This window comes from Cibotium barometz, chromosome 28 (genome assembly GCF_041138505.1).
Source record: "Cibotium barometz isolate CiBa-2024 chromosome 28, ASM4113850v1, whole genome shotgun sequence".
Lineage (NCBI taxonomy): Eukaryota > Viridiplantae > Streptophyta > Polypodiopsida > Cyatheales > Cibotiaceae > Cibotium > Cibotium barometz.
Window position 1 is genome coordinate 52,033,290 of NC_141073.1, and position 144,179 is coordinate 52,177,468.

The window sequence follows — 144,179 nt, forward strand, 5'->3', positions numbered from 1 at the left end:
ACCAAAAACACGTAAATGGCCAACAGATGGCTTGCGGCTATGCCAAGCCTCATATGGAGTGACAACCTGTAATGCTTTGGTGGGACACCTGTTTAGTACATAAGTGGCACACATGACAGCCTCAAGCCAAAAACCATGTGGTAGACTTTGACTCTTAACCATACATCTTGCCATTTCCATGAGAGACCTGTTTTTTCTCTCAGCCACACCATTTTGCTGTGGTGTATACGGCACTGTACATTGGTGTTTTATCCCACGCTCAGCCAGAAATGCATTAAATTCTGAAGACATATACTCCCCCCCTCGATCTGAACGGAGGGTGCCCATCTTACTTTCTGACACATTTTCAGCCATAACCAAAAACTGTTTGAAGCACAAAAACACTTCGGACTTTGCCTTCAAAGGATATACCCATGCATGCCTGGTAAAATCATCAATGAAAGTCACGAAGTAAAGGTAGTTTCCAAATGATGGAGTTTGCATGGGACCACAAACATCACTGTGAACAAGCTGCAATCTGCGTTCAGCTCTCACTGATCCATCTTTGGGAAAGGAAGCACGCTGCATTTTACCCAATATGCAGCCCTCACAAACATGCTTGACAGGTGCCTCAAGCTTAGGCAAAGAAGACACCATTTCAGTTTTCTGCAGGCGCAGCAAACTTGCAAAATTCAGATGACCAAAACGTGCATGCCACAGTTTTGCATTTGAAATAGCCTGCGTATCCATAATAGCACATGCTGAATCCTCTACACATTTGCCATCCATATTGAGCTTATACAGCCCTCGACATAGTGAACTAGATGCTACAATGATGTCACCACAAGAGAGATCATGAACAGTACATCTGTCATCCACAAATTTTACAACCAAACCTGTTTTGGCAAATGCGGAGACTGACAGCAGATTCTTTTTGATCCCTGGCACATACAATGCATCAAAAAGTGTAAAGGTGTTGCAATTTGCAACATTCAGCACAATCTGTCCAACTCCTTTAACGGGATAAGAGGAGTTATTGGCACAAGTGACAGTATTCCCTGTGGGAGCAGACTCAAGGAAAGTGAATAAACTGCGCTGCGAGGTGATATGCTTAGTGGCACCACTGTCAAAGTACCATACATCTGAATCTACTGCAGACATACATGTGTCATGCAAAGATGGGTCATAACTGCACTGCGCATTGAATGCCCATTCTGTATCTTGAACAACATTAGCAGATTCATTGTTAGAAGGAGAGGCATCTGCAACAGCCATACCAGCCTCTTTCTTCTTAGCCTCTTTCGCAGCCAGCTTAGGACAGGCTTTGATGACATGATCATTTCCCTTACAGTACTTGCAAAATGTCTTCTGTTTGTCACCCTTCTTCTCATCTTTGTCTTCCTTCTTTGGTTGCGCAGCATTTGCAGATTTCTGCTTACTAGAAGAAAAGCCAGCTTTACCTTTCCCGCTTCTCTGACTAGCAACGAAAGCTTGATCTGCGACACGCATAATATTCCTGTTTTGCCTTGACTGGTCTTCTTGCAGCAAAACAGAAACTAACTCCTCAAATGATAAGGCATTGGGATTGCCTTTCATCATCAAGCGAAGAGTGGAAGCAAAACCCTGATAAGAATCTGGTAGACCATTCAAAACAGTCTGCACAAGTGAACTGTCTGACAGGATTTCATCTGCAGAAATGAGCTGCTCTTTGAAATCCTTGATCTTTGTCAAAAAGCTATCCATAGAATCACCTTCGTTCATATGCTCACTCTCCAACTGTTTTCGGAGGTAAGCAACACGAGCCTCATTTCTTGCCTGATACAATGTGGCAAGTACATCCCAAGCATCCTTAGAAGTCCTGCAGGAGCGAATATGTGGGATAATGGTACGTTTGACAGACAGCGCAATCAAGGCATGAGCCTGCGCATCTCTACCATCCCAACGAATCTGCTCTGCTGAAAGTGGTGGTTCTCGAACAGCTGCTACAGCACTTGTGCCTGCACCATCATCAACAGTACCTGTTTCTGATGTGTTTGCAGCATTCCCAGCCACAATAGGACGTGCATCAATACCCTGCACAATGTTCCATAACCCCTTTGCTACCAATACATGTCGCATCATATATGCCCACAATGGATAGTTGGTGCCATCCAACTTATCCTCAGCAGCCAACATGCGGAATACATCATTGTTGTCAGCCATGGCCAATGACTGTACTACTAGATGTAAATGCTGTCTGTAAGAGGTAAACCTGTATAAAATCGACCTGTGCTATGTAGCACAGCCCAAAACAGACGAATGGGCACCTGTCTTGCAGATTTTAATCTTGACAGAAAATCTGCACAGTAGGACGATTTTGCCTGCGCAGTACTTGGAATGCAAAAACGGAGGGCGAAATGACTTCAGATCAAAATTTTGAAACGAACAAGCCCTACGGGCTTACCCACGGCATATACTAACCTGCAGACGCTCGTGAAACCTCGTCGCAATCGGAGGAGATGAAGCGGCAGGTGCCGGTGATGCTGCCCGGGAGGAGAAAGCCTGCTCTGATACCAATTGTTGGAATTAGGGTTGCAGGAATGCACACACAACTTCAAGAAGATGAGGAAGCTTGAGCACAACACAGTAGTGTATTATGAGTGCCAAAAATGAAAGATAACAAGCCCTAGAAGATAATGGGCGTATATACAATGCACGGGGGAAAAAACCTCCTAGTGAGGGAAAAAGTGCCCCGGCGGTCCTAAGTGTGTTCACACACATCACTACTATAATATGGTAACACAAAGGTGCAAATCAAATTTGGGTGCCTCGACAATCAAAGCCTCTTCCTCAACATAACACTCAGAGACAAAGGAAAAAGAAAAGAACTCCACAACACTGTCCACAAAAGTCTATGCGAAATCTCAGCAAGTGTGTGTACCCAAAAAATTGAAAAGATGCAAGGAAGAAGAGAGCTTGAAAGTAAACATTCTACCCACTCTATTGCCTTTTGTAACCAACCTACACTTATCTTTAAAGTCTTCTACATAACAGCCCATCAGGTTATACCGGACCTGCAAACCCTGCTCAATCATTTGGCCAACAAAAAAAACCAGATTCTTTGTAATGTTTAGAACATGAAGTACATATGCAAGGTACTTCACCTCACCATCCTGCATAGACAATGGCACATCTCCAACATGGGTGATCGGATGAGCATTGTCATCCTTTGTTTCAACAAAACCTAGTCTTTCAAGACTCTTCATTTCCTTGAACCACTCACCATGACTTGTCATGTGGTTCAAAGCACATGAATCAACATACCATACACCATCTTTACATGCTGTTACATCATTTCCAGACACAACATTAACCACATGTTGCATAACAAACAACCTCTCATTATCCTCATTATTTCTGCTAGAGGATGCATAGTTATTTTGCTGCACTTTTCCATTTTGCATGTCACTCTACTTCTTATAGCAATCTACCTGTACATGTCTAGGCTTACCACACTAAAAACACCCTCGTGTATCATTATGCTACCTTTTCCAATTACCACGACCTCTTTGACTCCCCCTGCCTCTAAACTAGCCTCTTCCACCTATGTGTTGTTGTGAATCATGGAACTTTTGCTGCTACTGCTGACCATAATTCTGATTACCTTTTCGGCCACCACCTTGGCCACGTCCACAACCTCTACCTGATCAATTGAGTTGGAAATGAGGTGATTAAACAGGCTGTCTACTGGTTGTTGCAGAGAAACAGAGTGTGATTAATCGATCAATTACTCATTGGTCTTAAACAATTGGACTAATTCCTTTTACATGGAGTTAGTGGACACCATTACTAAGCTAATGAATGCCTGGTTGCTCAATTTGGACAAGGATTGAAGAAATTAGAGCAAAATTACTACTGGTTTTTCTGGTTTTTCTCATAACAGAGAAGGGCGTTTGACAAAATTGGTATGTACACACATCGGATGGTGTTGATATTCAACATTGAGGTTGTTTAGGTGTCAATGCAAGTTACCCATACTTGATTGCACCACTACATTGTAATTTGGAGCCTTGGAAAGCGCATCAAATCAGGGTATCTTGGACTGTGTGAGTCAGTTCATTTTGGATGCATACAGGTTGATTTTCTACATCAATATTGAAGTTTGTTGACTACATTGGAGTATCTGGAACACCCATTGGACTGTGGTTGAGATGAGGAAGGCTTGTTTACAGATTTGGACGTGTGCGGAAGGTGTATGCATTGAGCAAATATGTCAGATAATCCAGTACAAATTGTTGGTGAAAAGCTGGATAGGAAGAACTTCCAGGCATGGAAGTATAGGATCAGAAGTTTTCTGAAGGGAAAAGGTTTTTGGAATCTCATTACAGGTGCTGAGCTAGAGCCTGAACTACCCCGACAACCTACACAGCCAGCAGGTTATAGCTCATAAGCAATGGTTAGAAAGAGCATTCAAAGTGTTGCATTATCTGTCTATATGTATTTTAGATGCTATGCTCATACACATACATGATGCTGAGAATCCCAAGGATGCATGGGATACATTGGTAAAGTTGTTTAATACAGACACTAGTGCTCGCAAGTCTCAAGTGCGACAACAGGTACATAATGTGAAGCGGAATAGAAGGAGCATCCATGATTATGTGCAAGAAATAAAGAAGTTTGCAGATGCATTGGCAACAATCAATGCCCCCATGCCTGATGACGATTTGGTAGACATTACCTTGCGTGGTCTTGGCAAGAAGTATAAATCTTTTGATACATCCATCTCGGTTCGGAGTACAGGTTTACCAGACTGATGAGTTGGTTTCACTCTACCTGTTGAGGAAATCAAACTCAATGATTCCTTTCAGGATGCATCTACTAGCCATGATGATAATGGCAGAAATCAGGCTTTCTATTCCCAAAGAGGATTTAGAGGCAGGGGGAGATTCGCATCACGTGGCCGTGGTAATGGTCGTGGATGGTAGGACAAGTCACCACAACAGAATTTTCAGCCTTCATATAGTGCTAGAGGTGGTCGTGGATATACACCTCAGAGAGGCAGAGGTAATCCTCGTGGTAGAGGACGTTGGTGGCAAGGCCAACAAACATCTATGCAAGATGTGGAATGCCATTACTGTGGGAAATTTGGTCGTATGGCACGTGATTGTTTCCGCAAACAGAATGATTTGAGAGGGGGTAGAGCACAACATCATGGACATTATGCACAACATGGTGGTGGAAATTATGCATCAAGCAGTAATGATGGCAACGCAAATCACTTGTTTGCCATGAAACATGTTGTGGGATCTATGATGACAAATGCTGAGAATGATGACACTTGGTATATGGACTCTGGAGCATCAAACCATATGACTTGTCATGGTGAATGGTTTGAGCATATGAAGCCTATGGATGTGAAAGACTATGTGGAGACAGGAGATGATACTCAGCATGCCATTACACATGTTGGAAGTGTACCATTGGTTATGCACAATGGTCAAACAAAGTCTATGTTAGATGTATTGTATGTGCCTTCTATCACAAAAAGCTTGGCCTCAGTTGGTCAAATGGTGGAACAGGGATTACAGGTTCGTTTCAATGAGCATGGTTGCTTCGTTGAGGGTTTCAAACATGGATGTAGAGTCATTGCTAAAGGCAACAAAGAAGGCAGGTTGTTTAAGCTGGATGCTGGGATTCTTGAGTTAAAATCAGCCATGTTCTCTAAAAGCAAAAATGTGATACAGGACATTAATATGTGGCATAAGAGGATTGGACATGTCAATATACAAAGGTTAAAGAACGTGCAGGCAAGAGGCATTGTTAGTGGGCTGCCTAGATTTAAGTATGATGGGAATATGCATGTTTGTGAAGCCTGTCAGTTTGGAAAGCAGGCAAGGTTGTGGTTTCCTAGAGAAGGCAACATGAGTAGTAGGCCACTTGAGATAGTACATAGCGATGTATGGGGTCCTGCACAAAACCCATCTATTAAAGGCAGTTTATATTATGTGGCATTCATTGATGATTTCAACAGAATGACATGGATATACTTTCTCAGAGAGAAAAGTGAAGTGTTGGAAAAGTTTATGGATTTCAAAGCTTTTGCAGAAAAGCAATATGGTTCTTGAATAAAATGTTTGAGGACAGATGGAGGTAGTGAATACACCTCAAATGTTTTTGAGCATTTCTTGAGAAAGCATGGAATAAGAAGGCAATTGACTTGCAGGTATACGCCTCAGCAAAATGATGTGGCTGAGAGAAAGAATAGAGTCATTTGTAAAGTGGCCAAGGCAATGCTCAATGAAAAGAGCATGCCAGATTATTATTGGGCAGAAGCTTGTGCTACCGCAGTGTATATACTAAATAAAACACCTACAGCAGCCATACATGGAAGTACGCCAGAGATGTGGCTTACAGGTTTTAGTCCAGACATTGGACACCTCAAAGTTTTTGGTTGCATAGCTTATGTACATGTGCCTGATGAGAGAAGGAGGAAGTTGGATCCTAAGGCAGAGAAGTGTGTGTTTGTTGGATATGCACAAGATCGTAAGGCATACAAATGTTACAATCCACAAACTAGGCAAGTGGTTATCTCACGAGATGTGGTGTTTGATGAGCTTGCTAGTTGGTACAAAGCAAAGGATGAGGGTGTCATTGAGTCACTTGAAGCTGATGTGCATGTGAACTTGCCACAAGCAAGTTCTAGTTCTACTACTATGTCTGGGCCAGCAGAGGCTGAGAGTAGTACTGTACGTCCATGGTCAGGACGTTTGAGGCATGAGAGTGTGAGCACTGGAAGTAGTGCTATGGATAAAGGAAAGAAGAAGGTTGAAGGAATTGGAATTACAGGTTATGAGTCATCAAGTTCAGAGAGTTTGGATGAGAAGCTTGGCATACCTGTATTACGCACACCTGGTGCTAGGCAGGATAGATATGTGCCACCACATGCTAGAGTGACAGATGTTCAGAGTGATCCGCATGCATTGCGGAGATCCCAAAGAGTCAGATATCCAGTTGTTGGGTGACAGTTGACATACCGTGATTTTGCTATGCATTATGCATATATGACGTCTTTGGTGAAGCATGTGGAACCTACATGCTAAACACAAGCTATTGGAAAGCATGTATGGGAGAAAGCAATGGATGTTGAGATGGACGCATTGGTTCATAATGACACATGGGATTTAGTTGCATTACCACAGGACAAAAATGTTATTGGTTGTTGCAAATGGGTTTACAAAGTGAAGTGCAAGTCAGATGGTTCCATTGAGCGACATAAAGCAAGATTGGTAGCTAAGAGTTATGCACAAACTGTAGCTAATGGTTGGGAAATGCATCAAATGGATGTCAAAAATGCATTTCTAAATGGTGATCTACAAGAGGAAGTGTATATGGCACAGCCAGAAGGTTATGTACACCCAAAGTATCCCACTCATGTATGCAGATTGAAAAAGGCATTATATGGTTTGAAGCAAGCACCTCGTGCTTGGAGTGATAAGATGAGCAGATATCTTATCTCCCTTGGATTTCAGATTTCTACAGCAGATTCTTCACTCTATGTGAAGAAAACAGATCATGGGATTGTTCTACTTGTCATCTATGTGGATGACTTGTCCTCACAGGTGATCATGGTACAGATGTGATGCATGTCAAGAAAGCATTGAGTGGGCAAAGACTTGGGTGAGTTGAGATACTTTCTTGGAATTGAAGTGATCAAAGACCATGCAGGTACATGGTTAGTGCAACGCTAATATGCATTGGATATGTTGGCAAAATATGGCATGACAGGGTGTAAGCCTATGAGTACACCTTTGGAGCAAAATGTGAAATTGCGGGCTGATGTTGGTGAGGAGTTGGATGATCCATCTATGTACAAAAAGATGGTTGGTAGTCTCATTTACATGACTATCACACGCCCGGATTTGAGTTATGCTGTGGGGCTAGTAAGCCAATTTATACAGAGCCCCAGAAAACCTCATTTGGATGCAATGAGACGCATTATGCGATATGTAAAGACCACTGCACATTATGGTCTTCTTTATGAGAGTGGTAAAGGCTTGGATATACATGGCTACACAGATGCTGAGATTGGGCAGGTAGCTCATATGATAGGAGGTCTACTAGTGGTTATGCCTTTACACTTGGAAGTGTCATGGTGAGTTGGAGTAGCAAGAAGCAACCTACAGTTGCTTTATCTAGTACAGAGGCTGAATACAGAGGTGCAGCCATTGCTACTTGTGAAGGAATATGGTTAAAGAATCTCTTGGCAGATTTGGGTGAGCCTATTGATGGCAAAGTTGTCATTCATTGTGACAACATGAGCAGTATACAGTTGGCAAAGAATCCAGTGTTTCATGCGCGGACCAAACACATAGAGGTCCATTATCACTTTGTCAGAGAGAAGGTGCTGGATGGTACAGTTGATCTACAGTATGTAAAGACTGACGAGCAGGTGGCAGACATCTTTACAAAGCCACTTAGCAGGGAGAAGTTTGAGTACTTCCGTACTATGTTAGGAGTACATGGGATGAGCTTGAGGGGGTGTTGAGAGCCTTGATATCCCAAGCTCATCTACATCTTCATCTATGGCAGTACATCATGAGCTTGAGAGGGGCTGTTGAGATTCAAGCTCGATGTCAGTGTGTGCCAGCTATGCTATGTGCTGGCATGTTAGGTAGGAACATGTGTGAGACATAAATGACCGCGTCCAGCTGGTCATAGTGTGTGGACATTAGCTAGGGTTAGATGTGTGTGGACACAACTCAGTGTGTTGTGTGTATTATGGATTAAAGCTTTATGCATTGTGTGAGAAATGAGATGGCTTCCCTCTATGGTTAGGGTTTGCAATATGTTTGCTCCTGTGTGTGTGACTCCTCTCCCTCTACCTATTTTTCAACATAAACAACCTCAAACACGGAAGCATCTTCAAAGTATAGTTCTTCGATATCTGGACCAAGCTCTAGGACAAGATACATATCTGAGGTGGGCTACCCTCAAAGCTTTACTTCAGGTTTACAAGACTGTATTTTAAGGACAGTAACTATTACAAGCATGCATATAAGTATTCAGTTCCAGTTTTGACTCTTTACACAAAACTTCCCAGAAAACCCAAGCTTAGAAAAAACATCAACACCTCATACAGCCGACCCTTCCACCATTTTAGTGCAGCAACGAGCAAGTTCCAAAGCTCCACGGCTCTAGCTTTAAGAAGAGTGTCTCCTAGCCAACTCAGCAGTAGACGACCACCTCACCAAAAGACATCTTTTTGGTCTTGTTTCCACACACATTGCCTCATGGCCACATAGCTCCAAGAGAACCAGACTGTTGTCCCCTGAGAAAAACCCAACAGCAGCACAACTCAACCTCAGCCCTGTGGCTCCCTCCTCTCTCCTGTTTCCAGTTTCAGTAATGGTCGCTTCATGGCATCTTCCCACGTACCCAGCCTGTAGGCTTCAAAGTAACAACACAATCGTCCTCTACGAAGCCCAAGGCTTGTAGCACCACATCTCGAACAAAGGCCCCCTTCTTGTCTTCTATTCTTTTTCAGCTGACTGCCTCATAGCATCTCTCAGGATTCAGCTAGCCCGACACACAGGCTCACGCAGCAACGACTTCTCCATCTCCAACGCTCCCCTTTATCACCTTCCTTTTTTCCTCTCTTGCACGCTAGCCCATCGACGTCCTCCTCTGTCTCTTGACCTGCAGTCGACACCACCCTTTCTCCTTCACTGTTTTCCTGCATTCGACGCTACCTTTCTCTCCTTCCCTGCAGACGACGTCATCTTCTCCTCTGCTTCTCTACAGTCGACGCCCTCTATCTCTCCTTCCCTACAGACGACGCTACCTTTCTTTCCTTCTCTGGTTCGCTGCAGTTGATGCCACCCTCTTCTTCTCTACTATCTACGCGCTCTCCCTTGGCGACTCTCTTTTGGCTCCTCTCAAGGAAAGGATTCCCTACTCCCCATACAGTAAGCTCACCTCCTCTTGCCATGTGGCCCCTTCCATCCTTTTGCACACGCGGTGAAGGTCAATCTGCCAAGATTCCGTTTTGGCGGCCGCCACCTTGATTTTTGGAAGCTTGAAGCTTCTAATCTCATATTAAATTTTTATTATTTAAGGCTGTTCACTCTGCACAGCTCTTTCAGCCATGTCCCATACCATTTAAGCCTTCCCATCCTTTGCTCACATGCCATTAGCACCACCCTTTTTTGCCTCCTCATTGGCCTTAGTTCACACGCCACCTACATCCATGCTACATATTTACAAAGGGGATGCCCAAATGCGAACGGTCAGCACTCATGCAGGCACTGACACACACACACACACACCCGAAGGCTCGCCAACAAAAGCAACAAGATCACCACATCATGAGGATGCAAGGCCTGATGGTTATGCCTCTACTCCTCCTGTTCAGCAGATTTAATCTCAACCAAAACTCAAAGCTAACCCAAACTAATTACATATTTCCTGAAACTCTTAGTACTCTGCACAGTATGTACACATCAGCCTCTGTTTTTGTCCACACATATTTAGCAACCCCCTATTTCTGCTGAGACATTCATGTCTAGAAGTTGTACAAATAGGGATATAATATTCAGATCTTCCTCTGTACTCTCCACAACCTCCTGACATGCATCACAAGCTTCCTGATCTTCTTCTTTCAAGGCTAACATCAACCGAGCAAAATATTTCTTTAATCGCAAACCATTCACCCTTCTTTTATGCTTCTTTCCATTTAAATCAGTAAGCTGATAGCTTCCATTATCAAACTTTTTCTCAACTTTGTATGGACCTTCCCACTTTGTCTGGAATGCAGTATGAAATGTACTATCCAGCTTGCTATTATACCTGAGAACTAGATCACCTTCTTCGATTTCTTTCTGCTTCACCTCCTCATTCTCTTTATCGTGTCTTTTCAATTGCATAGTAGCATAGTGATCAAAAGCTAGCTCTCTGTCTAATTGGACTGTTTGCAAGGCCAGCAATCTTTCTCTGTAAAACAGTTAATAGGTTCATGCTCTTCTTCAACCAGAAACTTCAAAGCTGGAATTTCATCAGCTTAAATTCACCATTGAATTTTTCATTCAAACCATTGCATTGAGGGTGATAAGGAGTGGTATACTTGTGGTTGATGTTTAATCTTCTACTTAAATTCACCATTGAATTTTTCATTCAAACCGTTGCATTGAGGGTGATAAGGAGTGGTAGTGGTTGATGTTTAATCTTCTGCATAAGTGGTTAACTACCTCTCCTCGAAATTCAGGACCGTTATCTGACAATAACTCCAGAGGAATACCAAATCCGCAGCATATATGTTCATACACAAAATCAGCCACTTCCTTACTATCTACTCTCTTCACTGCCTTCACTTCTACCCATTTTGATAGGTAATCCACCGCAGTAAGCATATAACACTTTCCTCTAGCCGTCCTGGGAAGTGGTCCAACTGCATGCACCCCCACAACCGGCCTAATTGGTTGACAGGTATTTTGATGAATCTAGGTGTTCCTTCTTCCTCATCTACTAAGTTTTTCTCTGTCGGAGGTGAATGGATCCTCTGTAGTGGACATTGGGTTCAATCTTCCTTTTACCTAGTCCTTGACATTAGTCCTTGACATCTGCCCATGATGTCAGCATATTGCATACCAATCATCCTAGCGGCATTTTGACAGTTGTAAACAGTATGGCTACGAGATTGCCTATGTCTCTAGATTCCTTGGAAAGTGAGGGCTCCTTACACATGTTTGTCGCATATTGAATCCTAGGGAATGAATGTCTTGACAAATCTTAATCTACTTCCTCAAACATTCTTGCCATGAGGTCACTTTGAGTCCCTTCCTCGGACTCTTCTGGGATTGGAGTAAGCACATCCAATCTCCTTTCCTTTAACAGCTTAGTTCTTGGATACACTGTATCCCTAGCCCGGTTAGCCTTGAACTTGGCTTCATGATTACATTGACACTCCTCCACCAAGGCCTTAGCTTCTTCAAGCTTCCTTATTTCTTTTTCAGCATTTGGATATTCTCCAATCCCCTTAGGGGTTTCTGGTCTCTCCCTTGTAGTTTCTTGCGCATGCCCATCCTGTTTTGGCACTTGGTCACCTTCTTCCTTTGATCGCGTGGATCCGGTGTCAATGATATCTTCTTTGGATCCATCCTGTATTATGACCATGGTATCTCCCTTGCCACTTGTGTCAAGACATTTAGTGGCGTAATATTTCTAGGCTGCACACTTATATTCATGAAGTAGAAGCGAAACTACTGGCAGTCTTTGATCAAATGATCGACATGATGTTGGTCTATGTTGCGACTGGCTGAGCTTGACTAGCATTAGCCACATTCTTAAGAGAACACTCTGCCACTCAATAAAGTCCATTACAACGAAAACATCGTATGGGTCCCCTTCTCATAGTTGCATTTATGTCTTTTCCTTTCCATTATACCATGGTTTTTTGAAACATTGGTACTAGCATGCTATTCTGTAAGGCTTAATACTCTGGTGTGATTTCCGTGGCCTCCTCGTAGTAGTAGTAGTCATTATTGACTTCTACCTCGTGCATGATTTCTCCCTCATTCAAGGGCTCCTCAATCAACACCTGGTTGATTTTAGCCTATGGTGGCTATGGGGGTAGAATAGGTGGTGGCAAAGGCGACATGTCCCGCATTCGAACATCCCTCTTGGTAGGTAGGAAGTATTTGGCTTTCGTGCAGTCACATTGGTTTGCATTGGTGGTGCTAGTAGTAAGGCTAGCGGCACTCTGGGAGCTGGCAGTTGTGTTAAGGGCTAGATCCTCAGATATCTACACATGGCAGTGTCATGGTTTCCCAATCTCTGACAGTGAGCACAATAGAGTAACAAAGCAATATTCTCTCTGGGGGGAGAGAGGAGCATTCCCTGATGCTTCTCTCCCATCCTTGACTTTTAATTTCTCCAAGATGGCATTACTGATATCTTCCACTGTCATATTGCCAACTTGCTTGCTCTTGGCTCATATGTCCTAATGACTGGAGACTCGCGATGTTGCCACTACTAAAGCTGCCTTGGCATCTTTTGGCTGCGGTCGAGGCTGCGGCGGCCGACAGCTCAAGTATAATTTCCTCATATTCAATTGCTAGCTTACAGCAAGTATCTAGAGTAGCTGGTTGGGTTAACACTAGATAATCATGCATCTTATGATCTCGGACTCCTCTCCGGAAGCAAGGCAATAACTAATCATCAGTTAGCCTTTGCCTCAACTTGCATCTTGAATTCAAGTGCTTGAGCCAAGAAACATAATCCCATATCATGGACTCATTTTCCTTTTACTTAATATTGTGGAGCTAAGCCACAAGACTCCATCTATCACCACTTCAAGCAAAGCTCACTATGAACACATTTTTAAGTCGAGTGAAATTGACTTTATCCTCGGTTTCAATGTTCGATACCATTGGTGAGCCTTCCCTTTTAGGGTTAGGGAAAAAGCATGGTTACGTCACTCACTGGCTATCATGGTTATGTCACTCTCACTGGCCCACATGTTTCACAAGTAGACTCAAAGGCTTCTACATGTTGGATCGGGTCCCAATCTCCCGAGAATTTTTGCATGTGTCAAATAATATGTGGCTTCATCTGGGATGGTATAGATTCAAGGGCAGTGCTGCCTAGCTCCCTAACCATACCTTGGCCCATTCCCGTGGCCATATTCAGCAGATCCACCCTTGTGACTGTGTTTAGATCTATGTTGAGATCTATAATTAGCCTCCAAGGAGCTACCCCCTGTACCTAGACCACGTCCTCTTCCTATAGGTTCTTCTATTAAATATGGTGGCTGGGTCCGGGTAATTCCTCATTGCCTGGCTCATTATTAGTAGCCTCAGCCTACCTTTGTTCGATCAAGAGTTCCATGCTCTACAAGAACATGGGATCATTAATTATTTCTTGTATGTCCTCTCTTGTATAGAGACGATCCTTACCTCCTACAGGTGCCGTAGTAGATTGTCCTCCAATTCTTGTGTTTCAAGTCTTTCATCAGCCTTTGACTCCTCATTGATGGGTTCTAGAGTTGGTATCACTCCTTCTATTATTCCCATCCACATGCTATCAAGTGGTATTTCTAGATGTTTTTGGTTCTTTACCACGTGGTCAAAATGGATTCAAATCTTCCATTTTCCTCTGTTTTGCGTATCGAGCTCTTGCTTTCTTAAGCTTAATAGCCGCAATTGTCGCTCTACCTCAGCCCTCTTCAAGCTTGTTTCCATTTCCTCCGATATGAGGAAGAAGACTTGACCTATCTTGGCAGCGCTTTCCTTATCCCTTCTAACCTTGGGGATCATCCCACTAATCCTCACTATGTTAGTATTTCTAGGGCCAGAAGGTTAGGTTGGTAAATCTGGTCTTAGACCATGTCATGCATGCACTTTATGACAGTCCTATGCTCGCAAATTCATTTCATCGTCTATGCCGTATTGGAGACCAAAAAATCCCCTGGCCATATCAAAGATTCTGGTGGATCTCATAGGAGAAGAGGATTTTTCTTCCTCTCCAAGGCCATAGAATCTTAGCCCTTCTTCCATGGATTCCTCACTTACTTATTTCTACGGTGGTCAGATTCCTCCAAGATGAAACACTAAATTGAGTGCTTGTCGAGCAGCCTGAGTCAACACTTTTTTGGTAGAAAGAACTTGGGTGATTTGATGCACTGTCGTCGAGGATAAGATCATCTCCAATGAGTTTCCTGGACCTCAAGTGCATGAGAATGTGTTTCACGACAGGCAAAATCACTACTCCAACCGTTTCACCTGGTTTTCTACACCGAACTATCTTTTTTGGTCGTAAAATAGCATATCTCCGTGAAACGGCAGACAATGGTTCATGTCGTGACATGGTAGACAGTAGTTCACACCATGATACAGAATGTTGTTCACGTCGTGAACTTTTTTTCACACTGCAGCAACTGGTGTTTCACGTTTCGAATTTTAGCTCAAAATTATTTTAATTTGAGTCAGAAAGACTCCAATGGTGCAATTAGGATACTCTCTTATCTTTGGTCTGACAACCCTTAATTCATGAACTAGTAGTCCATGAAAGGTTATTTCGTGAACTGCTAACACGTGAATCGTTAGTACATGAAAGGGTTAAATCATGAAGTGTTAACTTGTGAAGTAGCAAGTTATGGTTCACGCTGTGAAGTAGTAGACTGTAGTTCACGTCATGAAGTAGACTATGCTTCACGCCGTGAAACAAAATGTTGTTCATGTCTTGAAGTGTTTCGTTGCTATTTCAGGAGATAAGTATTTTTTGTTTCGTTATGTTAGATGTGTAAGGATAAGGCGCCTTAATTTTAGTAAGGTAATCTTGAGATTCCTAGCACTAATTACGAAAAGTGTTTCACACTGTGAAGTAGCAGGTTATGTTTCACACTGTGAAGTAGCAGGTTATGTTTCACGTCGTCACATAAATGGTTTCCTGCACTTTCATATATTTACAACCGCGTCAACAGAATGATGGTTAGAGGGTGATTTCCCTATCTAATTGATCTAGAAAGGTTGTGCCAAAGGATTAGGAATGCAATGCAAGACATGCACACAACCAATGGCTCCTTTTTTGTAGTTTTCATGAATTTAGCAAAAAATAATACACTGCGTGTCACCAACTACTAGCTCACGTTATAGGACTTGGTGACAAAAAATTGTAAAATTGAAGGTAAAACTAAGTGTAGCTTTCCTCTAGGGTACTACCAAGTACTCACTCACACTTCCAACACACGATTTTCCACAACTACTGTAATTCCTTCTCTACCACTCAAACTTTATCTACACAATTTCTTCACAATGCACCTTCTAAATGTGAGGCAATAGTGAATCTTGTATAATGGGATCTGGAGCTCTAAGAGGATTGAAGAAACAATGGTGTTTCCCTGGCAAACGACGCCAAAAATGTTATGGGCTACCGCACCTTCCAAGAGAGAACTCTACCCATTCACAATCGGAAGAAGCAATAAACAAAAACTATCGTTGGGTACTTACCAATGCTTCGAGCTCACGTTCCTTGAGGATCCCCAAGCTCTCTTTTGGAAGCTCCACTCCTCCAATCTCCACCTCCACACTGTCACCACAGAGTTGCTCTCACCACCACAATGCAAGGTAATCTACCTCTCACTCTTCCACACACACATGCATAGAAGAGGAACATGCACTAGAGTACACTCTCACTCTCTCTCTCTCTCTCACTCATAAGACAAAGCAAGAGCTCTCATAGCACAAAGGGGGATATTGTTCTTTCATTTTATGAGAAATTACATTTTATACATTCATACTTGGGCGCCCAAAACTTACTAAAACTAATGACTTGGGTGGCCAGTATCTCAAAATGTACAACTTTATAGTGCCTTTACATAACACTTATTAATGTTTTCAATTGAAGAAGCATCTTTGTTAATCCAAAAGGGATTAACACATGAAAAGAGTAAGAAGGACATACAATCACATAAAAAGGTATACAATCTCATGCAAGGGCATGCAATCGCATAAAAAGAGTAAGAAGGACATACAAACACATAAAAAGGTATACAATCACATGCAAGGGCATGCAATCGGGTAAAAAGAGTAAGAAGGACATACAATACATAAAAAGGTATACAATCACATGCAAGGGCGTGCAATCGCATAAAAAGGCATGGAATCACTTGCACAAGCATGTAATAACATGCAATCACATGCAAAGGCACACAATGACATGCAACACTATACAAGTGCATGCAAAGAGTATTAAAGGACATGCAATATTAATTGACATGCAAGACTATGCAAGCACATGTAAAGATAAATAAAGGGCAGAAACAGCTATGCAAGGACATGAAAGTGTATCCAATGGATAATAAAGGGCAAATAGTACCATGCAATGTAATACGATGGCATGTAGATGTAATAACATGAAAATGTAATGCCATGCCATGCACATGCATTGACATGCAAAGGATAATAAAGGGCAAGCAATATCATGCAAATGATAATAAAGGGCAAGTAATGTCATGCAAATGCCAAAAAATACAAGCACAAGCAAAGACTTCTAACACATAGAGGCATGCAATCACATGCAATCACATGTAAAGATGAGGTAAGAGAAACAAACAAGGAATGAGAGAGAGAGAGAGAGAGAGAGAGAGATAAGAGAGATAAAGTAGGATGAGGTGAGAGAGACAGAGGGGAGGGAGAAAGGTAGGGAGGTAGGGTTGGAGATAAGGTGAGAGGTAATGAGAGATGACATGCCAACACATGCAAAGGAATAATAAAAGAAAACATAGTAAGAGAGGGGGAGATAGAGGGCAGACAAGGGGGGGAGAGAGAGATAGATAGATGCAAGGAGAGGAAGAAAGAGAGAGACACACTTGACAAAGTGGGAGGGAGAGGGATAGAAAGAGAGGGAGGAGTAGAGGGTGGGAGGGTTGGAGAGGGAGAGGGAGAGGGAAAGGGAGGAGAGAGGAAAGAGGGTGGGAGAGGGAGAGGGAGAGAGAGAAATAGAAGAGGGTGGGAGAGAGAGAGAGAGAGGGTGGGAGAGGGATAAAGAGGGAAAAGGGAAAAGGGAAAAGGGGGAGAGAGAGAGATAGATAGATGCAAGGAGAGGGAGAAAGAGAGAGACACACTTGACAAAGTGGGAGGGAGAGGGATAGAAAGAGAGGGAGGATTAGAGGGTGGGAGGGTGGCAGAGGGAGAGGGAAAGAGAGGGGAGAGGGAAGAGGGTGGGAGAGGGAGAGGGAGAATGATCTATTCCCAGCAGAGCTAACTGAAATGCCTCCAATTCAAGAAGTAGATCATGTGATTGAATTGACCCCCGGAGCTCAGCCAGTAGCCCTGCGCACGTACAAAATGCCAGTTCCTGAAGCCGTCGAACTCAAGGAACATCTTAGACAGCTGTTAGAACAAGGGTTTGTAAGACCCAGTGTTTCACCTCGGGGTGCGCCAGTTCTCTTTTAGAAAAAGAAAGATGGAACGCTTAGACTCTGTGTGGACTACAGAGGTCTAAATCAGCTGCTGAATGACAGTTAAGAATAAGTATCCTATCCCAAGAATTGATGAGCTTCTGGATAGGCTAAGTGGAGCCCAGATCTTCACAAAGATAGATCTCAAATCCGGGTATTACTAGATCAGGATCAATGATCAAGATATACCAAAAACAGCCACCATCAATACTCGCTATGGGCATTATGAATTTACTGTCATGCCGTTCGGATTAACTTATGCCCAGAGAGAGAGAGAGAGAGAGAGAGAGAGAGAGAGAGAGAGAGAGAAGAGGGTGGGAGAGGGAGGGGGAGGGGGAGAGGGAGGGGGAGAGAAAGGGAAAAGGGTGGGAGAGGGATAAAGAGGGAGAGAGAGAGAGAGAGACAGATTGCCAATAACTTCTATCGCCAGCTTCTTAGTGCTGAGCCTCACTTTGACTGGGGACACATGGCACATATAAATGGACACATGATTATGCACTAGTTGAGAAACATCTACTATGGATAGTAGCACTAGTGGTTACTTTGGTGTTGGGAGCATAGGTTATGGTGTCAGGTTTCCCTTGTATCAACAATGGGTTATATTGTGGTTCCCATGATGCTAATAATGAGCGTAATACTACTGTTGTTATCTAGGCCTTAGCAGTGGACACTCTGTGCTTGTATGGTTTTTTGGCAACAAATTGCACATCAAACCATATCTCTTTGTGAAAATAAATGTGGATGTCCTGCTTGAGGTGATGGCCAGGGCTACTAGCCTTGGGATTGCCCTTAGGGTAAGCCTTGCCTTGTCCATGCTCATGTCCTTGACTAGGACTCTAATTGGTGCTGGTTGGGTAGCCTTGCCCTTAGGGCAAGCCTTTCCTTGTCCATGGTCATGTCCTTGACTAGGACTCTAACTAGTGCTAGTTGGGCACCCTTATCCATTCATGCTTTTAGATGCTTATCTTATAGATTTTACACTAGGTCCATTGTCTCATAGTCGCAACACTCATCAAAGATGTAGTGTCTAGACCTGTAAGAGATAGCCATGAAGCCTCTTGCTAATCATAAATCAATGAGCAATAAGTCATGTAATCTCTTACTCTTGAGACCAATCATAAATCAATGTGAGCAATAAGTCATAAATTAATTAATGAGCGATAAGTCATCTAATCTCTTGCTCTTGAGACTAATCATAAATCAATGATAAGTCACAAATTGATTAATGAGTGATAAGTCATCTAATCTCTCATTCGTGGGGGGGAGGGCTCGTCGGGGCTATCATGGGGGTTTCATCTCATGTGGAGATGGTTGGTTCTAGAGCAACATAATTCCACTTTGTTTCTCCCTCCTCCTACTTGAGGTTATTAATTTGTGCAATGGGGATCCATTTGGATCCATTTGTGCAATGGGGCTCCATTTGGCTCTACAAGTTGAGAATCCCACAATGAATGTGTGTCTTAAGACCTCGTAAGGAAGCTAGCCTTTTCATGTGGGTTTAGAGGCCTACATCATTGGCTTGCTTTGCTTTCAAGGCAAAGTTTGAATGATAGGACCTTGGTGGAATCTTCAATCCTTTTGTGGCCTCACAAATTTAATCAAACTTCTCTTGATATTAAATGGGATCTCCAGCTCCATCAAATTTGGTCATCATCCTTGAGATGTGGATTGGCTTTGTTCTACCTAAACTCTAAGCCTCTAAGTATTATGTTTGTGTGGCAACACCCCCCTTCCCATTTCAAATGCCATCCTAAGCATGCCTTTCGCATATTCATGTGGAAGTGGAACATAAGGGAGTGGATTTCTTGCCCCACGGGGTTGGGTTGTGTGATTTCCAATAATGGCACTTATCCTCTGCCAGCCTCAGTTTGAGGTTGCAGGCTCGCTGCCAGCTGAGGACACGTTATGTTAATGCCCTTGTGGATCCCTTTGGTTTGAACATTGACTCTTTACTCTTCTCCATGTTCCCTATTCCTCATCTGAGCTAAGAAGAACTAGAACTTGGTTCCATGGTAAAGATGTTTCTATAATGAGCTTATGTGGAAAGTGCTTGCACTGTGTGTGCTTGTTGTTTTGTGCTTTGAGGAACACTCGTCCCTACTAGTATAGCAAAGAAGACATGTCCTGATTATCGTAATTGTTATTGTTGGGATGCTTGTTGGTTTGTTTGGGATTAACCTAGATCAAGATTGACACAAAATGTTTGAAACATTGTGACGTCCCTAGCTGACATGGTTTGACCACTTCTTGAGGGGGCAAACCTTGAGGTTCCTAGTCTTGCTCCTACTTTTTCACTGGAGCTTTGTCCAGAAATATGGCAATTCAATGCACTTTTCATGAAATCTATGGTGTTGTTTATAGAGCCATTAGTGAATCTGGAGCTTGGAGGACCAGACTCATGTTTCTAGATGTTATGTTGTTCCTCCACTCATGTCTGTGTTTTGTTGACTCATTTATTCCCAAAGCTCCTTGCTTGAGTGGATTCAAAGGAGTCTAGTCTTCTTAACAAGGGAGCACTCTGATGAGTGCTAGTCATTTGTTGGGATCAAAGGCTTGGTGGGTTTAAGAAGTGTGCTTTGATATGCCACAGTCGACTGTATTGTTGTTTCCAACACAATTATTCCATATCGGGTTTGCATCAAAGGTCTCAGTGCTTCTAAAGCAAGTTTGAAAGTGGTTTCAGACACGTTTTTTGTGTGTTGTATTTGCAAGATCACGTGTCCAGGTTTATGCCTTTACGCTCACGTCTCCAGGTTCATGCGTCCACACTCATGTCTTCAAGCTCACGTATTCAGGTTCACATTTGCAAGTTCACATCTTTTGTGTATGAACTAGGCTCACCTACTTTTCTTTAAGCCTATCTAGGGGATAGATTTTTAGGGATTGGTCCAATGATAGGGTTGGGTGTGCACTTATTGGGTAACAATTATAGTTTAATTGTTACCCAATTAGGGATTGGTCCAATGATAGGGTTGGGTGTGCACTTATTGGGTAGCAATTATAGTTTAATTGTTGCGAAGGATAAGAATTTTCCTTGGAATTCATATCTTCTATAGATAATATGATAAGAAATCCTCAAAGGACATGAGTAGACATGTCTTTACAAGACTTCAAAAGGCAATAATAATTGGTCATTATAATGTTAAGTATTACTGACCTCTAGACTCACATCTCTAGGCTTATGTCCTTAAGCTCATGTATCTACTCACATCTCACGTGTGCAGGCTCACATCTCATGTCCTACAGGCTCACGTGCGGAAATTATGGGTTATATACCCAACCTAAGAGCTGGTTTGGCCTGGTTTTTTGAGATTTTTTGGACTTGATAAGGTGTGATTAGTAGTCCTAATCCTAGTTAATGATTGTTATAAAAGTAAGTGTTTTTTTATTGTTTTTTGATGGATTTGCATGCTTCTAAGCTACCCATTCAATAATGCAAAATTTTTTTAATGCATGAACACCAATTAACTATCCCACTCTAATCCCCCATAATAAATCTTAATGCTCATGTTTTGGGAGTGGATTCCACTCCTAATCACAATTGCTAAGCTATTTCTTGGCTTAATGGCATGAAATTTTAGCCTTGTGTGGGCTCGAAAATCATATCAATCATGGTTTTTTATTTCCAAGAGATGAAACTAGAATGTCCTAATGCAAATATACTTTAAATTAAATAAAAAATAACGTAAACACAACTACTGACTCCAAAAATTTGGGAGTGTGACCTCCTAATCATCACTGTGAAATATTGGGTAATCTCAATAGCTTGGAATGAACAGATGAATGGAGCTAAGCCCTAAGCTATTCCCTGGTAGTGGTACATAATATGTTGAATTCACCTTAACCTTGCCAAAGCATGTGTGGGTCTTACCTTGGAGTCGCAATTGCAACTTCCCTATATAGATGCGCTAGCTCGTCCATCGCATTGTCACTCCGTTTTCACACCGGAATTCTCCTTGCTAATGGGGTGAAGAGGAAACTAATGGAAGATGGAAACCTACAAGTAAACCTATTCAAGAAGGAAGCATCCATCTAGCATGCATGGATCCAATAGCATATACACAAAGTAAGAGTAGAGAAGATAAGACCTCACAAGTATTATAAGGGAATGATTGTTTATTGCTTATTGTAAAAAATATCTTATTTACGTTGTTAAGCCAACTAGACTTGAAAATGGTCCAGCCACTATTACTAGTCTTAAGCAGGTATGCATGCAAAGTCCTTAGAATTCCTCTATTTGACATTAAACCCAAGGTAAGGTCACTTTGTATATTCCAACGCCGTCTTACAAAAGACAAGTGCCCGTTCGAGGCGGGTAAGATATCAAAGTGCCTCACAGTAGGTTGGGCGAGTGAAACCATGTTAACCTACAAAGTGGTTAACACAAGGATTTGGGCTTGTTTTAATGTCAATGATGACGGCTTTCCCCCCTTGTGATATTGATTACGACTCTTTCCTTAGGTTTGAGTTATGCTTTTTCCTTTGATTTTTTTCCAATTAGGTGTTTGGGTGAAACGCCCTCAACATCCCAAAATTAATCTAATTGAGTGTGTTTGATAAAAAAGATTGCAAACCACCCCAATGAAGCTCGATTTTATTTTTATGTTGGTTTTTTGGTGCCTTATTAGCCTAATTAATGAAAAAATAAAAAAAAATTAAGCAATCAATGCATGTTTTTAATAAAATATAAGGTAGATGATGATCTATCCTATGTGTTGCACATGCCTATGCACTATCAATTAAAAAAACATAATATTGTAGCTTTTAAAAAGATATTTCTCTCTAGGATTAAGCATAAACCTTCTTCTTGAATGCTCTAAATCATGTAAAATTGCTAACCGCTACTATTAACTCCAAACACAAATCAAAGAAAAAAACTTGAAAACAAGAGTGAAAACACAATGAAATTACATCCAAGACTCCAATAGCATATGACTTTTTTAGTGTGACCTCCTAATTGATGTTGAGAAATATTGGGTAATCCTGATCATTTGAATGGATTGGTGGACTTGAGGCTAGGTCTTGGGGAAAGTCCTCCCTGATAGCACTATATATGTTCAGTTTAAGAGCTTACCCTGCCTTTGCTGAAACGGGTGACATTGGGAACTTTGCCAAAGAGTTACAAAATGCAACTTCCCAAATGTGGATGTGCTAGCCACTTTTGCCTGATCCTCACTCCATTGTTACACTAGAGAGCTCCATTGGAGGAAGACCTTCAATTGCCTTGATGGAGGCAAGAAGAGGACTTCCTTCATGGTGGGGTTCTCACCCACAACAAGGAATGATATGAGGGGAGGAAATCATATAAGGGAGAGCCTATAGCCAATCCTACCTAAGCATGCAACAAAGGTTCAAGAAACTTTAAGTAAGAGAGTAAGGAGAAGGGAAGAGAGCTCACATGAATTCTATTACAAAGGGGAAAAACTATGTATTGTTTAATGTCAAAATTACCTTATATACAAATAGCTATATGGTTCACACTTGGCTGACATAGCTTAAAAATAGTACATGGCACTCAATTACTAAGCCTAGCTTCCCCCATTTGGTAAGCACAAAGTAAAGCCGCTTTATATGTTCCAGCGCGCCGTCTTACAAAAGATATGTTTTCATCATAAAAAGGTAAGATGGCGAAGTGCATTACAAAAGTAGGATGGGTGAGACCATGTTAACTGGACAATATGATTTAAAACATGAGACCTTGTTATACATACTCTAGATAGGGAAACACTATGTCAATGTGATCTAACATGTTATCAAGTGTCAGCATGGAGGAGGAGGTTGAGAACTAGAGCCAACAATTTATAAAGGCATCAAAGCTTATGGTATGCATTAGATGACTCTAACATTTTGTACATGGTATAGAACATCCATGATTGTAGTTATTTGTCTATTGGTTAATTCTATGGTAGTACAAAAAATGGCTAACAAGGTTTCACAAAATGGTATAAGAAATTTTCCATTTGAAAATAGGTTGGAAGTGGATTCATTTTACTGGATTAAATGAACATCATGATACTTTTAGAATGCCACCATAAGGAAATGGGTTGGCAGTGGAGTCATTTTAGTGAAAGTCACTCATATCAAAAGGTAATATATTAAATAATAATACTTCAATTACAATTGTAAACATTGTGAAAAGGATTAAAAGCACCTTCTGTACATGTACACAATATTATTGTGTATATGTACATACATGTACACAATATCATACACTTTTTATGCAGGGCCCTTATGCAATCATGAGACAAAGATAGATTCTTGAGTACAAACCTTTATAATCATGTATACTCTTATTGGTGATGACCACTAGGCTTTCATGATATATATTTTGTTCTAGAAATTATATTTTTGAGAATAAACAAAGTAAATGTACATAAATAGAGGATTGATTATTTAATCATGTAAATTATGAGACTGATTTGCAGCAACACACTCATGATATGCAAATTTTTTAAATTTATTTTTAAGTAAAGATAACATTAAAGTTTAATTTCCAAAGTAGTACAACACGTTAAGAAATTATGAGGTCATGCAACAAGTATGCATTTTTAGGCTCATTAATACATAGAAAGACTAATAAATTTTTAATTTGCTTGACAACCACCATTATAACTAAAACATATTTAGAACTAAAACACCAATAGGTTAACTTCAAGAAGATGTAGTTTATGCCACATTGCAAAGGCCATTTTTTATTTCAAGATGAGATTTGAAGGCCATTCTTTAAATAATAATACTTATAGTTCTTACTTAAATAATCATACTTATAGTTCTTACTTTGAATGCCATTCATCAAGACTAGATTTGAATACCACTCTTAAATAATCATACTTTTTATAGTATTTCTAAGAAATAAATGTCCTTATCTTGAGGAGCTCAAGTGGTAATGAAAATGCCTTTTTGCACTTGGGTTGAGTGTGCATCATGATATGCATTACTATGTTATTGTCTTCATCATAAGATCAACTCATGGGAAATTCCTCATAATATAATAACTTTACAAAATTTAAAAGTTGGGAATTATGTGAAACTATTTAAGAACCATCAAGACAACCTTTTATAATTCAAACAAAGGCACACCAACTTAAAGTTATCCACATGTTACAAAGAGGTATATGCATGGAGAGAAATGATCAAATAAAAAGTTACTCAAAGTCTTATGTGGCCATAGTTTGCCATAGTCCAAGAAAGGAAATACAAGATAAGAATAAGGGGGGAACTAGATTTCAAAGAACTAAAAGTTTTTTCGACGAGTCAATTTTTAAAATCCAAGTCTCCTACCTTCCAAAAGTTGAGGCAATGAAATGGTTTTGTTGGTGATTTTTGCATGAGAAAATTATAAGAGTTGACCACGTCATATCAGATATACTACTCCATGCCTACTTGAGTAAGGTGGCCTTAGACTAAAGTATTTGAAGGGATAATCAAGGGTGAGCTTGATTCCCACTTGATTCAATAAAGTAGAAGTTTTAGTTTTTATAATCGATATGTTAGTTTAAATTGTTATTGTTATCACTATTATGGCATAAGGAATAATAACTCCAAATAGGGCATATATTCCAATATTATGTGGCATAAGGATTAAAAAACTTAATACTAAATAGGGCATATCTTCTACTACAAATGATCAATATCCTCTTCTATAGAATTTGATTCCTTAATGGATTAAGCTAAGAGATGTAAACCTTGAACTATATAAACACACACCTCTTGAATCACAAGGGCACACCCTTATTTTTACTAGATTCAATGGTCACATGTTGTAAGGTAAAGTTAGGGTTCTTATGAGAGTTTGATTAAGTTGAGCAATTACTAGGGAAGATGACTGCCATGCGATGTGCAAGTGTGTGTGTGTTGCCAAGGTGTGCAAGGGTGATGTGACATGTCCTAAAGATTGTCTCTTTTAGACATCAAATTGCTTGGGCCCTTCCACACATCATGCCCATGGTGGTTGGCTAATAGCGGACCATGGATGTAACTTACAAGTATGGCAGTACACGGGATAAGCAAGGTGTTGACATGCAATATCACCATATAGGGGCTAAGGAAATGCCTACACATTAAGGCCAGGGTATCCCATGCACTTATAGATGCTATGGTAGTAATAAGTCATGATGATCTAAGAATGTGTACAATTTTCATAAACTAAAGTTCAAGTGTTGTGCAAATAGAAAGTTTTACTTTATCAAAATAAGATTTTACCTTTTCTTACATTTCATATTCTCTTCTTTAAATTAAATGATAGCATTACCATGTTTGGTGAAGGATGGGAAAAAACTAAAGTAAATTTGGTTAAAACTTTAATAAAAGCACTAAAGTTTCGCAGCACCCCACTATGCCTACTTCTACTTGCCAAAGAGGTGTAATTTAATCGTAGTTTGCACACATCATACACAGTCTTGGATCATCATGACTCACTACCATAGCACCAATTACTAGCATAGGATACCCTTGCGCATAGTGTGTAAGCATTTCCTTATCCCCTTTATGGTGTAGATTATATATTGAAAAGGTGTGGCAAGTATTTGATTCTATATTTTGATATAGTTTTTGATGTACATGAGAAAAGTCAAGTGAGGTGAGAGGTTTGCGTTAATGTTAAACAATCTAATAGTAAATGTCCAATGTTTATATTATATAGTGTAGACTAGAATTATGGTCTCACTACGATATTCAATATAGAAAATTATTGGGTTGTATGAAAGATTCACAATGGGGTGGGTTAACAAAGATATTAACGTGCGATTTTAAACTTTGTGATAAAAAAGTGAACTTGGTGACCCTTGGTTTGCATCAAACAAACTTATGAGATGGAAGGAGGGAAAAATGGACACATTGAAATTTCAATAACAATGTTAAAAGGGTAAATGATATCACTTATATAAAGTGGGTATGATCTTATCTTGTGCATAAACTATTAGTAAAAGCAATGCACAACACATGATGCTTTTTCTTAAAAAATGGAATTTTTTGAGTGCATTAGCGTGCACATTTAGCTACTCATATGAGAGCTTTTATAAGAGAAGATGTCTCGTGATAGGCCCGAACACTAGAGCATAATTATTTACCTCAAAATCTAATGCAACTTTATTGAGATATTATTGTCATAGTTCATTGATCTTGGACTGTGCATTACCAATTTTCTTGCTACATCGAGTTGTTGCCACATAATTAAAATTTTCTTTTCAAGGCATTTGTTTTCATAGTTTATTCCACTTTCCTCTCTTAATGTGCCTATGGGGTGTGTAATTTGAATCGAGGATATGATGTTGAATGTAAGCACCTCTAGAATTGCGCACATATATTCATTCTTTCAAAACATACCAAGGAGAGGATCACACCTCAAATATGACATGTGTGTTCGAATCTTTTTGAACAAATTTACTTATGGCTTAGCATTAGGATTATAGATTAAGCACAGCACAAGATTTGGCTGTTCGACGATGGATTGCTTTCAAGGCATATTATTTTGTTCATCCTCTTCTTAAAAATAACACATGCCAGTTCATGATTGAGGCCTCGATTGCTCAAAGGATTAAAGTAGTAAATGTGAGGCTCGAGGGGTAGAGCCACATGCTTCTCAAAAACAAGGAGGGCACATCTCGATTGAGTGGGCCATGTTGCGAAGCGAAGAGGGGAGAATTTGATTCAGTGGGTCATGTGTGAGGAGGATGAGGGGCCATTAGGTGGGGGTGGTGTGACAGGTTGCCAAAGAAATTTGCTTGGGGCCAATGGTGGCCGTGCGCGGGATAGGGACGGGTTGATTCCACATTAGGCGGCCATGCGTGCTAGGGCAGTAAGTAATGGCCGTGCTTGCGTGCAAACTACGATATCCACGTGGCGAGTAAAAAAGTAATCAGCCTTCTGCCACCGTGCGCGCACAGCCGGTTTTTAGGGTTTACTGACTCGCCTTGTCCCGCCATAGCTAGGGTTTCCTTGCTAACCTGCAACATGTTTTAGGCTGTACTTTGGCGCCATAGCTGGCTAAGACTGCTGCGTACAGCAGAGCGCACTCGTCCTTGGCAAGGGTTTTGAGCAATCGCGTGCTGGGGACGCTCGATCGTTGCCGGCCGGCCCGCGGGATAAGCTTTTGGCTGTAGAATTTGTCGAGAGAGCGTGCGCCGTGGACGGAAACTATCATCGTCATGGGCCATGGCTCGAGATCATCATTATCATAATCATCATCATTGTCCCCATCACTGTAGTAGTCGTCTCGATGTATGTGTGAATCACATTGGGAGGTTTTCGAGGCGGAGCGGGCGCCGCTGGGAGGCAACCGGGTTGCGTCATAAGGGGAAACCCTAACTGCGGTGCAGAGAAACTTCGAAGGAGCAGAGACAGAGAGGAGCTCGCGCATTGGTGCCTCGCAGGGACAAAAACTTGTGAATTTTTTTTTGGGCGCACAGGTAGGGATGGCCCATCGATTGCTGTGAAATTGAGTGCTTTTCTGTCTGTGCAAGCCACGCTTTTCTTTTTTTTTCCTTTAGATTCCCGAGCAACTTGTCTGCTCAGAGAAGACTCAGAGTCAGAAGAGGCTACTTTTGTGGCCCTCCCTCCATCCGTCGAAGCTCTTTCGACTGCTGCCTGCCAGTAAAAAAGTAAAACTGAGAGGGGGCCTGTGGCTGTCATTCCAAGCTGCCGGCGATTTGCATTGCACTGCTCGGCCCTCCAGGCGGCCCTGTCTGTCTCTCAGTTTCACATGCGAGAGGGGCAAAAGGGGCTTGCCACTGGGCTCTGTAGTGGGCATTCTTCTACTGGCAAAAACGGGCAACGAATCATTCCGCAGCACGATCTCCACAGTTGAGTGACCCACAGTTGCCCCCCCCCCCAAAGCCATATAGACCCCACGACAAATTTCAGCCACTTCAACGATTTTGGAGCACATACCTATCATTGTTTTTTTCTCTCTGCAACTTCTCCTCTCTCCCCCCCCCCCTCTCTCTCTCTCTCTCTCGTTATGCTCCTTTCCATCCTTGGACTGATGAGCGTAGCTTGTTTTACAGTAGCCCTTGCATCCACCATTCCCTCATACCTTGTGAACTCTTACTAGCATGCCCTCTCCCCTTTTGTAGCCTCGTAGCCTCATTCCATTTTGTTGGTGGCCTGCCTAAGCGTACCTTGACACCCCTCGTAACAGAATTTATATTGATTCCTTCCTCCATACTCCATTCCGGGCCTCTCAGCGGCCTCGAGAGCGCGTGGAAATGAAATCCACCCATAGTGGCCTCCCTGGACTGCACAGTCCTGGATTTCAACAAGAGTTCCCGTTTACTGACTCTACAGTGTTTCCTCGGACAAGCTCGTCCCAGCCTCTGTCAAACATCGAAGAGGATTCTCCAATGTGTTTGCCCCTCGTTCTATCTTCCTACCAGCCTCCAGAGACACCACAGGAGCCCATGGAGTTTCTCTCTCGGTCATGGAGCATCTCAGCCTTAGAAGTTGCCAAGGCTCTCGCCCCAATTGATGCCCGGAGGAGAATGGAGGGTGATGAAAAACTCGGGGGAGGGGAATCCGCCCTTGTCACTGCACCATTCTCATTTGCTTCGGCCATGACTGCCCAGATTGTTTTGGAGCGGATAATGGCTCAGTCGGTAAGCTTCAGACGCTCTAATCCAAAATCTCTGCTTTTCACAGCTAGGCATTGCAATAAATGGCTGTTTGCAGAAGGGCATTTTACCTCAAATCTCTTACACAGTTGTTTTAGGGTCTTCCATGCCCTCCTTCTTTGATTCGCTTGATTGATTTTTGTTGCAGGATATCTCCCCTTTCACTTCTAGAAGAAATTCTTACAGCAGTGGTCCTCTAAGCTTGATCGGGACTGGTCCTGCTGGAGGAAGCCCTCCTCTGTCCCCACGACAGGCTGACGACTTAACTGTAAGACTCTTTTGGCCGGGGAGCTGTGTTCTGTCACTGCTAAGTTTCCAAATGTCAGGTTTGATTTGGATGTCACGCGTTATTTTCAAGTAAATTAATTGCTGGAATTTGGGTCTTTTGTCCAGACGTGGCTCTTGCTGCAGCAAACTATTCATCCAGAACTTGGCTCCATAGATTGTCTTCACAGTAACAAGGTAAGGAAAGCTGGACACCTCTTGAAGGGAACAAGTTGCTCTACAATATGGGCAGCAACTTTGTCGTGTATTACCTGTGGGTTCCATGTTGTTGACCTTTGCCATCTGAGTTTGGTTGGTTGGATTTAACGTTGTTGTATCATTTTCCAAGTTTCTTCTTTTCATCCTTGTGAAAGCTCTATAGCCTAAATTATGTTGCCTTCTCTTGGGGTTGGCAGTTTTGTCGTAGTTTCAGTGGAGTAAGGGCTCCGTTGCGGGGAATGTCATTGAAAAGGTGGCTGAAAGAAATGAAAGAAAGGAAAAAAGAGGCATTGCGTGCCCACAATGCAGAAGTGCATGCAGCGATGTCTGTTGCAGGTGTAGCTGCAGCCATAGCTTCAATTGCTGCTTCAACTGCCACCTCTTCAAGTGATGATGGCCACAATAAGACAAGCATGGCTGTTGCCTCTGCAGCAGCACTCGTGGCGGCTCAATGTGTAGAGGTAGCAGAGAGTATGGGAGCAGATCGTGACCAGATGTCATCTGTTGTAAGGTCTGCCGTCAGTGTGAAGACGCCTGGAGATATAATGACCCTGACTGCTGCTGCCGCCACAGGTATGGTTTTTCTGAGCTGATTATTAATAGTAAACATTCCATCCTTTGAAGTTGAGGATCAATTAGAGCACACTATCATTTTTCCTCAGCAATGGAAGTGCAGAAGTACAGATAATGTGTAACATGCTTAAACGTCCGGTTACTGGCAACTCACTACCACTCTCGAATGCAGCATTACGAGGAGCTGCAACCTTGAAGGCTAGAACTCTAAAGAATAACCACAGTCAAGCCACTGTCATCCCTTACGAGAGAGGAGCCAGTAATGTGATGAGTTTCAGCGGAGAGTTGGCATCTGAGGATAGTGAAGCTGAGTTCTGTAACCAGGACTTTTTGAGAAGAGGATGTGAATTTCTGAAGCGGACGAGGAAGGGTAAGAACCTGTTGTTCAAAAGAGGTTGGTTTTATTTAAGCAAAGGAGGTTGTTCAAAAGAGGTTGGTTATTTGAGTAAACCAAACAGATGCTGAAGGATTGGTCATGCTTTTTATGAATCTACAGGAGAGCTGCATTGGAGGATCGTTTTTGTCTACCTCAACAAGAATTCTCAGGTGATTGTTGTTTTGAGGTGAGCTTTTGTAATGTCTACTATGATTGTATATGAAGAGGACAGGTTTCTCATTCAATGCCATTCGGTCCATGCATCAGGTGGTTGTCAAGTCACAGAGCAAATATATGGGTGGCACTATCACCAAAAGCAAAAAACGTAAGTGGTGAAAGGCTGCTCTTTTCTTGTGTATATTGTTTGCTTCATGCTAATGGTGATCATACCTTTGAAACGGTTATTTTACGATAGCTCTTTCAGAGAGGTTTTTTTCTTTGCCTTGCAATGTTCTAAGTACTGGTCCTGTAATCAGGTATGGTCCTGGATGTTATCATAGAAATCCCTGCCTGGCCTGGGAGGGAGCTTCTAGATGGTGCAGATCAAAGGCGATACTTTGGCATCAAAACAGACCACGGATTAATGGAGTTGGAGTGTAAAAATGAAACTGATCATCGATTATGGACAGAAGGCATATCTCGCTTGCTCTCTCATGCTCAACATCAGAGGCCAATGTAAAACGAAAATCAGCCTTGGTACATTGTGATATGCGGGATCACGCAACCCGATGGATGGATCATGGATTGGGTTTCTCTGTATGATTTTTCTACCTTCGCGCGTGTTTAAACTTGAAAATCTCACCAAAATAGGGTATACCACTAAATGGAGTGGCATATGCAAAATCTTCAAGCTTTAGTTCTGAGTCCATGAAATAGTCAGTAGATTGTTTACACGTTTCAAGACCAGTAGATGTAGGACAGTTTTGGCACTTCTGGCTGATTTTTTTATGCTGGAGGGGAATTGGTAGAGGTATCTTTGTACACTGTTGGTATATGATGTAAGTTTTTTTTCCTGAAATTCCAGTCGTAACTTCATGATGTGTAAGGTTGTGTCAAACTTTGGTGCTCATCTTTGCAGCATTGAAGGAAGAGTCACAATCTTTCAATTGCGCGGTTGTTAGCCGAATTAACATGACAAATTGCATCCTCATACGTGGAACCGTATTCAAGATTGACATTGGGCTTTTCCTTTTGGCTGCCTACTCCAGTCTTTACCCTAAATGCTAGTTAGCACCTGCAAAACAACAGTTTGAGAGATTCATATATAAATATGATTCTAACTTTAGAGAAACATAATCGCAGGTGGAAAACTATTTCCTTAAAATCTGTAGGCACGTTGCTTGGATTGGCACAGATGAGCAGGCATAAACAATGGATTCGATTTTGTGCACCTTGAATATTGGAATGCTGCATAAACCAAATTTACATGAGCCACAAACACGTGTCCATGTGCAACACACTCAACGGCCACCACCAGTCACGTTTGTGTGCCTGTAGTATTTGTTCATGCTCATGAAACCCCTTTGTTCGTGTACACGCTTGTGCTCCCTTGCCATCTATAAATTAAGGCATAAACTTTACAAGCCACTTATAGCAACAAACCCATTGGTGCTGAAATCCACAAGTCCAAGGAATGTATGACCTAGTTGACTCTTGTCATGTGCACACGTGGGCATGGCTAGTCTCATAGCTAATCCCTGATTAAGCAGCAGCCTTACGGTATAGCATTTTAGGAAGCATCCAAGTTAACAGATTTTTATCAATCTAATTAAGAACTTTTTTTAGCAATCTAATAAATTGGCTTCAAAAGATCCATTTCTAATAATTTTTGCAAGTTAAAGCTTCCTAAATATCCACATGTAATTATCCATTTCTAATAAATTGGCTCAGAATTAGGCATGTAATTATCCATTTCTAATAAATTGGCTCAGAATTAGGCATGTAATATCTAATTTTCTCCAAGCTTTCTATATCGTAGCATCCACGCATTTTTGGAAAAGTTGATTGTTTACATCCGTAACTCACTTCTTGTTTTGAAAAAGTTGATTGTTTACATCCGTAATTGACTTCTATGTTTTTTAGGAGGCAAGAGCAATGCGATAACTAATGGGGGGGATGTAGATCCATCTTTTACACATACAAATAGGCCACCACACTCCCTACACATACATATAGTAGACTACAAAGGTGAGTTACTAATCCAAAGATTTACATATGTATGTATAGACAAAAGAGATGATTTACTCACCAAATCCAGAAATAGAATTAATTTTGTGAGACCACAATTCACCTACCATCAACAATGCCCCATACCATCATCTATTGTGCATGCTATTGAGATTCAACTTTATATCAACAAAAATGGGCTATAGACAATCCCACATTAGCACCACTACCTCCTAACATGGACCCTCCACCTATAACTAACACCACTTTGAGGATTACTAATCTTCAACTCTAGTCAACCTCTAGCCCTAGCCAATCCTAGCTTGCCTAAGTTATCACATCTATCCCATAGCCAATCTAATGCCAAGGCTGGAAAAAAGAGCTCAATGTGTGGCAAGGTTGAAGATAAGTAGTCAACCTTTCACAATTAATTCGACTTAAAACTCACTCAATTGTCTCCCACACTTAAATTAGGCTCTCAATTTCAATTTAGAGCTATTTGCGAAAGGTTTGTCCTAAGCCCCTCACAAACTCTTTTACAATATTTGATTTAAAAATCAACCAGTGTTCCATGCAAGGATTGCAACTGCATATAGCTCAAATGCACTGTGGATTGTTGCTCTCATTTAGTCTCGTTTGAATATGATTGGCCTCATTTGATCTTCCTCTATGTGGACTTTCAGTAGGAATTCTTTGCAAAAGAAATTAAGCAAGCACGGTTAGCTGCCTTGTCAAGTAAACGCTAGCTCGCATGCTATAGCTAGATGATCACTTCCCCACACCTGATCCAGCAGTGACCCAACAAACCATTTTTTAAGCTGCTGTAGCCTGTATACCGAAAATTCAATTACACTCTATGAGCTGAACCGGATGATTACATAGACAAACCTTTATCGGAAGTCCCTTATTTCTCACAAATGCCTTCAATGGTACCGTGTCTAGTACCTTCATTGTTTTCAATCCATCATTGCGCCTGAAAATGATTGCAGACATTGGCAGCAAATCCCCTCATGAGACTTCTAAAAACGCACACAGACAGCATCAAAATGAATGAGACCACCACTTTATACAATCCTAGCATGAGGAAAAGAATGTATCCTTCAAATCATAGAAGACCACCATGGAGAAGGAGCCCGTGCTCAGTCACTCGTTAGTAAAAAGGGAAGAAGAGCGTATGTCCAGATCTTACTAGTACACCACAGCGCTTTTCTGGCATCTACTAGGTTATAGAGGTTATTCAATATATTCTTTCTTTGGTGCAATAGCATTTAAGAGATGCTTTACAGATTATAAACACTGTACTTATGTGGATCTCATAGCAGACGTTTAAATCTCTCCCTCTCTCTCTCTCTCTCTCTCTCCCCTCACTTTTGTAGCCTGCTCCCCCGTTTGTTCTGTGCATTTACCTAGCACTTACTTCAGTTACTAGGTTTCCAGTTTCAGTTTCAGTTTTGTTTCAGTTTTCCATGATGATGATACTTGTAATCATCTTTTGTCTCATAGGCCCATCGGGCCTTTTGGAAGACGTAAATATAGCTTTCTTTCTCTCTTTTTTTTCCGTAATGGTTGGTTGATTAGATTACGAAAATGTAATACAAAGCAAAAAGGTCGCATAACCAGCTATACAAACATGTATATAGAGGCCGACAGACCGCACACACTAAAAGGCCACATGAAGCATGCCCACCGTATGAAGAGCATGCAACCAGGGGTCAGCTTGCGCCCTGGTGATAACATGTGCATCAGTTGAAGAAGAAACTTGCCAAAGCAATAGACCACGAACACGCTCGACATGACCTTTCACCCCTGATTGTGAATCAAAGATGAAAGCATTTCGCATGAGCCAGTAATGCCAAAGACCCAACCATCGAAAGAAACAAAGAAGACCTCATGTTGCTGATTGTTCCCCCCATGCTGATCATGTCCAAATACCCACTGCCTGGGTGACCATTTGCCATAGCTCCCATATCTGGCGAGCCACTGGGCAAGAAATAAACCTGTGCCGACTAGATTCTGGACAAGTATGGCAAAAGAAACAGTTGCCATTCAAAAGTCTCCGACGCCGAAGGGCATAGCCAAAGGTAGGCCCCCAACCATGACTCACCAAATGAACACTTTGAGTGTGTCCAGTAACCATTTGCCATAGCTCCCATATCTGGCGAGCCACTGGGCAAGAAATAAACCTGTGCCGACTAGATTCTGGACAAGTATGGCAAAAGAAACAGTTGCCATTCAAAAGTCTCCGACGCCGAAGGGCATAGCCAAAGGTAGGCCCCCAACCATGACTCACCAAATGAACACTTTGCCCTGAAAAGAAATCTTGGAATGCCAACCACAGAATAGGATGCGCTTCCACCAGGAGGCCATTTTCTTAACATTCCATACTTTATTAGCCTTTTCTGTAAGCCATCTCTTCTCTTGGACCAAAAGATGATATACAACATTAGTGGAAGCCTTCAACAGCCTGGTCTTGTTGGGGCAGACAAAATCTATGACGAGCACGGCGGAATGATAACATTTGTAGCCGCCTGGGCAACAAAGTATCAGACATCCTCACAACACCTAGTCTCCCCATACGATTGAATTGCCGTCTACAATTATTCTTCTCTGGCCAAGGAATCACACGAGAGGTGGCCAACACCTCTGCAAGCAAGGAGTTCTCATCTCGACGAGAATCTGGAGGTCTCCAAGAAGTGAACCATAACACCTGCCATGATTTAACCAAATGATCCAGCAGAGGAGAAGGAGATACACGCACAGACTATGAAGCATTTAGAACATCCCACCAAGATGCAACAATTCGGGTCTTCCCATGCACAATACCCACATCCTCCAAAAATGCGACAGTCATGTCTATCCATGGCTAGGAATCAACACACGTAACCTAAAGTAAAGTCCACCTAAGGGCAAGAAGTTGTACCCAAACATTTGCCCCTCCCAATCTCTTCGGGGTGGTAATATGCTTCCATGAAACCCAAGTCAACCTTGGATTATTGCCCTTCTTTTTCCACATCATGAATCGAAGCGCCTGGGTGAGAGCTGTCAAAGCCTTTCGAGACCAAGGAAGGGCGAGAAATAAAAAAGCATAGCTAGCATAATGACCTGTGCCACTTTCAGCCGGGTGTGAACGGCCATGCTTGAGACTTCCAGAACACAAACCTATCTCCAATACACCTTGAGATCCATTCTAAAAGTTGTTTGTTGGTGACATACACCTCGATAGGATAGCCCAAGTGACGTACAATGCCAACCAAGCTCCTGTAAATCTCTCTCTTTGCAACTAAGAAGGGCTGACTTCTGGGTATTTATATACAGCCCAGAAGCTTTCGCAAACAAAGACCAAGCTGCCATTGCCCTCTCAACGTTGGCTTTGTTGGCTTTAAGAAACCTAAATGAATCATTAGCTAGCGCTTGACCCACCAATTGCCGACGCAAAGGCAAAGTTAGCCCCACCACCTCCCCCTCCTGAGCCAACTGAGTAAGCAAAGTAAGCATGGGATGGGTAACTAAAGCAAATAGCAAAGGGCTCAACAGACATCCTTGCCACAGAGAGTGAGTAAGGGACATTGGGGACGTACTCCACCATTCATCATAATCCGAGACTGAGATCCCCCATCACTTTTTGTACCCTATACCTAGCATAGTAGGATCTGGATTTTTCATCTTGTATAATCTCAAAGTCTCAAATCTTAGCTTTCAATTTTCAGTTTTAGTTTATTGATGCTTTTTCTTTTTTCATCCATGTGACGAGAATTCATGCACTATACATGCATCATTTTCGTCTCATACACCCTTTGTGTCTTTTGAAGATGTTAATATAACTTTCTTTCTTTGTCTTTTTGGTCAAGGCTCGCCTTGGAGTCCTCGAGATAGCCCACCCTGAAGTATGGTATGCCCGAGTTTCCAGTTGGTTCTCAAGATATGGGCTCCGCATGGACCACCATCAACAAGACGAAGCAACATTAGCAAGTACGCATCAAACACAGAAAACCTCATCTTTGAGGGGTTTTTCTCCCTGATCTGTGTAGGTGGTTTACCTTATGCATGATACATGGATGGAGATGAGGAGGGGTACTTAGGTGAGCAACTACCTGCAACAATTGGGAGCTAGTATTTGCTTCAATTTCAAGATAGGGTAATCGTGCATCAACAAGACGAAGCAACATTAGCAAGTATGCATCAAACACAGAAAACCTCATCTTTGAGGGGTTTTTCTCCCTGATCAGTGTAGGCGGTTAACCTTATGCATGATACATGGATGGAGATGAGGAGGGGTACTTAGGTGAGCAACTACCTGCAACAATTGGGAGCTAGTATTTGCTTCAATTTCAAGATAGGGTAATTGTGCATTAATCACTTAGCATTACAAAACCGATAACATTGGGCTTTTAGAACAATCGAGCAAACTTTAGAAAATAAAGATATGCACTGCTGAGGAACTCACCCCAATGTAACCAAAGCAGAAGAATACATAATTAGCCAAGGTCAGAGAAGTTTGGAAAGAAGGCAGGTGAGCAGTCTATCGTGAAGGTGGAGCACTCATTGATGATTTTCATTCCAAACAAAAACCCAAGCCAAACCCCCCCAAAAAAACAAAAGATTTTTAGTGCAGGTGATTGACATTGCAGAATTACTAGTTGATTAGTAGGATGTTTTCATGTATGTTTTCTTTTTTCTAGATCATAAATTTAGCTCGAGGGTGACATGGTCTTTCAATTATGTATTGGGTCTTATAGGTCATTTTGGCCTTGCACACACGTTAATATTACTTACTTTCTTTCTTTCTTTGGCTCATATCAAACGGACACCCGGTTGTGGTGACGCTAGAGAGAGCAGATAGATCAGGGGCAAAGAACAAGATCTTGACACCGAATTGCCTTTCTGCCCCCGATGGCATTGCAATTCAACGGACCCGTGAAGAAGTTGAAATATTGAGTCATAGGAAACATTTCGAGGTTGTTTAGATTTCAATAGAAATGTTCTTGCCTCACCACAAAATATTTGAATAACTTTTTAAAAATCTAAATATTAACTGATTTTGAGATACATTTAGCTTTTAGAAATTGAAGGGTAGTAATTGAAACACTTTTTGAAGACGACAGGTGGGGTGAGGCGGTTTTCTGTGTGGTGTTTGAGGCTTGTTTCTGCGCTGTTGTGTAGGGTGGTGCTCTCCATGTGAAAGTCACAGGCTTGGTCGGGTATGGCATGGCCGTTTTAGTTGAAAGACAATATTTTAAAAAGTACTTTTTAAAAGACAACCAAGCCTTGTCGAGAAATCATCTCGCAAAGGGATTGTTTACTTTACGAGAAGCTTTTAAGTCCACAACGACGACTTGGGGGTAAAAGAACTCACGCTTGAGTGGAGACGAACACGGAAGAGACTAAGACTTCTCATGCGACACAAAAACGCAAGAAGAAGAGCTAGAGAAGAGAAGGAAGATCGGATTGGGAGATTTTGAGCTTGGACTTGATAGAGGATCTCCGAAAAATCAAGGTGGGACATGACTCTTCCGTAGCTTTTGGCTATTAGTCCAAGCATTAAGCAACAGTAGTCACAAGCTATTGGCACAAGGCCATCCAAGCGACGGTCCAAGGAAGGTCACAAGAAGGCTAGTGATGTTACGATCCATTTGCATGTTGATTTGATGTGATTATTTAGGGCCTAACCATTTGCGGAGCCTACATTGATGGAGGACTGGCCGTGAAAACCACAAGTCACGCTACCATGGAAAAGCTTGGGCTTCGTTGCCATGAAGCTTCTCCCTTTCGTATCAAGTTGGCCAATAGTTCTTGTGTGCAGACTCTTGGGGTGATTAAGAAGCTTATGTTGTATGCAAGTGCCATTGGATTTTCAGGTTATTCCTACTAAGGCCAAGCGAGCAACCTACCCTCTCATCTTGGGACGGCCTTGGATGCGACAAGTGAACATGATCCAAGAGTAGAAGACGGAAGATATCCTTATGCAATATGGTGACACCATTTGAGGTGGACGAGTCGAAGAGTTGGAGGAGGGGACCTCCTCTCATAGTGGAGAGTATGACACCAAAGCTACGGTGTTTGGGGTTCATCTTGGTGTTTTGGATAGGAATACCATGCTAGCACTTGAGAGGAGGACTACCAATGCAAAGATGCTTGGATCCTCTTTGATGGAGGAAGAAAAGGAAAGTTACCTTGATATGCTTGACGTTTTTCCCCAATTCTTTGCTACGGAGTGCATGGATCTTCAACGAGTGACTATGATTAAGCACAAGATAGATTTGAAGCCCGAGACAAAGCCAGTGGTACAATGACTTCAAAGATTAGGGACAATGCAACATGATGCATTGAAGATAGAGATTGATCAACTTTTGAGAGCAAGCTTTATCTTTCTCGTGGAGAATTCTAAATGGGTTTCACCTGTGTGGTGTCTCCAAAGAAGGGAGGTAAGTGGCACATATGTGTTGATTTTCAACCTCTTAATACTTGCACCAAAAGGGATAATCATCCTCTTCCTTTCCAAGATGAGATTCTTGATCTTGTGGCAGGTCATGCGATGTATATGGTGTGTGATGGGTATTCGGGCTACTTCCAAATTTGTATTGCCGAGGAGGATCAATCAAAGACTACTTTCATCACACCATGGGAATGCTTTACTTACCGTGTGATGCCCTTTGGATTCATGAATGCACCGTAAACCTTCCAACACTCTATAAATGCAGTGTTTGAGCCATACCTTGGTACGTTTCTTCGTGTCTTTTGGTTGATTTTTGCATCTACTCTTATAGGTTTGAGCACCTTGAGAAGGTTCATCAAGCTTTTGAGAGTCTTCATAAAGCTAAAGGATCTCTCAACCCTTCAAAGTGTCACATCGCTGAAGCCAAGGTTCGTTTGCTTGGCCATGTGCTTTCTTTTGATGATATTGCCATGGATCCTGAGAAGGTGGAGGCTATTCTTTCTCTACCTTTTCCCGAATGGGCTTGCACATTGTTGACTTTCATCAAGAAAGTTACGTATTACACACGTTTGTTGGAGGAGCTTGCACAACTTCTTCTTCTTCTTCTTTTTCGTGAAATGGTGTTTTATATTATATGTAAAAATGTACATCAGCCACATGGCTCACACAGAACCTATGGCCCCAAAAAAACCCCCACAAAAGATCCTCTAAAGGATCATGACCATGCAAACCTGTACACTAATAAGAAAGTCTCCTAGCCAAATAAGCATCCCACATAAAAGCATCAAAGATGAGCCAGCCGAGCCACCGTAGACCATAACGAAATAGCATCTGCATCCAGTAGCTGAGCTGAGAGAAGAGAAGAAAACTGCCAAAGCAGCAAACCGCGGATACGTAGAATGTGCCCATGTATTCCAGACAAGGAATCAAAGATGAACCCATTCCGTGTAGTCCAAATATGCCAAAGTCCTGTCCATCTAAGAAAATGGAATATCACAAGGTGACTGTCCGAAGTAATGACTTGAGGACAAATCCCAAATATCCACTGATGAGCTGAAACAGTAGACCTCTCTACTGCCTCCCAAACGCGAGAGACAAAAGACCAAATCTGACGGGCCACTGGACAACTCATGAACAGATGCATAACTGTTTCAGTGCATGTCGTGCAGAAGAAGCAAGAGGCCAATGTAATTTTACGACGTCTGAGCTGATCCCGTGTAGGTAACCCTCCCACCAACATCCTCCAAATGAAAACCTTACCTTGGTAAGGGAGTTTAGACTGCCAACCACGCATAAGAGTTTTCTGCCACCATGATTTAGACTTGTGCAATCTCCACACCTTATTGGCCTTGGCTGAAACCCAATCTTTCTCTGATACGAGCTTATGATAGACCTGGTTAGCTGAAAGTGATATCAAGTCACCAGATTTACATAGTGCCCAATCAAGCCAAGGCTGATCTGCAGATGGCCGAGGCAATGGAGTAAAAGGCTCAACTCCATGCATGATGTCAACCCATAGTAGCTGAAATGTCCGAGGAACCCTAAAGTGCTGCCGAATACGACGAAACGAATATGACCTGTCACGACCAGGTATCATAGCATCTCGGATTCTAACCAAACCTAACCTGACAATGCGGTTGAGTCGTATGCGTGAAGCATTTCTGTCTGGCCAAACAATGACACGCGACTCCACAAATGTTTCAAACAGCAAAGAATTCAAAAGCAGTCTCTAGGGAGCAAGCCACGTCACCTCATTCTGTAATGGATGGCCCGGAGAGAATGGCGTGGGAAGCTTTTGCAGCAAGGTCGCTAAAACAAGACATGTGGTCTTGGTTGCATCCAGATGAAAGGGGTTACAGTTATGCCTCACAACAGATTCGGGGCACTTATGCTAGATTGGATAGGATGTATATTTTACATCAAGATCTCTTTTTGCCAGAGGTTCTTACTATGATGGTTGATCAGCAACAGGTTTTCTCGGATCATTGGCTGCTTGTGTTTGAAATGGTCTATCATCCTGTGGATGCATATAAAGGCTTGTTGGGATGCTTGCCTTTGCGCTTAAATCACACTTTTTTGAAGCATGAAGTTTTTGATGTTTATATGCGTCAGTTGATACGACATTTCTCCACAAGAGTGTCCATGGCTGATTATCATGCTTGGCTAGTGTTCCTTACCAACACTCGGAAATTAGCGCGGCATTATGGTCTTGCTAATGCCTCTATACAAAAACAGCATGTGGCTCTTCTTGAGTCGCTTTTAAAGGGCTTGCAGGCGTTCATGTTTACTGACTCTATGGATGCTGAAGTTGTGGATGCCATAGAATGGCTGAAAAAGGAGCTATCTAGGGTGCAGGAAGCACAATATGTTCGCTTTAAACTACTTGCACGTCTTGATGCTTTGCGGGATGCTAACTGTCAATCTTATCGCTTCTATGATAAGTTGCATCAAAAACATATGCGTGAGAATATTGTTAGGCTAATGGATGCCCAAGGCAACCTTGTTACTCAACCTTCTGAGGTTATTCAACATTGCATCAGGTTTTATGAAGATTTGCTTGCCCCTCGAGAGGATGTCTCGCCGGCTGTCCTGGCTGCAAGGGAGTCATTGTTTGCTGAAGTACGATATTAAGTTGACCCTGATGTGGCGGTTCAGCTTGATGCTGGTTTGACAAATGAGTCTTTCCGAAAATATGCTGATCAGCTTGCAAAGCCTTTGACACTTATTTGTCAAAGGGTTTGGGATGAGGGATATATGCCTGCCGATTGGAAGTTGGACATACTTCGTTTGTTGCCCAAAGTCCCTTCGCCTACTTCTTTGGCTCAATGGCGCCCGATCTCACTTATGGGTATTATGCCTGCCGATTGGAAGTTGGACATACTTCGTTTGTTGCCCAAAGTCCCTTCGCCTACTTCTTTGGCTCAATGGCGCCCGATCTCACTTATGGGTATTATGTATAAAATCTTTACAAAGATTTTTGCCAATCGCTTGCAGAAGGTGCTTCCTACTCTTATTCATCCATATCAATATGGATTTGTGCATGGTAGGAATATTTTGCATAATATTCTTAATGTTCAAATTGGAGTGGATTATGCCAAGGCAAAGAAGCAAGAGATTGTGATGGTGCAGTTGGATCTTGAAAAAACTTTTGATCATGTCAACTGGTCTTTCCTTTCTCAGTTAATGACAGCCATGGGCTTTGGTCCCAAAATGGCTAATTTGGTGCATTTACTTGGCTCTGGCTCTATGACGCGGATTATGCTCAATGGAGGACTTTCGGATGGTATTTCTCTCACCCGTTCTCTCCAACAGGGCTGTCCTCTTAGCCCTCTTTTCTTTGCCATTGCCACTCATCCTATGTTATCTCGCCTAAATGCTATGGCATCGCATGGTGAAGTGGTTGGTTTGCATCTCCCTCATGGCAAGCAATTGGTTGCTCAAGCCCTTGCGGATGATACTTTTATGTTTCTCAGGGCCGAAAAAGCCAATATAGATCGAGCAATGGAAGCTTGGAATAATTTTGCATTGGCTTCTGGGCTGAAAATAAATTCAACAAAATCAGCCCTCATTGTATGCACGGAATTTGATCTTGAGGTATTAGGGTGGCAAGGCCGTGTGGTGAATACAGGAGACATTGTTCGTCATCTTGGGTATCCGGTGGGTGTGGATGTGGACCCCCAAGCGCTTCTTGCTTGGATTTCTACTCGGATCTCAGATAAATTTGTGTATTGGAAAGCTCAAGGGTGGCCTATGTACATGAGGGTTAAGGTAGCTCACGTTATTATGCTTAGCATGATTTCCTATTTTTTGCCTTTGCTACCTTGGACGCACAAATCTCTTCTCTGTTTGGTTGCTCCCATTTGGTTTATGCTGTGGAAGAGGCAAGGAAATATTATGGGTCAAACATGGATAGCTTGGAATCACATTACGACGCCCAAAAGAATGGGTGGGGTTGCTTTACTGGATGTCCGCTTGCATATGGTGGCGCGTAGGTGGGCGCTTTTTCACGATATGTGTTTGCAGGAGCAGCCTTGGATATTCATGGCTCGTGACTTGATTGAGTTGGAGGGATTGTCACATGGACGGACACGTGTGCAGGCTTCATGGTGGGACATTGTGAATGCCGCTCATCCTGTCCGTATTCGCTCATCTCACATTTTATCGCATATTCTCCTTTCTTGGCATGAAGTTATACTATTGGCTCGGTGGGATCCTGGTCATGAAAGACTACTTTTGCACAACTTCTCTATCCTCTTCATCATCTTACTCTTCAACCATGCGCTTATGCTTGGACCGATGCACATCAAGCCGTGTGAAGCAACGGAGCAAGCTATTGTGGAGGCTCCAATACTTATACCTTCTAATTGGGATGAGGAGTTCTATGTGTCTTTGAGTGTTGGCAAAGTGGTTTAAGGGATTATTCTATTACAACAAGGTTTTATGCACTGCTCTACTACATTGGACGGGTAATACTTCCAGCATACACATATGGAGAAGTTTGGTTTGGTTCTCTTTGCGGTAAGTAAGCTTTGTTCATATCTTCTTCCTAAGCATTTTATGGTTTTTACTACTTTGGCTGCTGCTAAGCTTTATTTGGTGAGAAATATGACTCCGTCGGGCAAGTTTGTTAAGTGGTTGATGGAGCTTTAAGAGTATGATTACTCATTCTCGGTGGAAGACACTAAAGGTGCTACCCTTGCCGACATCTTAGCAAGGAAGGAATATGAGAGTGAGAAGGTCGATGCGACAACTCCAACTTGATGCAAGATACCAAATTGGGAAAAAACCCCAAATTTTAGAGACTTCATGGGCTTTAATTTGATGGTTTTCCCCATAATACAGAAAAGCTCCAAATCTTTGCAACTACAGAGGCTTCAATTCTGCCTATTTCTAAAAAAGCCCAAAAAATTAGGCATACCAGGCCCTTGAATATCGATGTAGAAGATCCATTTTACTTACAAATTGGAAATGCCCAAATTTTTTGGTTATGCAAGAGGTTTAATTAAATGGATTTCACCTGATTTTTGAAAAACCCTAAATCTGATTATTGCAGGTAAGGTGATGAAGTGCGAGATGGTCGGCGACGGGGCGTCAGCGGGCAGCTGTACGAGCTGAGGACGTCTTGTGGCGACGACTGGTGCTCAGCACTCACTAGAGGTGCCCATTCCGTGTGTGTTGTCGGCAGTCGGTGGTGATATCTTGTAGGAAGCGATGCCGTAGGTACGCATAGGCATGCAGCAAGGGCGTGGAGGTAAAGAGCAGCGCGCAGCTTACCTGTCACTTTATTGGTGCGCCTTAGCTATAGGCGACAGGTGAGGCCAACAGACTGATGTCGAAGCTGTTGAGTAAAAAATACTAGAAAATGTATATCAAGTAGATCCATGTATGCTGATCAGTTGAAGTGCTGCCCTCTCCCCAGATCAAATATCTCCGCCATGGGATTGTCTAGAACGGAGAGGTCGTAGAAGCGAGGTAGGCCCCTCCGATGCCGAGCAATAATGGCTCTGATCTGGCGATGGTGAGGATGCTGTGGTCGGGATCCTGGTGGGCGTGGCCGGCGAGCACGACATAAGACGACTGCTCTATCAAGCGATGACTCTAAGGGAGCGTGGCTCGTGCCTTGATGGCCCAATGGAGCAGGTATCAGGAGGTGTGTGGGCTGGACTGCTGGTGCCGAAGAAATCTGTCAGGATCCTCTGTCTAGGTACATCATGGCTCGGTCTCCTTGTCTGCCAACAGGGTCTCTCTGTGTCTCCTAAGCTCAAGTAGGAACAATCCCAGGCATCTTTGATCTTCAAACTACATGACCCTGCGTAACGGCCCAAAACCCTCTCCGAAGAGGCAGTGATATCTCCCTCGGATCTCCTAATATATTGTACATCGGCAAATGTAGTGCTCCTCTGTCTCTGCCTCCTCGTAGCATAGCTGACAAATGCGGTCATCCGAGATCTGATGCACATATCGCGCCGTCTCAATCTGCACCTGGTGTGATGAGGTCAGGATCTGTCAATTGGCACAACTTATCCCATGTGATAGGTGTGTACATCCATGTACGCCGGGCAGGTGATAAAATCATCTGGTGAGAGAGGTAGAAAATGGCTCTTGCAATGAGTCATTTTCGTGCCTAAGGGCTCAAGGGGACTAGTCCATGTCCTCACTGTGTCCACTCTGACGATATCCATCCTAATCACGCGGTTCTGCTCTGAGCGGGTGAGATCCAAAAATGAACAATCTAGGCTGTACTGAAAGGGTTGTAGTGCCTCTATCCGCAAACCATGTAGGTCAAACCATGATCTTAGCTAAGCATACTAGCAATGAGTATCTCCATCCTCTGCCAATTGTATGGATGAGGTCAATGCAAATCGAGAGTACCTCTGCTGAGGGAGCTCCCATAGCCGCTATAAAAAGGTAACTGCCTGGAATAGGGCCTCAGTCAATACTGGTGCAGCACCCAGCTCAGCCCGAACAATCTCATGTGGTACCGATGATTTTCTCTGAATCATGCGGGCAATCATCATAATCAGTGGTCTCTCCATTTGCCTCCATCCCTCATCCGTCCCTCTCTAAGATTTGTGATGTATGCTGGGCCCCCAAATTGGAGCTCCGTCCAGGAGGGTCGGTGTGACAAGTGTATCAAATAGCCACAATTTGGTGCGCAGCTCCTAAAACTGTATGTGTGCACACTGCCTCTCAAGTGCCCCCAAGCCTGCATGCCCTCGAGCTAATCTAGCTATTGCTGCCTCCTTCAGGGAGAAACGCGGTCCTATGAAAGTAACTCCCAAGTAGACATATGACCTGACGTACTCAACTGGCTCCCCTCAGAAAGTGAATTGAGGCTCTCATCTCGTCACCCATGCCTGTGTGGTGTTAAACACCATAACCTTCGTTTTCCCAAGGTTCATTGTCAGATCTCTATCCGCACAGAATGCTTGTAATGCATCCAGATGTCTCTGTAATCCCTCCGGAGAGGCTGAGATTAGAACAATATCATCCGCATATAACAAGATGGGTATCAACACCCCTGCTAGGCATGCCCCTGGACCTCCCAATCTATCTACATAATCTGAGACCACATCAATGTACAGTCCGAAGAGGGTGGGTGATAGCGGCCATCCCTTCTTCACCCCTATCGTGAAGGTCACCATATGGGATAGTCCGCCTGGAGCTTGGACTTTGCCTGTCACAGACTCATACAAAGCATATATCCCCCACTGTGTATCCTTAGGTACCTCAATGTCATGCAATCTGTGCATAAGCCTGGCACGTGGTACGGTATCGAAGGTTTTGCCGAAGTCCACAAAGCAGCAATATATCCTTCTCTTCTGTGCCTTGGCCTCTTCCATAAGTGCCTGAAGTGTCAGTATGTGATCCAAGGTAGTAAATCCTCTCTTGAAGCCGGCCTATCCCTGTGCGCGATGACCATGCCTCTCTGCCCAACGGCTCAGCTCGGACTCCAATATAGAGCCATATAGTTTGGCCAAGTAATGACCAATCATGATCATCCTATAGTTACCCAGTACCATGGGGTCTCCACTCTTAAAGAGTGGTACAATGATAAGCTTTGTCCAACTTGCTGGGAAACCCTCACAAATGGCATGATTAAACACATGTACGATCAGCGGAGCCAAAGTATCGCGCGCATATGAGAAGTGCTCTCCAACTAGCCTATCATGATCCTGTGCCTTTCCATTCTGTAACCTGTCTATTGCATCTAGCACCATCCGCATAGTAAAAAAGGTGCTGCTACCTGGTCTAGCTCCCAGTGGAGGGGGGGTGGGGGGCTGTCCTGGTGCATCATATAGCTCTCTAGCAATTAAGGTGGATTAAACCACACTAAAAACTCCATGAGAGAGAGAGATTGCACACTCAACAATAGCTCTATTACCTTGCATATCTCAATGAACCATACAATGATAAAGGCTCTCTAGCCTTATCCCACTTTACATGTCATCATCCATGTGGCAACTCCTTTTCCACTCTTTTGGTCAACACTCACACACCATGCAATATTACATGTGGCATTCTTATCTTGCCACAATATCTTGCACCTCTAAGGTGCTTTCCCACATACACAACACCACGATTACATCTCTTAACACCCATCCTTAATCGAGGTGTTCCACAACTCACCCATCATCCATCACCCATATCAATGTAGCATTGCACAACCGCAATCGCTACCTCTCAACACTCCCCCTCAATGATACATTGGAGTGTCCAACAACCAAACATGTGTGCGCGTGTCTACCATCTTAGACACCTAGTCCATTTTGAGCCGACTTGCTCACATCGGAACCACTGAGTCCGATTTGAACATGAAAGTTCGGGTGGGAACCAACCCATGCGCATGCACCTCACACGTGCATCGCTCTTGCACACATCACACAACAACCATTTTGAGTTTCTCGGTGAGCTCGGGCATGGTTACCCTCATACCAATGGGTGAATACAAAAATTTCTCATTTTGAGCACGCATGCTCATGGACGATTGTCCATCATCATATTTGGGTGAAAAATAAAATTACAAATCCCTTGGTCACAACCGGGCAGGGGACCCTCGATGTGTGTGTGAACATCTTAAAAAAAACTTTGGAAAGTGGTTGTGTGTGAATGTGTTCTCATATAATGCCTTTTAAGGCATGTGAACAAGGCTTATGCTTTTTAAAATAAATGATATGGTGTGAGTAAAATCTTAACTCTTTTAAAAACCTTATCAAGAGCTGCACCAAATTTGGAAACACTCCAAAATGCGTTAAAGCTCTCTGTAACCTGCAAACGGCGCTAGCTGAAATTTTGGGGACAACCTGCACATGGGACCTGCATCTCTTCTGCACGTGGGACCCGCATCTCTTCATCCTTCTTCTCGACTGTTCTGTACAGCAGCTATGGCGGTCGCCTTCCGCTCCTGTTGCTGCGCTCCTGCTTCCTCTCTACAATACCATGCCTTCGACTTGTCTCCGCCTGCTCTGGCTAGTGTGTGCTGCTTCTGTTACCCATCTTCTCTTGTTGCCTCGTCTCATTCTGTCTTGCCGACGCATCTTCATCTACCAATTTTTGCAATGATTGCATCTATGGTGTTGGCGATGCCGCTCGCTTTCTTCTACAATTTCCACCGGCCTCACTGCCTACTTCCTCTACGGCTTCCACCAACTTCCTTTGCCAACACTGCCTTCTGCGCTTCACTTTGGTTGTGAGCAAGGCGGTGGTGTGTTATCACAGAAGCGATCGTTTGCTCTTCTTCGCTACAGATTCTTCTCCTACACGCTACGATGAGTTGCTGTCCCGCCAGTTTGCTCATCATACGTCTTGTTTATGTGCTATAAACTAACTTTTGTAGCTGCTGCTATTCGCTGCTTTGCTGAGTGTTTTGTCTGTAGCGTCCACCATCCTCACTGCCCTGTTAAGGCTGCATTCTCATTGCCCTGCTACCTTAAAGTTCGTGCTTCCTCTCCACTCCATAACTGCAGTAGCTCTCAACGCTGCGCTCTATTTTCATAAGTTGTTCTATCAACTTTTTGTAGTGCTGCTTGTTGAGAGCTTGTAGTAGCCGGCTTCTCTCTCTCTGGCTTTGTGTGCCACAGCCCAGACCCCATTAAGTGTTGTTCCAGCTGTCAATGTGCTAAGCTACTGTGCCTCCTCTACCTCTTCAATGAGGTTCACACATAGCCATCCAAATGGCCTTCAAGAGCTCCCCAATTTGAGCTCTAACATGCATCTCTTTCTTTTCTCAGTCTCTTTGCCTCTTCTAAACCTCTCCATTTAGGTTTCTCCCATAGCCATCAATATGGCCTTTCATGAGCTCCAATATGAACTCCAAATCTACATGCCCTTCCTTTTCATGCAACCATTCAAGGGTGCTTCTTCACAAGTTTCTTATAAGAACCAAGGTGCATAAACATGTGGAAACTGCCAAGGTTTCCATCCCCTTCTTGCTCTCCTTCATTGAGCAAACATTCACAAGTGCATCCTCTTCTTGATGCACACACATGTGAACTCCATTGAGTCCACCATCTCACTTGCCATCATCTTGACAAGCATGCACCTCCACACAAGATTCATGGGATACACAAATCCCATACATAGCAACCCTTCATAGAGCATTCTTCCATGCTCATACACAAAACTTTGAGGCAAAACTTTACAAAACCAACCTTCTTGAAGCATAATCAGCAGCATATTTTCTCTTGGCAGCTTCTCCCTGACGATGATGAAGACTCCATAGCCTTCATAATGCTGAAATCTCCATTTTCAGCTTCCTTGATAATGAGCAAGCTCTCCATGTTGCAAAACTCCATTTGCAACTCTCTTGGACAGCTTCTTTGATTTTTGATGAAGACTCCATAGTCTTCATAATGCTGAAATCTTGATTTTCAGCTTCATGGGCAGCTTTGAACTCCTCTCTCAAATGCAAATAGAGAACAATAATAGAGTGTGCATAATTTTTTTTTAAAAATGAACCATAATAACATGCTTAATCAAACAAACACACAAACAAGCTAATATACATAATAAACACCATGACCAAGAGCCCATTTGGCTCTGATACCATGTTAACAATCTAGAAATGGGATTGATCATGGTGAAGGACATAGATTAAGCATAAGATAATTAAGGTGGATTAAACCACACTAAAAACTCCATGAGAGAGAGAGATTGCACACTCAACAATAGCTCTATTACCTTGCATATCTCAATGAACCATACAATGATATAGGCTCTCTAGCCTTATCCCATTTTACATGTCATCATCCATGTGGCAACTCCTTTTCCACTCTTTTGGTCAACACTCACACACCATGCAATATTACATGTGGCATTCTTATCTTGCAACAATATCTTGCACCTCTAGGGTGCTTTCCCACATACACAACACCACGATTACATCTCTCAACAAGTCCCAATGACAATCTCACGCTGTAGCTGTGCCCGTGTCTCACGACACTCATCATCATACCAACTGTTCTTTGGGGCAGTGCTGCAGGGGGGGGGGGGGGTAAGGGATCATGGTGCAGGGAAACGCATATGAGGCGGATGCATGTAGTACACTTGCCAATCCTCTTGTAATCTCGTCCAAAGAGCTATGCGGGCCTAAAGCAAACAAGCCATCAGATACTGCATCTCGGTAAATCCCAGTTGTCTCACGTGTAAACTGATATCTCGGGTACCTAGGTAAATGAGTGATTGGCCCATCTCTCGGGGGTCTACCTACTAGTCTTAAACTCAGGTATGCATGATCGGTTGCTATGCCAATGGGCCGACTGGAAATCGTAGAACCCCACACATCAGGTATCAATGAAGGAGATCCCATCAAGTAGTCCACTGTGCTCGCTCCCTCTTTAGAGTTCCAGTGTGTGAGAGCATCTGATCCCTACCATCTCGATAGGCCATTGAATATGATCAACCCATGTGCACTTCCGAGTGTGAGAAAATGCCTAACATAATTTGTAATCTCCTCCTCATCCTGTGCTAATCTCTGCAACCCTACATCCTCTGCCGTGATCTCCCGGTACATAGCCTCCTGAATTTCATAGTAGAGAGCTCTCATATCACCCTAATACATCCCTCATGGGCCACTGTGACATGGTGCTCAAGGTGGTAAAACTGAGCCGACACGAGCAGGTCTTGCGATGATGGGAGATGATGGCCTGGATCCTCTTGTGGTAGCGTGGCCGTGGGCAAGGGCAATGGAGTCTGGGGCGTCAAGCTTTGCATAACTCAATGGCTCTATTGTGTGTCACACCTCTCGGCCAAACTCCTGCACTAGCCTGTGGTTTCGCTATGGTGGGTGGATCGCCCCTCGAAGCACTGGTCTGGAAGAAGTCGGTGAGAGCTCTCTGTGCTGGTTCTCGAGCAAGTACAACTGATCTGGATCTCACTAAGGACTCCTTGTGTCTGCGGAGCTCTAGAAGAAAAAGTGATCCGGGAAGTCCATGATCCTCGAAAGTGGTCCGAACCCAGCTCGGAAGAGGCAGTGGAACCTCTCCCAAATCTCATAGTATACAGGGCATCAGCAAGTAATGATCCTCTGTCTCGGGCTCTGTGTGCGAGAGCTAGCATATCCTATCCTCTGGTGCGGCCGCCCTCCGCCCATATCTGGCAGTCTCCACTCTCAGTTGGTGGGACAAGGTGCGGATCTAGCCGATTGCACATCACACCCCAAAAGATAGGTGTGTGTCCATGTAGCGTGGGCGGATGATGAAGCCATCCTCTGTCAGGCATAGGAGGTGACCTCTGTAGAAGGCCATCTTCGTCCCAGTGGACGACTATGTGAACTCCATGTCCTCTGAGTATCCAGTCTGGCAATGTTCTCCTGATAACCCTGTTCTGCTCTAGGCGGCTAAGAGCAAAAGACGGGGCCTCTATGCTATACTAAAACAGGGGGAGGGCCTCCATCTGCATGCAGTGCATGCCAAACCAAGTGCCTACCTGTGCATACCAACACTCTGTATCTCCCTCGAGTGTCAACTGTCTCGAGGACTCCACGGCTAGCCGGGGGTATCTATCTAGTGGAAGCTCCCATAGTCTGTGCCAGTATGTCACTATCTGGAATAGAGCCTCTGTCACTATCGGTGCTGACTACTCACAAGAGGCTGTTCACACACAAGCACACTTACACATAAGTGAGTGTTCACACCCCTTTAGGGGCTGTTCATGCACGCACATATGGGTACACAAACAGGGGTGCACGCACACATACACAAGGCTCCGAATACCCAACAAGGAAGAGCATTATCAATACCATAAGAACATCACGCCGTTGTCAGCGAACAGAACAATGGGATGTATAAGGTGGCTTTGACGTCATCGGACAGCTGGAAGGGACACACCATAAGCTTTCATTATTTCGCTTCTTCGACACGCGAAGGCTCGAGGTTTCTTGGCTATGCGGTAGAGCTTAGCGCTCTTGTGTGTGCCTCGCGGGTTCTAGTCATGCCGGTGCGTGCTTTTGGGGTGTGATGTCTACACTATGGTGATTGTGGTACTAGGCGGCTTTCCGTCTGGTGTTTAAGGCTTGTTTCTGCGTTGCTATGGGTGGTGCTCTCCGTGTGAAATTCATGGGCTTGGCAGGGTCCTTAGTAGGCATCCGAATGGCCATTTTAGTTGAAAGGCAATATTTTTAAAAATACTTTTTAGTTGCCCAAAACTAGCCTTATCATCTTTCCGAGGGTCAAGAAATTATCTCGCAAAGAGATTTTCTTTAAAAAATTATGGGCTATGAAACTGCAAGTCCACGACAAGGACTTCTTTCTTGAAGAGCGTCCATGCACACTTCGCACTGTGCGCTTTTTGACAATGCTTTTGGTGGACTATTGAAGGGGGGGACACCATGAGTGGTGGTGTACATGTAGAGTAGTCAAGGCAATACCCTCTTGACGCTGCACAAACACAAACTGATGCATTTACACGGAGCCTCAGATCGTCACATTTCGGCTGCGGTGAGCGGGGAGGCCTCTCTTCGACGAGGATTGCCGACTAATATCAATTTTCAGTGATTTCTCTATCTTTCTTCCAAAATGGATGGTGATGTGTTTTACCCCAATGGTCCTTTGTCCATGGATGTGTTTCTTGCAAAAAGTATGTGTATGAGTGTCAAAGACAGATGGAGTGTTCAAGAATGCATACCGAACCCTTTACCTCATTGCGCAAGGCTGAAATCCCTCACCCGGTCCTTGATCACTAGATATTTGTCATGGATTCACAACTCATTGATTTGCTTCTCAACATGAAGGCATCCATGGACGGCCATGCGGCTAGAATGGACGCTACATCTACCCGTCTCAATAGGATGGAGTTGGCACCTCGAAAACCTAGTAGTCCGGATCTAGAATCTACAAAAGCCCGTGCTTTGGAGCAAGTGTTGGAGGATTGTGAGAATGAAGTGGCAAAATTTTATAGAGGAGGATTTTTCACTCCTTTGGATGCAAGCAAGGATGTACTAGATGAGCTTCGCACCTAGTCCAATAGTTATCATTCTACACATTCGTGTAGTCGACAAGAGAGACGCTCTTCACGTCACCGACAATCTCCTTCATGGCGTCTCTCTCCATCGGATTCTCCGGACAGCTCCCGCTCGCCTTCACTGGCTGGACATCAAGGGACTACTGGTTTGCCGAGTTCTTCTTCCATGCCTTGTGAGGAACGAGCTCGATTAACAAAGCTTCTGAAGCGTCTGTGTGAAAACCAGCTCAAAAGGGCATTTTATTAGACTTTTTTGTCTTGTGCTGCTGGCCGACAGCCTTATCTGGGGTGACCAGCAGCCCGACCCCATATATAAACAATCACTTCAGCACAAGCACAACATATAATTAACAACAAACAATTTTTTTCTGCCAGCGCTACAGCCTACCTCTGCGGCAGCCCAACACATATATATATTCAGTGCTCAGTTCTGAACGCATCATTCAGCGCACATCACCTGCAGATCTGCAGAGCATTACACAGCCAGGAGCACCTATTGGTCAGCCATATCCATTGTGTTTCTGCTGCCCACTACAAACATCTACGACCTCGGCGTGTCACTGCACAGTGCATCCACCGACGCGAGCCTTCGACACCGACCACCTCACGGAGTGCCACCGCTGTCCTTGACGCGAGCCTTTGTCACCGACAGAGCCCTTTGCTTCGACATCGTCTTTGCTTCTTCGCCGGTCTACTACTCAAAAGTCACCTCACATCAGAGGGCCTCTTGTACTGGATTTTATTCACCATTATACATACACTCATTCATCCATTTCATGCTGTGTTGATCTACTCTCATCTCTCGCACATCTGGTCCTTTTGTCCTTTTGCCCTCACAGCCTCCCCAATTCAATGGGAAGATGGACGGAGAATCATAACCAACTGACTCTTGGCAACAACAGGTGGTTCAAATATTTTTTGGTGCGTACGGCTTTCACAGGTGCCACTCTCTTGTGGTGGGAAGACCACCTTAGGCACCACTCCGTGACTTGCTAGGATGACTACTGCAACGGTCTTGAAGTAGTTTATTCTCGTCGATTACCAACATGAATTGAAGAAACAGTGGAAGCATTTTATGTAAAAACATGGTGAATCGATAACCGACTATCTCGCTCGTTTCTGGAAGCTTTTGCTCATGCTCCCAAGGACCTTTTGTGATCGGAGCAAGTTGAGCGATTTGAGGATGGTTTGAAATCGTCTTTGCATGTAGACATTCAAGCACATCGGCCACATGATCTTTCAAATGTAGTTCGTCTCGCTACAACCCTCAAGACCCATGAGAGTTCCGAGCCTCGGATTCAACAACAGGGGTAGCAAAAAGATAAAGACAAGGGTAGCCAGTCCAAGGTCAAGGATGATAAGGACAAGGCAAGTGGAGGAGCCTCGGTGACTCGCCTCACGGGATTTGCGAGTTAACCTTGGAAAAACCAAGGTCATGGTGTTTAACACTTCACCTGTGGGGATCAAAGGCATGAGTTTCCTATACATTGGGGGCCAAGGTGGAGATTGTGGGTGGAGACTGGGAGAGCTGTCGGGATTGATAGAGAGGAGAGGATGTGTCGGTTGTGATCACTAGAGGTGGAGACAAAGGAGCATTACATTTACAGATGCCCATGAGATCAAAGGGAGATTTCATTGCCTTTTAGAGACGGATTTGGGCCACTCACCTGGGTCATGGACTACCCTGATCAGAGATGTCTTGGACTATAATACCTCATAGAGCTTCGCCAACACAAAGACAGCTGGATGCATGCATCATAGAGACATGGACACAATGCCCCCATACCTCTACCTCCCAGACCTGTATCACAAGCTTATTTGCCCCTATGGGGGCCTCATCTACCAGACAGCCCAGCCACCCCCACTCAGGTTCCCAGGACTATCCATCGAGAGAGCATTCCAGATGCGGAGGACCATACGACCGAGACCGGCGAGACAGAAAGCACACTTCCTTCGTCAGTCTCACACCCGGGAGATACTCCAGAGACACCGCAATACTTTCCCGCGAGAGGGGGATATTGAGGAGCTCTACATAGTTGTTGGGGTCTCCACTCTCCAGGATGCCACCACCCCATGAGCCTCAATCTCTCTAGTTGTAAAAGCCATACTTCAGTTAGTAGCCACTACTTACTTGTATGCAGCTGATGATGTTGTTAGATTTAGGATCTTTTTCATTAATGTTATTTACTAGGATCATTGTAACCCATGTATACTTTGTAACATATTTTTGGTCTTATAGAACCTAGTGGTCTTTTGAAGAGGTTAATACAATTTTCTTTCCTACTTTCTTTCTTTCTCCCTGATGCTCTCGGTATTTCATGATGAGATGTCCGTGGACAGTTTTGTAGCACTCCATTGAGATAGTTTTGTTCAGTTTCTATATTATTTTCCATTCCATGATGAGGTATGCCATGGACATATTATTGTATCACTTTGGTCTCATAGGTCCATTGGGTCTTTAGTAGATGTTTAATACATCTTTTTTTCTTTCTTTCTCGGACATTGGAGCAGCCGTCTTCTCCTCCCCCCTGTGTGGGGCCCCGAAGCAGGACTGGATTGTGATTCAGTGGAGGAAAACTCTTCAGAGCCCAGCCATCGCCTTCTCTCACTCCTCGGGGGATCTGAAGGTGCCGAGAAAGGGTTTTTCACATACATGCAAAGCAACAGGATTAACCCCATGACAACTCGTGCTAATGCAAGTGAAGATTGGACTTTCCTGTTTACCACCATCCGGGCTCACTTGGAGCATCTACACCCCAGGATGGACTGCAACTAGTCCCCGTCCAAACCAGCCCCGAAATCATTGTGAGCCATTGAAAGACCCTCAAGAGCCTGCAACCCCTTTCCTTATCGTCTCTTGGAATATCCATGGTTTCGAAGGTACCCTTTGCATCCGTGGGCGCGTCGGGCTGCCTTCGTACGCATTTGGAGTCCAGGCCCCTTCCTCATTGGAGAGGGCGACGGACCAATCTGGCATTACAAGCCCCCAGCATGGCTCTTCCCCCCGCCCCTGCCCACCCCCCCTGGCCGGATGTAGTCTCCCTCAAAGAGCAACCAGCCAAAGAGGGAGTCCCCCCTCTTGTGTTTTTCCTTTTTTTTGCATCGTAGGGGAGATGTAAACAGTAGCCTCCTTCAAGGAGTTTGCTTTCTGCAGACGTTTCTCCTTTATGACTTATGAAGGATCTTTTCTTGGAAACAGAAAACTTGCAAAGAAGATTAGAAATTAGAGGCACATGTACATATTGTGAGGTTGGCAATGGAGCATGTTGAAGAATTTTCTGAAAATGTTAGTAAGATCTCTCATGATCAAGACGTTGACCTTACCAAATATAATCCACAGTGCCTGTAAAGTCTTTATGGCAAGTTGTTAAAAGGGGTTCCCCCTTGGCATCCCGAGTATCAGCTTGCCCCTGCAAGACATTCATATCCTCAGCAAATGCTACTACAAGCATCACAATTCAATAATTAAGTAGCAAAAAGCAACATACACCTGGATTTCAGAATACACACTGCGAAGATTCAACTTATGCTGCATTACTGTACAGTCTAGTTTCCCAGTTGCAACCCTCAACTCTTGCGAGTCCCACTGATGTTTATCTCGACCATTCTCAACATGTTCTTTCTTCAGCATTTCAGAAGCAGAAGAACAATAACTGTTACCGATGCATGTTAGCTTGAGATTCAGGCTATCAGAGGGCATCGATTCAATGCGTTCCTCCTGTGGGACTCTTGACTCAACAGTTGACAAGCTGCTGGTTTCTGCAGCAGGAGCTTCATCAGACCTTATATCATGTGTGTTGTTCAATATATGTTTGGAATTACCACCAGTGAATGCTGTGGTACATGCTTCTTCTACACTTGTAGTTGTATGTTGAATCAAAGAATCAAGTGATAGCAAACTACTCTTACTAAATCCTTCCAACACAGCATTTGACACCTCAAGCTCAGCCATTCGATTTTTTGCAACAGAAAACTGCTCTGTGGCCAAATTTTTGCTGTTTCCGCTATCCGAATTTGTGCTGAGAGGCTTTTGACTTGTTGTGGCAGTCTGCTCCTCAGAAAAACTGTCATTCAGAGACTGGGTCGAACAACAATCTATCTGCAGATGAGCATGGCCTTTATTAACAGCCAATAGTCAAAAACTTGAAAAAGCTGACTGCATCTCTATACATACCTCTTGAGACTTTATAAGCAATTCTGCAGGAGAGTCACACAGTGGTCCTGTGCCTGACAGTGGTTCCTCAGCCTTCTGCACAACAGGTGAATATGAATTTTGGGCCACTCGCTTATATGAAGCATTTCATCTTCCACTTCCAGAGAAACGATTTCCAGTAGTCAGTCTAAAAAGAGAATCTAGTCAGTCTAAAAAGAGAATCTAATAAATGAATGCCAAAAATAATAGAGGGGAAAACCTGGTAGAGAGTGTAAGATAAATCCAGTCAATTCAAAAAGTAATTTTTCCAAATACAGGAAGAAAATGATGAAAGACAAGTGTGCTAGAAGCCAAAGAAAAATTACTAGAATTAAAACCAAAGGGGAAAAACCAGAGAAAAAAATTGAGGTAGAAAAATCCTTTCCCTGAGATACTGATTTGTTTACACTTGCATGTCCCACATCACTCATGGATAGTAAAGTACCCATAATCATGATGAATGCAAACGGGAAGACTTATAGCATGTGATTATGAATGGAGGAGCAAAAGTTGATATATTGCCTGAAGATACCAAGAGGAGATTGATGCCTGATCATAGATTAGTTAAACCATCGAGAATGATCCTTGGAGTACAAAGTAATGTGTCTAAAGAAGCCTTTGAAGTAAAACAGAAGAAAACTACCTCATCATTTGTCAAGAGAGTAGCATCTTTTCCCTCTTGTGAGGCTAGCTGTGCTCTTGGAGACCTTTTTAACATCTCTTCCAAGCTTCCTTGTAATGCTGCGTCTTTCCTGCAAATAGAGCCATAAAGCATCTCAAGTTTCAATTGATCCAGAAACTTTACTGCAGGACAGTATCTTCCAGCCCAAAAACTGTGCTTCCATTGTCAACTAGTTTCAGAAATACACACAGGAAGCTTCACATTCTGACCCTGATTTTCTTCCTTTAGATCCTAGCACCTTTGGAACTTGCCCTGACAGGTATCTGCGATCCAAATTTGATAGGTCTAGCTGCAATGCAAACCAGAAATTGTTTTTCAATGAGATCTGTTTGTACTATAAATAGCAACCAGTGCAAGGGCTTGACCAAATCGAACTCCAAACAATCTTTGTCGGTGATTCGCACCTCAGATGTGGCAAGAAATTCGTATACTGCACTCTGCATGAAGGATAAGGATAAGGAAGAACATCACATATCGAAACAAAAAGATGTACTTCAACTCAGAACTTTCTAAACAGAAACTACCATTGCCTTCACAATTGACCATCATTACAACTTTTTGAAACTCAGGAAAATAGACAAGCATAAGCCCACATAGGGGCGCGTGCACGCACACACATACACGCACATGAGGCTGCATCGGTGTGTAATATATGCACCCATAGTCAAGGGATGTAAATCTTACAGAAGGTGTGCTGTTGAAATCACCCCCAATGACCACAGGAGCACCGTGCCAAATGCTGGATAGGTTATGGACTTGCTCTAAGAAAGCCCGACACTGTAAAACAAAGCCAATTCTGAAGAACATTTTGAATGTTTTTTTGAGAAAACAGGCAAATAGTCACATAGCAAAATACCAATGCACATAAAAAGAAGCCCAATCAGGTGTAGTTTCATGTAAGAAGACGTTTGGACAGCAGCAAAAAGAGATCAGAGAACGGTCACCTGCCCAAGCTTGATTTCCCCTCGCTTGGGATTGAAAAGAACATGTATATTTCCCACTACCAAGCGATAGCTTTGAGTTTGTTCTGCCGTCCTACGCAACAGCAAGAACCAGATCATTGCAAACAATTCCATGATACCACAATTGTGCTGCTTAAGCTATCTCAACATCAGGAAAAGAATCTCAACTTTGACAATGGAGATGCATGTTGCAGTAAGATGGAAGATCACCTGAACACAGAAGAACATCTGTTGTTTGCAGCCCCTGGAACAATTAACTGGCAAAGTAAAGTAAATGAACACAAATTCAAGTCACCAGGAAGAGGGGCTAGAGAGTGATTACCTGCAGGAAGTGTTAAGAGTGCAATTACCTGCAGGACACACAACTGTGCAACATTGTCCCTCATCCCCAGCATAGAAAACTCAAAGCTTCTCTCTTGTAGCAATTGAAATCTGCAATTTTTTTTGTTGGGCATATAACAATGAAACCCTCAGCTCATCCAGCATTCCCTTGCAGCCAAATTACCAAACTTGCCGAATATGTGGGATCATACATGCACTTAAAAACTTATAGAAACTCTTGAGTTCATTGCAGTCTGCCTTCTAATCTTTTAAAATTTGAGGTGCCCATTAAATTGATGATGGATCGTCTGGCCATCCCTTGTATGGATATCCACACTTGGCATTATAGGTGAAGGTGTGCAAGCTTCAGGCTTGAGCCTAAAAAATCCATTGCCTGCCATTGGGGCAAAGGCAAATCCTAACCAAGGCCTAATGTCAGCCTGTTTTCTCCCTGCTTACCCTCTTGATTATACATTCAGCTCACAAACATGCACAGAGGACTTCTTGCATTTTTCAGCCCCTAGATTTCTACTTTTCCCATTGGTCCTACACTCAATGTTTGTATCACCTAAACTACTCCCTTATGCTCTCAATTTCTCTGCCCCTAAACAACTGTTCTCAAAAAGAACATGCCATGTATAGCACTTCAAACAATTATGAAATCTTGTAAATATAGAAACATATCCAGCTTCTTGGCAATCTACACAGCAGCATCCATCCCCCACTTGAAAATAGCTCTCAACCCAAAGCTTCCGTTTCTTGTACTCCGATTGCAATATAGAGGCACGTGTTGGTCTCTTTTGGTACCCAGACACCCTCCAATTGCCAGCTTGAGATTCGGGACTTGCTTAAGGGATATAAAGAGGCAGCCCCACAGGTGGTGGATATGGAAGCTAGGTACATCGACCATGAGGAGGACGACATATTATGAGCCTGGATGCATCTGCCTACTTTATTGTACATAGAGGGTCTATTGACCTTGTTGTCCAAATGGGCAGCGGAAATGAGACAAAGTTCTGAGAGCAAAAGTACAGAAATGAAAGAGAGGAGAAGGTGGTATAAACTCTGCTATATACACCAGAATCCGGTACAAAACTGATGTGGGGGGAACACATGCTATACATGTAGGGGCAGCCAGTCGGCCAGTAGCAACTGGGCCAACAGCCCTTGAATGGGCCCACGACTGGATAATATCCAGTTGGCCAGCATAAAGGCAGTCGGCAAACACCTAGATCAAGTCGGCCAGCAAATCAGCAGTCGACCAGTGACAAATCAAGTCGGCCAGCTCATACAATTCCCCTACTCCTACCAAAAGTGGGAAAAAACATGGACAATGGGAAAAAATGGAGAAACTCCTACACGGGCAGGCACACCCACAACAATGGCCTCACTCCCTACTGAGTAATATAGTATAGACAGGAGATGACTGCTAACACCCCCTCTCAGCTCCTGGATGTGGAACCAACCCTAGTGAGCTGGAGTGCTGACAGAGCATCTGCTGAAGTAGAGGCTTCGTGAAGAGGTCCGCTGCATTGTCCTCCATCGAACAAAAGATAAACAAGATGTCACCAGCCAAAATCTTCACACGAACAAAGAGATATTGTATCTCTATGTGCTTGGTTCGGACATGGAAGACCAGGTTCCGAGCAATAGATATACAACTCTGGTTGTCGCACTGGATGACCACAGGTTCCTTCTGTGAAAACCCAATCTCACCAAATAACCTCCGCAACTACACCACCTCGCAAGCAGCACCACAAGCAGTCCGATACTCTGCCTCAGTAGAAGGCAAGGCAATAGTTGGCTGCCTCTTGTTGCTCCAAGAAATTGCCCCTAAGCCAAGGGTAAAGCCGTATCCCGAAGTAGATCTCCTCGTGTTTGGATCTCCTCCCAATCAGAGTCACTCCAACCTCGGAGATTGACTCAGCCTTCGTTCCCCCTCTAGTGTTATAAAAGACTCCAAGATTCTTTGTACCCTACAAATGCCGCAAGATCCGCAATCCTGCATCCCAATGAGTCTTCAAAGGTGTTTGCATAAATGAGCTCAACAACCCCACTAGAAAACTCAAGTCCAATCTGGTGTTTAGCAACCAAATCAATGAACCAACAAGCTTCCGATACAAGGAGGCATCAAGCTGCTCACAAGAATCATGTACAGTAAGTTTGGTATTCGAGTCCATCAGAGATGAAATAGGCTTGCAATTCTCCATCCCAAAGGCCTCCAACAACTCATGAGCATACCCCTGCTGAGAAACAAAGAACCCCCTCTGGGTCTACCAAATCTCCAATCCCAAAAGGAAATAGAGTAAGCCTAAATCCGTCATCTCAAACTCCTCTGACAAGGCAACCTTCCTCACTGCTATGTGCTCCACATGACTGCTAGTGACAATAAGATTATCCACATAGAGGATAATCAAGGTGACCATACCACGTTCCCGAAAGAGATACAAGTTTGGATCTAAAACTGATTTGGAAACCCTTTCTAAGAAAGAAAGAATCAATCTTTTGGTTCCAAGCCTAGGAGCCTGTTTAAGACCATACAAGGCCTTCCATAACCTGTAAACCATACCTTTTGATCCCGGAACCTCAAAGCCTGGAGGTTGCTCAACATACACCTCCTCCTGCAAGTCACCATTCAGGAATGCAGATTTCACATGTGCTTGGAAGCACCACTATCTAGAATCCACTTTCGAGTATTCCTAGCAGTGAGACCAACTGCCTCCCTACTCGAAGAAGATGAAGCTCCGGTGTCCAAGTACACAACAGCTGAAATCTTTGCAGCTGCAGAGCTATTGAGGAATCAACACCTTTTCTCAGTGCTCCGCTAAGAACATTTCCTCCAATAGTGACCCTTCTGGCCACAATGGTTACAGGTCCGCCCAACCTTCAAAGCATCACGCTTTGAGTCGGGCTTCTTCTCAAAAGACTTCGCTGGTGAAGACTTCCCTTTGCCCTTGTTGTTGTTGTTGCGGCCTTTTGATCGCTGGCTAGTCAAAGCCTCAGAACCTCCGCCCTGTGGGTGGAGGGTTCATAAACCGCTCTTCCTGGTCCAAAACCATCGGCACAAGCTCCTCCCATGTAATAGTGCTAAGCCTCCCACTGGTGATCAAAAAAGAATAGAAAGCTGAGTAGTGAGGGGAAAGATGAGACAGCAAAGTGATGGCCATATCCTCTGATGATATCTCCTTCCCAACTGAGGAATCAGCACCTTTCTCGGTGCTATGCTAAGGACATTTTCTCCAATAGTGACCCTTATGGCCACAATGGTTACAAGCCCGCTCGGCCTTCAAAGCATCACACTGAGTCGGGCTTCTTCTCAAAAGACTTCGCCGGTGAAGACTTCCCTTTGCCCTTGTTGTTGTGGCCTTTTGATCGCTAGCGGGATAAAGCCTCAAAACGTCCGCCTTGTGGAGGGTTCATAAACCGCTCTTCTTGGTCCAAAACCATCGGCACAAGCTCCTCCCATGTAATGGTACTTAGCCTCCCACTAGTAATCAAAGAAGAATAGAAAGCTGAGTACTGAGGGGAAAGATGAGACAGCAAAGTGATGGCCATATCCTATGATGATATCTCCTTCCCAGCCTGAAGAATCTCCTGCTGAAGAGCCTGGAGTTTGTTGATGTGCTCTCGCATCGTCGAAGACTTTGTAGGATTCATCACTTGCATCTGCACTTCCAAGGAAATCCTCTTCATGGGCGATACTTTATTATACAAAGAAGCCAAGTGCTACCAAATCTCGAGCCAGCGTCATGTGTTTGATGTGATTGATCAATTGGGGTGTGCAATTAAGGAAGATGAAAGAATGCACACGGGCATTGACACGATCCCACAACTGTGCCTGAGCCTCCCGCTCTTTCCTAGTGGATAGTGAAAGCTCCTCCTCCTCCAACTCTAGCCTTGGAACTCCAACGACAATGAAATCAGCCAAATCATAAGACTCCAAGACAGACTCCATCATTACCTTCTAGATGCCATAGTTGTTCCCGTCCAACTGTCGGTCCACTGGGAACGTCGGAAGGATGGGGATGTTCACATGTTTCTCCGCCATCTCGAGCAAATTTGCCATCTTGGGGGTTTACTTGGTCTTGTGAAGGGAAGGTGGGTGGGAAAAAAAATATGAAGAAGACGTTGCAAATAAATGCAAGGTGGCTGTCCAACAGTGATGCCGCCTGCTAACTCCCTCTCCACGTCCCGAACAGCCCAACAATACTCCAATCAACACCAAAACGCAGCGGTCCCGAATGCTCTTCGTGTCTCTGAATCTTAAAGCCACCTAGGGCTTTGATACCGTGTCAAAATGGGGAGCAGAAATGAGAAAAAGTATTGAGAGCAGAAGTACAGAAATGAAAGAGAGGAGAAGGTGGTATAAACTCTGCTATATACACCAGAATCCAGTACAAAACTGATGTGGGGGGAACACATGCTATATATACATGTAGGGGCAGCCAGTCGGCCAGTAGCAAAACTCGGCCAACAGCCCCTGAATGGGCCCACGACTCGATAATATCCAGTCGGCCAGCAAAAAGGCAATCGGCCAACACCTAGATCAAGTCAGCCAGCAAATCAGCAGTCGGCCAGTAACAAATCAAGTCGGCCAGCTCATACAGTCCCCCTACTCCTAGCAAAACTGAGAAAAAACATGGACAATGGGAAAAAATGGAGAAACTCCTACACGAGCGGGCACACCCACAACAATGGCCCTCACTCCCTACTGCGTAATATAGTACAGACAGGAGATGACTGCTAACACTTGTCTATCCTTTCGACAGCTAGTCTTTTTATTTTTTTCCATGTTATCTTGACATCCAGTTTACTCATGGATCGCATGTAACAGCTTTTTGGTCTCATGGACCCTTCGGGTCTTTTGTAGATGTTAATAACATCTTTTCTTTCTTTATTGGTATCATATTGGCATCTGCACTGGGCTTATGTCTGATTTACTTATGGTCGAGGTGTGAAATTCAGATTCCACAAAGTTGCTGGTCTTGGCCAGGATAATTTAGCTAAATAGAAAACAGTAGTTCAAACCAATCTAGATAGGCTAGCCACAGGATACTTTGCGACTCAAACTAAACGGCATGCACCCTTCAACACAAAAGAGACCCGAAAATTTTCTCTTTTGTCTCCTCCTTGCATTAATGTTATTTTGAAAAATAAAAAGAATTTTACCTCCCTTTTCTCCAAAATATTGCACAGCCATCTGGCAAGTCTCCAGTTCGTACCTTCAAGAAACATTAAGTAAACAAGATGTAACCATATGCTTGGATATATTGAAATATATAGATTCCACTAAAAAAGCAAGTGTATGCAGTAATGCACCTCCCTTTCAAACTTATCTTGTTGGAAATAAATGTGGCAACTGCCCCTATGAATGTCATCTAAATGAACTACCTTGATCCTAGAGACCACGCCAAATGGGACCAAATTTGGTACCCATGTCTGGCGGCATACCCCAGGCAGGATGCCACATAGAAGCAGGCAAGGCCAGGCGTAGACAGCAAGACAACCGAATGTAGGCTGTCTTTTGGTAGGTATGGCCGGTCTGTAGGCAGCAAGTTGGCCACAGGCTATAGGCTGTTTGTTGGGATTCAGAGCTTAAATCAGCCCTTTGCAAGTGTATGTGTGTGAACCTCCTCTTAGTGTGTGTAAGTGGCACCAATCCACTTGCCACAGGTCCTTCACATCTTCTCGTCACTCCTTTCCAAATCGCCCCCTACCGCAACTCTCACCAGTACACCTTTTACATTAACTTCCATGAGCCTAACCCATTCCCAAGCCCACCTCTCCATTCCATCTTCAGCCCATCCAAGCTCGCCACACTAGGGCTGACAGGCCAGCCTACCATCCAACTTCCCCCTGCAGATCCCTCATTGTGCGCAATCATTCACGACGAATATAACGCACAATACTGAAGAAGATGTGCAGAAAATAGAGAGAGAGAGGGAGAAAAGGACACAATATCGGGTCCCAAATACTCTCTCTAGGGCCTGCAATGTTCACCGTGGTTGGAGCACACCCCTTGGCTGTCCTGGCCCTTGGAACGCAGCAACCCTTCGTGAATACTGAGATGCTAGAACTGAATTCTTGACTGGGCTTTTATACCCCTTCAGGCTTCTAGTCGGCCAGCTCTACTGGAGTCGGCTTGATGAAAAAGCTCAAGCAAAAACTAGCACTAATTGCCTTTTATTGCCATCGTTTCACACCTTAAATGGGCTGGCCATCCAAGCACACATGTTGGGCTTCTGGGCAGGCCCTGTGCTGGCTGTGTGGGCTGCCCCACACCTGGCCGACTGGCTGGCCAGGGCCCCTAGGGCTGGCTGACAGCCTGCCCAGCCCATGCCAAGGCTGGTGGGCACAGCATGGGGCCCTCCTGGCCCCTTGGGGTGGCTATAAGCTGCCTCATGCCCAAAGCAAGAGCCTTAGGCTCTACTCTAGGGTAGCCCTATGGGCTGGCCCCTTCTTTACATGCAAACCACATGCATCTACAGACATCTGGCATCCACTTGCAAACCAGATACATAGATCATCTGACAACATTCCAGAGGGATACTCGCTGTACAGACTGGCACTGCTTCATGTGCAGGACAATGCACACCTGACCTCGTACGCATAGAGTGGAACCTTAGCTGACTCATCACGGACTAGGCTTACATGGGACTAGTTTCCACTCCATGTCCTACACCTTCTTGTTCAGATATGTCTGTGGCATCCAAGCGCGGTATGCACGTGACATCCTCTTTTGCTTAAGTTGATGGAAGCTGCATAGCCTCCAAATAGTCTGTCAATAAAGCCGGATAGACGTCGAAGAACTCTTTGTAAAGCCATACCGCTTCGTGGGTCCCTCGGTCCTGAAACTTTGTGAGGAACTATCTTTGTCTTTAGCCGGAGCCATGCTTGAAGCAGTGCAAAAGGATCTGTTCTGGAACCATCACTTCAACTTCATCAACTATATCTAGTTCCGCTTCGTCTTTCACTTTTGAAGGGATTGGATCTGCATATGCTTTCAACAAACTAACATAAGTCCAACTCAGGGGTAGCTTCAACTTTATTGAAACCTTGTTAAATCTTTCTTTGGATGGGAAATGGTCCGAAACTCCTGAATGACAACTTTGGGCATCGCTTTCCCACCTGTTTCAGTCTTTGCTTCATGATCCAAAGGTAAACCCAATCTCCTCCAACAGTTTCTCCAAGAAGACTCGCTCGCTGAAGCTCCCGCCCCTCCCTGTGCTACCTGCACTCCTATGCCCCCCGCCTACCTGCCTGCTCGCCCCCTCGCGCCCCCCTCTTTCCTCGCGCCCCCCCTTGCCCCCCCCACCTGCCCTCGCTACTGCGCCCCCCTCCCTCGCTGTTCTACCCGCCGCCCCTCCTCTCCTTCGCACCCCCCCTTCTTTTCGCGCCCACCTCCCCTCTGCAGCGCCCCGACCCCCCCCCCTCCGCTAGCTCTTTCTCCCCCCCACCCCTCTTGCGCGCAGCCCCCCCCCCCCCCCCCCCCCCCGGGCTTCTCCTTCGCCGCCTCGCCCCCCCTCCCTTTTCTTGCTAATTTCCGCCCCCAGGGGGGTTTTCTTTTTTTTCTCCGGCCTTCGTCTTCCGCCTCTCTGTGTGCAGCTTGGTTCTTGCAGGATCTCCGCTTTCGCCTCGCCTTCGCCATAGCTTCAGACTCTGATGGAGGCTCCTCCCGCCCCGCCTCAGAGGGACTCCCCCGCAGCCCCCTCGCCCGCCCCTGAGGACACCCCCATCAGGCTTTCTCTTTCGCCAGAAGAGGAAGCGAGCCTCACCGCAGAGGTGGAACGCCTCCAGGCTCATTCCACCATCTGCCGTATAGTCGGCACTCGCCCCAGCAGAGGGGAGATCCGGGATCTTCTCCAGGCCCGCCTTCTTGCAGATGTGGGCAAAGATCTTGGACGTACAGCTACTGGGCCGTGGACATTACCAGATCGAGTTCGAGACGGCCCAGAGCGTGGCCAAGGTCCTAGCCATGAGTCCCCTTGACATCAGGGGTGCTCGGGCTTTCTTCAGACCTTGGCAGCATGGCTTTGACCCAGCAGCAACGGAGCAGGGAGAGCGCCTTTTCCATGTTACAGTTTGCTTCCTTGGACTCCGCCGGGAGTATCTTCCGCTCCTCTCTAGGCTAGGAGCATTGGTGGGCTCGGTACTAGAGACTGGCCCCACAGCACCTTCATTGGTGGCCAGAGCAGCTGGGCTACCTTCGGTCAGAGTTTTGGTGTCTGACATCTCCTCCCTTCCTAAGGTCATTCAGCTACCTAGGATAGGGGGGGGATGGATTGATCAGAGAGTGGAGTTCTCGGGGCTCCCGAACCAGTGCTTCATTTGCAGGCAGGTCGGCCATCTGGCCAAGGCCTGCCCTCGCAGGAGACCCCGACCCTCACCACAGCAGCAGGCCCCTGAGGCCCGCCCACAAGTGCGGCTCGACAGGCAGCCTCCGGGACACCTGCTCAGGCCACAGAGACCTCGGAGTGGCAGCCTGGACAGGGGCGCCGTCGAGGGAGACAGCCACAGCAGCACGCCCAGAGACCGCTGCAGCAGCAGCCACAGTCTCAGCATCATTGGGTTCCCGTGAGGAACAGCTTTGCTCCCCTTCAGGAGGAGACCCCTGCGACGACTGAGGACCAGGAGATGCCAGCACCCCCTCCTTCACCCCCCCCACCCCCGTCCCCCCCACCGCCTCGCTTCCACCTTCGCCTCCTCCCGTCCCGCTCCGGTTTCGGCAGCGGCTCCTCTCCACCCCCCTCGCCCCCCCCTCCTCCCCCCCGCCCGCCTCAGCTCCCCGGGAGGCCCTGGCAGTCCCCTGGCGTTCACCTGCAGTCCGGAGGGCGCTGAGCACCGACCTCGCTCAAGCACCACAGAGGAGACTTACCATGCCGATTCGGGCTTCATGGATATCATCTATCCGCAGTCGGCTGAGTCGCCTCGGCACTAGACAGCGCTCAGAGGCTTTTGATTATGCCTTCACACGGCTTTTTGGAGCAGAGGGCCCCCATGAGCCAGCACCCATCAGAGTTCATGTAGTGATTCCTCCGGCCCGCGGGGAGGAGGCACTTGACTCAGCGGTGGCCTTCTCGTTCCCTCTATGTGACCCACGCGACCGGGAGTGGACTCTAGAGCTCGCTCTTAGCACTTTGAAGACTCAGGCAGTTGAGTTTTCTCATCATGTGAGAGATCTGGAGATGACAGATGTGATAGGCCGACTATGGGAGTTGGCTCATTTTTTCTTGGATCCCGGGAGTGTGGATGCCTCAGGGATTCGTCATCTGGTCGTTCGCATAGTGGCAGACTTAGCACGCGACCCTGGATATGTATGTATACACGAGGTTGCTCTGTCTGAGCGAGAGGCAGTCGCCATGGGACACAGCCACTGGCGCCTGATCGGTGATTCTTGCAGTACACCGGGTATTCGCAGCCGCTCGGATGGGGACTTTTCTCCATCCAAGCCGCTTGCGAAGGCCCGTCGTACGGCTGAGACAGCATCCACCTCAGCAGGTCATCCATGAGGATCATCTCATGGAATGTACAGGGCCTTGGCGGAGCACATTATATACGCTATCGTGGTTGCTTGAGGCAGGAGCTTCAGAGATGCCTGGTTGGTGGCAGCATTGATATTTTGATGATGCAGGAGCACCACTTGGGTGAGAGCAAGATCCGGAGATATGGTTCGGTGATGCCTGGTAGATGGGACACCTTTTGGTCTGCAGGGTTTGGTCCTTTGGGTGGACAGGGAGGAGTATGCATGGTCATTGCAGAATATGGCGGCAGGCCATTGTGGATCGAGGGATCATTGTGCCTGGTAGAGCACAGTATGTCATTCTGAGGATGCATGATGAGCTAGTGGGCGTGCTCAACGTCTATGCGCCCAACCATGCTAGTGCCAGAGCAGAGTTCTCGACCCAGGTTACGGATGCATTGCCAGAGGCCGCACATTGGTGTGTCGGGGGTGACTTCAACATGCTTGAGGACCCGGCTGATAGGGTGGGAGGCAGTCATGTTACAGTGCACGGCACGGAGCTTGCAGCTTGGGAGCGATTTTGCATGTCACTGAGGATCACTGATGCATGGCAGCATGGGGCCTTCTCCCGCTCTCAGGACAGTCTTAGTTTCTCTTGGTCGGATCGCTGGCAGGGAGGGACTAATCTATCACGGATTGATCGCTTTTATGTGGGCGACTGGTTAGGGGAGCGAGGGGGCTCCGTTGGCATTCTCACTGGCACCTCGTTTTCAGATCATGCGCCAGTTATTTTGACGCTTGAGGAGAGGACATGGGAGCCCAGCTTGCAGTTGAGGATCCTAGTCTCGCAGAGGACATTGAGAGGATCTGGCATGATAGTCAGTGCTCTGACCACGATGCAGCAGGCCAGTGTGCCCAGGGACTCGTGGAGCTTAGCTTGTTTCTGCACGCTGTAGCTTTGACACAGCTGGGAGAGATTCGCGAGCGGGAGCAGCGGCTGAGACGCAGCCTTGCTTCGCCTCAGCGCCTTCAGGAGCAGCAGCCTGCATGTGAGTGGGGGCTCTGTATTCCACAGCTCGCAGCCAGGTGTTGATTGCAGGAGGACGGGGGCCGAGTTTTGAGCTGACCAGATCAGTCCGTCTCAGGGGTGTCCCCTCGCCCCTTTTCTTTTTCTCTTCTTTGCGGAGGCTATGAGCATGTATTTGACAGCGGAGGAGGTTGCTTTGAGAGGACTCCAGCTCCCAGTTCGGGGGGAGGACCTGCTCGATGCTGAGTTTGCAGACGACACGGGCTTATTTTTGAATGGCCAGGAGGCCAATCTTCTTCGAGCAAAGCAGTCGCTCCAGGTTTTTAGTGCAACTTCAGGAGCATTGATCAATTGGCGCAAGACAGTGGCCTTTTGGATCAGTAGCGCTCCCACTCCGGCATGGAGCCCGGACCCCGGCTTTAGATGGATTCCTCCTGGCACAGCAGTGCGGTATTTGGGATGCCAGATTGGACTAGATTTGTCACCTGAGCAGCAGATTGCCCCGCTTCTTCTCAGCATTCGGAAGAAGCTTTTGTATTGGAGTACAGCTTGACTATCCTTGGCCGGGAGGGTGGTGGTGGCTAATCAGGTGCTGTTAGCGACCATGTGGTACATTACGTCTTGCTGGCTCTTCTCAAGCTCTTGCATCAGCCAGGTACAGAGGCTGATCAGGAACTTTCTTTGGTCTGGGCGGGACGGTCAGCCAGCTCGGGCAAAGGTTGCATGGGGAGCTATTACACTTCCGCTGGCACAGGGAGGCTTGGGCATTATAGATCCAGTCAATCAGAGTAGAGCCTTATTGGAGAAGCTTATTGTTCGGGGGCTGCTTCCAGGCGCTGAGCCTTGGAAAGAGCTTCTCTTGCAGCGGCTGCAGGCTCGGGCTCCCCCAGCAGGGGGCACTTGGGCACCAGAGATTCGATGGATCTTCATAGAGATGAGGAGGACAGGCCTCAGTAGAGGATGGGAGGACAGATTTGCTTTGAGCATCCTGAGAGCTTGGGAGCTACTGAGACCGGGGCTCTCTCAGCGACCTCCTCCTTGTGTTGAGGAGCGGGCCAGACAGCTGCTCATCTGGAGCCCAGCGGTTCGCACAAAGCAGGGTCATATGCTGGGTTCTCAGCCTCGTCTAGCCTGGGGACCTTTGGCGGCAGGCCCAGCACATAGCTTTGGAGACTGGCAGGCCTTCTGCAGTCTACCAGAGGAGATCCAGGTGGAGAGGCTGAGTCACTTCAGAGGGGGGTTGATTACGAGGGATGACATTCAGGAGGCACTCACAGAGGAGTGGTTCACGCCTATCGAGCTAGTGGCCCCACAGTGGATGGGAGCCTTTACACAATTGGAGATCCTGATTGCTGTCAGAGCTTGCACTGAGGATGGCAGATGCCTCTACTATGAGATTCAGGATGAGGGCAGACTTCAGAGAGTGGAGGTGGAGTCGCCTTTGGTTGCAGAGTGCACCTTTCAGAGGATAGGGGTAGTGGCCGCCGCTTCTCGGAAGTGGCATATTGACCCAGACCCTGCAGATGTGCTCCCGGATTGGCGCATATGGGCATATGCAGCGCGCCCCTTGGCCCGGCTATAGTGGGACCCTGGTGAGTACGAGTGGCACGATCCTTATGCATCCCTTGAGGCCACAGAGATTACCTTTTTTCAGTATATTGTTCGGTTGGGACGGCATATTTTGACGGCGAGGAGGATGGTCTCTCCAGCTGCAGCGGGGCACTGGTGGCTACAGGGACTCTCACAGGAGTTTCTGGAGGATTTTTGGGCCCGGCTCTGGGCTAGTCGACAAGCCCGCAGGATCTCGACTTTCCAGTGGCTGGTCGCCCACAGGGGCTCAGCAGTTGGCACCTGGCTTGTCTACAACGGTCTTCCGGCGGCTTGCGTCCGATGCGGCCACCCTATGGAGACACAGAGACATTGCCTTTGGGACTGCCCTCAGGCGCAACTGATTTGGCTGCGGATGCTGCGTATTCTGGCCCCCCTCTCTCCAGAGGGTCTATATACGTGGGGTGCCGCTGCTTGGTCGACTTCGTCAGGGCCTGCTATGGGCTATGAGACGGAGCAGGACAGCCAGGCCATCAGATTCATTAGGGGCCAGCCTCGCCTTGTTCCTTCACCGGATTTCTCGTCCGCCAGCTGGACACAGGAGAGGGATCTACGATGGGAGCTCCTCAGCAGCATCACCATCTAGTTCACCTGGAAGGCCCGGTGTTCCAGGGCCTTTGAGGGGAGACTGGAGCCACCAGCAGAGACTGTTCGGGGGATCTGGCAGGAGTTGATCCACACCTTGCGGGGACAGTACGACCGCATTCGGGGCGACTCGGATGAGGCGATCTTGCGGCGCCAGGCCTTTCACACCACCTGGCGCAGCGGCCCCTTCTATACCCTTCACGCGGGGTCCCCCCGCTGGCACTACAGGCCACCTGTTTGGCTTTTCCCCCCTCCTATTGTATGGTATAGCCATTCAGTTCTTTGTACTGATACTTGTACTTTTCAGCACCTAGGGAGAGTCTCCCTGGCTGCCATGCTGTTTTCTCTGCTCTGTTTTTTCTTGTGAGCAAGAGAGGATCTTTTGTTGCCCTACGGGCGTTTTTATAACTAATGAAAGGATCTTTTCTCAAAAAAAAAAAAAAACCCAATCTCCTCCCGAGAACTTCAAGTCCCTTCGGTCTTTGTTGGCCTATCGAGTGTAGGCCTCCTAGCCAACCTATCTTTAATTGACTCCAAAATCTCCTAATAAGATTCTATTCGCTTCAAGTACTGTACACGAGGTTCTGGTCAATAGCGACTGAAATGGTCTTCCAAACGCTGCTTCATATGGAGTCATGTCAATAGTTGAAGAAAAAGAATCATTCAAGATAGCTTGAACTAAAGACAAATATGATTCCCACTTACCTTGCTGATCGTGGACATAACACTTTAGCACATAAAAGGCCAACTGGTTGTAGATTTATATCTGGCCATCACTCTATGGGTGAAATGCATTAGAAAAATTCAATTTAATACCAGAGTTATTAAACAATGCCCTCCAAAAATGACTGGTAAACTTGGCATCTCGGTTTGACACTATGGTCCTAGGGATCCCGCCAATCGGGTACCAATGTCGAATGAACGAATGGGCAACATCTTCAATGGTCACATTGGCCCTCCATGTGATAAGCATAACAAATTTGCTAAATCTATCAACAATAGTCAAGCACTGAGTATTAATTACCCGGATTGGAAGCCATCGATATATCTTGGAAAAGGTCCCTCGAGAATTGGTAAAGGCTATAGCAACCCTATCTTCTTCCCACGAGGAGCTTTCAGTTTCTAACAAACGTCACACTGTTGCACATATGCAAACACATCTCGCCTCATTCTTGGCCAATAATACTGCCTTTCTAACTTCTCCAAAGTCGAATTCATCCCCCGGTGACCACCAGTGATGGTGTCATGGGCGTCATGGAGAAGAGCTGTCCTAAACGACTTCATGACACAAAGTAGGCCTTTGTAGAAAAGCCAACCATCGCACATCAAAAAGCGGCATGGTCCTATGGCATCCAATGCTTGCTCCCACTGTGTACCGAATTCCTCATAATCTGCGTACGTGTGCTTTATGTCATCTAGTCCCATACCACCAAGGTCGAGTCTAGTGGTCCGAATCAATCAAAGTCACGGTTCCCTTCCTGCTCAAAGCATTGGCCACTGGGTTGGCCTTTCCTGCTGGAAGATACTCGATCATACCACCAAATTGCTGGAAGATTTGGCTCTAGCGGTGTTGACGGTCACTCCACTGTGCACTTGGCAATCTAAATCTAGCATATTGCCTAATGGCCAGTGCCAACCTCAAATTCACAGCCATAAAGGAATTGTTTCCAATGTTTCAAGGCCTGAATAACTGCTAGGAGTTCCCGATTGTAGACCGAGTAGTTCTTTTCCGTAGGCAATAACTTACGAGACACGTAAGCTACTAGATGGCCATTCTGTTGTAACACACCTCCAATTGCGATGTTACTCGCATCGGTGATTGCTTAGAACGGCTTGTCCCACGAGACAAGCGCTAGACAAGGTGCTTTTGACAAAGTCACCTTGAGGTTCTTGAATGCCTCCACCCGCCACAGGACACAACTGCCCCGCCACTTTAGTTTCTCTATCTTACAACACCCCATGAGAGAGATACTAACATGAGCAGATTACACCAGTCTTATGCTAGTTGTAGATATTATACACTTTTGTTGTACCTCAATAGGAGTATTATCCTTTCATAGCTGTTTAGGATTGTTTTAGGAGTATTATCCTTTCATAGCTGTTTAGGATTGTTTTAGGACTTTTTTAGTCCTTTTTGTCTTCCTTTCGATGAGACACCATCAGCTCTGTACTATGTTTTGGTCTCATAGGCCACTTTGGCCTTTTGTAGACGTTAATATATCTTTCTTTCTTTCTTTCTCTCTCCACCAGCCACCCTAGCTTGATGTTCCTTGGACCTTGGGTCATCGTGCTATTGTATTCCTGATGATGTATTCCTGAGGATGCTACTTGTATTTGTAGCTAGTAGTCTTTTTCCAGTGTTTTATCTTTCCGTTTTACCAGGATCAGTGTAACACTTTAATACTTTGTAACACCTTTTCTGGTCTTTTGAAGATGTTAATGAAAGTTTCTCTCTCCCCCTAGCTGAGTACTTTCATACTTTATTTCATGTTCATTTTGTCCTTTTTTTTCTAGACATCCAGAAGACATTGACAATTGTACATTGATTTGTCTCATAGGTCGAGTTCGGCCTCTAGTAGACGTTAATACAGCTTTTTTTCTTCTTTCTTTCTCTCCCTCTCTTTTGAGGGATGTATTAGGGTGATATGAGAGCTCTCTGCTCACATACCTAGATTAGATTTTATAGTTCTAGATTTTTGTTATCTTCCTTTATTACTATTTTGTACCTAGGATGATGTACCTCATGGATATGATGTAACCTTTTGGTCTCATAGGTCATCTTGGCCTTTTGAAGACGTTAATACAACTTTCTTTCTTTCTCTCTCTCGTTTCCACATGGGTGCCCACCATCTTCTCTGTCCGCCGCCGCCCTCTCTCTTGTTTCCGCCACCGCCCCTCTCGTATTTCCGCCTAGACCCGCCATCTTCTGTGTCTGCCGCCACCCTCTCTCGTTTTCGCCTCTGCGCCCGCCATCTTCTCTATCCGACACTGCCCTCACTCACGTTTCCACCTGGGCTCTATTGTGTCTGCCTCCCAATAATGTAGAATGTCCCTGGGCTCTGTTCTGTCTGCCCCCCAATCATGTAGAATGTATGTACCCCGATGGTTAAACCTCAACCAAAAGCCACTTCAACCCTTACCCCATCGTGCATCAGGCCGGCTCCCGTCTTCTCCCGTGTTCTTGACCATAGCTTGAGCTAGGTGATTGTGAGAATGGTGCTCGCTCTCGAAGACAAAGTGAACAAGATCAAAGAACAGGCTCAAAAGGCCCTTTCAGACCAAAAGAAGCTATAGACAAGACATTAAACCAGCATCAAAAGGAGATTCATGCTGTCAGGACTGAGTTCCAAGGCAAAGACAACCGGGTAGAGGAAATGTACAAACAGTGCAAGATGAGATGCGACAAGAGATGGAAGCCTGGAGGAACGTATGCCTGGCTGCATGCATGGAGAAATGTATGGAATTATGCAAAGAAGAGATGCACAAGTATGGCAAAGAGGAAGGAGAGCTAGCCACACAAGAAGCCCTTGCTCTAGAGATTGCCCAGTTGCGAGATGCCGATGCCAAACTTGAGACAGAACTAGAGAAGGCTAAGAAGGCAATCATTGCCGAGATTCAAGAGGCGAAATCAGGATTCCCGGAGGAGTGTGCACACCTCCGAAAAGACATGGAAGAAACCAAAGAAGAGGTTGGAGAAACCTCAATGGGTTGAGGTTGTGAAAAAGCAAAAAACAATCCACACCCCAAATGCCACATCCATCATGATGGCCATGCTTAAGGAAGAGAAGCGTCGCCAATCTAGGGCTCTACATGTGCGAGTAACAGGCTTGCAAGTGGGCAACTCACCAAAAGAGGACGGTGAGACTTTATGCAGATAGATGAGCCTCACTAACACCCCTTTTGTAGATGCTTGGCGAGCCTGGAAGGACTTGACGAGGGAGAGGCCTCTCCTCCTCAAGTTCATAGATACAGAGTCCCATTTGGCATTCTTGAAGAAGAGGGCCACCCTCCAAACCACCAAAATATACCTTGGAGATGACCTCACCCCCTATAGGTGTAACATAGGAAAGCCGGGATGGTTCAGGTTATGGAAGCCCGCAAGGCAGGAAAATGGGCTGTTTATCGGGATGACTATGACCGAGTCATCATCATGGATAAACGTGCCACATGACGGTGTGGGGTCTATGAGACCACAGATGCATTGAGGATGAGAGTACGGAATTGCAATGGAACTCTATGGTCAGACACAGGACGCTTCACATAGACTTACGCAGATAGGGATATTATCTTCTACCCAGAAACGCATCAAAGCCCTAAGAGAGGGCTACCTAAAGTGGAGGGTTACACATGGGAGTCAGCTTTCAGAGGACAAACATGCACCACGGGGGGGTGCCTAGCTCGGGAGTAGTGGCATGCTTGTTTCGCCCTGATTTGAGAGGCATGCTCACAATGGTTAGACACGATGAGGGGGCTCGCTTTATGTGGATGTGATTAGCCAGGCCTGGCTTGAGAGTGATGCATATTGCAGTATGCTACTTCCCACCAGAGAAATTAGAACATGCATGCAGGTTGACAGAGAAAGGGGAGACTCCATATGCACATTATTTGCAAACATTGCAGAGTTCTCCCAACAAGGAGAGGTGCTCCTAAGGAGACTTTAATGCATGGACAAAAGGGGAACAAGTGCAGACATATGACTTCCATGGAGATGCCATTATGTTGTCAGAAATTGACTTGGCTGAGATGGGCCTCCAGAGGGCCAACCAGGACGTGGGGAATGCAACACCATATGGTAGACACTTCTTGGAGATGGGGGCTATGCATGTGATATGCAGCGGAAGTCTTTGTATTGGAAGATCCTGTCACACAAATGCTCACACCGTCTTCTGTATCCTGAGTTTCGTGAGTTTAGCAATCCATATCAATACTTCTTTAAAGAGATGAGAGAGAGCTATATGAGAACTGTACACCAGATTGGGTCCCGAATTAACCCACTGAAGGGCCCCCTATCCCGATAACGAGATAGTATTTGCTTTATTTCTTTAGAGAGAATGACTGTGGACTGTAGATAAGCCAAACGCAAGATCTCGGAGGATCGGAGAGTGGCTGATCTGTACACTGCTGTAGAAACACCTCGATGACCTGATCTCGAGCCTATGCACTCTTCCCAAGGGCATGAGGAAGGGTTGCACACCTGAGGCTGAGAGAAGAAGAAGGTGGACTGTTCTACACTATGTTAGAATGCTGTAAACACTTATGAATGCTGTGTTACCTTCACCAGATGACTGCTGCATGTATGGATGATGCACAGAAGGCTGGATACTGATGCAAACTGTTGGTTAAGGGCTGGAAACTGCTGCAAACTGCTGATTCAGGGCTGGAAACTGCTGTGGACAGAAACGCAGACCTGTAGGGATGCTGATGGACTGAAACACAGAGGTTCTGAGGCTGCTGGACAGAAACGCAGAGGTACTCTGCTGCTGGACTGAAACGCATAAATGTACTGCTGCTGGACAGAAAACGCAGGCTGGCTGCAGGGGCTGATTGCTGGCGTTTGACAGTATGCTGAATTAGAGACTGTAGTGGACTCAGTATATCCATGGTACCATTGTATTACTTTTGGTCTCATAGGCCCTTGGGGTCTTCCATAGACGTTAGTATGCTGATGATATTGTGCTGATCTCAGATTCTCCAGAGGGGATGCAGTGTCATTTGGATGCATTGCACACGTTTGCACGGGACAGTGGATTGTCTGTTAACCTTGGTAAAACCAAGGTGATGGTGTTTAACACCACAGCACAGTGGGTTAGGAGGTCAGTACCCACCTTTACATATGGTCAGGAGACAGTGGAGTATACAGATGCATATACTTACCTTGGTGTGGTTTTTAGTGGCCCACTATTTTCCTTGAGGAGAGCAGCGGAGACCAGATTGACCAGAGCTTATGCAGCATTGGGGAGACTAGAGAGGATGTGTTCACAGGTTCAGTTTCAGGAACCTCGAACAAAGCTCTGGCTCTTTGACACTTTGGTCACTTCAGCCATGCTATATGGAGTGGAGATATGGGGACCCTCATTGGACCACCACAGCCGTGCTGGTAGCACTGATGGATGGAGACGTATGGAGAGGCCCTTGGTTTCTATGATTTCCCGGATGATTAGGGCCAAGGCCTCCGTGCCACATGATATTATCCGTGCAGAGATGGCTGCCCCCCCATTGGTAGTAGAGGCACTCACTCGATCAGTCTCCTTTATACATAGCACTTGGGCTCTCCCTAGAGACACATATGCTCGCTTAGCCCTGGAGTCTTCACGACAGTTGGCATCACAGGGAGACGGATCATGTTGGTATGCACAGATGACAGCTTGGTTCCAGCTACATGGCTTTAGTATGGACAGGCTACCTCCATTTCAGTACTCCCTGGATGCACCCTCCCTCTCTCTCACACGGGCAGAGATTACCAGACTTATCAGGCAAAACTTGATTCAGCTAGACACTAGGAGGACATGGATACAGCCGACACACGAGCTTGGTACGAAGATGGCTTTCTATAGAGATCATCTTCTCCAGCTCACGCAGGATGGGTTTGTGATTAGACCCAGCTACATGGATACTCATCTTTCTCATGGGGTACGGTGTGCTATTGGTCAGATGCGCACATCCTCACACCAGCTAGAGACAGAGTTACATTACATATGTCACTGTCCAGTATATTATGAGATACGAGGCCGTTTTCACTGCCTGTTTAGAGAGGGTTTCGGACCACTTTCTAGAGTCATGAGATACCAGGATCAAAGATGCCTCGGATTATACTTGCTGGAGCTTCGTAGACATAGAGAGGGTCTCTTGAGAGGGAGGGGAGAGACACCTACAGAGGCAGATTACAGACTTCTTTCGACCAAAGATTGAGCAGTCAGGCCAGCAAGCATTGCAGCTAGCCCCAAAGTATAGCCGCACCAGAGGTACACTGATTGATCGCACTATAGAGCTGGGGCGGTCCAGGCGCCCCAAGATGAGAGGCCCATCTCGACACCGGCGGAGACTACAACAGAGGATCAGGACCATACTGGCACGGCATGGGAGACGTCCAGTCAGAGTACTCACCATGGAGGACATTGAGGATATCGACCGATGAGAGACATCTTTGGATAGTGATGTGTATGATGCTTGCCTTTGTTGCTGGAATTTTCCTCCCAGATGTTATCCATTAGGAGCTCCTAGTACCGTACTTTTCCTCATAGTTGTTAGCTTTTCTTACACAGACATTGTATCAGATCCACCAATTGTTGTAACCTTTTTGGTCTCATACGTCATTTTGGCCTTTTGAAGACGTTAATATATCATTTCATTTCTCTCTCTCTCTCTCTCATGTTTCTATGTTCTTAGTATTTTATGATGAGTTTCCATGGACAGTTTTGTATCACCCCAGTGACATAGCTATGTTTATGTTTTCTTTCTGTTTTATTTTCCATTCCATGATGAGATATGCCATGGACATTATTGTATCACTTTGGTCTCATAGGCCCATTGGGTCTTTAGTTGCTTTATTGGATATATTAACCGCCCCTCCCTCCCATCCATCCCACAGTAGTTAACCAAAGCCCTGTGTACTTTTTTTCTTTTGTATCCATTTGATGTCCATTGAGACATGATGATGATGTATACAGATTTTGTCTCATAGGCCGTTTTTTGGCCTTTAGAAGACGTTAATAAAATATCTCTCCCCCTAGCACTGTGGACTACCTTATGGGATCTCCGGCTTTGGCACACCTTATCCCTGACTTCTCCATTCCGCCACCCCCTTTTGAAGCTGACCATGCCTACCTCTCTTTCACTCTTACCTGCACACCACCCGTCCCTCCACCACCTCCCCCCATCTCACATTACACTCATGTCCTCTTTGATCACGAGCTTGGCCTTGTTTACTCCAACCACATCTACCGCCAACTCCAGGATGTGGAACCTATTGTCCCCCTATCCACCCTCACAACACAACTCACCACCATACTCCACACATCCGCCACAGCTTCTTTCATATGCACGCGGCGGTCTACCGCCAAGCCACCTTGCGGTTCCATGTCCCAGAACTGTTGGTATGATGACGAATGTCGGGCCACACGCTCCCGTCTTAAGCATGAGGTACGGATTGGGCAAATCACAAAGCGCCAAGCGCAACGGATTTCTTAACGGCTCACCCGACGCAAGAAACGGGAGTTCTATGCTCGGAAAGAGGATGAGTTATACCGACTTTTCTTAGGGCCGAACTGTAAAGAGGCATGGAGGAAACTCCGAGAACATCACCCTCCCACACCTATCACCTGCCCAGACACATGGCACTCCTATGCACGCTCCCTCTATCACCCATCAGCCACCCCCACCACCAGACCCCCGCCCCACCACCTCCACCTTCTTCACAAAGGGCATGGTCCTCAAGGCCATTCGCAGACTACGCAATGGGCGAGCCCAAGATCACGAGGGACTCGCTGCCGAGTACATCTCGCATGCCCATGATACCCTAGCGCCCGTGCTAGCCTACATGTTCAATAGAGCCCTTTGTGAAGGATTTCCACCCTCTTGATCCACCAACACCATCACCCCCATCCTCAAAGCCGGAGATCCACTTGATCCTAATAACTACAGGATGATCATGATTGGCCACACATTGGCCAAGCTCTATGGATCAGTGCTAGAGGCGGAGCTCAGTTCATTTGTAGAGAGCCAAGGATGGAGAGCCTCAAGACAGGCTGGCTTTCGGAGGAGCTACTCTACCCTTGACCACATCTTCACCCTCTGTGCCATCATCAAGGAGGGTAGAGCACGACACCAGAGGATTTACTGCTGCTTTGTGGATTTCCGCAAAGCTTTTGATACTGTACCCCGAGCCCACCTCTTACACCGTCTACAGGAGATCGGAGTCCCATCTGACATGGGTTGGAGCATCATCGCCCTCTATGAGTCCGTCACCAGACGAGTGAGAGCCCCAGGAGGTACATCACAGGAGATTTCCAGCACCATTGGGGTGAAACAGGGCTACGCTCTATCACACACTCTTCTCGGCCTCTACATTGACGAGATCTCGAGCTTCATTGATGGATTAGGCGGGGCTGGTCCCACACTGGCAGGCATATTGATCCCCATACTACTTTATGCAGATGACATCGTCCTCCTCTCAGACTCAACCAAAGGGCTTCAGAGATAGTTGGATGCCTTACATGACTTTTGCACTCAGCGGGACCTCTTTGTTAACCTTGATAAAACCAAGGTAATGGTCTTCAATACCTCCCACCCAGTCACATCCAGATTGAGCTTCACATATAGAGGGGATCCTATGGAGATTGTCTCATCCTATGTCTACCTTGGTGTCACTTCAGTGGCCCACGCTTTACCATGCTTCCCGTAGCACATGCCAGAGTGACGCGGGGATATGCAGCCTTGAGCTTACTTGAGCCGCAGTGCTTCCACGCACATTTCCAGGAGCCCAGGACAAGGACCATATAGTGGAGGAAGGGGAACTGAATATTCAGGAGGGTTTAAGGACTGACCTAGCTTGCTCTCTCCCTCTTTCACTCTTGCACACATGAAGGCATTAAGTAGGAGTTCTCCATAGCTTCTTCTCCTCTTTTCAATTCCCCTAGCTTGTGGAAAGCTCCACTTGAGTGACACAAGTGGTGGAGGACAGCGGCCTCACATCGAGGAGTTAACCCTCATTAGTGTTGGCTAATATCTAGTTCTTGAACCGATCCTTGCATGTTCATTTTGTTGACCATCTTTGGTGTTGACTGTTGTCGGGCGGACATACTCTATCTACTACCCAAGCCTGCCTGATTTAACTTGCCAGCACCGAGGACGGACGTGAATTAGGGAGGGGGGTATGTTAACCACACTGATTAACATGATTTTCAAGCATGGTTATACTTCATGTAATTCATTTTTATGTAACCGTGCTAAGCGCTTTATGTAAAAGATATATGGGATGACCGAGCTGACGACTTATGTTATGCCATCCATGAAGATAAGCCTAGGTGTACATAGAGCTAGAAGAATCGATTTTGGGCCCCCAATTGAAGAATGGGTGGCCGACCATTGTAAAAAGAGAGCTCATGAATATAAGTGCCTTATGAAATATGAAAAGAGACAATCCCATTTTCACAATTGAGTTTCTCTCTCTCTCTCTCTCTCTCTCTCTCTCTCTCTCTCTCTCTCCCCTACCGCGTAGCTGCCGCTCCCTTCCTGCTCGTTGCCCACCGTGCGACTACTGCACGATTGCTGTGCGCCCCCCAGCTGATCGACTCCACCCTCCGCCAAAACCCCCCCCCTCTCTCTCTTCGCTTCTCTCTGTTCGCCCGCTTCTCTCTCTTCGCTTCGCTTCTCTCATTGCGCCCCCACAAGCTCTTATCTTCTCTCGGCTCGCCCCAAAAGGACTCGGCCATCTCTGTCTCTCTCCTCGTAGCCCCCTCCCGCCACTCTCTCTCTCTCTCTCTCTCTCTCTCTCTCTCTCTCTCTCTCTCTCTCTCTCTCTCTCCCTAGTTGCTGCTTCCGGATGCCGCAGCCAGAGGGTTATGCAGTGAGTGGAAAGGAGAAGCTTGTATGCAAGCTGAAAAAGAGTCTTTATGGGCTCAAACAGGCACCAAGGGAATGGTATCATAAATTTGATACATTCATGAAATCCCAGAAATTCAGGAGAAGTGACATAGATCACTGCTTATACACCAAGAAAGCTTTGGATGGTAGTCTATTGATCCTCATCTTCTATGTTGATGATATGTTGATTGCCGGGAAATCTCGTAAGGAGATGGATGCCTTGAAGCAGAGGCTGCATCAAACCTTTGATATGAAGGATTTGGGTGATGCAAATCACATTTTGGGTATGCGGATACTTCGGGACAGAAATCAGCATATGTTGTATTTGTCTCAGAAGGAATACATTGGCAAAGTTTTGCAGAGGTTCAATATGGACGGGGGGAAGAAGACTAGTACTCCTTTGCCTCCATATGTGAAACTCAGTGCTATGGACAGCCCACAGTCAAATAGTGGCAGGGCTGATATGGCCAAGATTCCGTATGCTTCAGCTTGTGGCAGTCTCATGTATGCCATGGTTGCTACTAGGCCGGACATTGCATTTGCAGTGGGAGTAGTTTCTAGATACATGGCCAACCCTGGCAAGAAGCATTGGGAAGCAGTGAAAGGTGTCATGAGATACCTTAAGGGCACACAGGATATGTGCATATGTTTTAGCAAACAGGATGCATTAGTGCATGGTTACACGGATTCGGATTATGCCAGTCATCCAGATAACCGGAAGTCTACTACCGGTTATGTGTTTACATTCACAGGAGGTGCTGTGTCATGGATATCCAGGATGCAGAAGTGCACTGCCTTATCTACTACTACAGAGGCCGAGTATATTGCAGCCAACAGAGGCTTGCAAGGAGGCATTATGGCTATCTCGGTTAGTGGTTGATTTGGGTTATACAGGGGATATTCCATTGTTGCATTGTGACAGTCAGAGTGCCATCCAGTTGGCAAAGAACCCTGTCTTTCATGCAAAGACGAAGCATGTGGATGTGAAGTATCACTTCATCAGAGAGGTGATAGAGAACAAGCAAATTCAGCTTGTTAAGATTCATACGGATGACAACCCGGCTGATCTGTTGACAAAGAGTTTGCCTCCGGAGCGGTTTGCTCATTGCAGACACTTGATGGGCATTGGATGAGGCCAGTTTCAGCCTTGATATGGCCTTGTATATTATCATGTACATGCTGATTTTTTCTTTTCCTTTACTTAAGGGCACTTTGCCTTTAAGTGGGAGGTTGTTGGGGTAAAGGCACTATGCCCACCCTTATAGTGTGTACAAGCCCATAAGTTATAGTACATAGTACACTTAGTACTTTTAATGTACTTAAGTGCACACTGTGTACTAGTGCAATATACATGTGTGATAGGGGAGTCACACACTCATTCCCATGAGTTGACTTATCCCCACAATCTCTCTCTCTCCCTTGTTGTTTTCTCTGTGTATGTCTCCCACATGAACTCTGTGTATGTCTCCCACACATCAGAGAGTCCATTATCAGGAGCAGACGCCCGACTGGCAGGGAGTCCACACAGAGACAGATTACTGACTTCTTTAGAGGGACTACCCGGGAGGACGCCCGACAGCCCAGCAGTGGGCACCCCGTGGGACTCTAGTTGAGAGAGCTATCCAGTTGGGCAGATCCAGACGCCCGAGGGTTGCAGATCCTCACATCAGAGACGGTGCCTACACCAGAGGATTCAGAGCATCATTGCAAGGCATCGGGCTCGTCCGACCAGGCATCTCACTATGGCAGATATCCAGGCCATCCGGCAGAGACCCATGCTAGAGCTCCTAGGATGGTTACCACTCCAGCCATATACTGTTGTACTCACTGTCACTTTTGTACTCCCCCATATTCATGTATTCATGTATCCATGTACTCATGTACCCCATTTTGACTAGTAGCATTAGCTTCCCACTCTCCCTAGTTGCTGCTTCCGGATGCTCCCTACTGATGTATTGTAGGGCTAGATACTTACCTTCAGCTCTTTCTTTTCTTTTCGAGATAGTGTATCAGATGTCACATGGTTGTAACTTTGGTCTCATAGGTCACTTTGGCCTTTTGAAGACGTAAATATAACATTTCATTTCTCTCTCTCTCACACACACACTCTCTCTCTCTCTCTTGTGGCTATGGTGGTATAGGGGAGGTTCTCATTGCTTACCTCTATGTCTTTTCCTTCTTCTTCTTGTTCTCTCCCTCTTTCACTCTTGCACACATGAAGGCATTGAGTAGGAGCTGAGATCTCCATAGCTCCTTCTCTTTTTGCTCCTCAGCTAGCTTGTAGAAAGCTCCACTTGAGTGACACAAGTGGTGGTGGAGTGAGCCCTCGAGAGGTGTGACACTCGACAAAGCCACTGCGTTATGCAGAGCTCGATGCTTGACGCCCCAGACCCATGGCCCTCGGCCACGGCCATGCCACCAGAGGAGGATCCGGGCCATCATCTCCCATCATCGCAGGACCTTCTCACGCCAGCTCAGTTTTACCACCTTGACACAGCGGCCCATGAGGGATGTATTAGGGTGATATGAGAGCTCTTTGCTCATGTACCTAGATCAGATTTTATAGTTCTAGATTTTTGTTATCTTTCTTTATTACTATTTAGCACCCAGGATGATGTACCTCATGGATATGATGTAATCTTTTGGTCTCGTAGGTCATTTTGGCCTTTTGAAGACGTTAATACAACTTTCTTTCTCTCTTTCTCTCTCTCTCTCATCTACCTCCCAACGAGGGCTCCCACTACAGAGAGCCTCGGAGATCAGAACTGCGAGGAGACCGCGACTACCAGGACACAGACCACCACTACTCCATCAGGCCCAATCTCCCCAGATCCAGGCATGATACCATAAAGCTTTGGACAAGAGAGTCCAAAGGCTACACAAGGGCACAACAGATGTGAGAGTCCTCCTCGCCCCACCATCTCCACTGGATAGAATTGGTAGTATACCACCCATCATGATTGTACATCTATAGCATGCTAGACAGTGACTGCAGAGTGAGCTGCATATGACTAGGATTAGCTTTTCATTTCAGTTTTTCTTTCCATGGTACTCAAGACATGGACTTGTTGTATATAGATTTGTCTCATAGGCCAATCTGGCCTTCCGTAGACGTTAATATATCTTTTCTTTTCTTTCTTTCTTTCTTTCTCTCTCTATACCTCATGGACGTTTTGCATCCCCCATAGCTTTTTCACATGTACTCCCACAACAATATATAGAGTGACATCGCCCATATACAAGGATCTTTTAGAGCTGTGCAAATAAAATGCAGCAGATTTATGAGAGTAAGGAACCATGGTATTTTCTTCTCCTCCACTCCTCTGGTGCTTTGCAGCATAGTGCCCTCAATTGGTCGAGATCTCCCTACCATTTGGTTTGAGATCTCCCTTTGTATGATTTTATATTACTTAATAGAAGTCTCTTTTCTTTGTGGGGGGGGGGGGGGGGGTGAAAGAGCACTAGACTCAAACCTTGTATAAACCAACATAGCCTCTTGATGCCAAGTCCTCTTCTAAATCATTGAACCTGTCAACCTCCTATCAAGGAAAGAAAGATTAAAAACCTTTGCAAGCTGAAACCATTGTAGCAGCAAGAATCTCAAGTAAAAGTGACTAATCTTCAGCCAGCTCTTCTAGAAACCTGAATCAATGGAATTCAAATGTGATACATTGAACATACCTGAAAACAGATTATGTCAGGGGAGCATAAATCCAGTTCTTGTAGAACTTTCCTCTTCCGACTACTCCAACTTAGAAGATCATTGGGCACGTATGGATATAGAGATCTATGCTGGCGAGCATATGTTGCAGCAAGAATATTGAACGATGTAATTACAAAACTTTCTGTAAAATATTCAAAAGACAGAAGCATTTTGAAATTGTTGGACTTTTCAGATCAAAAAGCCATGCTACCAGAATTCAAAGGCTTATAACTTAGAACACAATACAGCACCAAGTGTGTACCAGGGAAAAAAATGATAGCCTTTTGAAGATTGTTCATCATTAGCCGAATCTTAAAGCTACAAATTATTTGAGCATCATATTTGGCCTTATTTGTCTATCAATGTGGGGAAAAACAGTCCAGCCCAAAGAGCATCCACTTATCACATATTTTGGACAAGATTTGAAGTAGCTGAGCATTTTAAATACTTGAGCATTGATCCCATCAAATCATAAGTGGCATGAATGCTCACAACGTAAGGTTGTGGCAGGTAGGATCAGCTAATAAACCTTTTAAAACAAAAACAATCATGGGGGAATACGCATGTGGCTTCTTAAATCCTCTTTATGGGAGTAATGCTACGACCCCTACCTGTGAACCGTGTAATTGCCTTGTATTTTGACGTGTTTTGTGGCATGTGCAGAGGTGGTAAGTGCACTCAAAAATCCTTGTATTAGTTGTAAAAATGCTTTGTAATGTTTATAACCTTTGCCGGTTCACATCCATTTAAAAATGGGTCGAAATTACTTCTAAAATGCCCGAGGCCCAACTTGGTGGGCACCCAGTTTGGGCATCCTAGTGGCCATTGGGCACCCTATAAGTGAGGGGTGCCCACCCAAGTGGCCATTAGTTGGTGTGGGCAACTCAAATCTCATGCATGACTCATTTTCACCACTCTGGTAAGCAAATGGTCACTTCTCTCCATCTCTTGCTCAAAAACATATTTCCTCATACGAGCTACACTCATCCATTTGCAAATTCAAGCACATATAAGTGATCAGCATCATGAAAACGGCTCTCCCTGCGCTTTGAATCACCAAGTCAACCTCAAGGTCCTGTATGGCTGCCATATCAATAGGCTAAATTGAATGGGATGTGTGCACAAAACTTCGGGAGGTGTGCCACATGTCACGTGAGCCCTACTACATTTCTCCCTATCAAATGTAATTGTCATTGGCAAACCACGTATAGGGTACCAAAGGCGAAGAAACAAGCAAGTGATATCTTCTGACATGGCCATCTTCTTGCACGGAATGAGCAGGCAAAACTTATTGAACCGGTCAACAATCGTCATGTATTCTGTGTTCTTGGATCCAAATGCTGCTAGAAAGGGTCCTCCAAAATCCATGTTGATATAGTGGAAAAGTCTTGGAACTGGCAAAGGTTGCAGCAACTTGCCTGCTTCGTATTAGGAACCTTAACCTTTTGGCAAATTTGACATGACTGGACATGTTAATAGACATCCCTTCGCATTTTCGGCCAATAAAATGAATGCTCTAACTTCTCCCATGTATTGTTGATATTGCAGTGACCTCGGACAAGAGAGTCATGGACATCGTGAAGAAGAGCCTATCGCTTTTCCCTTAGTATGCAGAGCTGGTACTTGTAGAACAACCAGCCATCCTAGATGGTACAGTGGCCTAGTTTTGACTGATAGGCCAATCTATACCGAGTCTCGAATTCCAAAGAATCTTCATAATGTGCCTTCGTACTATCTAAATTCTTTTCCTGTATTTCGAGCACAAAGCCTCCTTTAGAGTCTGAATGGTACCTTTGCGACTTAGAGCATCGGCAACGGGGTTATTTTTGCTAGGATTGTATTCAATCATATCTCCAAATTGCTGAAAAATATTCATCTAGCTTGTCTGTCACTCCATTGGACACTAGACATGGTTTGCGGCCATTTAACTGCACGATGATCTGTCTTAACTATGAATTCCCTCCCATGAAGGAAAGGTTTCCAATGCTTAAGAGACGTCATCACCCCCAATAACTCAGTCATATACTGAATAGTTCTCCTTTGCGAGATTCAATTTCCGACTATAATAAGGCACTCGGCACCCTTCTTGCTGGGGCACAACTCCTATGGCCAAGTTGCTGGCATCGGTAATCACCTCAAAAGGATCATTCCATGAAGCCAATTTGAGAACTAGAAAGTCGGAGGCAGTTTTCTTCATTGCATGGAGTACCTCAAGTGCGTTGCCCATAATGGACACCACCTTACGACAGTCATCACGCCCTTGAGCAAGTCTATAATATAAGAGATGTTGCAAGGTTGGAAAACTTGTCTATGTGGGAACTGTATGCTTGACAGAGACTGTTACATGCACTAAGGTTGATCGTGGTAACACACAATAGGACCTTCTTTATGCCTTTCTGTACAAATGTTGCATTGATGTGACGATGCCAGTGTCACTGTGTACCCCAGTGTAGGGGTACAATCTCTCCTGCTTAGATTGGCGCCAAGTTCAAGGCTTCCAAATAGTCCGCCAATAACTAGGGGTACTCTTGAAAGAACTCTTCATCCAGCCATGCCGCTTCATGGGTTCCTTGGTTCTTGAACTTCGTATAAAGCTGTTGTATTCTTTGACCGGACCATGCTTCCATCTGTGGAGGAGAATTTGTTTTGGCTCCATGACTTCTGTCTCGTCGATCATATCTGGTTGTTGCTCTTCTAATACAGCCTACAATGCTGGACCTACATGTTGCTTCAACCAAGAAACATGAAAGCCATCACTTAACTTTAACTTTCCGACAACTTTAACTTTTTTTGCGAAAGAGATCCTTCAATTAGTTAAAGAAAAAATAAACCACGAAAGGCTAAATACAAACTCACCTCATATAAGGGCGAGAAACAAGTGATCATAAGGGGAAGAGATGCTTCTCCTCCGGCTAGCCGTTTTATGAGGAGAAGGCTATCTCATATAGGGAGAGAAAGAAAGAAAAAAAGAAAGATATATTAAGCGTCTACTAAAGACCCAATGGGCCTATGAGACCAAAGTGATACAATAATGTCCATGGCATATCTCATCATGGAATGGAAAATAAAATAGAAAGAAAACATAAACATAGCTATCTCACTGGGGTGATACAAAACTGTCCATGGAAACTCATCATAAAATACTAAGAACATAGAAACATGAAAGCAACATCAGCTCCGATTAGATGGTATACCACTCTCTAAATTATCAAGCATGGGGCTAATGAGTATGGCCGAGAGGTCTCCCTCAGTTATGTCACGTGGAAAGGTAGCTCGATGGTGGTGGAGCATGTCCTGGATCTGGAGCTAATGGCGGTGATCCTGGCCGAGAGGGGAGGGAAACAACCACACGGGTGGTCTGTAATGCCAGATGGGGTCACCGCCCCTATCTGTGAAGAAAGGGTCAGGCCTCCAAAGTCTCAAGAAGGCTTCCTGCCGCTTCTGCATGCAGTCAGAACCTCCCTGCAGCTTTCCACTGACCGCGGAGGGTGTGAATGACATATGCTCCTAATGGTCTCAGCTGGCGGAGTGGGTTCCCTCGATGACCTCGCTACATCTAGCATGCTAGATGTGCCAGGCTGCTATGCTACTGCAAATCTCCCATCGCTGGCATGAGCCTGGTCACCAGACACCTGCAGGTGGGGCTATGACTCGTACTACTGCAATACGATGGTGGGAGACCGGAAGGGCAAAGCCTTCCCCATCCTCCTCGTAAGTCCTGACCACTCTAGTCTCGATGCCCCAAGGGACAGTACCCCAAGTGATGATCCGGAATGATGCCCTGTCCATAGCGAAGATGCGGAGAATCCGCTACCAAATCTATTGAGCCTTCGGGTAATCCCAAAGGCAATGTCGCTGAGACTCCTAGAGGTGGCCACACCTCAGGCAAGCTGCCGACCAACCTGCGAGCGACTGCCAGCCAAGTACCAACAGCCAGACTCCTGTGTACCATCAGCCAAAGGAAGAGAGTGATCTTCCTCGGTTGAAAGCTGTCCCAAGGCCTCTTCCAAAAATCTGAAAGGAAACGCTCTGATAGGCCATGAGATTGCCAGTGTGCTGCTGCTGCCGATGTGTCATCTATCTCCGGCATCTGGATCCTGCGGCCGAGCCATGTTGTATATGCAAAGAAAGGAGCATCCAGAGTCTCCACCCGATCTATGGGATCGTGCCAAGTCCACTCTCCAAGGTCCCATTGCAACCGCGTGAGAGGTCGGCACTCCCAAATCCATAACCGCCAAAATCTCTCCCTGGCCACCTTGGCTGGTGCTGGATCTATGTGCCATGCCGACAACTTTAACTTTGAATGACAGAAAACGGGCTAAAACTATGGAATGAAAACTTGGGACAACACTTGCCCACTTGCTTTAGCCAATGTTTCATGATGTGGAGATATACCCAATCCCCTTCCTTAGTGTTGACATCTCGCCTGGATTTGTTGGCTTGCCGAGTATAAGCTTCCTGAGCTTTGGCAAGGTGCTCCTTAATTGACTCAATGATCTCCGAAAATAATTCGATTGTCATGTTGGCCTCTAGAGATGGTGATACCTATCTCGTCAAAAGAGATGAATCTATCCACAATAGTCATGCACTGTGTGTTTCTAGATCCAGCTAATGCGGGAAGAGGGCCTTTGAAGTCCCTCTCGAATAGGCAAAGGCTGAAGTAACCCTGCACGTTTCGTATGTGGAACTTTCACCTTTTGACATATCTGACATGCTTGGACATATTGGTAGACATCCCGGGCCAATAAAATGACCTCTCTATTTTCTCCAAGGTACTGTTGATACCTCTATGACCTCCGACAAGAAAGTCATCGACATCATGGAGAAGGACTTGGCGCTTTTCTTTGAGTACACAGAGACGGTTCTTGAAAAACAACCAACTATCCTATATACTATAGTGGCCTGGTTCTGAACTAAGGACCAACTCATACTAAGTCCCAAATTCTTTTGAATCCGGATACTGTGCCTTCATGCTGTCCAAGTCTTTGTATTGAATTTCCAGCACAGTGGACTCCTACAATGTTTGAATCGTGCCTTTTCGACTGAGAGCATCAACAACGGGGTTATTCTTACCAGGGGACATTCAATCATTCTCCCAAATTGTTGGAACAATTGACTCCATCTGGACTTCTTGTCACTCCATTGGGCACTAGGCATGGTTTGCAACCATTTAAGTGCCTAGTGATCTGTCTTAACTGTGAAATCTCTCCCGTAAAGAAAGTGCTTACAAAGTTTAAGTGTGGTCATCACCCCCAAAATCTCTTTGTCATATACCGAACAATTCTTTTTGGCATTATTCAACTTGTGGCCACTAGCCTACCATCTTGCTCAAGAACAACTCCAATGGCTAGGTTACTGGCATCGATAATCACCTCGAAAGGATCATCCCATGATGCCAACTTTAAATCTGGTGACTCAGAGACAAATTTCTTCATTGCTTGGAATGCCTCCAAAGCCTTGCCCACGAGTCTTCACACCCTTGAGCAAGTCAGTGAGAGGTGCTGAAGGCCGGAAAACTTGTCCATGTGCGTGTTGTAGGCCTAACAAAGACCCACAATGAGCGGATTTCCTGGACTGTTTTGGGAATATCCCAATTGAGAATGGCCTATATCTTTTCAAGATCAAGGCTAATATCTAATGAACTAGGTAATGGATTTCCAGTACTCCAAACTCACTCTTCTTGGCATTGATAAACAACTCATTATCTTGCAAGAGTTGCAAAACCTTTGCAAAATCTCGCTCGTGTTGCTCTGCAGTCCCTAAGAAGAGCTAGAAAAATGAAGACGCATTTGCCAATGAGATCCCGAAAAACCTAAGATATCATCTTGTTGAACGTTGCTTGGTGCATTGTTGAGTTTTAAAGACATCACCACGAAATTCATAGTGGCCACGCTCAATCCTAAAGGCAGTCTTCAGAATGTCGGCCTCAAAGATCTGAACTTGATGGTAGCCACTCTTAAGATCTATCTTAGAGAAGATTTTTGCACCATTGAGTCATTCTAGGATGTACTCTATTCTGGGCATGGGGAATCTATTCTTAACTATCAGCTTATTTAGCGCCTCGTAATCCACACATAAGCGTGAGGTCTTATCCTTCTTTTGGACAAACAGTATGGGAGCGGCAAATGGGGAGGAGAAAGGCCAAATAAATCCAACTGGAGTAGCTAGGATAACTCTTGCTCCAGCTCGCTCTCTGATGCCTTAGAAAGGTGGTAGAGGAACTTGCTGGGAGGCTTTGAACCAAGAACCAACTCTATGCGATGGTCCTAGGTCTACTAGGTGTGAGGTCATCTCGTAGCATAATGTTGTTGTATTGAGACAAAATACCAACCATCCTTGCTCCACTGCGGGTGTTTTTTGAACTGCATTAGACTGAGAGCAGACATAAATCAACGCACACTCTGCTCCTTTCTTATGGCTCATTGGGCCTTCATGTGGAAAATGAGAGGTATTCCAAAAATGCTCCGATCCCCGCGAATCATGATGGGCTCAGGAAAACCTTCAACGATAGTTTGTCCTGCCTGAATCAGGAATGGGTGCATACTGTCTGAACCATTGGATCCCAAGGATCATGTCACACCCTAAGAGAGGGGAGACGATGAAATCCCACTGGCATGTTGCCTTCTGAACCTGAAAGTCAAAACTATTGAGCTTTATGAGAGAGGTGTGTACGTAGACCAAGTGTAAACCCATCCACATCTAAATGATAAGGAACCAAGGTACAGCTCATTTTGTTTGCCAACTGCGGAGAGATGGCATCCTCAGAACTGCCCATGTCGAAGAGGGCAATGAACTGTTGTCCCCTTGCAATGCCATAGGCATAGATGGGAGCCTTCTTCTGTCCCTCAGCCTCACCCTCCTGCTTACAAATTCCTAACTGGGTAACCTAATGTTTGTGTCTAAACCTCTAATGAATTGTTTTAGCTTATCTTCTTCCTATATAGCTTATCTTCTTCCTATATACCCAACTACTCGGCCATGGTAATGACCTTCTTGGAATAGGTCAAAACAAGGAAAGCACCCTAAGTGAGTTTGTAGAACTTGTCCTCAAGATTGGTCATATACTGCGGTGGAAGAAAACGGGTTTTCGGGTCAACCTCGAAAGTAGTTCAACCAAATTGGAATTATTGGCATGTGAGGGGGTCTATGTGAGGTTGTGACCGATGCTGCCACCAAGTAACAGCTTCCCCAGTGAGTTGGGGTGCTTCCACATGGACTTTGTCTTGTGGATCTGTAATTTTAGCTAATAGAAAATAGTCAGTCAGGCACAAGCTACGTAGGTCAACCTCCAATCCATATAGGTCAATCCGGAGCTAGTCCTCTTAACCCACTTGGAGAACCCCATCATATAAGTACATGTAGTAGTCAACCATAGCTATGGGCAAGTATTTGGGCGTCAGTACTTGCCGAAAGTAGTAGAGGGAGCTTAAGCAATAGCCGACAATAGCATATGGGGCAGCAGCACTTTGCGCAGCATTAAATGCTGTTTGCTCAGCATTAAATGCTAATTCTAGCATTATCTGTCCCATAAAAGCTGGCTGACTGCAGTTGCCTCAGCCGACCAGCAGCCCCGAGCCCCATAAAAGCAGTCACCTAGTACTCAGCATAAATCATCAAGCAGAAATCAAGCAATCACATTAGAATTCAGTTCATCCTCTCCACGCAAACATTGAAGCTCCTCTTCAGCATTCAGCCAGCATATGTGCAGTCCTGTAGCTATCTTGCACTTGCATAAGTGGCCCAGAAGAGTATTCTGCGGTGCCTTGGATTGGTGGATTCTCAGCAGACGTACGATCTTCCTCATCCTTGCGTTGGGCAATCATAACTCTTGTTCTCAAGCATTGTACAGAAGTTCTCCAAAGAAGTGATATAAGCAAATACTCCTACTTTGGTGGGGCGGGGGGGGGGGGGGGCTTTCAGTGGGTATTTGGGACCCAATATTGTGTCGTCTATATTCTCTTACTCAATTAATAAAGAAGGCTTTGTTGTGTGTTACCACGGTCAACTTCAGTGCATGTAACACATTGAGTACAGACACACTCCCAAGGCTAGCACTTGAGTCCTTCCAACAGTTAGCAGAGACCGGGAATGGAAACTATCAATTGTGCTCACTAGAGGCGGAGACAGAGTAGCATTGCATTTGCAAATGCCCCATATATTATCAGATCAGAGGGAGATTTCATTGCCTTTTCACACAGATGGATTTGGGCCACTCGCCCGAGTCATGGATTACCCTTATCAGAGATGTCTTGGACTATACCTCATGGAGCTTCGCCGACACAAACATGGACATGATGCCCCCCATGCCTCTACCTCACAGTCCTCTATCACAAGCTTCTTTGCCCCCCTGTCAAGAGAGCAATCTTGGACGATATAGGGAGGCCACAAAGAGGGCCTCATCCATACGTCAGGCAATGCCTTCCAATAGCAACCCAGCCACCCACACTCAGGTTCCCCGAGTATCCATCAAGAGAGCACTCTAGATGTGGACGGTCAAACGATCGAGACCGACGAGACAGAGAGCACACTTCCCTCGTTAGTCTTAGATCCGGGAGATACTCCAAAGACACCGCATTACTTTCCCACAAGAGGTGGATATTGAGGAGCTCTACATAGTTGTTGAGGAGGCTGGATCTCCAGTCTCCAAGATGCCACCATGACCACTGAGCTTCAGTCTCTAGTTGTACAGGCCATACCTCAGTTAGCCACTACTTACTTGTCTGTAGCTGATGTTGTTCATTTTCATTCATGTTATTTACCAGGATCATTGTAACCCATGTATAATTTGTAAAATATTTTTGGTAACATAGACCCTAGTCGTCTTTTGAAGACGTCGATATGATTTTATTTCTCTCTCTCTCTCTCTCTCTCTCTCTCTCTCTCTCTCTCTCTCAACCAGATGGCCCCCAACCCCAGGGATCTCAACCCTCCACTCATCAATTGCTGATCCAAGATGTCCTTCAATGACATGGGGAACATCTCCCATCACGGGTGGGAGATAGCACCGCCGCCTTATGATCTATTCTAGAGGATGGTATCATGAATGACCCCATTAGCATCAGCCACGTGGCTACCTATATTATATTCATTGACACATGTTTTTAGCATAGGTAGCTAGTTTCTTTTCAAGTTTTTTCAAAGACTCTGTATTTCAAGATATTGTGCTACTATTTGGTCACATAGGGATATGTTACACGCCACGTGGATCACCATTGGTCAACTAAGAGTATCACCTCACCATTTGCAAATTGAGCTTAGGAGAGCATAGGGCATATCCCCCAAGAGCCGTGGATATGGAGAGTATGCGTGACGGGGGGGTGGAGAGAGAGGAGCATTATATGTTCAAATGCCCACCATTCCAATTTTTGTTTCAAAATGGATTTTGCCCTATTTCATGAGTGATGCAGTATGAGGACCGGAGATGCTTGGGTCTATACCAATGAGTTTTGTGCAGAGCCCAAGTTTTACCCGAAGATCCTTATGGGATTGGAGCAAAGGGATGTGGAGTACTCCACTACTGTGCATGCCTGAGGCAGCCCTAGACCAAGAACGCAAGGTAAACGGAGCGGAGCTCACGACCAAAAGAACCTTTTGTATGCTTCATAGACAAGTATCCATGAATCAGATCTAATATCCAAGAACCATTGTAAATATAGCATGTTTAGCAATATACGGTAGTTCGTGATTGCATCTCTTGCCTTCTGTGTATTTGCAAGTTAAGTAGGATTAGCATTAATCTCTCTTGCTTGGTGTTAATCAAAATCACGCTTATGCAATGCATGTAACACTTGTATACAAGATAGGATGATCCATTGTTTTCATCATCTACTCCTATTGGGCCTATTGCAAACCTACAAAGATGGCCACAATGCACCGGCAATAGACTAGCTTGCAAAGGTGAAGCATCTTAATCTATGATACACTTAATTTCAAAGTCAAGTATTCCTATGGTGTAAAGGCCATGGAAAACTCTAGTAAGAATAGTGATGAACCTTGTTATTTGAAATACACCTTCAATGCAGAGAACATATAAACATTGCCATTTTGTGAGGTCTCAGATGAGATTTGTGAAGTGCTAGCAATGCAAGACATAAGCCGGGTGATGAGACTTAAAGTTTGAGTTCAATGTAACAAAAAAACCATACTGCCTTCAGGAGAGATTACCTTGAGGAGGGTTCTTTCCCGGGTGTAAGGCATGCTGCCAGATGCGACGGGCATGGTGAGCGGGAGAATCTGCTGGTTCCGGGAGTGCTATTTGCTGTTGTTTCTGTGCCAGTTGCTGCTGCTGCTGTACATTGTTGTTGTGGATGCTGCTGCTGCCGCCGGTGGAAGTGGGGAAGACCCCAGGGTTCTTGTGGGATGCCCAGGTTCTGGAAAAATAGTTCTCACCCTCATTGTGAGTTGGAACTAATGAGGATTCGGGGGAGAAAGGGACTACGTAGTCCTCCAATTCGAAGTCGAGCTGCCCACTCCGTTTCTTGGCCAGCCCACGCATGGACTCCGTCGCCGAGCAAGGGCTGGTGTCCTCGACTGCAGCTGCCCCGCTCTTCCACCTCCGGAACAACGCCGTCTGCCACAGCAAACACAGGAAATGTGAGTGAGCCCTTTTGGCCCCGGCACAAATGGCCCAAAGGAACAGAGAGACTTAACGGCGTTCCGAGCCTGCCCATCCTTAATGCAGGAGATGCTTGTGGCAAGCCGCATTGCAACTATCCAGAGGGCCTCCTGTTCTCGCCACCTCTTCTCTCTCTCCCTGCCGCAGTGCAGGCTGCTAACCCCTCCCAAAACCCAAACTTTGACAAGGGTATTTTCCGTGGAAAATATTTTTTTTGGTCGAAGACGGGAAATTGTATTAAAGGTAAGTAGAGTTATACATAAGGCTTCTTTTTTTTACCAATAATTATATATATATAACAGCAAAAAGTTCATTACATCAAAATAAAGCCCCTTTATCCCTTCATCCCACATCTCTATTCCCCATTGTTTAACAAATTACTTACCATATTCCATCTATCATCCTCATTAACAAAAGAGGATTGCTCCCAAGACACTTTGTAGTCTAGCAATATACAACCTCCATTAATACTTCTGTGGTGCACCCTCTAGGGGTCTGTTTTTCCAACACCTCTCCCTTACCTGACCAAATCTTGATAGTGGGTCTTGACCCCACTGGGTTCTCTATGAAGGCCACAAAAGTATACACAAGGCTTTTTATCAAGACTAGTGGAATGGCAGTAGGAGCTGGGCACACAGTTCACCTCTATGCATTATAATCCTTCCTCCTCTTTCTCACTCCCCTTAAGCATTGTCACATTCTCTCTCGGAACTCTCTCTCTCTCTCTCCCCCCCACAAACACACACACATATAAACTTTCTCTCTCTCATGGAGTGTAGTTGATCGAGGTCTTCTCGTATATATGTACATAAAAATAGTATATGTGTGTGTACACCTTTGTATATATAAATAATAATTGATATAAATAAATAGTATATGTATACGTATGTATGTACATATGTATGTACATACGTATGTATGTACATACGTATGTATGTACATATGTATGTATGTATATGTATATGTATGTCCATACATACATACATACATATATATGGGAGAGAGAGAGGGAGGCGTTTAAAAGATATATAAATGGAGAAATAGAATGGTTTTATGAGTTGGATTGTACACGAATAGAATGGTTTTATGAGTTGGATTGTACACGAATATCTTTTATGTATTCAAACCAAAAGGTAAGACCATTTGCAAACACAATTTTCAGCTTAGCCGATATATGATAGATTAAATATAGGCACAAACCTATGTCTCTTTCTCTCTCTCAAAATATCATGTGGTGTCAATAAACAACTTGGTTCAATAAATGAAAGCAAGCTTCAGTTACAATGTGGTGTCAATAGACAACTTGGTTCAACAAATGAAAGCAAGCTTCAGTTACAATGTACAATATTTTCTCATCTTAGGATTGAAGAATGAATGCAAATGTGTACAACAATTTCTCATTTTAAGCTTAATTAAATGTGGGTAACCTTAAAAAATGAGGAATAACCCTACATCTAATTACATTCAAATGGTCCTAGACCTTCTTTGTGCCCATCTTTTGCCCTTGTTCTTCCCAAGTCTTAACAATTCTTAAAATAGTTGCAGAATGCATGCAACAAAAATTCATTAGTATTTGCTCTCAAAGAATATAATTTATCAAACCGCCAAATTTAACTCTCACAAATGAAATTCGCAAAGATAAGATTATGTGCTTACTTTTCTTAATAAAAGATTGTGCAGCTTAACATGTGATGCATGAACTTTTCTTGGAGTTTGGAGTCTACCAACATGCCAAGAGGGGAATAATTTAATTGTTCCACATCGTCTTTAGAGATGGCAACTTGCTCACTTTCTTTGTATTTTGTACGACGATGTCTGGCCTAATTTGTTGCTAAAATCCAAGGGTGCCATCTTTATATCCTCAAAGTCGGCTTGCGTGGCTCGTCGACTTCCATCTCTTCTCGGCTTTACATATAACCTTCTCTAGCTTCAATTAGCTATTTATAATATTTTATGCTTAGAAAAAAGCAAAATCTAAATGCTACAAAAAACGACCATAAAAGCTTTCTTTAGAGCTAGATCAGCTCTCTCTCTCTCTCTCTCTCTCTCTCTCTCTCTCTCTCTCTCTCTCATGATATGATATGATTCATATCTTGTAAAAAGATGGTATGATCTTAATAGATGGCAACTCCTTGAGCACTTGTTGCAAATTAGGAAAAGCACCCCACTTGCTATACAAATCCAAGCACAATCTGATTTTGCCTTGTATAGCAATGCCATCATGGATTTGTTATCCCTTGTTAGCTGCTCTTATTTACCAAAGCATTGCCATGCACAACCTTACTTGTAGCAAAAAATCCCTTCATAAACTTACTTTTCCTTGTGCCCCACTCTTATGCAACTATAGGCTTTGAATACCAAAGTTAAGTTCCTCATATTTGGCAAAACGCCCTTGCATTTGGCCATTTTGTGCTTCCTCATTGTGGGCTTGTAGGGCATATCTTTCTATTTCTGTAGGCCAAGTGGCCTCCTTTTGAATCCTCAAGCACTCATTGTGCTTTTACATTTGGCAAACATATCAAGGAAGCCTTATGGCCAAGCATCTCATTGCCTCTCTAAACTTATTATCTTTACTTGTAAGTGACATGCCACGATGGATTTTAATTTAGAATGTGCCTCTCTCAAGTTCACTTTTAAAGTTTGAAAATTGGAATATGGCAAAGTTTTCAGCTTAGCCCCTCTCATCTCCCCCTTCAAAAGCATGTAATGAATAGGAGTGTGGACAAATTCATTAGCTTCCCCCATGCGGCACTAAGTTTAATGAGGTGCTAGGGGACCCCACCACATCTGATGATCAAATAGTGCCATATTTCTTGTGCACCAAATGAACCATGCGTGTGTGTGTTTACAAATGTACATTCTATCCCTACTTACCCCCTGCTCGCCCACTCTCAGCTTGTCTCCTCACTACACTCGACAAACCGAAGGCCAGACAGACTTGCTGGAAAACACAGAGGCAGGTTTTGAAATGGAGAGAGATGATGATGATGATAGTGATCAAGACATGAGGAGATAAGCTCTCTCTTGTTCTTGAGTTGCTTTTGGACCTTCTGTTGCTCTTTTTGCAAAATCAACAGAGAAGATGTTCATTCTCGACTTTGCATGGTCACACCCATGGACACATGGCATACGTAACTATGTTTGTTCTTGTGATTAGTCAAATCAAGGAAATATGAGCAAGTATACCCATTTATTTTTTTTCTTTTTCGAGCCGGGGTCAGAGACAAGCGTGCACGCTCGTCTCTGAGACTCGAGCAGAGAAACACTTTTGTCATTAGCTTTCGTGAGAACGGTTTCGCTACTTCCTTAAGGCATGACCTCGGAAGACCCAATAACTGGGCATGACAGCGACCAAGAACTCCTGCAGCCCAGGAAGGAGCCCAAGTACTTGGGACTTGCCATTAAGCTCACCCACTAAAAACTCTGCAAACCCGGCGGGTTTCCGAAGAAGAATTGGTTACCCACAACGGGTGTCGGCTCGAATATATATATACCCATTCATCTAGACCTTCCCAAGCTTCTGCAGTTCTTTGGGCCCTCTTTCACATGGTTTCTTGCGACATCTTCTACCTCCGTCGAAAATTTCCAGACTCTAGAAGAGCAGAGCCAGCACCTTCGTAATCAGAGTACGACTGTCCAAGTACTCTCCGTCTTCATCCTCAGCTTCTAGCTGTACCTTGCCCAGCGGTAATGCAAAGAGGGGCTTGTGCTGGCTGTCGAGAAGCTTGGCGAGTGCGTTGTACCGGGCAACGATGGAGGTCAGGATGCTGACGAAGCTGCTTGTTCGGTGCACGCGGTGGAACTGGCCAAACTCCACCGTAGTCAGGAGGGTCAGTGTGCGCGCCACGAGGCAGAAGAGAAGGCATAGGGCGGTGGAGGTGCAGGCGCTTCCCACCAGCATGATGAAGGTGAAGATGGTCCAGCCCAGACGATAGGTGGACTTGGCGTGAGATGAGACATGGGCGGCATCGGTCAGGCTACTGTAACCGTGGGCCACGCCGAACCAGGGGATGGAGAGGGCATCGTAGGAGAGCCAGAAGGCGCCCGTAGGATGCGAAAGCAGTGGCGGCGAAAGTGTCCCCGTAAGTGAATTCCGGCGAGCGCCTGAGCGCCACCGTAGAAAACGGCCACGTTGATAGGGTCGGAGCCACCGACTCCCATAACGTTAGCGTTGTAGTAGGATATAGCACGACAGTGGCGAGTGCAAGGGATTGGCCATGCGGCAGTGCTTACTAATGGCGCGCGCGGTGCAAGAGAATTGCGTCTCTCTCTCTCACTGTTGGCCCTCGTGTTCCATTCTACCGACGTTAATATCTCTCTCTTACAGAAAACGAGCTAGCTTGGAGTTTGAAATTTGAAATAAAGTGACCCTCCTACAAGTTGTAAACTGGCATTGCATTGCAGGTCATGAGGGCCCAAGGCCACCAAAAAAATTTGCCATGTGTCTTGAAAGCCCTATTATATTATAAATAGAAGATCCATGTGTCCCATTTCCATGACTTCCGTGACAGCCAAGCTTTCTGCTAATACTTCATCATTTGTCTTATCTACCATGTCCATTTCCATGCGATAAGCCTTCTTCCATTCAATTTGACATGAAGAGGGGGATCCAAATTTTGGAAGCGAGACATAGGCAACAAATGGTCCTTTCCATTCCAAGAGATAGCTCTGAGATTAAACTTTCCTCTTGTTTGGAGGAGAGGAGCGAAGTGAGTGTCCTACAGAGCCCTCCTAGATAGGATCAAACTTATATCTTGCTCATTGAGTCTATATTTTTCCTTCAGTTGAGCTCTAATTAACCATTCTTCATTTGATAATCCCAAATGTTCCCCCATGTAGCAATGCCTTTTTTTAGACAGTTTATGTGCTGTTTGAAAATGCTCTTGATGAATATAATTTTGGAAAGCCATTGACATCCAAATATGGTATTATTCCACAGAAAATTTAATTAACAAGTTAAGTGAAGGTGATATTTATGTTTTAAAATAAAAAGATAAAGAAAATTATATTGCAAAATTCAAGTTATCTTAGAGATATTTTAGCTCCAAAATTTGTAAAATTTTAAGTTTTTGTTCACATTTAATGATTTGTCATGAAATTTATTATTTTTTTACACTTCTTGGTCAGAGTACAACCATAAGATAGGAAAAGAGAAAGCAAAAGCTCGCAAACTCTCACCACCACGAGACAATCACTTTCGCTTCCTTTAGAGGGATCTTAAATATAATACTAGCATTGAAATTAAAATATTTGTTATAGAAGATTTTCCTACAGCTATTGTAGTAAAATCTATAGTCTGGGCCACATGATGATCAATTTCCAAGCATTTTTATCATTATGGTCATTTATGGAGGGATCATTTTTTGACCTTTCCTTAATGAGAATATTGTGCAAATTTTCGCTATCATACTAAGGAACGTGTGTTGTCCTTCTTGCAAACGTACATTCCCAAGCCCAGTTGAGCAATAGGCAAGCAAACTAGAGAGCAATTTTTTGAGTTTTGGCCAAAAAAAAATCTAGGTTTGGCCCTTTAATTCCTACTTAATCGTGCATGTTTTTGGGTTTTTTATTTAATAGGATGCTTTAGCTTTTCCTAACCTATCTAATGATGTAGAGTTCAATAATATTTAATTTGTGTGAAAAATAATAGTATTGCTCTTTCATGTATAGACTATTTATATTTATTACTTTGATTAGATAATTATAGGCAGGTGTTTAACAAGACTCTACACGTGTTATTGATGTCACTAAAGTCTACCAATTGGAGTAAGTAAAGCATAAGATGTGGACATAGAAGTCAAAAAATTGTAAATTGTATCTTGAAGAACAATGAAAAACTAGTCCCCTAATGTAACCTGTATCTTGAAGAACAATGAAAAACTAGTCCCCTAATGTAACTTGAACTTGAAAAATATTACAAACAATAAATTAAAACTTACACAACATTACCCCACTTGATAAACCTTGCAACACAGCATGTTAAAGAAATAAAAAGGATCAATTAATTGAAATCCAATGTCAGTATGGATTAAAAACAACAATCATTTTTAATAAAAGTTAGGGTGAGTAGTGAAACCAAGCTTAAACACAAATTCTAAGAGCCAAATTATCACAAAAATTTAAACAAGGGTTAGTATAGCTTTTTTGGAGTATATGGTATGAAGCAATCAAGATTTAAGTTTTAAAAAAAATATTAAATTGAAACTTTTTTTAAAAGTATGCAAGTTGTACTAAAGAGTATGCAAGAGTACATGCATAAGTGAAGAGGGGAGGGAAGAGGGGGCGAATGTGTGTGTGTGTGCGCGCGCATGCACGTGCAAGAGAGAGAGAGAGAGAGAGAGAGAGAGAGAGAGAGAGAGAGAGAGAGAGAGAGGGGGGGGGGATGATAATACATAGTAATTATGTAAAGCTTAAGAAAAAACTAAGTGAAAATTGAAGAAAAAACATAAGACTAGCACAAATTGTGTGTGTGTTTTTTGGGCGGGGAGTCATTAAGTGAGTTTGTGTATACATGTATGTAAGTGTGTGTGTGTGTGTGTGTGTGTGTGTGTGCGTGTGTGTGTGTGTGTGTTAAGCAATATAATTAAACATGGACCACTTTATCAAATGAAATGCTATGTCATGCATCAAGTGGGCTAAATAGTCATGGCCAACTAATTACATCAAGTAAGTAGGCAACACACGAATTAAGGAGAAGATTGGATCTTTAGTATTTAATTGCTTGAATGAACATAAGCATTCCAAAAAAAAGATGTGTGTGCCCCTTACGGTCGCCTGCGCGACTGTCGTCGACTGTCGATTTGTGTTGCGCTGCGAGCCTCTACAAGAGTCGCTACTCCGGGATGTGCCGATCCGAGAGAAAGGTGCCTACAATGGAGAGCTTGGGTGTGTGCAAGGGAGAGAGAGAGAGAGAGAGAGAGAGAGAGAGAGAGAGAGAGAGAGAGAGAGGAAACCCTTCCTTCCAGCTATGGCCAACTTCTTCTTTTGTACACGACTTCTTGCTGTAGAAGATGATGAAGACCTTTGGGATAAGGTTATCCCCCCAATTTTGATTGAGAGCCAATCATTAAACGGCTGGGCCCGCTTCGCAAGCCACTCGCGATCTCGACGCCAAGCTCTGAAACCAATGTTAGATCACCGTAGCGCCACTACGGGTGCTACCACAGGAGGGGACAGCCCCTGGCTCACCACCCAGCCACAGAGGAAGAATGAGGATTGCCCCTCATCCCCCTGGCTATATAGTGTGTGGCCTGCCGTCCACACTAGCCTGGCTGCCCATGACTCCGCATGGGCGTCCTCTGGCCACGTCCCCTCGGCGCTCCGGGTCGAGGCGTTGACGCTAAAGCCCCGTTTGGCCATCCGGTCTGCCGCCGTCGGTCAATCACATAGGCGTTACAGCCTACGTGACACTCTACTATGTCTAGAGGGGGTATTGATTTGGAGTGATCAGAGGGGTCTCTTGACATGGATGTGGAGTTTAAGGCTAGGAGCTGATCTAGAGAGATCAAAGGCAAACCACATGAAATTTGGTGTTAGTCTAGAGAGGTTGATTAAGGGGGGATAGCCTGCACAAAAACAAGGAAGGCTGCTAGTGTGAAAGAAAAAGAGAGGGGTTTCATTTTTTTTGTTACATTGAAATCTCAATCTTGATGCTATTTAGGGAGTGCTCAACAGTCAACTTGATTGTTCTCTTATCAAGCATGGCTTACTGTACACACGCGCTTTTTTAGCACTCATCGCCTTCCTTGTCAGAAAGGAGTGCTGATCGGGAGTGATTAGCCAAGGTTTTTGTGAGAAGAAAAGTGAGTGTTGATCCGGAGCAATCACACGAGTCTCTTGGGTTATGTACTGAGATGGAGTGCTCAGGGGGGACCCTTTATGTCCAGTTGACCTTGTGTCGAATGGGGGTGATAAATTTATCAAAGTAAAAATTGGTAGTTTATTCTAATCAATATTGGGTGTTGACCTCGACATTCTATCTTGCCCGTATATGTAATGCCGCCGAAAGTCTATTGTTTGTAAGATGGCACTGAAATATATGATGTCCATGATGTTTACCACTCTTGTTAACATGGTTTCGCCCACACGTCATACTATAAGGCACTTTACCATCTGCCCGAAAGTCTATTGTTTTGTAAGATGTCATTGAAATATATGAAGTGGCCTTACCTTATGCTTAATTCTAATGCTTAACACCAAATGAGAAAGTGTTAGACTTTGTGTATATACTTACTTAAGGCTAGTAATAGTGACAATGGACCACTTTTAAGTTATGATCGGCCAAGTGTAAACAATTACCATTTGTATATAAGCTAATTTTGATGGGAAGAAATACACAATCATTCCCCTTAAACTAGAATACTTGTGAGCTCTCTCTCTTCTCCCTACTCCCTTAGTTGCTTGTGTTTTATTGAATCTTTGCATAGAGTGATGGATTCATGCACGAACAGGTTAGGTTTCTTTATCTTACAAGCTTCCTTTCTACCCACCTCTTGTGAGTGAAAACCACTGAGAAAGTAATCCTCTTCTTGCCTCCATCCAAGCAGAGAGATCTTTCTTCACACTCATAGCCATGGAAGCTCTCTAGTGTAACAACATAGTGAGGACATGGATGACATCCTAGCACACCCATAATTGGAAAGCTACATTTCATGGCTCTACGGCAAAATGACACTTATTTCTATATAGGCAATGTAAGATCTTGAATTGAACAATATATAAAACCAAATGTACATATGATGGGAAAAGTATATGCCATGTGTCAAAGTTTGAATGATCCCAAATATATAAACTTATCCAAAATTCTTATCACATATTGTTGCAACTATACGCATACCATTAAAATGGTCCAACATAGCACTATAGATTTAACACATATAATTGTAAGTTTTCTATTTTTATAAATTTTGATTAAAATTTTGAGCTAGTTTTTTAGGTTTCAATGAAAATATTAAGCATGTGTACATCCAATTTTATAAACAATGGAAAGCATTAAGTATAAACTTGAGTTTTTGATTAAAAATGATAAAAAATTAAAAATTGGACAAAATTAAACCTATTCTTTGCAAATACACCCATTGACAAGGTTTTCCCAATGTTTCCATAGTCATAACCCTAATGTAAAATAAATGATACAAAAACAAGCTTCTCCTCTTTTAAACATCAAAACAAATCCTTTTTTCTTCACATAAAACCACCACGATTGCAATAACCATCAAGGTCACTTTACAGAAGATACATTGATGTGCATTAATGAACCAATTGAATGCATTGTTATGTATGGTATGAGTGCCCATGAGATAAGGTAGAGACACATACCTTAAAGTAGGCACCCTTCATGAATTAAAAGTTGATATCATAATAAAATTCAGTTACTAGATGGAATAGAGGAGTTTAATCAAAGGTAAATATCTTGCATGATTACAAATAAAAGTGAGGGTCTAGGTAGACTTATCTAGCCCACATAAGTATAAGTGGTTGTTGATCTTTTATATGATCTAAGATGAGTGATTAGAGAGCCATGGTTGGCATAAAGAATTGTTTAGGAAAAAGTTCATAAAACTTTGTAAGGAAGAAAACTGTAATGAGGTCTTTATGCTCAAACATAAGGAAAGATTTGAGAACATTGGCCATTTTTTGCCAACCATCCCAATGTTTATCAAGAGCAGATATGAGTCCCCAAGTGGAATTCGTCATGTCGGAAGCACTCTAGAAAGCTCCAAGGCCTAGAAGGAATCATGCCATGAATAGAGGCCAAAATGTGCTAGGTATCGATGGTATGTGATTAAGCCGTTTGGCAAGTGCTTCTACTAGAAATGGGTGATATGACAAATTGAGGTTGTGAGAAAATACTTACCAAAAGAATCCATATTCCCTAAGAAAGGTCTAAATCTTTTGCCAATCACAAGCATAGGTTAAGTCAACATAGTCAAGGAAGACCTTATGGGGTTTCTTAAAAAAATTGTTTCATGCATTTTGTATACTTCATGGTACTAAATTCATAAAATCTTATTAGGTTCAAACCTCAACATAACATTTTTAGGTATAATACAATTAAAGATTTTGCTAATAAAAGTAATGTGAACATCTCTTTCATTACATTTTCTAGAAGGTATCAATAATTTCAATCCATTAGAGCATTACGAAACAAAGCATACCTTACATCACCATCACTAATCTACAAGGTTACATGATCGAGTTAATCTTCTTGATGAATAATGTCGTAGAAGCAACAATATCACAAGCTAATTGTTTACCTTTCCATTGTCTTCTAATATAATCTCCTTCTTTGAAAGTTCTTGGTAGAAGTGTTGGAGAGGTGTTAACCTTAGTCAAGAGCTTACCTTAGCCCGGGGATCAAAGTAATGAAATCTAAACCTCTTGGGCTCCAATTTCATGCAAATCACTAAAGAACCGGGGTTTTGCCCTACTAATAGATGAACATAGAATGCCCTAATGCATAATAAACTTCAAATGGGAATAAAAATCAACAAAACAAACACATCTACTGCTCCAAAATCCTATGTTTTTAAGAGTGTGACCTCCTAATTAACAGAGCAAGCAATATTGGGTGATCCTAATAGCTTGGAGTGGATGGAAAAATGAAGCTAAGCCCTAGGCCAGTCCCTAATAGCAGTACCTAATATGTTTAAGTCAAGAGCTTATCTTAGCCTTGCCTAAGCATATGTCGTTGGGTTTTGCATTAGAGCTACAATTTGTAACTTCCCAATGTGGGTGAGCTAGCTCGTCCATTACCTCCTCACTTTGTTGTTGTCACACTAGAATGCTCCATTTTGCTAAAGGATTGAAGGGAGAGCTCTCAATGCCTTGATGGAGGGAAGAAGAGACGGTCAGGAGAAGAAGAAGCTAATCCAAGAGGGAAACCTACAATAAAACCTATTCAAGCATGCATCCATCTAGTAAGCATGAATTTAAAAGCATACAAGGAAGCAAGAAGAGGGAAGAAGAAGAGCTCACAAGAGAAGGGAATGATTGTCCATCGATTACTGTCAAAAATGACTTATATACAAGTGACTAGTTTTCACACTAGGCCAACCAAACTTAAAAATAGTATGGTTTCTATTGCTAGTCTTAAGCAACTATGTAACATATTCATAAACTGTGGCCAACTTTTATGAATACTTATGTTACATTGTCGTCCCTTGAATTTCGAAAATGCTTTACGTATGATACTTTGCATTGTATTTGTGCTAGCCATGTTGTCCCAAACACTGATGTTCATATGAGGGCCATCCTCTTTATGGTCTTCTATACATATAATAATGCATTTGCATTAAAAAAAGCTATTTAGTCGGGCAATCATATCGTTTATTGTTTAGTGAAGAACGATTTCCTCTGTCAGTGTGATTTAAAGTGATTAATAGATATCTACGTAACATGCTTTTAGAAACTCTTTTGCCTTGGGGGTTCCACCCTTTTTATAGATAATGCAAACAAGGGTTTGGGCATAGTGAATAGTTTATGAGTTCTCCCTCCCCAACAACAGTGCTAAATATGTTCAAGTCAAGAGCTAAGCATGTATCGTTGGGTTTTGCCTACTAAGAGCCACAATCTACAACTTTCCAATATGGGTATGCTAGCTTATCTGCATCACGTCCTCACTCCGTAGTCACATTGGAAATACTTATTTTTTCCAAAGGGGTGAAGAGATGATCCTTTGCGATGGACAAGCATCAGAATAGCAAACACTACACAGGAGTAATTGAAGAGAGGTATCACAACATGACTCTGAATATCAGACATAGAAACAACACAGACTCGAAAACACACTACTGTCTTTCATTCATCTGCAAAGATTACAAAAGCTTTCACCAAAATAGGCTTCATGACCGTTAGAGGAAAGACCAAGAACTACTTTCTAACTGAAACTTCAATGAACTTCTAAAGAACCTTATGAACTTTCGAGATGACTATTCAGATAAATAGTGAAAAGTAAATAACTAGTGAGTACCCTAAGTCAGCTCCTAACACCTGGCATAGCTCGATGGCTTGAGCCGCAGGCTAACTTAGTTCCCACAATCCCTTGATCCAACTATATTGACTTCAAAAACCAAAAAGTTTGATCTTAATCAACCAGTGTTTAATCCTGGTAATTATCCAGGATAGCCTGAAAGGCTAGACATTAAAGCTTCTGTGCTCTGCACTTTGCCGTCCTGCACTTGTACCAGCTTGTACGGATTAAGTTCCCTATCCTCTGAAGAGGAAATCTGCATCTGCTCTTAAGCTTCCTCCTCTTTGTTCTGCTCTTCAGCTTGATCTAAAACCTATGCATCCTTCAATTCCTTTGTGGTGAAAACCACATTTACTAGTTTTGCCAGGCTCTACTCCGCCACTACTCCTTTGCTCAAATCTGCATCCAACTTGAGACTTTGCTACAACAATTCCTCTCTGAGCTTTGTGTTCTCCTCCTCCAAATCTTTGACTCTACTTACCAGTTCATCATCGGGCTCTGATCTGAACAATACCTTCAGAGAATCATATGGCTTGCCAATCCACTTCTCCATCTTGTCTGCAAATTCTTGCCACACCTTTTGAGCATGTTGCTCCATCGCCTGCTTCAGAACATCTATATCTCCTTCAGACACCAACACTCCTTGCAACTCCATATCTCCTTTTATGACCTGCTTTTCATGTGCCATTAATGGAGAGATTCTGGTCATAAGGAAATTGTTCTCTGCTTCCAAACTCACCATCTTCTCAGATAAACTTGCCAACTCTGTGCACTCCTTGCTGCATCCCTTTCGTCCAATCCTCGAAGTCCTTCACAGACCGCTGAGCAGCTTGCAACATATCTCTGTACTTCCGTTCTTTAGACTGCCATACTGCCAGCTCTTTTTCTTGTTCTTCCAGCCTAACCTTCAATAACTGTTCCTCATCCTTAATCAGCTTCTGAGTAACATCATTGCTCACACCCCGCTTCTGCTCTAATTCTGAGAATTTATTTTGCTGCTTTACCAAATCCACTGCCTATTCCACCATGAACTTCTGCACAGACATCAAAGTTGAAACTACATCCTCCACATCCTTCAGCCCCCTGACCCATTTTTCAGACCTTTGACACCAACTTTGGTTGACCTCTAAGGGTAGGTGTCCCCACATTTTGCTCCGAGACTTCCATCTGCACCTTCTTCGAAACAACCTCCTTGTCTAACTTCTTCCTTTTAATTTACGTGATCACAAGATTTTTTGTGATAATAACACATGTGAACAAGTTATTCACATGTTCTCATGTTACTGTTCACAAAATAACAGGTCACTTGCCATTTGGGAACCCCTTAAAAGCTTGGCTACACATGGGAATAAGCTATTCACATGTTCTCATGTTACCATCTTCACATAATAGCAGGTCAGTGGGGCCACCTAAGAAGATTTTTTATGCTCGACAAAGATAATTTTTTAAGGCCCTTGTGAAAGCTTTGTGAATATAACATGTTATCACAAGATTTTTTGTGTTATTAACATATGTTATTAACATGTTCACATGTTCTCGTTTACGTCAATGAAATCCCTGATGTCTAATTAGATGCGTAAAGAATCTTTATATCAAAAAATTAGAATTCTCTTACATTCTATAAATGGATGTGAAAATGGATGTATGAATGTGGATGTGAAAATGGATGTATGGATGTAGATGTGAATGTGGATGTATGGATGTAGATGTGGATGTGGATGTATGAATGTGAATGTGGATGTGAAAATGGATGTATGGATGTAGATGTGAATGTGGATGTATAGATGTGGATGTATAGATGTGGATGTGGATGTGGATGTATGAATGTGGATGTGGATGTACGAATGTGGATGCGAAAATGGATGTATGAATGTGGATGTGAAAATGGATGTAGATATGGATGTGGATGTATGGATGTATGGATGTGGATGTATGAATGTGGATGTGGATGTGGATGAATGGATGTATGAATGTGGATGTGGATATACGAATGTGGATATGAAAATGGATGTATGGATGTAGATATGGATGTGGATGTGGATGTGGATGTGGATGTATGAATGTGGATGTGGATGTGGATGTGGATGTATGGATGTACAGATGTGGATGTGAAAATAGATGTATGGATGTAGATATGGATGTGGATGTGTGGATGTGGATGTATGAATGTGGATGTGGATGTGGATGTGTGGATGTATGGATATGGATGTGGATGTATGAATGTGGAGGTGGATGTGGATGTACCATTCTTTCACATACATATTCACATCCATTCTTCACTTACACATTCACATCCATTTTCATCACATACATATCCACATCCATTCTCTTCCCATCTCACCCTTTTTATTACACCACATCATATCACATCCCATTTACATCTTATCACATCTCATTTACATCTTATCACATCCATTCACATCCTATCGCATCCCTTTTACATCTTATCACATCCATTCACATCATATCGCATCCCTTTTACATCTTATCACATCCTATTCCCATTTAGTAGCTTTTTCTACTTTGATACCGATAATGGGACTTTTTCTAAATTTCTGCCAATTGCTTGGCTTAGATAAAGATTCTTTTTCTCAACGACTATTTTTATATTCCTTCTCAATTCCTCAATTGAATTATATTCAATATTACTCTTTTGAATAAAATAATTCATGGGATTTACAGAAATCAATTCTACCCATATTTTCACTTTTGATAAATAATCATAAATTGAATTATACTAAAAATTCCTCTTCTTCCCATTTAATTTCTTGGATCTCAAATACCATGGGAATTCCTCTTTTTGCATTTAATTATTTACATTCCAATGTCATGGGATTTCCTCTTTTATCATAAAATATTTCTCATAAAATAATTTCATCTAAACTAAAATTTCCATTAATTCAATATGCTAAGAATATCTCTTTTCCCATCTAAATGATTGAATTCCATTTGTCATAGGAATTCCTCTTTTACCATTTAAATATTTCTCATAGATAAAATGAATTTATCTAAAATTCATCTTTGAATTTAAATAAAATATCCAATAATTTCAATATGCTAGGAATTTCTCTTTTCCCATCTAAATGATGGAATTCCAAATGTCATAGGAATTCCTCTTTTACCATTTAATTATTTCTCATAGATAAAATAAATTTATCTAAAATTTATCTTTGAATTTAAATAAAATATATAATAATTCCAATATGCTAGGAATTTCTCTTTTCCCATCTAAATGATGGAATTCCAAATGTCATAGGAATTCTCCTTTTACCATTTAATTATTTCTCATAGATAAAATAAATTTATCTAAAATTTATCTTTGAATTTAAATAAAATATCCAATAATTTCAATATGCTAGGAATTCCACTTTTCTCATTCAATTGATTGGATTCCAAATATGGTGGGAATTCCTCTTTCATCATAAAAATGAATTACTAGAAATTTCTCTTTTTGCTAATTAACTATTTATGCATAAATATTAAAATCAATTTTTGCATGTTTATGATGAGAATTTTTCAATTAACATAGGATGATTAATCCTAGAATATGGTAGAAAGTCCTCTTTTCATATTATGAATGAAAATGATTTATGTGTTAATTTTTCAAAAATTTTACCATAGCTCCGCTGCTATTACTGATAATTTTCAATAATTTTGAAAGCATAAAGTTTAGTAATACCATATGATAGAATAACTATTATTTGGATCAATAACCAATTATGGACTTGATTCCCAAGTTTTCCATAAATTAAATAGCATAAAAGCATTAAAAAGCCTTTCCGAAAAAAAACCATTAAAAAGCCACTTCTTTGGCCTTAAATTTGACAAGCATAGAATTTACTTTCAGATTTGAGAATTGCTTCATGAGAAGCATCATTTGAATATAGAATAGGTCAGAGGAATGACCATTCTTCGGGGGAGAGAGAGATATGCTTAAAAAACATTCTAATTTAAGTATAAATGTAAAATTTATAAGATTTATCACTAGAATTCATTAGAGAGTTCCAATTGCATTAAAGAGCCATTCAATTGAATGCTTCTCAAGCTTGAGAGGGGTTGAGAAGTGAGAAACATTTTGAGATTTAAGAAAAAAGACCATAAACCACACTTTACCTCTTAATTTGCTTGATTCTTTAGTCAATGGAGAGGCCCCCAACCAATCAATTGGTTTGGTATGGATGATAATAGAAAATATAATTATTTTAGTATAATACTGGCATGGTATAGTTCTCATATTTTTTTACAAAGGGCTAAGGGTCTATTTATAGGTGAGGGAGACCTTTAACCAAGTCCAACTAGTTTTTAGAATTTTCCAGGTTCAATTTGGCTAAATTTGGACAAGATTTGGACCAGTTTGGCTCCCTTTTTGATTTGGTTTGATCTAGGAGAGAGGAGAGATAAAAATATCTTATTATTATTTAGTTTAAAACTCCTCCACACATGTGAAATAGGCGCCGCCTTGAAGAGCCCCCTTCTCCTTACCAAGGTGTCAAAAATGTATCATTATATCCAAAATATCTCATTTTTTTTAGTAATATTCATAGTTTTTTACTAATAAACCTTGTACTCAGTCAACTCTTCATCTTATGTGGGCATTTATTCATTTTTGGGTATTTTTCTTTTATAAATCGGATTTATCTCCTCCCCACACTTGGATTGATCCTATTGGCCCATAGGAACCTTAATTGTACCATAATCCAAAAATTTCAGAAAATCTAGACCCTTAGGCTAAGGTCCTTTATACCTATTTTCAATTAATTCCAATTGCACATTGGAAAGTTCTTTTTGAATTTCTGTTTTAGGGGAAACCTATTTAGACACTAGGAGGATTTTTATATCCAAAAATATCTCAATTTTAGATTACCTCCCTCTAGATATTTTCTCTCTCCAGGCCAAAACAGGTTAAAACATGATCTTTCTTTTATTTCAGAGAGGGGAATAATTATAAGATCAGAAGGGGAGGTTCTTACACCTGTATACACACTTCAAAAGCTGTAGGGAGGAATCTTACAGTGAATTTGTTTTCTCCTTGGACACCTTTGGTGTTGATGAAGTAGTTTAATGACTTGTAGGGGTAAGAGTACTTTTACCTTAAGCATTGAGATTCCATTCCTCCTCTTGTCTAACTACATATATCTTAGACAACACATTAGCATTACATGTCATAGCAATGTGAGAATGTGAAATCATGTGTTGTTGATTCTAGATGACAAACTTCTCTTGATTTAGGATTACTTGAATAATAGTACAAATTGGTACTATGTTGTATCCTTCTTCATCATAGAACTTAGTTTGTTTTGGTAAGGTACAAGTGTCCATGGTTGTTGCCAAGATATGCATCCATTCATATGGGTCAATTAAATGCTTTAGAAAGGGTTAAGGGATGTAATCCTTATCCATTATTACTAGTCGATCTACCATCACACATCCTCATCAAGAAGATCTTGACTTGGTACTTGGCATATCCATGCATTTTTATCACTTGCTTAGTTTGTACTTGTAGTTTTGGTAAAGTCAAAAGAGGCTTATTCAAACTCTTCTATGGGTGTCTTTGTCACATCTCTATAAGAATGATCCCTTAGATTTACTCTAGTGATGACTTCATCATGCTTAGATTTACTCTAGTGATGACTTCATCATGCTTAAGATAAAGATAGTCATAATCCTAGTCTTGTATTACCACGAGCTGACACATAAATGGTCATCCTACAATCACCTCATAGTTTGGGTCCTTTCCAATATCCATAATTATAAAGCTATGTTCATATCCAATCCCACATGAGCATATCATGACATTTTCAAGTATTCCTAGTGGATTCTCTAAGTTGCCATCAACTAAATGCAAAACCATGTGTGTTTTACGTAAGGCTTTCTTTCCCCATTTCTCCCACATGCCTTTTATGGCTATACTCACTCTTTCTCCTGTGTCAAGGATAGCTATGGATCTGACACCATCTCGTTCTACCGACACAGTGGTATTACCCTTTTCTTCTTTCTTTTCATGGCTATACTCACTCTTTCTCCTGTGTCAAGGATAGCTATGGATCTGACACCATCTCGTTCTACCGACACAGTGGTATTACCCTTTTCTTCTTTCTTTTCATGGTATTTGTTGACTTTGTTTAAAGGCACGTGTTTCTTTGATTTTTTACTTGGATTTTTGGACTCCTCAAGTTGTGTATCCCAATGTTTTAATGGTATGCCCTCCTTTAGCAAAGTTGCAAACAACTCATTCCAAAGCTCTGACTTAACTATTAAGAGATCAGATAATGGTAGAGTGTAAGTAGGTGCATACATTATTGCTTGCAAGTTCCATGTATCCTTCATTTGTGGTACCACCTATTGTGATGAGGGTATAGGCGTAACTTTAGTCTCGGTTCGATTTAAATGGTGAGATTCCAGTACGGTGGATGAGGGACCAAGGAAGCTGTCTATGAGTGAAGCGCTAGGTGACCTGCGAAGGATCCTAGAGGGTGCTGACCATACAGTGCTCTGGCTTTGGGTCACCGAAGATACTCACACGTGCGTTGGGAAAGATATTGGAACAAGGAGTAAGAGTTGTTTTTTGAAACTGGGCATGGATCTGGTTGATAGACCTTGCTAGTCCTCAACGGATGAGTCCATGGCTCTTTTATATGGATCTGTTGGTTGATCTTGCTGATCTTCAACGGAGATTCCATCTTGATTTTTATAAGTGAATATATTACCTGGTGCTAGGAATTATTGAAAAGGCCCCTGAGTGGACAGGTGGTGAGCGTTCTGGTTACCAATGATGCCATAGGTACACCGATGAAGGAATGAGTGGAAATTAGGATTCAACCGTATTTTTTGGATGATTATGATTAGTGACACTATGATCTCATTAAATGATTGTTTTAAAGACAGCTGAATCTGTGAAAAAGGCAATTGTGTAAGTGGTGTGACTAGCTTTAAATTTGCATGAATATCCGGCTAGGGGGCCTGGGAACTCTTTTTCCTGGTACGCGGGACAAAACCTAACCAAATTCCTAATTGGATCCCATAACTACAGTGGTTGGGCGGTTGGCTAACCCATGGGACTGGACGGGGTTAGGTTGGACTCATGGATCCGTAAAATGATACTCAATTCTGTTATAGTACGATAGATGAAGTAAATCCCAGATAGTAATTGCTCTATGGAAAAGAATCAATGGCTGTGCCTCTCAATGAGAAAAAAAGCGTTGGTCTCTATGATCCAAGTGCAAGTTTCTTCCTTGATATGACCGAGTGTTTTTACAGGTTCGGTTGGATCAGTTTGGTTAGTGATGACCTTGACTACGTTAGAGTAAAAATATCCATGGAGGAATCGCCGTGCTTTTCGGGCAAGGGATGTTTTTTCTGGGTTCGGTTTTGGAAGAACTGAGGGATTAGTCTCTTGTCCAGATATCCGTGGGTGAGGCCCCGAGTGAGAGGACCCTACACCGCACAAGGAGTGCTACTTCCACTGCTAGCACCCCCGAATCCGTTGCGTGGAGGGGGCAGGGATCTTTCAACTGGTATCAGAGCGAATTGACTAAAGTGGATCAACTGAGAAGCCAAAAATGTCAAACATTTATGAAGTAACAGTAAAAGGTTCGAAATGTGTGATGAAATTCATACAAATTGATATTCAGACTGAAATTCATAAATTAGTAATTGGGTCTTCAGATGGAAGTGCCGCAATTATATGGAATCCTGACTTGCTTGAGGCCTAGATATGATGGTATTTACCTTATAATTCCAAGGACCGTGACTACCTGTATATACCGAGGGTATAACTGCAGCTCTTTACTGGCAGTATATACGAGTAAATCTAAGACCTTAAAATTATAAGCAAAAATGCTATCCAGATGATGAATTCGAATGTGGTTGATATGATTTTAAAATTTTGGTTGAGAAGTGATGAGCTGAGTTGGATTCTGATTGAAAAATCATGATTCTTGAATTTTGGTTGAAAAGCGATAAGTTGAACAAAACCACAATGAGGATGAATGGGATGAGTCCCTGTGATGATGTTTGTAACTGGAATGACGATAATGACTTCAGCAAATCACTATGAGATTAGTGGATTGTGCTGACAGATTGCTACTGTTAACACGACCTAGTGGATCAAGTTAAGGGATGAGAAATTAAAAATCTGTATAATTGAAATTCCCATGGAGGAATGTTCAGATGGAAATTTCGGTCTAATGGACCATTATTGTGTTAAAGATATAAATAATATGATCTGAATGAATTGTTATCTGATGATGAGTTCTATATAAGGGATCTTTATCCTAGGATTCTGTTGGGTTGACTAGAATATAAGGAACCCCATAATCAATTGGATCTTAAGGGAAAGAGTCGTCCTCTAGTTTGCGAGATGAGGACATCTCACGTTTTTTAAGTGGGATAGGATGTAAAATTCTTCCCTATAGCTTTTGAGGTGTACAGGTGTAAGAACCTCCCCTTTTGATCTTATAATTAAGTGGGGTAGGATGTAAAATTCCTGAAATAAAAGAAAGATCATGTTTTAACTTGTTTTGGCCTGGAGAGAGGAAATGTCTAGAGGGAGGTAATCTAAAATTGAGATATTTTTGGATATAAAAATCCTCCTAGTGTCTAAATAGGTTTCCCCTAAAACAGAAATTCAAAAAGAACTTTCCAATGTGCAATTGGAATTAATTGAAAATAGGTATAAAGGACCTTAGCCTAAGGGTCTAGATTTTCTGAAATTTTTGGATTATGGTCCAATTAAGGTTCCTATTGGGGCCAATAGGATCAATCCAAGTGTGGGGAGGAGATAAATCCGATTTATAAAAGAAAAATACCCAAAAATGAGTAAATGCCCACATAAGATGAAGAGTTGACTGAGTACAAGGTTTATTAGTAAAAAACTATGAATATTACTAAAAAATGAGATATTTTGGGTATAATGATACATTTTTGACACCTTGGTAAGGAGAAAGGGGCTCTTCAAGGAGGCGCCTATTTCACACGTGTGCAGGAGTTTTAAACTAAAAAATAATAAGATATTTTTAGCTCTCCTCTCTCCTGGATCAAACCAAATAAAAAAGGAAGCTAAACTGGTCTAAATCTTGTCCAAATTCAGCCAAACTGAATCTGGAAAATTCTAGAAACTAGTTGGACTTGGTTAGAGGCCTCCCTCACCTATAAATAGAACCTTAGACCTTTGTAAAAAAATATGAGAACTATACCATGCCAGTATTATACTGAAATAATGATATTTTCTATCATCCTCTAAAAATCCTCTACAAATTGAAGAGATTGGAGCTTCTCTCTCTCTTCAACCTTCCTTGGAGTCTTCATCAACATACCAAACCAATTGATTGGTTGGGGGCCTCTCCATTGACTAAAGAATCAAGCAAATTAAGAGGTAAAGTGTGGTTTATGGTCTTTTTTCTTAAATCTCAAAATGAATCTCACTTCTCAATCCCTCTCAAGCTTGAGAAGCATTCAATTGAATGGCTCTTTAATGCAATTGGAACTCTCTAATGAATTCTAGTGATAAATCTTATAAATTTTATATTTATGCTTAAATTAAAATATTTTTTTAAGCATATCTCTCTCTCCCCCAAAAAATGGTCATTCCTATGATCTATTCTATATTCAAATGATGCTTCTCATGAAGCAATTCTTAAATCTAAAAGTAAATTCTATGCTTGTCAAATTTGAGGCCAAAGAAGTGGCTTTTTAATGCTTTTATGTCATTTAATTTATGGAAAACTTGGGAATCAAGTCCATAATTGGATATTGATCCAAATAATAGTTATTCTATCACACGGTATTACTAAACTTTATGCTTTCAAAATTATTAAAAATTATCAGTAATAGTAGCAGGGCTATGGTAAAATTTTTGAAAAATTAACACATAAATCATTTTCATTCATAATATGAAAAGAGGACTTCCTACCATATTCTAGGATTAATCATCCTAGGTTAATTGAAAAATTCTCATCATAACCATGCAAAAATTGATTTTAATATTTATGCATAAATAGTTAATTAGCAAAAAGAGAAATTTCTAGTAATTCATTTTTATAATGAAAGAGGAATTCCCACCATATTTGGAATCCAATCAATTGAATGAGAAAAGTGGAATTCCTAGCATATTGGAATTATTGGATATTTTAAATTCAAAGATAAATTTTAGATAAATTTATTTTATCTATGAGAAATAATTAAATGGTAAAAGGAGAATTCCTATGACATTTGGAATTCCATCATTTAGATGGGAAAAGAGAAATTCCTAGCATATTGGAATTATTGGATATTTTATTTAAATTCAAAGATAAATTTTAGATAAATTTATTTTATCTATGAGAAATAATTAAATGGTAAAAGAGAAATTCCTATGACATTTGGAATTCCATCATTTAGATAGGAAAAGAGAAATTCCTAGCATATTGAAATTATTGGATATTTTATTTAAATTCAAAGATGAATTTTAGATAAATTTATTTTATCTACGAGAAATATTTAAATGGTAAAAGAGGAATTCCTATGACAATTGGAATTCAATCACTTAGATGGGAAAAGAGATATTCCTAGCACATTGAATTAATGGAAATTTTAGTTTAGATGAAATTATTTTATGAGAAATATTTTATGATAAAAGAGGAAATCCCATGACATTGGAATGTAAATAATTAAATGCAAAAAGAGGAATTCCCATGGTATTTGAGATCCAAGAAATTAAATGGGAAGAAGAGGAATTTTTAGTATAATTCAATTTATGATTATTTATTAAAAGTGAAAATATGGATAGAAATGATTTCTATAAATCCCATGAATTCTTTTATTCAAAAGAGTAATATTGAATATAATTCAATTGAGAAATTGAGAAGGAATATGAAAATAGTCATCGAGAAAAAGAATCTTTATCTAAGCCAAGCAATTGGCAGAAATTTAGAAAAAGTTCCATTATCGGTATCAAAGTAGAAAAAGCTACTAAATGGGAATATGATGTGGAATGGATGTGATAAGATGTAAAAGGGATGCAATAGGATGTGATAAGATGTAAATGAGATGTGATAAGATGTAAATGGGATGTGATAAGATGTGGCGTAATGAAAATGAGTGTGGATGAGATTTGAAGTAAATGGATGTGGATGTGAATGATGAGATGAGAATGAGAATAGAGGATATAAGAAAGGGTGAGATGGGAAGTAAATGGATGTGGATGTGTATGTGATGAAAATGGATGTGAATGTGATGAAAATGGATGTGAATGTGTAAATGAAGAATGGATGTGGATATGTATGTGAAAGAATGGATGTGGATGTATGTGAAAGAATGGATGTAGATGTGTATGTGATGAAAATGGATGTGAATGTGTAAGTGAAGAATGGATGTGGATATGTATGTGAAAGAATGGATGTGGATGTGTATGTGAAAGAATGGATGTGGATGTGGATGTGTATGTGAAGAATGGATGTGGATGTGTATGAGAAGTATGGATGTATGTGAAAGAATGGATGTGGATGTGTATGAGAAAGAATGGATGTGGATGTGTATGAGAAGTATGGATGTGGAGGTGTATGTGAAGAATGGATGTGGATGTGTATGTGAAAGAATGGATGTGGATGTATGTGAAAGAATGGATGTGGATGTGTATGTGAAGAATGGATGTGGACGTGTGTGTGAAAGAATGGATGTGGACGTGTGTGTGAAAGAATGGATGTGAATGTGTATGTGAAGAATGGATGTGGATGTGTATGTGAAAGAATGTGATGTGATGTGACATGAATATATGTGGATGTGAAGTGATAGATGTGAATGTATGGATAGATGTGGGTAGTCGTACATGTGAACGATTGGATGGATGTGGATGAATGAGATGAGATGTGTATAAATGAGACGATGTGGATGTGATGTAATGTGGATGGGATGAATGAGATATGATGTGGATAGATGTGATGTGATGTGAATCGAAATGTGATGTGAAATGGATGTGATGAGATGTGATGTAAATTAGGATAGATGTGAATGGATGATATGCGATGTGATGTGAATCGGGATGTGATGATATGTGATGTGATGTGATGTAATGTGGATGGGATGAATGAGATATGATGTGGATAGATGTGATGTGATGTGAATCGGGATGTGATGTGAAATGGATGTGATGAGATGTGATGTAAATTAGGATAGATGTGAATGGATGATATGTGATGTGAATGAATGTGATGTGATGTGATGTGAAACGGGATAGATATGAATGAATGATAACTCTTGTATTCACAACACATGAGAATGAGGATTTTAGGGTTACATTTGACTCTTATAGGTGACTTGGCCGTTCACACTTGGGCGCCCATACATGGCCGGCCGATCCTAACCCTTATCCTACTAATATTCAAGGTGCGCCTCTCATCGGCGATCACCCAATCCCTTCATCCTTAACATATGGTGCCGACAAGCCCAGCCCATGACTCAGAATATTTAAATAAATGACGTAAAACATAGTACGTCTCAATGTCCGTTCATGGGTTAACATGCCCCCCTTCCTGATGTAGATTCCGTCCTCGGAAGCTATGGTATGGTAAGCTCGAGAGGGCTGTTGTTGACCGTCTGCAAAACAGGGAAGTAGAGTGAAAGTATGCTGGAATTCAAAAGATATAAAGTGTATAAATTCAAGCATGTTAGACCACAATGGATGTTGCTACTATGAGAACTTAGTTTAAGGGTCACATGAATGAGCTAGTGTAGCAAATTAACAGGAGTTTAAAATTATTGAAAGTAAATCAAGAGTAAGCAAGGTGTCAAAGGTTAATCAAGGTTTATAACTGGCCTAAGTCAAGGAAAATAACCAAGCTTAATAAATAAACAGATGACCACACTGTGTCTACTCTAAGAACAAGTTAATACCACAAGCCTTGGGACACAAGAAACATCAGAGTTACAGGAGCTTTTTGCCTTTTTTAAAAAAAAAATGCACGTGACAATTTTTACACACAATGGCGACCTTCCTAAGGCAAAACTAACATCAATCCTGGTACCATGTGTAACACAAGGCATTATCCAGGAATCTATTAGCTTACTTTAGGCAAGGCTACCCCCTACCAACCAAGGCATCGGTCTGGAGTAGAATACTCCTCGCCTACCAGCAAGTATCAATAAGGCGATAGGCCAACATTAAAGCACATCATAGACTTGTATTGCCATTTATTGTAGGCTTTTTTTTTAATAATCTATTTCTTTTGATCTTCGCTCCTGAACTATAATTTGTCTTGCATCCTTTCGACAAAGGGGTAATAGCTATGTCCTAGAGGTCAACACACACATGGCCAGGTGTCAAACATTAAGATGGTTTGACCCTAGACCTAAGACAATCGTATTCCAAGGTTAACTAAAGACGTCATGCTGCCTAGGAATATTTCCAATAAAGTTAAGCTCATTAATGATTTACACTAGCATGCAAGCAACTTCAAAAACTAAGTAGTACATTGACAATTTCCATGTGGTCATGCATTATAGTTTATGCAATTGATTGAACAGTAAAAACGAAAGAGAGTGGGTATGGAAGAATTACACATGTAATTGGAGATCTCCTTGATTTGATGAGACAGCTTGCAATTTGATGTAGATATATTTTGATGTAGATATATTTTGATGAACGTTGCGGTAGTCTCAGGACTTGAAAGCGAACCCACCTCAAACTTTTTTAACCTGTACAATCAACTAACAAGCACTATACCTCGAGAGGCACATCAGTGTGAAAATTTCAAGACTTGTTTAAGGAATCTAAACTAGAAAAAACTTAAAAACACTAACCTACCTACCAGTCACCACACTACTACTGAGGATACGGTAAGAGGATGTTGTAGAGTCCTGGCTCTAGCCCTAAGGCTAAGCCTCTATCCGCATCATCCAAACAAATAAAGTCAACCTCAGTAGTGCCATGAGTTTCATCCGTCCATTCATCATTGTCAGATATTTCCTTTTCATTTTTCCATCCACATAAACTCATCAAAAATGTAACCATGCGAGGATAGTCATCTTGTGGAAAAGGAAAGCATTGGGCTATCGGTGGGGATATGTCCTCTACGGAGTAGGGGTCAGTCATGGTCAATAGGCGAATTAGCCATTCTAATTCCTCAATATTTTCCTCTCTGGCTAGTACATCTATATGATCCCATTCAGTTTCAATTACAGGATAGCACATGTGGAATATCTGAGAAAGGTACAGATGATACCTCTCACCAAAGGTAGGAGTGGATGAAGTGTATGATGATCGGGCATCTGCCATATCTGCAAACACAGATATAGCATCAGTAGGTTTATGATAGGACAATCTAGTTCTTGATTGTATACGGATATTTCTTTGTTTTTGTGCTCTTGCTCTTTTTACTATTTTTGTTTTTCTCTTTTCTTTTCTATGTATGAAGCTATATATATACATCCCCTTGAATTTGGCAATTACATGGTTAGGGGAGAAGGTTAAGGAGGAAGCAATAGAATTTCGAGCGTGAGTACATGCTCCCCCTTTCCTTGGGTAGATCATATTATTTGCAATGATGTTGCAGCCTCTTGGAACCAATTTGTCCAGCGGGTCATAGGTTGTGATGTGGGCAGATAGCTTTTTATGACCCTTGTGGCCACATCCAATTGCAAAGATGGTAGTGTACGCTCCCATTGACGAATGGAGGAAATGGTTTCCGACGATACTATTACAAGGGGAGACGTAGACTCATCGCGGTTTTTTGTTGGGTGTTGACAAGAGTAGGTGTAGAGCATGTAGAAACTTCTATATGAGTGTGTGCCTGGCATGAGGAGCTAGAAGCTTCATGTGGCTCCCCCCTTCCTGAGCTAGGTGGTAATGATCGATATCGTTTGGGAATCCAAACTAACTCTGGAAGAAGTGGTGCAGAGTACTCTATTACCTTTCCCTTACCACGGTCTTGAATTGTCATTGGGGTGGCAACAATTGGTTTGCAAGGTTTTACAGGTGATGTAGAGGGTTTCAACTTATGTTTAGGGACCCAAATCTGGTCATTTCCCTCGTAGTACCCTTGGGCTACTAATAATTTTTTAGGGATCCATCGCGATGTTACATTGCCCTTTCTCGGGTGGGTAGCTGCTTTCCTTTTACGAGGCTTCTTGGTGGCTGAACGAGGCTTCTTGGTGGCTGAACGAGGCTTCTTGGTGGCTGAACGAGATTGAGCAGGGGAAGTAGTTGTTAACGAAGCTTTGGGAACCCATTTGTATGTACTCTTTGGCATAGTAAGCGAAGCTTTAGAGACCACCTTGCCTGTTTCTAGTCTTGGCGTTGAAGCGTTAGAGGGGTGGCAAACAATCAAAGATGGTTTTGCCACCACTGGACTTGGTGATTTTTCGTTATCCATCATTTTGTCCAGAGTCGATGGCTTAGGAGCGAGATTTTGAGCGGTCAGACCTAGTGTTGGTTCTTGCGTCGTGACTCGTCTGGTTGCCCAATCGATATTGCATTTGGTGGCCATCATCCATTTGCGCCCTAAGTTTACAGTCCCTTCCATGGTACCAGCAGGCATAACCAAAAAGCTTTGAATTATGGTTCCCTTGTCATAAGCAACCGGAGTGTGCAGAATTCCTGAGACAGGGGTTTTCTTCTTGTTGATTCCTTGAACTTGGATAGAGCTCTTGGATAAAGGTGGTTTTCCCAGTTGACACCACGTGCCATATGATAGCAAATTGTGTTGAGCTCCTGTATCCAATAATGCATTATACAGCACCTCCCCGTAAGGACTCTGTAACTCAATTGGGTATCTTAGAGGTGGGTCAGATTCCAGTGCATCCTCCTCTGCTTCCTCGAAAAATACTTGCGTAATTCCCAAGTTGGCTTCTCGTTGTCTCCTAGCACGCTGTTGACGTTCTTTGGCTTCGACTCTTGCTTGTATCTTTTTAAGCTCAGCCTGTTCTTTAGCTGCCTTCTTTTGATGGATTGCGTGTAACTCCTCCTGGCTCAGGGAGTCATAGTATCTTTTGAATTTACTCCCATTAAGGAATCCAACGGTTTCAACTCCGTCGAGAGTCTCCACTTTGATGGTACCTTGCGGTGTAATTTCACATACTCTATATGGTCCCTTACCAGCATATTTGAGCTTCTTCTTTTCGTTTCGCACTCCATACATCAGCACGTTATCCCCAATCGTAGACACCGCTACTCCCATTGGTAGGTGTTCGTTGGGCTTTTGTGTAGACTACTTTACGTTCCCCTATGGTGGTGAATGATTTGAAATGCTCGGGTGCGGGGTGTAAGTCTACTGGTTCTTGTTGTGCCCGGTTTTTTTCTTTTAATTCCGCCTCCTTTTGTTGTTGAGCCAACTCTTGGTTTTGCCGCCTTCTTGCAGTACGACTTAGTTTTGGCTTCTCTTTGATTTCTAATTGGGCGACATCATGAGGTTGCGGAATACACCACATGACACTTTGGAGGTATTGTCCCCAATTATCCGCTATCTTCCGATGGCTCCTACATAACTAAGCCATTCTGCAGTGGATCGCTCCTTGTTTATTGCAGTTCGTACATTAGCTCGATAGCGTTGGCGCTTATGTCTCGTTTTCTTCTTACCAAGTTTTTGATTTTTGTTTCTATCAGATTCGAACTCACTTGGTCGATCTTCACTTTCGGATGAACTGCAGGAGGTCACTGTCCTAGGCCTTGAGCACCTTGCTTCCACATTTGGGTGAATATTTGATTCATTTTCCCCATCAGGCTCAGGGTCAGTTTCTTCTTGAGATTCATACTCAGAGTTGCATTGGTCAGAGTCTTCGCTACTTTCAGTGTCGGTGGAGTTTGCCACGTTCTCTCAGGAGTCAAGTGCATAACACCTATCATGTTTATTGGCACTAACGGTGGCATATCTTGCCCCTCAGGTGTTACCCAACTTGTGCCTCTATTTCCCCATGTGTCTATGGTTGCCGCTAGGTGTACCCAATCCACGTTATCTGACTCAGTCATACCCGGTAGGACATCCATGTAAGGAGAATCCTTCCCATCATCAGTCTCTTTTTTGCATGTATAGCAATACCTTAATGGGGCGGAGTGAATAGTGGTATCCGATCGATTATCAATGATAACCTTGCTTCCTAAAGGATGTGCACGACCATTCTCAAGATCAACTCGAATGACAGAGTCTTGGAATTGTAGATAGACATGGTTTTTTGACCAGTCATGCACCATTTGTGCTTCCCTCATGAAAGGACGTCCTAAGATCATTTGATATGACATAGGATGCTTGGAGAAATCCATTACAATGAAGGTATGTTTTTCCTTGTATCCCAGGACCTTGATCTTAAGGTCCCTTAACATTCCAATAGGTTTAGCTATGGTTCCGTTTGCCATCTTAACCACTATGTTTGTGACTTCGAGGTGAGGCCTTCCCATAGATTCCCAACAGTTTTTAGTCACAATGCTCACTCCAGTACCACCATCAAGGATTCCCTTTAGAGTTAATCCCTTGGTAGTAATGGGGAGGGTGGCATTAGATTCGTCACCTTCAAAGTACTGTCCCAACTTGTTCACAGGTATTTCCACGACCGAATCTTCATCAAAGTTGGGTTGTAGATCCCAATGCTCCCCTTCATCTTGAAGCGTGTCGGGTCTATCCATATTTGCAAATTGTGGTAACCCCACCTTTAGTTCTCCATTGAGAAATGCCCGAAGAGCTAAGAATAGCTCAGGATCTCCGTATAATTTGGATATGATCGTGGTTCTGATCTCGGAGGACATGAAATCCATTAGCTTGGACACATTCAACGGTACTTTTCGAGACATCGCCCCTTGACTAGGGACTGGTGAAGATGGAATCACTTCCTCTTCGATGGGGTCAGGCATTCCCTCACTAAACATTCTTTCCAGCAAGAAGGGTGTTTGCCCACTTCCGGATGTCCTATCCTCACTTTCTTCCCGAATGATACTAGGTATAGCTAACGGTTTATGGTTCCGGTGAGGCTGAACTTGCGTAGGAAACACTGTGTCTGGAATTTTGATTTTTCTCGGGTTTGGCTCCAGTTCTCTTTGTGTTTCTTCCACCAAACCCCTTAAGTGTTGCACTTGTTCAATCTCCTCAACTGGGTTTGGGTAAGTTCCAATCTTTTTCTTGAGGGTTTTTGGCCCACGTGGCTTGTCTTGGGGAGTCTCAGTCAGTTTGGGTGGTCGAGAGGGCATTAACTGACTTGGTTGTGGGACCGAGGAAGTTTCCTTCTGTTTTCCCTTATTTATGTACTCGCTTGATTCTCCTTCATTGAGCTCCCGAGTGGGTTCCTCCTTTAAGGTAGTGGCTTTGGTCCCCATGGTTTCTATTGAATCAGAATCATCTTCAGGATCATTCATATACACGGGGTCGTCTCCTGTCCCTATGTTAGTCTTTGAACTGGGCTTGGAGCTCGTGGCATTAAGCGATCTCTTTCGTCGTGTTTTCTTTTTCTTTGCCTGAGCGATTGATGCAGTATCCCTCTCTTCAAGAATGTAGTTTTGATTTTGAAGCATTGACCGTGTAACTACATTCGCGGGTACAACAGGTGTGGTTCCTCGTGCTTGGTTGGTGACCTCAACCAAATTCAATGGTGTAATCTTGGGTGCATTAGGATTATGTGGACATTGAGCAATCAAATGATCTATGCCACAACGATTACATGTAAGTACCGGCATTCCCGATGTGCTCCCTTGATTTGGTTGCATATGAGTAGCGATCTTCTGTAGCCTATTAGGGCACTCCGCTACACGATGCGGTCCACCACACTCGTAACATTGAAGAGGTGGTCTCCTCGCCATGGTATTAAGGTTTTGCCCTCTTGTGGCAAGAGCAGCCGCTTGATATACAGGCTTGACTTGCCCGAAATGATCCTCCATGTAGTACTGGGGAATCATTTCAAATGTATCAATCCCGTATGGAGCAGTAGGGTCTATCTCCTCTTCATAATCCCCACATGCACTATGTGACTCACAACCCATCTGGTTTATTGGGGTTATCCTTAGATGTGGAGGTTGTGGTCCTAGCACTGGCGGTGGTAACGGCACAGACTGGATTACATTCGGATTCCTTGGAACTATGTGCTGTGACGGTTGTTTGACAGGTTGTGCAGGCATTAGCGTAGGTACTTGAGGTGTGTTTGACCAGGCTAGTGGTGCCAACATTCGCTTAAGTACTAGGCAATCTTTAGATTGATGGCCATACTTACCACATGCATTGCAATTCCCATTGAATTTGACTCTGAATGTGGGACATTCACTCGTGCTATGTGGTCCTAAGCACACCGAACACCATTGTTGTTGCTCTCTCCTTGGGTACATATGGCTATTTTGAGGAGCTCGATTACCCCTAAAGTATTCTTGGAGAGTCTTAGTAAGGTCGATCACAGACATTTGAGATATCTTGGGCTCCTTTGCAATAGGTTTTACCGTCATCGGCTCGTGCCCAGATACTTGCGAACTAACGGATTTTGTTTCTGAAGACACCTTTTTACCTGCAATCATCAAGTTGTCTTCTAACTGGATTGCATTGGCAGTGACTGCTTCCCACGTTGTAAGACCTCTAATGACTAGGCCATTGTAAATGTCCTCGTGGCGCAATCCTCGGATGAATCTATCGAGGAGTTGGTTGTTATTGAAGCGTTCATCGGGAGTGCAGCAAGAATTTAGATGCTTCAATCGACTTATAAAGTCTCTCACTGACTCCCCTTCCTCGCGTTCAGCTTTTTGGAGTTGAGATGCTACTCCCCAAAGCACACCCTCACGTATGTATTCTTTCAAGAACAATCTCTTGAGAGTGGGGTAGTGAGTGTGCTCTTCAACCCTTAAGGTTCGATACCAATCTCCGGCCTTCCCACTCAAGGTTAAGCCTAAGGCTTTACACTTATGCAACTCATTGTGCTCTTCCAAGGAATCACACACGTGTTCAAAGACTTCAATGTGCTTCCTAACATCCTCGTTACCACTGAAGTTTTGAGTGAGCTTAGCCACTTGTACTGCCTTGCTTCTAGGTTCTCTCTCAGGCATACCCCGCATGTTTTCCGCAATAGATCGTCCAATCGTCTGAGCAAACGCTGCGAGATCACCTAGGTGAGCAGGCATAGCTGGTGGAGGCACTTCCGGGATAGCCTGGCTGATAGGAGTTGGCGTTGGTCTGAGTAGGTTGGCAAATGACGTAGGATATGATATGTGGCTAGGCCTAGCTCCTCTTGGATAAGGGTGGTGATAAGGCGGTCGTGGAGCATACGCCATTGGCATACTAAGAGGCGTAGGAGCTACCTGAGCATGAGTAGCGATAGGTACATAGGGTCGATAAGCACTGGCACGCACTATTGTAGGTACTGTTCCACTAGGTAGCGGTGTCGTACTAACTACAGCAGTAACAGGTGCACTTTCAGCTATGCTCATCATTGGGGTAGGCATTGCGGATTCCCTAATGGAAAGTTGAGCCAAGGTTGGAAAGCTAAAGTTACTACTCGTGGGCTCAACCTGCATTGAGACTCTAGGCGAAACAACATATGAAGGGTCTATGGGACTCACCGAGGGAGTCTCCAATTATGATAGGGTTGGTTGTTTGGCCTTGCCCGTATCCAAAAACCTCATAGGGCCAGTGGAAACTAGGTCCACTCCCCTATTTTGCCTCTCAATTTGGATAATTCTATGAATAACATCACATATCATGTGTTGTTGCTACTCTAGATTAGTGGCGCTAGATGTAGATCGTAGGACTTCTAACCAACCTACATGGTATGTGTAACTCGTGTATAGGTCCGTTAGAGTCTCTGTGTATAGATCATATTCCCAATTTTCATTGAGAAATATCCCATCTAGACTTGGTGTGCCAAACGGTTCTCTTGAAGTGGACGCAATGTCACTTCTTATGGATTGGCTTCTAGGGACCTCTACTTTAGGAAGAGTATCGGAAGGTGGTAGCTCAGTAGGGCCCTCATTAAACGAAGTGGGTAGAATATCCACATGGACACTCTTTGGGAGGGTAGGGTCTACATAAGATGTGAATGGCGAATCCACTACCCCTCCTTCTTCATTTACTTCGCTTGTCGCATGTTCAGAGCGTGTAGCTCTACTAAAAGTCTCTATTAGACGACTAAACATGCTAGATCCAGGTTGTGGGGCCCACACTGGCATGTTTTGGCTTGTCTCCTCTCAGGGTTCTTGGTAGGGTGTCCTTCCATGGCTTCTGAGTCAGAAGATGAGTCACTATCCACTATTCGTGGATCTTGGGTCGCACTCCCTGGGTTCCAGCCGAAGGCCAAGATGCTAACGTGGAGGGATGGTGTGAGCTTGCGTAGACTGAAACGCTTTCTAGTGGCTCAGACTCTAGCACCCGACCAGAGCGTAGATGCATGTGACGTGGGTACCCTACGTGCGTTGGTAACTACCCTTGAAACTCACACAAGTGGTTTCTTAGGTGTTTCGCACCCCGTTTTTACTTGTTTTTGTGTTGTTTTTAACCCGTTTTTGACCCCCTTACTTACGGTCGAACTTGGACTAGGGTGTATGATAGCTCGAAACGAGCGTATCGTTCGAAGGGTCCTAGTGTGCTTTACAGCACCGTGTTCGCCTATCTAGAGCTCCTGTAGTCCTCAAAACAGTCCGTTTCCCTTGGGGGGAAGGGGCAAAAGCCTATTTGCTTGTGGAGGAAAGGGTGAGGGCTTTATCCCACATACTCACTTTACTCCTTGGGGAGTGGGCTACATATAGGGCACAACTTCCCATAAGCTCTCACTTGAAAGAAAGCTATGGAGGCTCACTCTCCTTGATATATATATATATCAAAAGACCGAGGCCGGGGTCGTGGGTCGTGGGTCGTTTTTCTTTTCAAAATTTTTTTTCTCCAATTAGAAAATCTTTCCTCTCCACACGTTCGGTTCTTTCTTTGAAAATAAAATTTAATTTTTTCTTTTTTATTTTTTTATTTTTTTATTTTTTATTTTCTGTTTTTTTTTGTGAGATAAGTTTTCTAGGGTTTCCTTAGGGTTCAGCCTTGGCCGCAGCGCAGTTCGCACACACAGCACAGATCTGGGGATTCAGAAATCCCTCTCACACGCAGAAACCAGATAACAGAACGCACGCCCACACCACGCGGAGCGAAAATATAACAAAAGAAATAGAAATGCAACACAGAAACACCTTAACAACAAACACATAGTCGCTTTCCTACAGTGTAGATTAAACTTCACGCAGCAGCCGAGCTGCAAACTGGAGAGCGGCGCCAAAAATGTGCGCTTTTGCCGCACAGGTCGTAGCTGGGGACTTGCCAGACACCGTATGCGAGCCACGAATGGCTACAAGCATACAACCAGGGAAGGAAGCTCAAACAGAATGCCAAAGGGTGTGTCACTCACCGCTCAACCGCCGCCTTGAAGGATTCCCGCGTCGCAGCCGTGAAGGAGGAGCCGCCGTCGCCGCTCTACCGCCTCACCGTCGCCGCCGTGCCGCTACACAGTGCGCTCGATCGATCTCTCACTCTCTCTCTCTCTCTCTCACACACACGCAGGAGAAGGAAACCAAAGATAAGGCAAGAGCACTCTTGTATTCACAACACATGAGAATGAGGATTTTAGGGTTACATTTGACTCTTATAGGTGACTTGGCCGTTCACACTTGGGCGCCCATACATGGCCGGCCGATCCTAACCCTTATCCTACTAATATTCAAGGTGCGCCTCTCATCGGCGATCACCCAATCCCTTCATCCTTAACATATGGTGCCGACAAGCCCGGCCCATGACTCAGAATATTTAAATAAATGACGTAAAACATAGTACGTCTCAATGTCCGTCATGGGTTAACAGATGGAAAATGATGTGATTGGATGAGAATGGGAATACATATGAAATGATGTGATGAGATGGAAAATGATGTGATTGGATGAGAATGGGAAATGATGAGATTGGAAAATGATGTGATTGGATGAGAATGGGAATACATATGAAATGGATGTGGATTAAATAATGTGGTGGATTGATGTGAAACAATGTGGAAAGACGAGAGTTCGTTATAGAATCTGTATTTTATAACCTATTTTTAAACGAGTATTTTATGTCAAAAATGCATATGACGAGGATAACTATTGAGCACTCCATGCAAGAATCAAGATCAATATCTATATAGTGTAATCACTCTGGATTATCACCAAATCTATTATGGCTTGCCTCTAATCTCTCCAAATCAGCTTTGTGAGATCAGCCATGGGACCTCCATGAACCTGCTAAGAGAATAGAGCAACTCTTTACCCAACTGCCAGATATAGGAACCCTAGCCAGCTAAAATAGCCTTAGCCATCCACACATGTCCGAACTCCCCTAAACTACATGACTCCTCCTAGTCCTACCCGCCGTGTCCTGACACTAATCCCCCCTTTTGGAAGAGTTTTCATCCTTGAAAACAAAGGTAGGAGATCGGGTCTTGAGAGTACTAGCATCCTCCCAAGTTGAACCTTCTTTCGGTCTATCCTTCCACTTAACTAGACACTGTTGTCTAATTCTGTGACGAGTTTGCTTCTCTTGAAAATCCAAGATGTTCTCTAGCTCGTGTGGTAACACCGAAGACTCAATTAAATCTACATGAACACTTGTATCCACCACATTGGAATCTTCACCTAGTCATTTTTGCATACGACTAACATGAAAAACTCAGTGAACCTTGGAATGTTTTGGTGGCAGAGCTAACTTGTAGGCAACTTCACCTACACGCTTAAGTATTGTGAAAGGTCCACAATACCTTGGAGGAGATAACTGTGGACAAAGCCAAAAGGTGGACAAGAAGAAGAGCAAGGAGATAACTGTGGACAAAGCCAAAAGGTGGACAAGAAGAAGAGCAAGGAGATCTTAAGCCAGCAGCAGCAGTACTGAGCAACAAAGGAGCTACAACCACTATCCTAACCTAATGAATTCATACGTTGTAAGCCACCAAATGAGTAGGCAAATCTATGTGTTTGTAAGCACACTTTATCACTTAAGAGTAGCCAGAGAGAACCTAGGGGAAGTGATGCAAATGTAAACATTCTCATGACCATCTAAGAGTAGCTACTCAAGTACCCAAGGGGGAGATGTTCCATGTCTAAGTCCAAATGTCAATCCACCTACTACCTACATTAAGGGGGGGCAAAGTATTTGTAAACCTCGCATCTGACCACCTTGTAGTAGCCTAACAAAATGACACCAAGGGGGGATGTTGAGAAATGTGATGCCATTGAGCATAAGGAAGAGATAAGGAGTGAGTTGTGTTAACCAAGCAAGAGCAAAGTTCAACAAGAAGTCATATGAGCAAAGCTGAATTATCCCACATGAGATAGCAAAGCCAATGTTGTACCCACCCATGTAAAAAGGGGGCATTTCAAGCAATGAAACATGAAGCAAGCTCTTAAGCCTCTTTATAGTACAAGTCTCAATTTTGTAACCTAATTGTGCTTGAGTCTTAAGCTTATTTGGCATAATCTTTTCATCATCATGTGTGTAATTAGGATGCACCCAGGTTAGCCCACCCTAATTAAGTTTAGGGTTTAGATTAGCAAGCACACCATAGCCATGATTGAGGTGCCATGTCCAATTCTTGATAGTCCCAACCCACTAAAATAGTGTATCCTCCAAAGTGGTGGTTGGTGAGTGTAGACCCAAGGCCCATGATGTTTGGGTTAACACACTATAAGATAGGTAATAAAGAGGTGAGGTGGGTTACATATGCAAGGACTCTCTCTCTCTCTCTCTCTCTCTCTCTCTCTCTCTCTCTCATGCATGTGGTTCCATTAGGACATCACCCATATAAGAAAGTGCACATTAGGGGCATGGGTCAAGGTTGCGGCTCATTTGCTAGATAGTCCTTAGCAATGCGAAAGGTTTAAGGTATTAAATATTAATATGCTATTTACTACATGCATAATATGCTAGAGGTGAATATGTACACTCACTAATATTGCATGGTTACTTTTAGTGGAGGTGAATCTAACACATTCATTTCATTAGTGGAGGTGAATCTAACACATTCATGTCATATGATCCTACAAGATTTTGAAGGAGATTAGAAACAAAGGTAAAGTGTTATTGATGAGGAGCTTCTTACCCCAACATTTTCCTACGTGTGCTAGTTTATATACAGTCTCCCTGGAGTTACAAATTGAGAGGAACAATATAATAATCAGTCCTAGGGGCCTTAGAAACATCAAATAAGCTGACACCCAAAGACTAGCTTTTACGAGGACTAGAAAGCCAACACTCAACATCATACTTTGATATCTCGTTTTCACTTTCTAATTGGATTTCGAGGACTAGAAAGCCAACACTCAACATCATACTTTGATATCTCGTTTTCACTTTCTAATTGAATTTCGAGGACTAGAAAGACTAGCTTTTATGAGGACTAGAAAGCCAACACTCAACATCATACTTTGATATCTCGTTTTCACTTTCTAATTGAATTTCGATTCTAATATTTTTGGTATGTCTCCATTTAATAGTCCTTGATGAAACAGTTGTCTACAACCTTTTATCCAATTTACTTTCCCAGTATGTACTGTTGCAAAGGTTTTTAGCTTTATGTAATATTGATATGTAATATTGATGTAAATGGATAGGGGTAAGGACACAGGCCTAACCATGTCTCAATATACTATTTTTAACCCTTGTTTCCCTTGGGAGGTATGCTTTCATTGAATAGTCTTTGATGAAACAATTGAATTTTAATTCTAATATTTTTGGTATGTCTTAATTTTAACAGTCTTTGATGAAACAATTGTCTAGAACCTTTTGTCCAACTTACTTTCCCAAGTGTGTCTTGTTGCATAGTTTTTTAGCTTTATGTAATCTTGATGTAAATGGATAGGGGGTGTATAGGCGTTAAGGACATATGCCTACCCATGTCTCAATATAAGATTTTAAGCCCTTATTTAACTTGGGATGTAAGAGATCTTATCTTTTACTTGGATGGTGGGTGGTAAGAGATCTTATCTTTTACTTGGATGGTGGGTGGTAAGAGTCTTATCTTTTAGCAAATTCAATTATCTTTGACATAGAACTTCCTGGATTTCATATATATCAATCTTAGTAAAAAATAAAGATTGGTTTTGTTATATTACTTTCCTCTTTAGTCGTGAATGGTGTGTATGGTTTTCCTCATCATGCAATATGATATCAATTCATTTTTATTCAACTTCAAGCACTTATCGTAGTCCCTTTTCTAGTTATGTTAGTTTAGTACTTACTTCATTTTATCATGTAGGGTTTTTAATAAGTATGTGTACATGGGTGTGCAGTCCCTTGTTTATTTGCTAAGAATTGCAAGACTCCTCAACCTAAGACATGTACTTCTTTGCCCCTCACAAGTCACTTAATAGCTCCAGGTAGTTTTAACACCTTCCATTGTCCAATATGCCTTGAGTTTGTAAAATTAAATCCTTTAGTGTTGATCATAGAGGAATTTTGTTGTCATTTTGTCATTTTTGCTTCTTATTGAAGGCTTTTACCACATGCCCTTGGTAAAAGGGGATGGATGGATAACGAGGCTAATACAACAAGCTAGATCGTAGGTAGCAAGCTAAATCTAGGGTTAATGTAGCCACTTGAGCACTATAGTGTAGCTTGTGAAAGTTAAAGTGCCTCTAAGGAGATTTTAGGTTAATTAAGTGATCATTAAAGTATTTTTTCCTTTACTAGGGCAAGTGGTATATGTTCAAAACTTTAAATAGGCCTAAAATCTCAGATTCATGCCTTTAATGCTATTGCCCACCACGAGAATGACTTTAAATCTAGTGTGTGCGGTAAGTTGGTACTCTTTGAGAGAAAAAACCTGGGAGCCATAAAATGCAAACATCTCATATTTGTTTAAGGATTTAGGAATGTGATATAAGCATGCACAAGAGCACTCAATTTCATCAGTGAACCATGTGTGCTATGTAAGAGGCATGTAAAAATAGCCTTAATGCATTTGAAACTACACAAAGTTCCTACTAAATAATTAAAGAAACTTGGACTTTGTAGATCACTACGTAGCGCAATAGTGTTAGCATCTTAGTCACAACAGGGTTGTCAGCATCGCAGGGAGGAGTCAAGTTTGACAGTGGGTTGCCTACATGTTATTGCGACATCGTAAGGGTGCGAGGGGAGGGCATGTGCACATGGGTGTGGGTGTGTGTGTGTGGTGTGTGTAGGATTAGAAAATCTCTCAAAGAAAAAAAAAACTTGGACTTAAGGTTGTTTTAACAATGAAGTATCATGCCTCTAATATCTTGGCTTTTATTTTTCTCTAGAGCTTATGTTGCCCTTTTGTGTTGTTGATTGCTAACATGATGCTTTTTTGAAATTGAAACTGTTTGTTGACCGCTTGGTAGATGTGTCCAATTTCTCATCAATGGTAGCTAGATGTGGTGCATATGTGACTTTCCTCTTAGGGAGGGCTTTTCTCACAAAACATTTAGTAACTCATGCATGCACCTTCACACCTGAGTTTTTTTAATGCCCTTGGTCATAAGTGTGGTGAGAGAAAATAGTTCAGATTTGTGCTTCTTAATGAGAAATTGAGGTGGATGATATCCATACACTTTCGAGCTTCACACACACACACAACCATACACTTTCGGGCTTCACACATGCACATACTCTCTCTCTCTCTCTCTCTCTCTCACACACACACACACACACAGAGTGGGTTGGAGAGGTCATCTTGTTATATGAGAACACCCTCCAATGTATGGACCCTTATGTGAATTGTCTCCCTTAGATGACCCCTTGTGAACAAATCCACATACTTGTCTTTTTCACGTCTATGTGGAGGCGGTTGAGAAATCTTCCTTAGTAACCCCATCTGAAGAAGTGCAATTAGCATAAGAGGAGGGGGATAATTTGTGTAGGTAAAATACAAGTGAACATTTTTATGAAAGAAACAGTGACCGCGAAGGCCGAGTTTTTAATCATTTTTGGGCGTCGTGTGAGGGGACAGCCAGATCAGCATCCAAATCCACAATGTACCGAAGGCTCTATAAAGGGACCCTCCCCAACCCTCCTCTCCTCTCCTCTCCTCTCGTCTTTTCCATTCACAGCATTTCTTGCTTGAACGTTCTCTGTTTTCTTCAGCTAGGCTGCATTGGTCGACCTCAGTCAGGTCAGTCGGGTCTTTAAACAAAAGTCTTTTCTTCTGCGTAGGTATCACGCGCGCGACCTTTTTGTTTGTGCACAGAAGGAGATCTTGACTCTAATCTACCATTTCAGTGTTTTCTGTCAGCTCTCCATCTCCGTCCTTGCCCCGCTCTCTCTTTCGTCCAAGAAGATGTTGGCCGTGTTCAGAAGCTCTGTGGCCAACGGCCCGCAGGAGCTGTGCAGCCCCAGCGCCCACGCATCGGCAGACAACAGAAAGTCGGGCGCCCAGATCCTGGACTCCTTCGTGTCCGAGGTGCCCAATGCTGTCCAATTCACACTGAGCGATGTGGGCGGGATGGCCTACACCCATCACAAGCAGGCTGTGCTGAGACCAAGGTGAGAAGTGTGGGGGCGGGCAATTCATTTGCATCGGGGGGGGGGGGGGGGGGCGCGCGCGGCGGCGGGGGCGTGAAGAAATTGTGTCAACACTGATTCTGGGCGTCTGTTGTTCGCCAAATTAGGTCGTTTGCGGCGGTGGACGGCGTGTTCTGCGTGTTTCAGGGCAACCTGGAGAACCTGACGGCGCTGCGGCAGGAGTACGGGCTGGCGAAGAGCGTGACAGAGGTGATGCTGGTCATCCAGGCGTACAAGACGCTGCGCGACAGGGGTCCTTTCCCAGCCGACAAGGTCGTGGGCGCCCTCGCCGGACAATTTGTCTTCGTCCTCTTCGACACCAGTAATCGCAACGTCTTCGTCGCACAGGTAAATCAGATCACATAATCAAGCGTTTTAATCCATGTTTAATTGACCTTCGTGAGCATTAATTAGAAGCCTTTCGCACAGGATTGCGAGGGCAAAGTCCCCTTCTACTGGGGAACAGCTGCGGATGGCTCGCTTGCTTTCTCTGACACTCCCGAGCTTCTCAAGTCCGGCTGTGGGAAATCCTTTGCACCTTTTCCTCCTGGTATGTAGCTATTCATCCAAATCCACCTGACATGGTTTTGGTGGTTGTTCTTCTAACACGGCCGCCAATGCAGGTTGCTACTTCTCCAGCAACATGGGCCTGCGAAGCTATGAGCACCCACTCCAGAAGCTCAAGCCTGTGCCCCGAGTGGACAGCCAAGGCCAGGCTTTAGGTGCCACCTTCAAGGTGGACATGACCCTCAAGGATACGGACACCATGCCCAGAGTGGGAAGCGAGGCCAACTGGGCCCAGTCCATCTGATCACTTTACATATGAGTGTAGTTGTGTGCCTCCTAACAATAACATTTTTGCCATCCTTTTCCAATAGATCTTCTATTTTGCAAGACTCTCAGTCAAAAACCTATTGAAAACAATTAGTGAAAAATTTCACAATTATATGCGTGTTTAGAGGCACCCAATCCAAGAAATAGAAAATCAAGACTATACATGTGTTGATAACAAATGTAATTAAAACGATCTAATCGGTCTCAAAAAAACCTCTTTCGATGAATTTTAGCAACAGGATATTGTAGATACTCGTTAAAATGTGGCAAGGTTGGAATAACTAGATATTTCATGGGTAGTGGTTATGAATTAGATGCGCAAGAATATGAATGATGCTACTCATGGTTTTAGTTGGAAGGTGGATTATTCATCGGCTCACAATACACACCTCCGTCGCACAACTTGATGACATCGAACTTGGGTCCTCGTAATGGAACCCAAGTGCTCTACCAACTCAGCTATGTTCTCGTGGGCTATGCTATGCAAGGTTTGAATGTTACATTCAAACTTGTTGCCCCTCGTACTTTTTAGTTAACCCCCTTGCCCTTGAGCGAGATGGGGCTCTTACCTACTCTTCTCAACTGCAAGCAAGCAAGTAAAATAATGCACTCAATAGGGCGAGCTATAAAGACTAAAGTAGCGCTTATAGCCACTAATGTGAATAGTTGTATTTATAACTAATAACATCTTAGTTGAAACCTTAAGATTGTTTGCATACAAGCTTAACTCATGAAAAGATGCGCGTCCTTGTGAATGGACGTCGCCTTTGTAATAACTATTCATTCAAGTAGTGCATTTAACACATGGTTATCTTTCTCTCTCTCTCTCTCTCTCTCTCTCTCTCTCTCTCTCTCTCTATTCACTAGCCTTCTTATTGATTTGGACAACATAGAATGTATTCTCAAAGTTGGTGCCCTTCCAAATCATGTTGCTCTTATACTTATCAAATGGATAAGTTAATTGGTGCTAATTACTTGGTGTGGCATGTACGGATGAATGTGCTCAATCGTCGAGCTTTGTTATGGTCTGTGGGGGTGGTTGATGGTAGGGACATGGATCTCAGTGCACATATGTTGTTGCTTATGAAGACTTGGTGACTAGTGATTAAGTACCTCAAATTGAATTGTTGTGCATTTGGGTGATTATCAATTACAGCTTATTTGAACCCTTATACCTTCAAAGAAATTTGTGAATTTTTGTTCACTACCTATCGACATATTGATTTAGCCTCCTAAGCCACTATTAAAAATAGAGTTGTAGCTTATATGCACCAGTTTCATTGGAAAGAAACCTTGAAGTCCTCAACATTGCTTCAAACACTTAAAGAAATAGAGGAGAGGAAACATAAAAGAGTTAAAGCCTTTAAAAATTCAATAGCTATTAAAGCACAAAACATGAGTGAAAAAAATCAGCTGGATTAATAGAATGTAATGATACAACACTGCATTAATTTAATTATGGCTATCTTTGTATACAATATTGATAGAGTATCATGATCATCATCATTGAAAAATCACTAAACCCTTCTCCTTTTCGGAGTTGCCTTATCGTGTGCATGATCTTCGGCTGAAGCTGGGTAATTCTTTTTGATACCTGAGGAACTCCATTTTTCCAAAATCTTTAAGCAGCTGGCTATCCTTAATTCCACGTGATAGTGCAGTTGCTATGCTATGTAGATCAAGTGTGGTAAGGTCCTCTGAAGGCGTATATGCCACTGGCCCCTGATCGAAGACTCGCAAAGCCGTTTGCTTCTCTAGCAACATTATCTTGTCGCGTTATTCCATCTGCTAGGATAGCCCCTAAGATATCTAGACAAAGTCTTGATTGCAAAAAATGGAAAACTTGCATTGTCTGAAAACTTCTGGTGATATATAACAAATTGTGGCAATTTGAAGGATTTTATGTTTTCTCCAAAGGCCGAGTCCTTTCCCAAGCCTCCAATGCGTGAGAAAAAAGCACTAGTGGGGCTCAAAATAGCTTCCCTTACAAATACGTCGACTTCAACAAAATTAGCTTGCTTTGTTTGAGCATGCAAGCTTTCTACCAAAAATAAAGTGAACTATAACCTTACAATTGTATCACAATTGTGTCCAAAAATAATAAGTCATAAGAGAGCATTCACATGCTCTAGAAAATGTAGACGTTGTCCAAAATGAAATAAGTGGCGCACGTCACTCAAAAATCAAATAATGGCCGCTCAAACCATAGTCGAGTCGTAATAAATATTTTCAGACCTCGATCAATTCTCCTCCATTATCCTGTTCAATCATATGCACTTTACAACAACTACGCCTTCAATTAATACAACAACTACGCCTTCAATTAATACAACAACTACGCCTTCAATTCTCCTCCATTATCCTGTTCAATCATATGCACTTTACAACAACTACGCCTTCAATTAATACAATAATTGATAAATATAAAATAACCATATCAATAACAATAAAAATATCCTAGCGATGCATCCTCTGTACTCATACGTATGTACGGAATCACCTGCGTATGCATGGTAAGCTGCAATTACGGATGAAATAAGAGAGGCATCCCAAAATTATTTGCCCAACGTAACATGCCCCGGGGGTGAGAAGCAACTAACCTCAGTCTATCACTAAGGATCTATGATGGAATCCTTGGGATGGATTGGCTTAGTAGAAACAAGTCAGATATCTATTGCCATGAAAGTGACTATCTCTTTCGTAGATCGTCACAAAAATAAGATCCAAGGAATTGGAATAACAAGATCTACAACCCTAAAACTTATAAAGCCATCCAAGATGTTGAAGGGGCTTAGGAAAGGAGAATATATCTACTTTGGTAAAGTTGAATTCCACAAGAAATGAATTAGGGCTTGTACGAACCTGGATGGCTTAGTGAATATGCTAATATATTTCTTGAGGAATTAACTAAGATGCCACCACCAAGGTAAGTGGACCATGAGATTGAGCTAGTGGTTGAAGTTAAACCCATTGCAAGAAGAGCTTACAAAATGGCTATCCTAGAAGCAATTGAGCTCAAGGAACAACCTAGGTAGCTTTTGGAACAAAAGTTTATTCAGCTTTATGTGTCCCCTTGGTTTTTTTAAAAGAAAGAAAGATCGGAATTTAAGGTTGTGTATTGATTATAGAGGATTAAACTAGCTCACAGTCAAGAATAAGTACCCTGATATCCAAAATAGATGAGCTTTTGGATAGATTACATGGAGCATAATTGTTCAGCAAAATTGATTTTAAATGGGGCATTACCAAATTAGGATCAAGAAACAAGATAGAATAAAAACTGAATTCAACACTAGATATGGGCACTATGGTTTACTATGATGCCGTTTGGTTTAACAAATTCCCCTGCTACTGTTGGAATTAGGGTTGCAGGAATGCACACACAACTTCAAGAAGATGAGGAAGCTTGAGCTCAACACAGTAGTGTATTATGAGTGCCAAAAATGAAAGATTACTAGCCCTAGAAGATAATGGGCGTATATACAATGCACGGGGGAAAAAACCTCCTAGTGAGGGAAAAAGTGCCCCGGCGGTCCTAAGTGTGTTCACACACATCACTACTATAATATGGTAACAAATCCCCCCTGGAGTGATGCGGTGAACAAGAGCTAGCACTCATGTATAGGGAAGTGTCTAGCTATGTGGACGAATCCACAAAAGGGAGTAAGCCCAAAGCTTTGCGAAAAGCTTCGAACTTCTCACGAGGCAGAGCCTTTGTGAAAAGGTCTGCAAGGTTATCCTGTGTTGGCACATAAGCCAAACTGATCTCTCCTGCAGAGAGTCTCTCCCTGACATAATGGTAGTGCACCTCAATGTGCTTCGTACGAGCATGGAACACTGGGTTCCGCGCAACTGCCAATGCGCTCTGACTGTCAGTGAAGATGGTGGTGGCAGATGGCTGCCCAACACCCAAATCAGCCATAAGGCGTCTGAGCCACACACACTCAACCGTAGCTGTGAAAGCTGCCCTGTACTCAGCTTCACAACTAGAAGTGGCCACAGTAGGCTGCTTCTTGCTCAACCATGATATGCATGAGCTTCCAAGCATGAAGCAAAAACCACTCGTGGACACGCGTGTGTCATAACAACCAGCCCAGTCAGAATCTGAAAAAGCATGTAAATCTGGCGGCAATGATCCCCCCTTGGGATAAAACAACCCAAGATGCCGAGTACCACTCAAATAGCGAAAGATACGCTTCACTGCCTGCCAATGCTTAATGCCTGGGCTATGCATAAATCTGCTCACCTGTGAGACTGCAAACTGAATGTCTGGCCTCGTAATGCATACATAAATGAGGCAACCAACAGCTGTCTGATAGAGTGTGACATCAAAGTGATCTCCAGCATCATGAAGACTCAACTTCAAACCTGTCTCCATTGGAGTAGCAATAGGCTTGCAGTCTTCAAGGCCAAATCTCCGTAACAATGTTTCAATATACTTTGTCTGACACAAAGCAATACCTCCATCACACTGCTTAAATTGTATCCCCAAATAATGATGCAAATGCCCCAAATCTGACATCTCAAAAGAGGCATTCAAATCAGCCTTAAAATCAGCAATATGACTCTCATTTGGTCCTGTGAGCAGCATGTCATCGACATAGAGAGCAATGATTAGATGTACACCATCCACACGTTTAGCATACAAAGTGCTTTCTGTTGGACTATTCTGAAACCCATGTGCAGTCAAATATGCATGTATTTTTTCATACCAAGCTCGTGGAGCTTGCTTTAAACCATATAAAGCCTTTTTTAACCTGCACACTTTGTTTTCCTGCCCTCTTTGAACAAAACCACGAGGCTGCGATACATACACCTCCTCATGCAAATCTCCATTTAAGAACGCAGTCTTTATGTCCAGCTGATGTACATTCCAACCATTATGAGCTGCTAATGCACAGATGCTACGAACAGTGGTCATACGACATGTGGGAGCAAAAGTCTCATCAAAATCAATGCCCTTCTCTTGAGCATAACCTTTTGCAACAAGCCTAGCCTTATGGCGATCCACTGTGCCATCAGGCTTACGCTTCAATTTGTATACCCACTTAGTGCCAATGGCCTTCTTGCCAGGGGGCAAGTCACATAAAGACCATGTACTATTCTTCATAATAGCATCGTATTCTGCTTGCATAGCAGCCATCCAATTTTCTGAACTTTGTGCCTCATCAAATGAAACAGGCTCACTTTCATCGCACATACTAGAAACAGCCAATGCATAACAATCTGACGCATAAGAGGCACCATGAGAGCCAGAACGAGTGCGACTAGACAAAGGGGCATCCAACTTGCTGTCACGCAAAGTCTGCACCAGCCATCTAGGCATATTCCTAGAGCCCTCAATCTCTTGTCTCTCATCCTCAAGTGCATCATGCACATCTGCATCAGATATAGGCTGATCTGTGCCATCATTTAAAACCTGCATAGGCTGAAAAACTGCCTCATGAGGTATTGCACTTGACTGTGCACCACTGAAAAGAGGCAACAATGTATCATAGACATCACGTGAGCTTATACTTGTCTCCTTAGTACATGAAACCAAGGGCTGAACTGCATCTTCCACAAAAACAACATCACGGCTAACCAAAATGCGCTTTGTCTGTGGATGATACAAACGATAGCCTTTGCTCTCAGCACTATATCCAACAAAAATACATTTGACAGCTTTGTCATCCAA

The 144,179-nt window shown here is 43.4% G+C and overlaps 3 protein-coding genes across 7 annotated transcripts; 2 read left to right on the forward strand and 1 right to left on the reverse strand.

Annotated features, from left to right (window-relative positions):
- Positions 1-28,345: 28,345 nt before the first annotated feature.
- LOC147622915 (VAN3-binding protein-like) lies at positions 28,346-31,970 on the forward strand. The gene is made up of 8 exons (XM_086822525.1): positions 28,346-29,505; positions 29,669-29,788; positions 29,914-29,982; positions 30,201-30,576; positions 30,749-30,946; positions 31,073-31,122; positions 31,220-31,277; positions 31,429-31,970. The coding sequence occupies exons 1-8, from the start codon at positions 29,119-29,121 to the stop codon at positions 31,629-31,631; spliced, it is 1,461 nt and encodes a 486-aa protein (XP_086678651.1). The 5' UTR covers positions 28,346-29,118; the 3' UTR covers positions 31,632-31,970.
- A 1,630-nt stretch (positions 31,971-33,600) lies between these two features.
- On the reverse strand, positions 33,601-97,466 carry LOC147622916 (carbon catabolite repressor protein 4 homolog 3-like). 4 transcript variants are annotated; one of them, XM_086822529.1, is made up of 17 exons: positions 97,282-97,466; positions 96,796-97,201; positions 86,610-86,773; positions 86,402-86,467; positions 64,837-64,889; positions 59,697-59,778; positions 59,557-59,603; positions 59,329-59,419; positions 59,069-59,161; positions 58,789-58,821; positions 58,594-58,673; positions 58,346-58,454; positions 57,685-57,756; positions 57,001-57,609; positions 56,835-56,920; positions 34,007-34,091; positions 33,601-33,900 (listed from the first exon to the last, which is right to left on the reverse strand). In XM_086822529.1, exons 1-17 carry the CDS (start codon positions 97,333-97,335, stop codon positions 33,850-33,852), a joined length of 2,181 nt encoding a protein of 726 aa, XP_086678655.1. In that variant the 5' UTR covers positions 97,336-97,466; the 3' UTR covers positions 33,601-33,849. The 4 variants fall into 4 exon arrangements, with proteins under 4 accessions (XP_086678655.1, XP_086678654.1, XP_086678653.1 ...); XM_086822528.1 differs by having other exon boundaries at positions 57,685-57,759; XM_086822527.1 differs by having other exon boundaries at positions 59,557-59,778.
- Positions 97,467-137,187: 39,721 nt separating this feature from the next.
- On the forward strand, positions 137,188-138,563 carry LOC147622917 (stem-specific protein TSJT1-like). 2 transcript variants are annotated; one of them, XM_086822531.1, is made up of 5 exons: positions 137,188-137,279; positions 137,400-137,650; positions 137,776-138,016; positions 138,098-138,218; positions 138,292-138,563. In XM_086822531.1, exons 2-5 carry the CDS (start codon positions 137,445-137,447, stop codon positions 138,477-138,479), a joined length of 756 nt encoding a protein of 251 aa, XP_086678657.1. In that variant the 5' UTR covers positions 137,188-137,279; positions 137,400-137,444; the 3' UTR covers positions 138,480-138,563. The 2 variants fall into 2 exon arrangements, with proteins under 2 accessions (XP_086678657.1, XP_086678656.1); XM_086822530.1 differs by having other exon boundaries at positions 137,197-137,279; positions 137,387-137,650.
- Positions 138,564-144,179: the final 5,616 nt, after the last annotated feature.

What these genes read in the sequence shown, in the direction of transcription:
- LOC147622915 (XM_086822525.1), top strand. Translation starts at nt 29,119, where the DNA reads ATGAAATCCACCCATAGTGGCCTCCCTGGACTGCACAGTCCTGGATTT. An exon ending in GACTGCTGCTGCCGCCACAG is followed by an intron (nt 30,577 to 30,748) that starts GTATGGTTTTTC and finishes TCTCGAATGCAG; the next exon opens with CATTACGAGGAGCTGCAACC. An exon ending in TCTGAAGCGGACGAGGAAGG is followed by an intron (nt 30,947 to 31,072) that starts GTAAGAACCTGT and finishes ATGAATCTACAG; the next exon opens with GAGAGCTGCATTGGAGGATC.
- LOC147622916 (XM_086822526.1), bottom strand. Translation starts at nt 97,335, where the DNA reads ATGCGGCTTGCCACAAGCATCTCCTGCATTAAGGATGGGCAGGCTCGG. An exon ending in ATGGGCAGGCTCGGAACGCC is followed by an intron (nt 97,202 to 97,281) that starts GTTAAGTCTCTC and finishes TTGCTGTGGCAG; the next exon opens with ACGGCGTTGTTCCGGAGGTG. An exon ending in AGATGTTCTTCTGTGTTCAG is followed by an intron (nt 59,420 to 59,556) that starts GTGATCTTCCAT and finishes GCTGTTGCGTAG; the next exon opens with GACGGCAGAACAAACTCAAA.
- LOC147622917 (XM_086822531.1), top strand. Translation starts at nt 137,445, where the DNA reads ATGTTGGCCGTGTTCAGAAGCTCTGTGGCCAACGGCCCGCAGGAGCTG. An exon ending in CAGGCTGTGCTGAGACCAAG is followed by an intron (nt 137,651 to 137,775) that starts GTGAGAAGTGTG and finishes TCGCCAAATTAG; the next exon opens with GTCGTTTGCGGCGGTGGACG. An exon ending in CTTTGCACCTTTTCCTCCTG is followed by an intron (nt 138,219 to 138,291) that starts GTATGTAGCTAT and finishes CCGCCAATGCAG; the next exon opens with GTTGCTACTTCTCCAGCAAC.